This window comes from Antechinus flavipes, chromosome 1 (genome assembly GCF_016432865.1).
Source record: "Antechinus flavipes isolate AdamAnt ecotype Samford, QLD, Australia chromosome 1, AdamAnt_v2, whole genome shotgun sequence".
Classification (NCBI taxonomy): Eukaryota; Metazoa; Chordata; class Mammalia; order Dasyuromorphia; family Dasyuridae; genus Antechinus; species Antechinus flavipes.
Genome location: NC_067398.1, coordinates 216,405,418 through 216,544,466, shown reverse-complemented (window position 1 = coordinate 216,544,466; position 139,049 = coordinate 216,405,418). Strand labels below are relative to the sequence as shown.

The 139,049-nt window shown below is 37.1% G+C and overlaps 1 protein-coding gene and 1 pseudogene across 1 annotated transcript; both read right to left on the bottom strand.

The window, feature by feature from the left end:
- Positions 1-52,826: 52,826 nt before the first annotated feature.
- Positions 52,827-126,148, bottom strand: GRAP (GRB2 related adaptor protein). The gene is made up of 5 exons (XM_051996661.1): positions 125,798-126,148; positions 109,733-109,830; positions 103,790-103,912; positions 65,324-65,492; positions 52,827-57,823 (listed from the first exon to the last, which is right to left on the bottom strand). Exons 1-5 carry the CDS (start codon positions 125,873-125,875, stop codon positions 57,638-57,640), a joined length of 654 nt encoding a protein of 217 aa, XP_051852621.1. The 5' UTR covers positions 125,876-126,148; the 3' UTR covers positions 52,827-57,637.
- Positions 126,149-137,430: 11,282 nt separating this feature from the next.
- On the bottom strand, positions 137,431-137,841 carry LOC127553684 (prefoldin subunit 4-like; annotated as a pseudogene).
- Between the last annotated feature and the right edge of the window lie 1,208 nt (positions 137,842-139,049).

The following is a 139,049-nucleotide window of genomic DNA, read 5'->3' as shown; positions in this document are numbered from 1 at the left end:
CTTTTTTCTCAAGAGGAAACTTGCTCACAAATGGGATTATGACCAGGATCCTTAGAAATCATACAGAAGAAATATTCAAGTTCAAATCCTAGGTCTGCTATTTTGTGCCTGTGTGATCTTGGACAAGTCTTTTGACCACCCATGCATTAGTTTCCTCACTATAAAATTAGGAGTTGCCATAAATGATCTCCAAAGTCTCTTTTTGTTCAAAATCTAAGATCATTTATGATCCTAATTATCTGGGTTATTCATGGAGGGGGAAATCAGATAGAGTTAGGTCAAGATCACGGCTAACCTAACAGGAGAACTGTTCAGTTCTGCAAATATGTATTATATCTAGGATATACTGCAACATACTTAACATATGTAAGACTGCTTGCCATCTTGGGGGGGGGTGGAGGGAGGGAGGGAAAAAAAAAACGAAACATAAGCGAGTGCAAGGGATAATGTTGTAAAAAATTACCCTGGCATGGATTCTGTCAATACAAAGTTATTATTAAATAAAATAAAATTTAAATTTTAAAAAAAAAAGGAAAAAAAAAAAGATCACGGCTAATTCAACTAGTCCAACTCATATCAGAAAGGAATCCCTATTATGACAAACCTATCCAGTTCATTGAAGACCTCCAATGGTAGGAAACCTGTCTTCTCCCAAGGTAGCATCTTTCAGTTTGGGGCTGCTTTAATTATTAGGAAGGTTTTCTTAACATCAAACTTAAATTTGCTGGTTTAACATTTACTTATTGCCTCTGGTTTTGTTCTCAGAGGACAGAACAAACAAACCTAATCTCTTTTCCAATTGACAGACTTTCAACTAAACAAAGCAGTAATGCTCACTGTTAGTTTTCTCTTTTCCTAATTAAACATTCCTAGTTCTTTCAAATGATCCTTATATGGCATGGTCTCAAAGCCCTTCTCCATCTTAGTTAATCTCTAGCTCAGTTAATCTCAATGTACTTAATTGCACTAAGACCTGTCCCATTCTGAAATGCTGGAGACACAGCTTAGTATCCTGGGTTTTTAGGAATGTGTTTGGCCTACCCTGTCAAAGCCCATTCTTCTATATTCTAACCTTAACACCAATTAAGTCTCCTTCTCCCCTTTCCTCCCATTGGATATTGCACTGGGAGTTTCTGTGTTTGGATGCATCTGTTTATTATTGTTATTTGAAAATGTATTTTTTTTCATTGTTCAGCAATAAATGCTCTTCACAAGAATAAAGGAGGCAGTGTTTTGTGCCAGGCACATTTTAATTGGTTGAATAAATAAATTAAAAAATTTAATGACTCTGTGATTCTGAGCCAGATGCCCAATGACTCTGCTCCCTCTGAGGGAGGGTTGGGCCCAGTGAACACCATGAAACTGAGCCCGGCCCAGGGGGTTGGTTGTGTCCCAGTTAGGATCTGTAATCAGCTGCCTCCACCCACTGAGCTAAGCTCAGACACCTGGAACATGAAGGCTTGCTAGGTGATACATAGTTCAGTTCTTGTTTACTGTTTCCCTAACAATCCCCTACCTGGCTTCCTTACCTCCGTTCCTTCTTTCCCCAATATATTCCACCCCCTTTTCTCTCTTTCTCTTCTTTCTCTCCTACTCCTCCCCACTTCTACTTCCTTGTTTTTTATCTCTCCTCTATCCCATTTTCCCTGTGCCCTATCTCAGGGAGAGGTGAATGAATAGTGATTGCTGATTTATGCCTATTCCTTCTTTAACACACAACTTTTATCCCTTAATCACATCCCAGTCTCTACTATACTTTCCTAAATCCCAAATCAAACTTTTAGCTCCAAGAAAGCAGAAAGTATTTTCTTTTCTTCTCTTGTCTATTCCACAGTGCATTGTCCAAGGCTGGGGTCACAGACAGTATATAGGGAGATGGGATAGAGTGTTGGGTCTAAGTCAGGAAGATTCAGTTTCATGAATTCAAATCTGGTTTCTGACACTTACTAAACATATAACCCTGAGCAAGTCATTTATCTGTTTTACTCAGTTTTCTTAACTGTAAAATAAAGAGAAGGAAATGGGAAACCACTTTGCCAAGAAAATCCCAAATGGGAGTTAGATATGGTGGAGTAACCACACAAAAAAGTGACAAGCACTGGGTTAAGTGCTTTTGGCAAATATGATCTTACTTGATCCCAACTATCCTTTTCAATAGATATTTCAAAAGAGATTATCCCAATTTTACATTTGAATAAATTAAGGCAAACAAAAGTTAAATGACTTGTTCAGCTAGTGAGAATTGACTCACTTCAAGCCTAGTGCTTTATTCACTATACCATCACCTATTATCAATACAGGGTTCCTGATTGATTTTTTGAAAAATAACTTTTAGTGATATTTTTTGTTTTTATATCACATAAATATCTCCTTGTATCATTCTGCTGCATGGAAAGTTATCTCATATAACAACAAAAAAAATTTTAAAGAAAAAAATAAAAAGATGAAGAAAACACAATCAACAAAACCAACTAATACATTTTTAAAATAAAAAAATAGAAACAATGCCCCATATCCAGACTCATTTGGTTAAAAACTTCAGTCCCTGGATCTAGCTCTAAAAAATATTATGGTGATGATTCTAGACAGAAGTCATTTCTCCTTAACTGAATCTGGGTCTTTTTCTTTATCATTAGTCTTATCACTTACTATCTGCAATTTCCCTGCCCCATGGTTTACTTACTTCCTCTATACTATAGAAAGCAGAGTTCCTGGAGTCAGAATCTAGCCTTTCCTTGCCTTATTTAGTCTTTGGGGATTGAGATGGGCAGGGGAGAAGAGGTCAGACATTCTACTCAGCCTGTTTACTTTTCATACTGCCAGGTGGCTATAATGAGAGACAGACCAGGAAGTTTAAGTAGTCCACAAACAGACAGTTGCTCAGAAGGATTTGCTTTGAGTTTAGTGTCCCATAATGGAGACATCTTGTAACAGAGATATTCTCCAAATAATCCTCGAGGCAACACAAAGATATTGAACACTTGCTGTATATGAGACTTTTTGTCATTTATTGTGAATTGTCAGTTGAATTGTGGGTGAATAATAATAGAGATAGAGATAGGTCTAGCCAAACCCTCTCATTTTACAAACTAGGAAACTGAGACCCAGAGAGATTTGCCTAGAATCATGCAGTTAGCATACAAATAAGAGACGAGATTTGAATTTATGGTCCCTGATTTAATCAATACTCTTCCTCTTGTACCATACTACCTTCTGATGAATCAGATGTAGTCTCCAACCTCATTGGGTAAATATTCTTTTGGATGGCACAGGACTCCGACATCTAAAACAATTAAAGAGTAATACAAAGTAGGATATGACTGAATATGAAAATGAGTAACATGGACAATCAGTGTTATAAGAATTCAAAAGAAAGACCACTTTCAATGGACATCAAAGCTTTGTAGAAAAAGGAGCACTTGACTTTTGGCCTTAAAGATTCGGTAAGCTTTGGATAGATAAAGGAGATGGAAGACAGGTATCTCAGTCAGAGACCTGCAAGAGTGAAGGAGAAAAAGTGCAAGAAAGGCAATACAAATTGAAGTCTGAGCCTAAAAGTCACCTTTGCTAGAAAAATGTTGCCTTTTAAAGAAAGATGCCAGAGAATCTGACTTGAGTATTAATATATATTGAATTGAATTTTGAACTGGATACTTCTAGTTTTAACCAAAAAGAATCAAGTTTCAAGAGTGAAATTTTGGGTAATGTGGCAAACTGGCAGGTGAAGTATTCTGGAGTGTTCCTTGAGTCCATAAAGGAGGAGACAACCTGATCTGATTCATCTCTTTGTAGCCCATCTCTACTGCCTAACTGTAATAGGGATCAATCTGTGGGCAGACAATACGGTGAAAATTTTATGATATGAGGACCAGAAGATGGGTGCTGAGAGGGAAGTAAATTTATTATTGGTGGTCTGGATAAGAAGTGTTAGATGCACACAACTTGATCCAGTGGATGGCATGGGGCAGGTCATTCATTGGATTTAGACTTCTCTTTCCTTATATAAATAATACCAAACTTAGAGAGATGCTAAGAGAATTGACTAATAATGACTTTAAAGCACTTTGTAGATAGAAAATGCAACCTAAGAGGAGAGAGAATTTGGACCTCAACATTTAAAAAAAAAAGAATGTCTAAAAGAAAGAAATAATACATTTTTAAAAATTTTATAGTTTGGAGTAGAAGAAATTAAAGGAAGACAGAGAAATGTGGACAAATTAAATTGGGGACCATTTTATTTTTGTTTCTAACATCTACTGTTGTGTCCTACACCATAGTGGGTTCTTAATAATGTTGTTGAATTATATTAAAGATGATGACTTCTATAACATATGAAAAATAAAAAGTATTTTACAAGTTAACCAAAAATATGCAGCCTAAGCAAAAATTCATAACAAGGGAAGACCTTTCCTTCTGAGATATGTTATCAGTGAAGACCCCATTTGCAGATAATGATCTGGAGCACTCTGAAGTCTCTGGACTGAATTGTCCTTACCCTTGGGTTGCCGATCTTTGTCGGGCCTGGGGCTAATTCTTTCTTTTTCTATCCTCATTTTATCCTTTTTGCCAAAAGTGTAGCATTCTACTCTTCCTAGCAAAAAAGATTGTCTAACCTCCCCCATCCACTTTCATGTTTATTTACACTGGAATGTTTGCCTCACTTTTGAACCCCAAGGTTATTGCATGGACAATGAGTTTTTGCTAAGCTGCATGCCTAGACCACAAGAATCTCCACAAAGCTTTACCAATTGTGGCGCCTCAAACAATCCCTGCTTTATGAGGGATTTCTCTTGTCCCTTGTAATCCTTTTCAGTTTGCATTGTTGGTTGACATTTATAATACTTTAATGATGGTACAAGACTAGAAGCTTGATTTTTATGAGTGATATTTTAGGACAGCATTGGAAAAACTTAGCATTATCCTTTTTGACTGGCAGATTTTTTTCCCCCAGCATCATATGGCACAACCATGACAGGGGCAGAATTAGGGTCTGTGACCTTTATCATTTAGAAATATAATTTATCTACTCTTACCCACCCCAATTTTGGGGGGTCAGATTTGTCAAGCTGGCCATTGTCTCTCTGTTATTTCTAGGATGAGATTGAAGTAATAACAATATCCTGAGCCTGGAAGCTTTGCCATATTGCCTGGCCTCTGAGGGATTTTTCTTCCTTACTTTGGGGAGACTGACTTCCTTAAAAAGAATTCTGACCCAGTCTTCCATGCTGGTCTTCTGCTACTAACGCATCATGTATCTTCCACAAATGGATATCAATGCTATAGCTTCAGTTGGCTACACATGACTATGCCCGTGTCATTTTTCTAAATTGGGCTAGTCCATCTTAACCTACCAAGAACTTAGATATAAGAAAGAAGATAAAAAAATTATTTGTTTTTCTTGTGCAGCAAGATAATTGTATAAATATGTATACCTATATTTGATTTACATATATTTTTACCATGTTTAACATATATTGAATTACTAGCCATCATGGGGAAGGAGTGAGGGAAATGAGGGGGAAATTGGAACACAAGGTTTTGTAAGGGTCAATGTTGAAAAATTATCCTTGCATATATTTTGAAAATAAAAAGTTTCAATTAAAAAAAATCTATCTGAAGAGAGATAATAAGTAGGGGGGAAAAGGTAGTAGAATTAAAAGAAAGTTAGAAGCAGGTGGAATTCCTACATACTAAGATGGAAATGGCTACTCTAAAAATAAGATTAAATTCAAGGACAGTCACTGAATCAGGGATAATAAGTTTTGGGAAAGAACCTTGCCATGGGATAATCTCTCTTTTTTATTTTTACTTTTCTCTAATTCTCTATTACCTTATTTTTCAGATGATGTGGGCTGTGTAGTGACATCTGAGTGCCTGAGGGCCTGTGGGACCGAAGTGGGCTGCTCCAACATCGCCTACCCCAAACTAGTGATGGAGTTGATGCCCATGGGTAAGGCGGCCACAGGTGGAGCCAGCAGAGCTTGCCAGGCCAGTCAGCTCAGCACCTAATTGTTTTGTGGCCTGGGTGGAGCTGAGGCTATGCTTCCCCTGTGTAGGAGTCTCACCCACTGGGACTGTCCCAACAACCCAACATAGCCATTTGCAAGTATCCTAAATGGCCCTAGTTTAGAAGATTCTAGCTAGCCAGAAAATTGGTATTTTTTCTCCAAAGACTATAGCTTGCTGAGAAAAGGAAAGGCAAACTGTTCATGGCCTTAGTCCCAGCTTATTTATTTGGGGTTTCAATTGGGAAGAGCTGCTCAGCAGCTGCTACTATCTGGCCATGGTCTCCTTAGGTTCCCCACAATACCTAGTTGGCCCTTCAGGATTGACTTGGAAATACCAGGTTTGGACAATTAGCCAATTGGAAGGGAAAAGATTGGGGATTCTGGCTCAGAGTGGACTGTGAAGTCACTCATTCAATCAACAAGCATTTGTGTCAGATGCTGTGCTAAGTGCTAAGGATGCAAAGAAAAGTTTAAAAAAAAATGGTCTTAAGAAGTCAACTCTACTGTTGAAAGTGGGGAGAGTAAAACTGGAAGGGAAGATACCCTTTCCTGACCTGATCAGCATCATTCTCAAGCTGGCTCAGCCATCAGCCAAAGAGTTCAGTGGCTCAGAAATCTGTTGTTTTCCTCCTACAACTTACATATCCCCCTGATGTCATCCTTTCTAGCCCTGTCAATGCTTAGAAGTTAAAAGAAAGAAGAGGCAAATTTCAACTTTATATAAAGAAGAACTTTCTTAATACTCAGGGTTATTCAACAAAGATTATCTCTTGAGGGTATTGAACCTATTGATCACTGACAATATTCGAGTAGAGCTTTGGTGGTCACCCATGAGGGATGCTGTAGAGGGGGTTTAGACTAAATGAGTTCCAAGAACCCCTTCGAGCTAATACTCTATGCTTCTATATTCTGTGATTTTATATTCTAGAGGCAGGATGGTATAGTAGGTAGAAGACTGGGATGGGAATGAAGAAGACATGGGTTTAAGTCCTGCTTCTGACACACACTAGCTATGTGTCTATGAAAAGTCATAAACCCTTTCTCAGCATCTCAGGCAGCTCCCTGAGTCCATATTATATGCTAGTTATATTTGGTTAACTCTAAGTTACATGCCACATATTAAGATCTCAGATTTAGAGGTTAGAAGGGATCTCTAAAAGCCATCTAGCCCAAATTCTTCATTTTATAGATAAAATCCCAAGAAGTGAGTAATTTGCTCAAGTCTCCAATTTGCATGAATGAAAAAAGTTTCTTCATGAATTCCCCATGTTAATGAAATCACAAGTCACAGGTCACAGACCACAAAAGGAATGGGGGAGATGGGGAGGGCAGAATCTATGTTATAAAAGATCTGACTCTGGTCATTAGGACATGTCAATTCCAGCCAGTTTCTAGTTTCTAGATACTTTAATGACACTTCCAGGACACTTTAATCATGACCTCAGAGTTTTTTCCTTTATAAATGAACAAACTTTCCTGATCTTTTTACTCCAACTAGAACAATCAACTTCCTTAGTCCCAGAATGCTTGGATCATACCTGACTCCTTGGATTAGAAAACCTGCCATATTGAACCCTAATTACCATTTTTCCTTCTTCTATCGCTCTTACTGTAACTAGATGTCCAATTTTCTTCCCCTTTCGCCTTCTATTGTGTTTCTCCACATACTTCAGACACCAAAAGCAAGTTTGTGGGATTTATTCATGACAGAAAAGAAAATATACAAATGTAGAAATGATATACCAGGAATAGGATTATCATAGATCATTAGGAACCTAGATTTAAAGAATATTTATTGGGGAACTTACAATACACTAGGTTCTGGGTAAACAAAGGCAAAAAGGAAGCAGTTCCTGACCTCAAGAATCTTACATTCTATTATGGGCATAGAGAAGTAGATACAAAAGTAAGGGAAGAACACAAAAGAATGACTGATTCCACGTTTGGATGTTACCTAACGTTTAACTTAATCATTAGCTGAAGTTCCCCAGTCCTCTTGGCCTTCATCATTCTTTCTAAGTGAGAAATAGCATTCCTTAGCACTAGAAGAATTGTGAATCTTTCCTAGAATATGCCCGATTTAGTGTTTGTCCACATGAGTGCCCTGACTCAAGCTCCTTCACTAGCTTGTTATCCCTAGTTTACTACAGAATGAATAGGCTCCATATTGCTGATGGACTTGGGGAGCTCAGATCATACTCTAACCTAATCATTTCCTAAGAAGATGGTTCCAATTTGTTCAATAAAGTTAGGAAGGGGATAAATAAATCAACACATATTGTTACAGGTTTTCTACCTAATACTTAAAAAATGTAATAGCCCACAGAAAACACAAAGGCAAAGTCATCTGTCACATTTGTTTTTTCATGTTCTATTAAGTCCATCATCTCCCACCCATAATACCAGGGATTTTTTGGGGTTTCCTTGTATTAGAGAAAATTTGACTTTCTCCAGAATACTGAGAGGCAGAGGAGGGTATTTCCATATCTTTGAAATCTCTTCCTTTCTCTCCACTCTATTTGGAAACTCATAACCTCTCCTGGCCTATTGCATTGATCTTCTAATTGATCTCCCTATTTGTACTTGCTTCCCTCCCCGATCCATCCTCTATAAAGTTGCCAAGTTGATATTCCTAGAGCACAGATCTGAGCACATCAAATATCTTGCCCAGGGAAACTAAAATAAAATACAGTCTCCTCTATTTGTCATTTTAAACCCATAATAATCTCATTCCATTTTAGCTTTCCAGGCACATTAGGTTTCCTCTTCCCTCCACATACACGTGCTCTCACTGGTCGGGACAAACTGTCCTTCTTGATGTACCCTGTATATGACATTCCATCTTTGGTCTCTTTGCCTTTGTATAAGCTGTCCTCCATTCCTGACATATGCCCCTTCCTCATCACCCCTTCTTAGAATCCTTCCTTCAAATTTCAGCTCAGGGGCTGTTGTTATTATTCATCTTTTGTTCTGAACGAGTACTAAAAACATCTTTTACCTGGGACCTTTCCCTTTGTGGTTAATCTTCTGCCCTTTCTCCCCCGCCCTGAATAGTGCTTTGCATATATTTCATATTTATTTATTTTTATGTATATTTTTACCATTCCCTTGAGAATACAAATTGTTCTGTTTTGTACTTTGCATTTTAATATCTACAACAGTTTCTGTCACTTAGCAAAGAGTTAATAAATGTCTGTTTAATGGATGGATGGATTAATGGAGCCTTGTCCCATCTTCCACAGCTTCTATCATCTGCCAACAGAGTGAACAATAATGGGGCTTAGAACTTTCATGCCATTAGGTCTGGGTCAGATATCAACACCAGGGATGTGCCATGTTGCCCCCAGTGCCTCGCCGTATAGAATAAAAAATGTGCTTCCTATTAGGGAGCAGCTTTTCCAATGCCATCAATCTAGACAGTCAAAAAATATTGATTAAGTTCCTGGATGTTTGGCACTATCAAAGCATATATAACCATCTCTTAGTCTCAATAAATTTGATGGGTAGGGACAGCTAAGCAGGACAGCCGATAAAGCACTGACCTTGAAATCAGGAGGACTTGAATTCAAATCCATCCTCAGGTTATGGGAGCCTGTATGAGCCTGAGCAAGTAACTTAACCCCAGTTGCTTCCAATAAAATACATATAAATAAAAAGTTAAATTAAATTAAATTAAAATAAATCTGATATATAGTATATTTCATTTATAGACCTAAAAATATGGGAAATAATTCAGTTTACTTAAGCCTAGAAAATATGAAAAGTACTTAGGCTGCCCTAGCACCCCTAGATCTTGAGAAGATTTAGGTTCAAATTCTACCAGTAACTTGAAATTTGACTGTGAACAGATTATTTTCTCTCTCTAGACCTCAAAAAATCTGAGGTCCAGATCTGTAGCATCTGTAGCAAGATGAGATTAAGTCCAATGGTCCAGAGACCTTAGAGTGGTCTCTGAAGACATTTATTGACTTTAGCCTTCTAAGAATCTATGCTTCTTCCCAAACTTTAAGGTTTTCATCTTCTGCCTCTCTCTCATTGCCTATCTTGTCCCAATTATATCCTGTATTTTTAGTTTTTAGGATTTTTTTTGTATTACAAACTTAATAAACATGAACATTTTAATAAATAAAAGATTATTTAAGAATTAAATAAATTGTGTTTAGAATAAAAATTATTTTTGAAATTGTGAACAGCAAATAATCCAGCTTATTTTCTTAAGTATACATTAAATTTAACACAATAATACTAACACTGTCATGTATATGTGTTCCCTTAATCTGTATATTTTTTTAAATGTTCTTGGATTTTTTTTTCCTTAACTTTTTTTTTCATCACTAGCTCAATTCTGGTACTTTCCCTGTTATCCAAGATAAAAGCCTCCTCTTGCAACAAATATGTATAGTCAAGCAAAACAAATTCAAATTCATCCTCAGTATACTTGAAAAATCTTCTCATTTGCATCTTTAATTCATCTCCTTGCCTAGAGTGGGGAAGCATGCCTCATCATCATTCTGCTAGAGTCATTATGATTGGTCATTACTTTAATCAGAGTTCTTAAATCTTTGAAAATTCTTTTCCTTTATGTTATTTGCTTTGTTTTCCTTTACATTATAGTTGCATAAATTTTGTTCTACTAGATATGTTCACTTCATTCCATGTCAGTCCAATTAATTTTTCCTAGGTACCTTTTAAACTATCCTTTTAGCAATTTTGTGATATAATATAGATTATTATATTCATATATATATATATGTAGCCATTTCCCAACTGATGTGTGCCCTCTTAGTTTCCAGCTTTTTGCTCCCACAAATGTACTACATACATTTTTGTATATATGGGTTCTTTACCTCTATTTTTGAACTTTCTTGGGGAATACAGTAGCAGCAGCAACAACAATAATAACACTAGGCCAAAGAGTATGAACAATTAAGTGATTTTGGGGGGATATGGTTCCAAATGCTTTTTCAGAATAATTGGACCAATGCACAACTCCATTAATAGTGCATTAATATTCCTGTCTTCCCATAGTTTCCTCCAATAATTGTCATCTTTTTTGTGTCATCTTTGCCAACCTAATGGTATGAAGTGGAAACTCAGAATTTTTAATTTGTACTTCTCTTCTAATTATTGGTTTGGATTACTGATGATTTGCCTTTTTCTTTTGAGAACTGCTTGTTCATATCCTTTAACCATTTATATATTGGAGGATGACTTTAATTCTTTTATACTTTCCATTCTTTATATATCCAAGATATCAGATCTTTATCAGAAAAATCTGCTACAGATATTTTCCTTCCAATTACCCTTCCAATTCTAATTATATTGGTTTTGTATGTGCATAAACTTTCCAATTTTATGTAATAAAAATGTCCATTTGCTTTCTGTTTAATCCTTCCTTTATGATCTCCCCTTTAAAGATGAAGTTCACTTTGCTTTATATGGGACTGTTCCTTCTCTAACTCTATGTTCCCTCATAAACCTTCCTTTCTCTTCTCTCCTTTCCCTGTCATGATTCACTGTTTAGTTTATTTTTACATTAAATTCTCTCTCTGTGTATATATATGTATGTGTGTGTATGTGTTCAATCCTCTCTTCTCCAGTTCTGATAAAAGTAAAGTTCATAAAATATCTGCTGCCATCAGGTGCCACACTAAGTGGCTAACAAGTGGCTAACATTTTAAGATCAGAATCCCATTGCTTTCAGGTCCCATTTACCAGAAATTGATCTGCCTTCATGCTCTCTTGGTGAATCCGGACTCAGAATGCCTGCATGCTCCTCGTCCTCTTCTTGTGTACTCTGTACTATATAAAAGAGTTTACTGGTGTTTCTCTTTGGTGTTCTTGATCATTGTTTCATCTGGTATCTTATAAATCATTATTGGAGTATTTATTAGAATTGAGTTCTTCTAGAACCCTTATTATTTTCCATCTTAACTGGAATTTCTCTTTCCTTCACTCTTCTTCAATTTCACTCTTTCCCTGTCGATTTTCTTCTTCTCTCCTTCAGGCTTTGGTCTGGTAGCTTACATTTTACTTCCTCCTCCTCCTTTTTCTCACAGGTCCTGGCCTGTCACCAATTCTGTTTGGGTCTGGCTCACTCCATTGTCTCCTTTTCTTAGATCTTTTCTTCAGGTTTTTTTGATAGAATTCCGACCTTACCTTGTCTCACTCCCAACCCCCAACCAACTCAGTGGGGGGGCTCCTGTTTCCTACTAGACAAAGTTCAACAAAATTCATTAGCTGACATTCCAGGCCCTCTACAGGCTCAAACTTTCTCTCCATACCTTACTTCCTAACTTCACCCCAATTGTTCTTCCCCTAAATAACGAATACAAAATTAAGACCCAGAGATGAAGCACAATGGAGGCAAAAATCCAGATTTGGAGATTAATCTGAACTATGGCCCCAATCTTAATTTACCAATGCCTGACTTTTAATGAATCTCAAATCCTCTCTAAATGCCTGCCTCATAAGAAAAGAAAATATACAATAACAGAACATCAGAGCTGGAAGGTACCCTAGAGATTATTTCATTGTCTGTTAAAAAGGCAGATGATACAGGGAGAATGAATGACTTGTTGATGGTCCTACAGTAAGTCACTGGAAAATCTAGGACTAGAATCAGAGCCTCTTGTTCTCTTTAAGGTCTAGATGGATCCAATTATGTTTGACAGTAGTGGGGAGGGGAGGGGGGAGATTGTTTAACCTGCCTGATCACCATGACCTTTATTTCTCAATGCTATCAGGACTTCGGGGACTGATGATTGCTGTCATGATGGCTGCCTTGATGTCCTCCTTGACTTCCATCTTCAATAGTAGCAGCACACTTTTCACTATGGACATCTGGAGGAAGCTGAGACCTCAAGCAGGAGAGAAGGAGCTTCTGTTGGTGGGCAGGTATGGGTATGAAGTCAGAGTCCTGTTAGACTAGAGAAAGGAAAGTCAGGTTTGCTGATTCTCATAATGGACACACACAGTGAAAGTGTATGTGATTTAGAACACTTTTCATATAGTTGTTAATAGTTTGCCTTTCTTCTTTCGAAAACTACCTGTTTACAACCATTGATCATTTATTTATTGTTGGGTTATTCCTGATCCTATATTTTTATATAAATTTCTTATAGATCTTGATGAATAATGGAACTTTACAAAAAAATTGTACAAAAATATCCCCCTTCTAATTTTCCTTCTAACTTCTTTGGTTTTGTTTGTGCAAAAACATTTTATGTGCTCAAAATTGTCCATTTTTTTCTCTTGTGATTTTCATCATATCTTATTTGGTCAAGAACTTTTCCACTATTCATAGCCATGAAAGGTATTTCTTTCTCTTCTTCTCTAATTCACTTATGATATACCTTTTATATTTAATTTATGTGCCCTTTAGAAGCTTATTGTGACATATAATATGAGACATTTGTCTATACCTAACCAGATGAGATGGGGAGAAGAGTGATATTTTCCCAGTAACACCTGGGTAACTGCTATTGTGTGTGCCTGGTTAACAATTAGATTATAACTTCCCTCAGGGGTTGTCAATGGCAGAAGAGGGAGGGTTGAGAATTTGAAGAATGGTAGGAGAGGATGGAATAAGGGAGTGTTGGGTTGTAATGGATGAAGAATAGCTGTGATTATGTTGGAGACAAACAACCCAGAAGATTGACTCTTGTGGGGTGAGATGCAATTTATCTTCCCACTCATTTTTGGTGGATCATATGGTCTTTGGAGTCATTCCACAGACTTTGAGGAGGTTTGTTAACCTCTCCCCCCATGAAGCCACTTTGAAAACTTCTATTTTAGAGAATAATAGAAGGAAATGGGAGAAGGGGAGACATGTATTCTAATAATTCCAATATGAATCCAACAGAATCCAACAAAATATGATATGAGTCAATGATAAAATAACAAATTATATACTAGAGGTGGGAGGTGAGGAAGGATCAGGAAGAGGTCACACTTCCAGAAGGAATGAAGGAAGAGCTTCCTGAGGAGCTGACATTAGGCACTGAAGGACAGGTAGGAATTGATAAGCAGAGATGATGGGGAGATCATTACAAATAGAGGAAACTTATTGCATGAATAGTTGTAATCCTGTCTGGCTAGAGTTTGGGATGTATGGAAATATAGTATGGAAAGAAAGTCTGGGACCAGAAGTTGTGGAAGGCCTGAGATGTCAGGCTAATGAGTTTTGTTGGACTTTATTTAGTAGGAAATAGATAGTCATTAAAGTTTTTGATGGAAATGATGTGATTAAGAAGATTAAACTGTGTAGAACAATATGTGTAAACAATATGTGTAGAAAAGAAAGGAGGGAGACAGGGATACCAATGAGGAGACTGTTGAATGGAGGATTAGGGGCCTGAGTATCTAAACACTTATGTTCCAGATTGTCCAGAGGAAGAAACGTTCCCTTACTGCCCCCCTTCCCCAATTGCTCACCAGAAAGACAAAAATTACCAGAAGGTTGGCACTTTGATCTAGGGGCTAGTAATTAATAAGAAATCGGATGAGCCCATGCCTCCGCCCCTATTCCCAGTGCCTCAGAATATGTAAAGCAAGAGCTTCTTCCAGTTCCACAGGGCCTGTTGGAACATGTTGTATGGCTGGTAGGCTGAGGCCGTGGAATCATCTCCTGTAAGCCCACAGCCTTGTTTCTATCCAGCTTAATTACCTTTACAACAGAGCCAGCAGATGCTGATCATAGGGAGCAAATGCTGGGGAGTTAGGGTGGGAGGAGGGTGGCACAGGGGACTTTCAGGAGTGACCTTCACTTACTCTCACCTGGATGCTTCCTACTATGATCAGATCCTGCTGTTACCAAAAGCAAAAACAACAAAAACCAACCTCAGAATTCAGTTTCAGTACAAGGCAGCCTCCGAATCACAGGTTTCTCCTCCAAAACTGTGCCTCTTGGAATCATAACCTTTCCATCTGCCCACTTTTTTAGGTTCCACATCTCTTACCTGGTCTCCTGTAGTGCGTACCTATAATCCATTGCCTCACTGAAAAATAGCCTGCACAGGGAAACTCAGGGCACAAACTCTGTGCAGAGTAAGAGCAGTGTTATAGGTTCATGGGCATGACTTGGCTGAAAGACTTGTTAAGCATCTTCCAGATGTTCTTTTTTTTCCCTCTTAGCCCTTCTGGCTCAGCTCATTTACCTGTCCTTTGAATCACCTTTTCCTTCCTGGCTAGCTCACCCTAACCCTTTCAATGATGTTATTTCTTTCAGTTCATTTGTTCATTGGAGGAGTAGAGTCTCTTTCTACCTAGGCCCAAGGTCTCTCCCTTCCCCATTCAGTCCTAGATTGAAATTTCTCTCCTCACAGCCAATGAAAATCCAACTCAATAGAATACCCTGGATTCTATTTGAAAATTTTTCTTGAGTTTGTCTCTGTTCTGGCAAAACAGAACCCTGATAAGCTCAAATCAAATATTTATTAAGATTTACTATGTGCCAGACATTATGCTAAATGTTGATTTTACAAGGAAATACAAAAATACAGTTTCTACCCTCAAGGAGATTACATTCTAATGGAAAAGAACACATATACAACTAGGAATGCATACATGTATACATATATGTATATGCATGAACACACATACACACATATATCTTGTAAACAATATTTATAGAAAACAAATGGAACTTCTCATAGAGGAAGATATTAAGAGCCAGAGAACTGCAAAGACCTTGAATAGATGAGATTTGAACTGCGTCCTGAAGGAAGCCACCAGAAACTAAGAAGCAGAAGCAAGGGAACAACATTTCAAGCGTAGAATGACATGAGAGGGAATTCCTGTGTGTTGCTGGAAGAGAGTAAGGTGTAAGAAAACTGGAAAGGTAGGAAGGGGGCAGGTTATAAAGAACTCAATTCAATTCAAAACTTATTAAAAACCAATATATAAGATATAGAGGAACTGGGCATATAAAGATAAAAAACTGAAACAATATCTGTCCTCTGAGAGTTTATAGTCTAACATCCTTAAATCTGAACTCAATCAACTAAAGCATTTATATTTTAAAGATTTTTAAATAATATTTTTTCTAATTACATGTAAAGATAATTATCAGCACTCATTTTTTAATAAGATTATAAATTACAAATTTTTTCTTCTTCTCTCCTTCTCCTTTCTCATCCCCACAATGGCAAGCAAATTAATAATCAATTATATATGTACAATCACGCAAACTTATTTCCATATTAGTGATGCTGTAAAAGAAGAAACAGAACAAAAGGGAAAAGACACAAAGAAGCAAAAGAAACCTGAAAATAATATGCTTCAATTTGCATTCAGATGTCATAGTTCTTTCCAATTTTGGAATTGTTTTAAGTTAATGTGTTGTGGAGAATAGCTGAGTCATTCACAGCTGATCATTGTAAAATATTGTTGTTACTGTGTACATGTTTGTCTGGCTCTGCTCACTTTATTCAGCATCAGTTCATATAAGTCTTTCCAGGCTTTTCTGAAATCTGCCTGCTCATTATTTCTTTTTTTTTCTTTTTTTAATTATAGCTTCTTATTTACAAAACATATGCTTGGGTAATTTTTCATCATTGATCCTTGAGAAATGTTCTGTTCTAACTTTTCCCCTCCTTCCTCCCACCCCCTCCCCTAGATGGCAGGCAGTACAACACATGTCAAATGTGTTAAAGTATATGTTAAATACAATGTATGTATACATATCCATACAGTTATTTTGCTGCACAAGAAAAATTGGATTTAGAAAGAATATAAAAATAACCTGAGAAGTAAAACAAAAATGCAAACAGACAGTAACAGAAAGAGTGGAAATGCTCTGTTGTGGTCCACACTCATTTCCCATAGTTTTTTTGCTGTGTGTAGCTGGTTCTCTTCATTACCTAACAATTGGAACTGGTTTGGATTATCTCATTATTGAAGAGCTGCTCGTTATTTCTTATATCACAATGTATTCCATTACATTCATATACCACAACTTGTTCAGCCATTCCCCAAATGATAGGCATTCCCTTAATTTACAGTTCTTTGCCACCACAAAAAAAAAGCTGCTATAAATATTTTTTGTACTGGTAGGTCCTTTTCCCTTTTTTATGATCTCTTTGGGATATGGACCTAATGGTGGTATTGCTTGATCAAAATGTACAATTTGATTATCTTCTGGATATGGTTCCAAATTGTTCTCCAGAATGCTGGATCAGTTCCCAATTTTTCCACATCCTCTCCAACATTTATTATTTTCCTTTTCTGTCACATTAGCCAATCTCATTAGATGTGAGGTGATACCTCAGAATTGCTTTAATGTGCATTTCTCTTCTCAGTAGTGATTTAGAACATTTTTTCATATGGCTACAGATAGCTTTAATGTTTTCATCTGAAAGCTGCCTGTTCTTATCATTTAACTATTTATCAATTAGGGAATGACTTATGTTCTTATAAATTTGACTCAAATCTCTATTTATCTAAGAAACATTTTATCAGAAACACTTGCTATAAAAATTATATCCCAGATTTCTGCTTCTTTCTAATTTTGGTTGCATTGGTTGTGTAAACCTTTTTAATTTAACATAATCAAAATGATCCATTTTGTATTTCATAATATTCTCTTTCACTTGATCATCAATTCTTTCCTTCTCCATAAATCTGACAAGTAAACTATTCCTCTAGTAAACATTTATTAAATGCCTATATGCTAGAGCTACAGAGACAAAAGTGAAATACTTTCTGTTCCCCAGGAGTTAACATTCTAACTGGGAAAACAACAATACATACAAAAGACAACATAAAGTTATATACAAAAGACACACAAAGCTGGATCAAGGTAATTTTGAAGAGGAAAGGCACTAACAGTTAGGGAGACAAGGAAAAGTTTCCTATAGAGGATAGTGCATCAGTTGAATCTTGAAGGAAATTGGAAATTCCAAGAGGTAGAAATGAGAAGGAGAATCTTCCAGACAAGAGGATAGCCCATGCAAAGTCATAGAGTTGAAAAATGGAATATTATATGTCAGGAAAAGCAAGAAGGTCTATATGAAGAAAATAATGTGTATTAAGGCTGTATGGGAAGGATGGAGCCAGGTTGTCAAGAGCTTTAAATGATAAACAGAGGGATTTTGTATTTGATTCTAAAGGTAATAAGGATTCACTAAGACTTTACTGAATGGTGAGATGACATGATCAAAATTGTACTCTACAGTCATTTTGATGGATCTTTTGAAATGTGGAAATCTGAAGCAGGAAAGCCAATTATGAAGCGAGAACAATAATCTAGGCAAAGGGGGATGAGGGCATAAACTTCAGTGATGGTCATGTCAGTAGAGAGAAAAGGTCAGAGGCAAGAGATGTCATGAAGGTAAAAGTGATAAGATATGACTACTGATAGAGTAGGATATGGTGAGTGTTGTGAGTCTAACATAACATAGAGGTTGCAGATCTGAATACCCTCAACAGAATTAGGTCACTAGAAGAGGAAAGGTATTTTTGGAGGGGAGAGGAAAAATAATGAGTTCTGTTTTGGATATATTAAGTTTGAAATTTCTAAAGGACTTCCAGCTTGAAATGTCCAATAGGCAGTTGGTGATGGTTGACGTGGAGCTCAGGAGAGAAAAACCAGGACTGGATGTATAACCCTGGAGTCATCTGCATAAGAGCTGTTCATTGAACACAAAAGAGCTAATGATATTGCCAAATGAGAGACAAAAAAACAGAAACAGAAAGAGAACGACATAGAGAGATAGAGGGAATAAGGGACAGAAACAAAATGATTGTCTCTAGCAAGGGCCCTCAAACTACGGCCTGCGGGCCAGATACAGCAGCTGAGGACGTTTATCCCCCTCACCCAGGGCTATGAAGTTTCTTTATTTAAAGGCCCACAAAACAAAGTTTTTGTTTTTACTATAGTCTGGTTCTCCAACAGTCTGAGGGACAGTGAACTGGCCCCCTATTTTAAAAGTTTGAGGACCCCTGGCCTAGTGCAACAAAGCCTTGAAGTATACCCACAGTCCAAGAGCCTCATAAGGAGGGAGAGAAGGCTATGTGTCCCCAAAAGATCTGTTCCCTACAACTATATGTGGATTCGGGAGTAACTCCAGTTTGATGGTACTAGAACAAATTCAGTGAAATGTGATTATTTTATAGAATCTCAAATGGTTGCCTGAATAATGACCATGGAAAGAAATAGAGTAGAGACTATAACTAGGAGGTGAAGCAGTGATTATATCACTCAGTGAGAAGGGGAGAAAGAGGGAAACCCTAAATTAGGAAAATGATAGCACAGCTGGAGAATTTAGGATTAATGTTCTGAAATACTTTAATGCTTAGAAAAGCCTTAAGAAAAAAAAAAAAAAAGCCTTAGAAACTTCCAGAAAATAGTCATGGGAACAGGACTAGATAATGTGAGTCTCCTGATTATCAGTGTTTCATATTATAATATGTTGCTTTTTCCTCCTCCATCTCATCAAAATGCACTAATTAAATCCTTATTTATATATGGACTTGTGTAAAAGGAGCTGGAAACAATCTCTGACTTCAAAGAGTTTGGCTTCTAGGGCTGCCACTTACACTGTATATATTCTTGGGCATATAAGTCCTTATGGGTCCACACCTAGGCTGGACTCCTGTCAGTGGTGGGATTCACTCTCAACCCTTGGAAGTGACCTGGAAGTAGGTTTTCCCAGCAAGATATCTCTGACCTTCCATTGTTGACTGATGGATGATTTGCCTTCCAAAGCTTCAAACATAGTTCTCCCTATGACAATCTCAGTCCAGTTTGGGCACTTGAGGGACAAAGGAAATGTAGTTAGAAGGATCCAATGAATCAGTCAGGGAATCTCAAATTGGAAGGAGGATGGTGACCTTGCTAGAGCCAGAAGCTTGGTTTTCCAGTGGTTCAAAGAAAAGTAGTTGGTGAGTTGTAGGTAGGATTCTATGGCAGGCTTCTTTTTTCCTTAAGAAATGCATTCCATTCTAAATGAGATTTAATTGTAAATGTTTAACAACAGTCTCTCAAAAAAAAAAAAAGTATGTAGGTAATACTTTTAAGTTTAATCTGCATTTTTCACATTCCTCCATTACTTTCTTAAATCTAGACAATCCAGTAAAACAACAAATCAAATGGCATTTGCTATTTTTTGAGATGTAAAAGGCACAGACTGAAAATTTAACAACTGACTCTCATGAACCAGTGTGAGTTGGCTCCAGCACACCCCTCAATTTAGACAAAATAATGAACATGATGGCCTACTTCCCTTCTCCCCCTCTCTTAACAATCATTCTCTCCTTGTACTTTGAGTCTATTCTATTTCAGAGAATTTATTCATGTGCTGTGCTGTGTTGGAAAGAGAATAGGTCAGAAGATCTAAATGCCAGATCGAAAAATATAATCTGTTGGAAGGCAGAAGATACTATTTTCCTTTTTTGTCCTTGAATTCCCAGAGTAAGTACAATGCTTTTATACAATAGGAGCTTAATAAGTGCTTGTTAGACTGAATTGCTGAATTAGTTCAGAGAAGTTTAATGACAAACTGGATTATAACTCATGATCTGTCCTTTAACCAGCTCTATGACTTTGGTCAAGTTCTAAAATGGGAACAATAATTCCTAAACCCCCAAAATGTAACGAGGCTCGCAAGAATGTATGTGAAAATATTTTAAATACCATCTAAGTAGAAAATGATGACCAGGTTGGTGCTACCATTCATTTTCTATGTGCTTTTGGATCAATCACTAATCCTTTCTCCATCTGTAAAGTAAGAGGGTTAGAGTAAGGTATCAAACTTAAGGTGATCAGAAAAATTCCTCAGTGCAATCCAAATCAAATGTAATTGGAAAATGTTTAATAAGATAAAAAAATATGTAATGCAACCTATATAACATTAATTTGTAGTTTTCTAAATCCATTTGACATCATGGGACTAGATGGCAAAAGTGGATAGAGCCCGGGTCCTGAAGTCAAGAAGACCTGAGTTCAAAACTAACCTCAGACACTTAAAACGTGCTAGGTGTATGACCCTGAGCAAAGGCACTTAACCCTCAATTGCCTTGAAAAAAAATTGAACTAGATGACATTTTGTGATTAGGAGTCTGACTCTATGAACTTCTAAGACAAAACTCTAGGACTAGCCTCCTCAGATAAAACAGGCAACCATCTTTGGGTGGGATTTTAGAAGCCACGGTGCTCTCTTGTTGACAGGCTGCTAGGGGATGCAGTGGATAACATGATGGTACTAGAATTAGGAAATGCCGAGTTCAAATCCAACTTCAGATGCTAGTTAGTGACATGTGGGCAAATCACTCAATCTTTGTTTAGGTCAGTTTTCTCAACTGTAAAATGGGGGTTCTAACAGGGCAGGGCAGAGAGTAGGTCCTATATAAATGGAACTCTTTTCCTTCCTGCCTCCACCAAATTCTCCTCCTATTTCCTTTCTTGTTTTGATAGGGGCAGCATTGTCTAGGGGAAAAGGTACTAGAACTAGTCAGAAGACCAAGAATCTCCACATTACACATGGATCATAAACAAATTCCTTAATTTTTTTCTGGGCCTGTTTCCTCCTCATTCTGTTAATGAGGAGACTGAGCAAATATCTTGTAAAAATGCCTGCAAATAAGGGTATTGGATTAGAATCATTGATGATTTATCTCTAAGATCCTTTTTAGCCCCAGATTCAGTACCAAGTTCCTGGGAAGGCAACAAACCAAGTGATTTTTAGTCATTTGTACCCCCTTTTAACGAGTTTATTAGTTGATCTTACGTTGAACCAGGGTTCACGGATGGGGATGGGGAGGAAACCTAGCCATTTTGCCAAGGATTCTATGAGAATGGACTTTTTGTGATCCATCATCTGGGCTAAGGGAGGGTAGAATTGCTCTTTTTATCCTCAGGTCACCCACCCAGGCCTCAGGGCTCAAAGGAGCTCTCTTCTACTGGCTGCTTTATAATGATTGTCGGTCAGAACTAGCAATCAACCCACAGGTTTCAGCTTCAAAGTCAGTAAACAGCAAACAGCCTCTACTTAACTGGCACAGGGAGGAAGGTAAAGATTATTGACCTTGGCTTGAGGTGAATCAGCATACCATCCTTAGTCTGATTCTGATAAAAGGTTTCCAGGCCTGACTTGTTAATTCAAGGCCTGAACATAGCCTCTGAAGGCAGCTGTTTGGTCTTTTCTGGATAGAATATCTTCTCTGAGCTAGACTTCCCCCAGAAAGTGAGAAAAACCTCAGAAAGTTGGCCTTCACACCCTGCATCGCTAGATTGTAGGGCTGCCCCTTTCCCCAAGTTCCTTTTATCATATATTGCTTTCAACAATCTTGGAACTGGGATATCCTTCCATTCTTCCATCCCACAATTATTCACAGGATCCTGAGATCTTTTCTTCTCTATCCCTGGCCTTTCTTGCCCCATAGAACAGAAATATCTAAAATGGAGGGAGGTTATCAGCAGTTGAGAACTTCCTGACTCCTCACTGGTCCATCCCAGGACAATCATAACCATGCAACCTTCCTCTTGCCTTCTCTCTTCCTTTCCTCCTTCCTCTTCTACTTCTTCCCTTCCTTCTTCCCTCTCCCTTTTCCTTACTTCCTCTGTTCCTTTCTTCCCCTCTTCCTGTTTCTCCTTCCCTCTCTTTTTTTCTCCCCTTAACCTTAAAGTGTGATTCCAGTTGACTATTCAAGCTTCTCTAGCTCAAGGTAATGCTGGGAATTCAGGGACTGCCATAAAGTTGACTTCCTAGTCATTTTAGAAGCCTGGCTTGCTTGTGAGTGGGAGATAATAACTTACATTTACGTGGTACATCAAGTTTTGCAAAGTATTTTTTAGATCTCATCTGATTCTCACAACAACTTTATAAGATAAGTGGTTAAGTGGCTAGAGCAGTTGGACCCGAAGTCAGGAAGGCCTGTCTTCAAATTCTGTCTCAGACATTTAGTTCCTAGCTATATGATACAAGGCATTTCTTCTCTGTCTGCCTCAGTTTCCTCATCTGAGTTATAATAATAACACCTACTTTGCAGAGATGTTGTGAAGATAAGATGAGCTATATAAGTTAAACAACTCAATATCAATAAACAACAACAAAGATGTAAACACAATTTATTATTTAGATAGCACAAGTGTGATTATCCCAAATTTATGAATAAGACTCAGGGAGATTGTACAAAATCATAGATTCTCAGCATTTGAAACAATCCTCAAGCACTGTTGTGATTTATTTCACTCCTACTCAAGGGCTATTGAACAGAACTGGAGGAAATAACAAAATCTTGCTGAATGGAGTCCACAACAAATTTATGTTATTTTGTCTCAATTAGGCTCTCATTTTAGCAAAGCAATCTTTCTGTTCCTCTCTAATCAATTTTCTATTGAAGCAGCCTTTTCAAAACTTTCCTTCTCTCCTGAAATCTCACTTGGTACCTCCTTTCAATTGAGGAGTTCCCCCTCATGTTTTACTAAAAAAATTAAGACCATCCACCAAAAACTCTCTCCTCTCTTCTTCTCCTTATCATAAGCTCCTTTGACATCATCCTCTGCTATCTCTTCCTTCACTCCAATCTGTAATGAAGATATTATGCTTCTTGTCAAGGCCTTCTCCTCTAGATCCATCCTTGAGTTCATCTCTCTGGTTTTTTTCCTAACAAATTAACCTATTCTAGTACTATCACTAGCATTTTCTTTAATTTTTAAATTTTTATTTTCAGTCCCCAAACTCTCTCTCTCCTTCTTCCTCTTCCCTAAACATTGAGAAGGCAAGAAATATAATACCCACAGTACAACATATGAAGTCATGCAAAACATATTTCAGGGTCTAGTCCTTATTTACTGGTTACTTTCTTACTGACTAGAAAAATGTCCAAGTCTCTCCTTCCATCCTTCGGTCACCTCCCTATCTCAAGTTGTCATCACTACAGACTGGATTTTTATAATGTTTTCCTAATTGACCTCCCTGCCTCATCTCTTCTGACTCCAATTCTTCTCCACCCATCTGCCAGAGTAATTTTCCCAAAGTATAGGTCTGATTCTATCACCCCCTCCCCTCCACCAATAAATTCCAGTGGTACTTCATTAACTTATAGAATCAAATATAAGTTATTTTGCCATTTAAAACTCTTTATAACCTTGTTCCTTCCCACCTTTACAGTGTTTTTACATAATTATTTGTCCTTCTCTAAAAATCCCACTCTACAGTTCTGCTATGTTCAACTACTTGCTTTTCCTTGCAAGCACACTGAACTTTTGCAATAGACATCTCTCATGGCTGGAATGCTCTCCTTCTTCACCACTTTTTAGAATCCCTCGCATTCCTCGAAGGCTCAACTCAAATGCTATCTTTTGCAAGAATCCTTTCCTGGTTCACCCGGATTTCACTTTATATCCTATTTCCAAACATGTTATCTCAGCTTCTTGAGTGTAGAAATTGTTTTTGAGTTTCCCTGATATTCCCACCATTCAATACAATTTCTATATATATTAACTACTTAATAAATATTATTAATTAATTGATTATTAACTATTTGATCTTGGGCCAAGTTGCTTAACACTTCTGGTTGCTTAACATTTCTGTGTCTCAGTTTCCTCATCTATGAAATAATATTAAAAACTTAGCATTTATTTAGTGCTTTGAGATTATCTAAGCATCATACAAATATTACCTCATTTGATTCTCATAACAGCCCTCAGAGGTAAGTGTTATTGTTATTCTCAATTTACAGATGAGGAAACTGAGGTAGGCAGCAGTTAAGTGATTTGACTTAATTTACACTGTTTTAGTAATTGTCAGAAATCTAATTTGACTTCATATACCCCTGACTCCAGACCTAGGACTTACCTACTGCTATCAAAGATTTTATATTTTCATGGACCCAAAACATAGTCCCTGTGATCTGTTTTCTTATTCCCTTTCCACCATAGCAAAGAACATAAACAAAATTCTCTGAAATAGGATAAAATCCAGAGTAAAAGAATGGTAATTTGATGGGATGGGGAGAGGAAGTAGGTCATTCTGTTCATTATTCCATGTAAATCCAGGGCTATGCTAGAGCATGAGATCTAGTTGTTAAATTTTCATTTTTAACATTTACATCATAAATTTGCAAATGTACAAATTGAGACAATTGATTATTTTGTTGATTGTCTAATTATAAGAAAGTGATGGGGGAGATGCTAAAAATTCAAGTTAAACTTAAAAGTGGGTCAAGCTTTTCAGAAAACAGATTGTTAACCATTTATCAGTACACTTCTGAGGTAAGAGATCTTTATTCTGGTCCTGATTGTCGTTAACTTGCCAGGCAACACTGGGCAAGTTGTGAGCTTCTTCTCTGTGGTTCAGTGGTTTACCTGACAAATGTTGATTACAGGTTGGTTGTGAGGACCAGACTTGAGATGTGAGACTTTGCTTAAGCAAAGTATCATATAAATGAGAGGTATTACCATCATCATTTCTTAAGGCTGAAAACAAAAACCATGTCACTTCAGTCAAGTCCTGAGAAATTCCTAAATGGCAAATACTTAATGGATGGAAGATGATGTGTTGAGAGATCTCTTTGGGGAAGGTAAAGCCTTGAATTTTTGATGCTGACATCAGAGAACACAAACCTATCTACTCCACCCTGTCTCTTGGAACCACTGTTTAACAACCAGCTCTCCAAAAAGTTTCTTCTATATTATTAATATTTTTTCATCCCTTTCTTAAGTCTATATAATAAACAAAACAATGATTTGTAGCATTGATTTGTAGCATTTGCTAATCTCTGAAGTATAAATGCTCACAATGAAATTTTAACAATCAGCTCTGATGAACATGAGCTACTGGATTTGGGCTGTCTCTAGCCCAACTTTGTTGTGGGATCCTAAAAAAGGGATCCTGAATACTTGAGGCTAGAAGAGATATTAATCTGTTTTAGAGTGAGAGAAATATAAACCTTCTTCTCTGTTCTTATGCCATGGTGTAGTGAAAAGAGGAGTGCTGGATTTGAAGTCCAAGATTTGGAGTTCAAATCTCATCTCTAGCATTTGCTAGCCAAGTGACTTTGGATAAATCATTTAATTTCTCTGGGTTGGTTTCCTTCTCTGAAAAATTAGAGACTAAGCCTATATAGTTTGTCTACCTCTAAATCTATGATGCCTTGATGAGAGGCAACAATAAGCTCTGATATAAGGTGGATGGGTTAGTGTAGAAACTGGGCTAAAACAGTTCTGAGTACATATTTGTTTTTGTTTGTTTTTTTAAATTTAATTTATTTTGTTCCTTTTAAGTTTTGAACTATGTCCCTCCATCCTCATCCCACATTATAGAAGGCTACTATTTGACACCAATTTATAAATATATGTAAAACCATACTATGCTTCTGTTTATCAGTTCTTTCTCCTTTTATGGGTCCTTTGTAGTTGATTGAGTATTTATAATACTGAGAATAATTTGGTTATTCCTAATTATTTTTTGAACAATATTACTGTAACTGTTATTTCATGTCTTTCCATGTTTTTAAAAAATCAATCATACATCATTTCTGACACCATGATAGTATTCTATCACAATCATATATAATACCTTGTTCAGCCATTTTCTAATTAATAGGTATCCCTTCAGTTTCCACTTTTTTGTCACCACAAAGAGAGTTGCTATAAATATTTTAGAACATGTAGGTTCTTTTCCTATTAACCTGATCACCTGGAGAAACAGACCCAGTATAACTCTTTAGACATAATTCCATATTGCTCTCTAAAATAGTTCACAATTCTACCAACAGTGTATTAATGTCTTAATTTTTCTACATTAGCCATTTCTCCCTTCTGTGATTTTAGTCAATCTAATAGATATGAGATAATCTCTCAAAGTTGTTTTAATTTGCCTTTCTTTAGCCAACACTAATTAGAGCATTTTTATATGACTATAGATAGTTTTTATTTCTTCATCAAAAAAACTGCCTGTTTATATCTTTTAACCATTTGTTGATTGGGGAATAATTCATATTCAAATATATTTGACAAAATTTTCTATATATTTGAGATATAAAACCTTTATCTGAGAACTATCTATAAAAATCTTTCCCAATTATTTGAGTGTGTATTTGTACTGATGAAGCAGAAGGAAAAGGAGTATCCAACCTTTCCTGAATTCAGGGGACTGCAGAATCAGAAGGGATAAGAAAGCAAAGAAAGCATATTTGGTGGCTATAATAATCCATGTATTAGATGATAAAGGCTAAAGGCATGAGTTTAGGCTGGTCTGTTGGGAGAGAAGAAGAAAGAGGTTTGGGAGACATCACTAAGAAAGAATTGCTAAGACTTGGTAACCAAATGTGGGAGTGAGTAAGAAGTTTTGAGTCTAGATAATAGGGAAGATCTTGATGTCATTGATAGAGAGTAGGAAAGTCAGGAGAAAAGATAAGAAGTTTGCTTTAGGCCATGATGAGTTTCCAACAAGATATCCAAGAGGAGACATCCAACAGACATGGGAAATTATGGTTTATAGAGAGGTTAATGAAGGCCTGGAAAAGACTTTGAAGATTAGAAGTGTCATATCTAAGTGTTAATTAATATTAATTAGTATGTCACCTTCATTCCTTCCTTTTCCTCTGCTTTCTTCTTTACCCAAGGACCAGAAAGGACAGAATTTGTTGTTCTCCATTGAAGACATGGAGCTTTAGGGGCCTCCTGAGCCCTACCCATTCTACAAAAATGCTTGGGACTCTTCCTTGTGGCTTCTATTTTGGGATTTCAGGCCTCATCTTCCACTCCCACTCTTGAGAGTATTATTTACCTGTGTAATATTATGAATCTCTGAAATAGAAATATAACTAGAGTGCCTAGGACTTCGGCCAAAGATGCTGATATGGGCACAGGTTGTTGTAGTTCCTCTTGGAGACACTATACAATTCTCCCCTGGAATTTGCTGTCCCAGAGCTTTGTGATTCAAGATCTTCTTGAATCAGTGGGTCTGTGGGATTTGAGGATGGAGAGAGATAGCCTTCTGGGAAAGAGTACAGGATTAGGGTCTCAGACCAGCAAATGACTGGAGAAAAAGAGGAAACCTATATGATTGGATTACCATCATATGTAGCAAAACTATTCTCCACCTGCCTTCCCAAATGTTTTCTAGACATATCCCTGCTAAGTAATCTTTAATTCTAGCCTAGCCTTGGTAACCAGGATTCAGTTTGTCATTCAGTCAATTCATCACACTTATCGTGCCCTCAGACTAGGCAATCTTGGGGGACACACGTAGTACAATCGTGAATGGGGAATGGAACAGTTAAGGTCAGTGTGGGGAATAAGGAGTATGTGATATACCAAGTTTTCCTCTGCAGATCAACTTAGAGTGTCTTTAGCAGAGGTCCTCAAATTTTTTAAATAAGGGGCCAGTTCACTTTCCCTCAGACTGTTGGAGGGCTGGACTATAGTAAAAACAAAAACTTTGTTTTGTGGGTCTTTAAATAAAAAACTTCATAGCCCTGGGTGAGGGGGATAAACGTCCTCAGCTGCCGCATCTGCCCCACAGCCGTAGTTTGAGGACCCCTGCTTAGAGTTTCTTGTCCTCATTTTCTCCAAGACCCAGAGTGGTAGGTACAGAAAAACAAAATATAGAGTTTTTGGAGGGTAGAGGACCATTCTCATTCTAATTTTCTCTCCAAGTCCTAGCACAGAGGCTTGAGGGGGAAAATGGACCCAAATAATGGGGCCAGCACGTTCACTGCTGGGTGACAGTGACATTTCTTCTACAGGTTGGTTATTGTGGTCCTCATTGGCATTAGTGTAGTCTGGATCCCAGTCCTCCAGGGCTCCAAAAGTGGCCAGCTCTTCATCTACATGCAGGTGGTCACCAGTTCCCTGGCACCCCCAGTCACAGCTGTCTTCGTCCTAGGAGTATTTTGGAATCGGACCAATGAACAGGTGAGTAAAATGCCATGAGATCAAGAGGAATGATCATGTGTACTCAGTTAAGAAAAAGAGAAGGCAAGGATTTCTGAGTGGATTGACAAGGAACTAGCAGGGATGGATGAATGGATGAATGAAGGTTCTGTTCTACCCAGTAATTGGGTAAATCCCCATGATACCAAAATTCCCAGAGGTAAGGCTATGATGTCACCAAGGAAATCAATGCCAACATTCACCAAGAGTGGAGCAGCAGATAATGAGATACTCTTTTCCTCTGGAAAGTGTCAACTTGGGTCTGAATGGGGATAGGATTGAATGGGGAATTAAGGATTTTAGATTCAGACTTTTAGACCTAATATTAGGGATTATAAAAGCAGTTTCAGCCAAAGGAAATATATATTGAAGCAATACAGCTTGGTGGAAATAGCATTGGAATTGATTTCAAGAATCCTGGCTCCAATAATTTGTTAATTGTACAACTTTGAGTAAATCCCTTAATTTCTCTGAGTCTCAGTTTCTTAATCTTGAAAATGGGGATTATAATACTTGCAATAGCTACTTTGTGAAATTGTTGTGAGGAAAGCAGTTTGTAAACCAGCCATAAATATGAGTTATTTTTTTTTACTAATCTTTTGTGTGTGTGTGTGTGAGTTACTTTTATTAGTATTAATTATAGTGCTGTATTTCTGGAGGTTCCCAAGACAGTGTGGATCAGACTTCTTAAAGGAAGTGTTTCAGTTTCTCTGATAACCCACATGTTTTGCAAGACTTGATCATTCTTTCTCAGGAACTGATGGGCAGCCCAGATGCCAAAGTGTGTGCCAGTTATCACTCAAGCAATGTGGTGCAACCCTGGGAGGAATACACTTCTTACAGACTGTGGCTAAGGCGGGTAGGGGAGGGGGAGCACAAAGAGAAAGAGTCAGAACTGGAGGGGACTCAGAGAAGAAGAGTGTTTCTACAGCTCTAAGGTCTGGGAAAGTCTCTGCTACCCCACAGGTACTGCAGCCTCACAAAGAGCAGCTGAACAGCCTAAAAGCTCCCACTATCTTTTCACCAAGGAATGAGGGGCTTTCACAGTGTCACAAATTTTGAGATTCAAAAAGGTTCTCAGCTGTCATAGAGTCTAAGCCCTAAATTAAAGGAATTCTCTCTATAACAGACCTAGCATGTGTTTATCCAGTTTTTGCTTAAAGACCTCCAAGAAGGGGCAATCCACCACTTTTTTGAAGCAGGTTGTTCTACTCAGGAAGATTTCCCTGATATCAAGACACAATTTTTTTCTTTTCAACTTCCATTCATTGCTACTGATTTGGCCATCTAGTCCTTCTTCCACATCATTGTTCTTCCAAAACTGTCTTCTCTTCTCCAAGCTAAACATTCTCTCTGCTCCTTCCCCCTCTATCCTTTTATCTGGTCCTCAGATGACATGGATTCAAAGCCTTTCACCATCTCAGTAATCTTCCTCTGGATATTCTCTAATTTATCAGTGTCCTTCCTAAATTGTGGTATCCAGTATGGAACACAATACTCTAAATGACGAGGGTAGAGCACAGCAAAACTTTTGTCTCCCTTTTCCTGTCTGCCATATTCCATGTAGTATAGCCCAAAACTGCATGAAATTTTTTGGCTGCCACATCCCATGATGCTTAGAATCTATTTAACCCTCAAATCTTTTTTGAAACAACTATTATCTAATCACAATTCTCTCATCTTGTACTTGTGAAGCTGAATTTTTTTTTACCCTTATGTAAAATTTTACATTGAACTTTCATTGAATTTCATCTTATTAGATTCAACCTACTGCTCTAGTTTGTTATGAGCCTTTTGGATCTTGACTCTATCATCCAGTATATTAGCCATGCTTCCCACCATTGGGTAGTGTTAAGGTTTGATGAGTATGTCATAAATGTCAATATCCTAGACACTGATAAAAATGTTAGATAGCACAGATAAAATCTGACACTAAACCATTAACATTCTTTGAGCACAATCATCCAATTAATTCTAAATCTAATTGTATTGTCAATTAATCTATAATCTCCCATCCTCTCAACAAGAATATAAGATGTTTTGTCAAAAATTTAATACAATCCAAATAAGCTATGTCTACTGCATTCTATTTATCTATTCCATTTAATAATCTTGTTTTTTTTTTTTTAAAGGCAAATGAGATTTGTCTCTTATGTATTCTTGATAAATCCATATTGGCTCTTTGTAAAACTGCTTCCTTTTTAGATGTTTACTATTTACCCTTTTAATGTTTCTTTCTGGAATGGAGGCCATTGAAGAAGGAATCCAAGGTAGACTCACAGGTTTACAGTTTTCAGACTGTGCTTTAACAAAAAAAAAAAAAAAAAAAAAAAAAAAAAAAAGGACATTTCCTGCTCTGGTATGTAATTTCTTTGGGTCAGGTGATCTTAGTTCACAAGAGAAGCTTTCTTACTATTTCCTTACTTGGAAATTTTTTGACTTGTCATCTCCAATATAAGACTTATGCTCCTTGGCAAAGAAAATAGAAACAAGAAAAGAATTGGGAAGCTCTGTCTTCTCTTTGATGTCTTCATTGTTCTATACAGCTTGGTGGTACAGTGGATAAAGTACTGGTCCTAGAGTCAGAAAGACCTGAGTTCAAATCTTCCCTCAGATTTGTGCTAATTGGATGATTTAGACAAGCCATTTAACCTCCGTTTCCTCAACTATAAAATGGGGGTCATAAAATCACTTATTTCCCAGGGTTGTCATGAGGATAAAATGTACATAGCACAGTATCTGACACTGTCAAGACTTTGGGAATATATCAGTTCCTAGTAAAAATTCCCTTGGAAAAATGCTAACTCTTTCTGAGCTAAAATATGGGCAGGACGAAGAAAATAAAATGATTTCTGGATCTGGACACCAGAAGGAACAGAGTACCCAGAGAGACCAGGTCTCTTGAATGATGGCAGTTACCCTACACCAGTGGTTCTCAAACTTTTGTTCTCAGTATCTTCATGTTGTTAAAAAACTATCAAGGATCAGTTCAAAGAGTTTTTGTTCACATGGGTTCTACTTATAGCTATTTACTATATTAGAAATAAAAAAATAATTTTGAATTTGTAGACCCTTTGAAAGGGTTTCAGAGACCCCAACAATTCTTTGGCCTACACTTGGAGGACCACTGCAGCCTACACTGGAAAGAATGGATGGATTAGAAGTTGAAAAAAAGACAAGAGAACTGAAGAAATCTAGTAGCCTTTTAATAGTCCTTTTTTGATTCCTTGTCAACATTTGACACTGCTGACCAGTCTCTCTTTTTGAATACTTCCTCCTCCATGGATTTTCCTGACACTCTTCTCTTCTCATTCTAGCTTCTCTCTGGCTGCTTCTTCTCAGTCCTTGCTAGTTCACCATCCATGTCCCATCCCCTAGGCCTAGGAGTATCTCAAGTTTGCATCCTACAATCTTGGTGATCTCATCAGCTCCCTTGAGTTCAACTATCATCTCCATGCAGAAAGCTAACATATATATCTCCAGCGTTAGTCACTCTTCTGAACTATAGTCCCACTTCACCATTTGTCTACTAGATAGCTAGCTCCATTTGTCTCATAGAAGTCTCATAGACATATCAACTCACCAATCCCCAAAGAGAACCTACTATCTTTCCTTCTATATCCTCTTCTGTTTTTAGTCTTTATTTGTGTTGAGAACAACATATAACCCAATAACTTTAGTTCTCAATCTTGGATTCATCTTTGACTCTCCCCCAACTTTCATGAAAGACTTTTAAAGTCAAATAGAAAAGTCTACAATTTATGTCAGACAAAAAAGGGACAATGGAACTTTCCAGGTAAGACAATGACATGATCGGACCTATGCTTGGGAATTCTCCCCTCCTTCTTAGCCTGGTGCCTGCTAGTTTAGGCTCTTATTACCTTTCATCTGGATTGTTGCAATACCTTCATCTAGATTCATCCCTCCACAATGTATTTTCCACAGAACTTCCAAACTAATATCCCAAAAGCCTAGATCTGACATTGTCATTCCTTTGCTTGATGAAGATGATTCTCATATGTTTGACTCCGGTATAAAATATAAATTTAATTTGACCTTTAAAGTCCCTCACAATCAGACTCCAGTCTAAATTTCCAGCCTTATTGCACATTGCTCTCTTTTGAACATTCTACATTCCAAGTAAAGTGACCTACTTACTGTTTCCTATACGTGACAGTCCATCTCCCATCCCCGTGCTTTTGCTGATCTCCATACTTGGAATGCAGTCCCTCTTCATCTCTACCTTATGCAATCCAGGGATTCCTTCAAAATTCGAATCAGGTTTCATTTTTCTAAGGAGAGCTAGTCTGATGCCTGCAGTGACTAGTACACTTGTTGCAGAAAGTCTTCTGTTATCTTTGATTTTTAATAATCTATAATATTGACTGCTATTTACACTTGATAAAATATAAGCACATTGAAGGCAGGGCCTATGTTGTTTTTATTCTTCGTGGGTTCATAGATTTAGAGCTGGAAGAATTCTTAAAGGTCATCAAGTCCAACTCCCTCATTTTATAGATGATGAAATTGAGGCTCAGAGAGGTCAGTCAATCAATAAGTATTTAATAAGCATCTACTATGTGCCAAGAAAGACATTAAGCTCCAGGGATTAAAAGAAAAAGAAGCAAAAACCAATCCTTGTTTTCAAAGATGTCATAGTAAAAGCCAAAAGACATCATATAGATAGCCATGAACAAAGAAGATATATGTGTGTATGTGTGTATATATATATATGAGAGAGAGAGAGAGAATAAATATATATATATGAGAGAGAGAGAGAGAGAATAAATTGGAGTTACTCATTGAGACAATATTGGGATTAAGGAGGATTGGGGAAAACTTCTTACTGAAAATGGGACTTTAGCTGAGCCATGAAGGAAGCCAGGAAAGCTGGAAAGTTAAGAGGAAGTGAAAGACTATTCCACATATAGGAGAAGCCAATAAAAATGCATGGAGTCAGGAGACTTTCTTATTCAAGGAATAGCAAGGAAGGCAGTGTCTTTAGATCATAGAATCTAGGGGTGAGGGATAGTGAGGGAATCAGGTATAAGAAGACTTTGGAAAAGTAGAAAGGGCAGGTTATGAAAGGCTTTAAAAACTAAACAAGAGGATTTTATATTTGCTCTGGAAGTAATAGGGAAGATAGTATAGTGAATAGAAAGGAAGGTGAACTAATTGTGATTTGCCCATAAGGAAAATCAATTTGACAGTTAAGTAGATGGTGGAATGTAGAGAGGAGAAATTTGAGAGAGAGAGAGAGAGAGAGAGAGAGAGAGAGAGAGAGAGAGAGACAGAGACAGAGAAAGAAAGAGAGATAAAGACAGAGAGACAGAGACAAAGACAGAGAAAGAGAGAGAGAGAGAGAGAGAGACAGAGACAGAGAAAGACAGAGACAAAGAGAGACAGAGAGAGAGAGAGAGAGACACACTAACCAGAAGGCTGTTATAACAGGTATGAAGTGATAAAGATCTGTACCAAGATAGTGTTAGAGGAGAAAAGGGGAGATAGAGATAGATAGATAGACAGACATCTATATGTATGTATATATGTGTGAATATATAAATATATGTGTATATATATGGTTATGAAAGTAGAAATGACAGAATTTGATAGCAGATTGGATATGAGATGGGCAAGAGAGAGTGAGCAGTTCAAAACTGTGCCTAGGTTGTGAACCTAAGTGATTAGGAGGATGTAGATACCATTTACAATAAGAAGGAAGATAGGAAGAAAAGATGGTTTGGGGAAAAATAAAATTACTTCAATTTTAGACATGTGTAGTTTAAAATGTCTATTAAACAAACTAGATTAATAGATATTTAGAGATCTGAGTGGACATCAGGAGAGAGAGACAGAGACCTGAGAATCATCTTTATAGAGACGATGATTGAATCAATGGAAGCTGGTGAAATCACCGAGAGAAATAGTATGGGGGAGATGAGGACAGGGTCTCAGAGGAAACCCATGAATGGTGGGCAAGTGCAATCTGGATGAAAATTCAGGAAAGAAGAAAAAAGTTTGTCTAAAGCTAGAAAGAGAAGTAGCAGATGGCAGTATTATGAAAACCTAGAGAAAAGGGATTATAAAGAAGAAAATCAATGGGGTCAAAGACTGTATAAAAGTCAAGAAGGATGAGAGATTTGGCAGTAAAGAGATCACTAATAACTTTGAAAAGAGCAGTTTCAACCTAATAAAAATAAAAGCCAGATTGTAGAGAGTTAAGAAAGTGAGAGGAAAGGAAGTTGAGAATATTGATCTTATCTTTCTCAAGAACTTAGAAAGAGAGGAACAAAAGAGAAGAACCTTGGATGGATGAATCAAGTGAGGATTTTTTTTAAGAATGGGGGAGGTGTTGGAGTGTTTGTAGGTAGCAGACAAGTAGCCAGTAGACGGGAAGAATCTGAAGATTAGTGAGAGAGTATGGATGATAGAAGGGACAATCTGCTAGAGCAGATGGGCTGGAATGGGATCACTTGTGCATATAGAGGAGTTTGTCTTGTCCAGGAAAAGGCCCACCTCTTCATGCAAAACAATAATAAAGGAAGAGATAGTATCATATCTAAGTGTTGTAAGATGAGGTCAAGAGGCAAAGGAAGAGTTCTAGGTAGATGGTTTCAACACTTTTTCAGTAAAATATGAAACAAAGTAAGAAAGTGGAGAAAAAAGGAACTGTCGCAAGGGTCCTCAAACTTTTTAAATAGGGGGCCAGTTCACTGTCCCTCAGACTGTTGGAGGGCCAGACTATAGTAAAAACAAAAACTTTGTTTTGTGGGCCTTTAAATAAAGAAACTTCATAGCCCTAGGTGAGGGGGATAAACGTTCTCAGCTACCGCATCTAGCCCCATGGCCGTAATTTGAGGACCCCTGTGAGAGGTTTGAGGAGGGATGAAAAGATTTGGAAAAGGCATTATGGTGGATGAGATAGTGAATTTATTAGGGAGGTATAAAAGGATTGTCTTGTTGCCATGAGGACCCCATTGAATTTATGGAACATAAATTTATAGTGAACCTAGTCAGCAGGATTTCATGATCTTCTCCAGTTCTGTTCAGCTGAACCTGAGTAAAAGTGAAGGCAGTGGATAATGAAAATAATCCAAGGTGGAAGTTTTAATATGGCAAGATGTTTGAAAGAGTAAAGGGTCAAGAGGCCTTAGAGAAGAGGATTTTGTGGAGTTGAACTGGTTCAGCAAGGGGTCAAGATGAGAAAGGCAAAATAGTTAAGTCAGGGTAGGAATGATAACCTGAGAAAGGATTTAAGGGTAGAGAGATTAAAGGAAAAATAAGGAGGAAGAACGGGGCATGGAATAACAACAAATTATGATCTGATAAAGGAATTTCAGAGTTCATGAACATGGGAAAGAATAACTAGGGTGATGAGAGAAAAAGGCAGGAGGGAGGGTAGAGAGAGTATGTAACTGGTTGCATCTCCTTTTCCCACAGGGGGCCTTCTGGGGCCTGATGACAGGACTGGTAGTGGGAGCTACCCGGATGATCCTGGAATTTGTTTACCCTGAGCCACCTTGCGGCTTCCCAGATAACCGGCCAGCTGTGCTCCACAGCTTTCACTATCTTCACTTCTCCATAGTGCTCTTCTCCATCACTGTTGCTGTAGGTACTGCTGTTAGTCTGCTAACTCCGCCTCCTGATGAATCTCAGGTGAGCTGGCCCAGGGTATCTAGGTGAGTTTTTCCCCTATCTCCAAAGGGATCTAGGTGATTTAATCTCCCCTCTCAAATAATCTGGTCCTTTCCCTAGAAAGGGGAGGTAGCCTTGCCACCAGAATAGGACAGTCCGTAATTGTATTTTCCTACCTAGATTCTACTGCAATCATTGGTAAACTTTGAACTTTCAGTCTATAGAGGGGCCTGGATGACTCCAAGGAGCCTGTTGATGACTCACACTCTCACATTCAGTATAGGAAAGGAGGTCACCTCAAAATGAGGTCATTTCTTGGAAAGTTTGTGTTTTGGGAGTCATCTAAACTCAACCTGCCCTGTTCCTGAGGGGGTGAGGTGGAGCAGGAAGAGGCAGGAAAACAAAATTAATCCAAAAATTCTCATCACCATTTGTCCCAGAATGAGCTAAGCATTCCTAGCATGATTCCCAAAGATTTTCTGAAGGTTCTTCCTTCTGGTTACTAAGTCCACAACTATCTCCCATTATATGACCCATGGTCCTAGTTGTGCCTTGTATCAAAAATCCAACCTTGATTCTTTCCTTTCTTCCTTCCAATTTCATGGTTCCTTCTGCTGCTGCGGAATTGAAGGTCTTTATCCAGAAGTTCTGGTCACCATAAAATGTCCCATTTTTCTCTGTCCTCCACCAATCTCCCTAGAAGCTACATCTAGAGATCAGTTCTGAGTAATAGAAAACTAATGTATTACATATATAAGAACAATTAGAAACATACCTTAAGTACAGGTTAGCATTTACAAGTGCACAACAAGGTTACAGAATCTAGATTTATTCCTCTTAAGAGTAAAATTATACTAAAATATACAACTGCTCCAGCACTGACTCCATTCATCAAGTCAGTCCCTTAAGACTGGCCTTTTCCTGCTCTCAGTCTATCTCTGCCTAGTTTCCCTTCTTAGCTCTACTACTCTTTTTTGTTTCTCCTAGTCCTTATTAGAATTCTTTTTTTTTTTTTTTTTTTTTTTTTTTTTTTTTTTTTGTTTTGTTTTTTTTTTTTTTTTTAAGTTTTTTTATTTAATAATTACATTATATTGACACTCATTTCTGTTCCGATTTTTTTCCCCTCCCTCCCTCCACCCCCTCCCCTAGATGGCAAGCAGTCCTTTATATGTTGGATATGTTGCAGTATATCCTAGATACAATATATGTTTGCAGAACCGAACAGTTCTCTTGTTGCGTAGGGAGAATTGGATTCAGAAGGTATAAATAATCCGGGAAGAAAAACAAAAATGCAGATAGTTCATATTCGGTTCCCAGTGTTCTTTCTTTGGGTGTAGCTGCTTTTGTCCGTCATTTATCAATTGAAACTCAGGTCTCTTTGTCAAAGAAATCCACTTCCATCAAAATATGTCCTCATACAATATCGTTGTCGAAGTGTATAATGATCTCCTGGTTCTGCTCACTTCACTTAGCATCAGTTCATGAAGGTCTCTCCAAGCCTCTCTGTATTCATCCTGCTGGTCATTTCTTACAGAACAATAATATTCCATAACATTCATATACCACAATTTACCCAGCCATTCTCCAATTGATGGGCATCCATTCATTTTCCAGTTTCTAGCCACTACAAACAGGGCTGCTACAAACATTTTGGCACATACAGGTCCCTTTCCCTTCTTTAGTATTTCTTTGGGATATAAGCCCAATAGAAACACTGCTGGATCAAAGGATATGCACATTTTGATAATTTTTTGGGCATAATTCCAGATTGCTCTCCAGAATGGTTGGATTCGTTCACAACTCCACCAACAATGCATTAGTGTCCCAGTTTTCCCGCATCCCCTCCAACATTCATCATTATTTTTTCCTGTCATCTTAGCCAATCTGACAGGTGTGTAGTGGTATCTCAGAGTTGTCTTAATTTGCATTTCTCTGATCAATAATGATTTGGAACACTCTTTCATATGAGTGGTAATAGTTTCAATCTCATCCTCTGAAAATTGTCTGTTCATATCCTTTGACCATTTATCAATTGGAGAATGGCTTGATTTCTTATAAATTTGAGTCAGTTCTCTATATATTTTGGAAATGAGGCCTTTATCAGAACCTTTAACTGTGAAAATGTTTTCCCAGTTTGTTGCTTCCCTTCTAATCTTGTTTGCATTAGTTTTATTTGTACAAAGGCTTTTTAATTTGATGTAATCGAAATTTTCTATTCTGTGATCAGTAATGGTCTCTAGTTCATCTTTGGTCACAAATTTCTTTCTCCTCCACAAGTCTGAGAGATAAACTATTCTATGTTCCTCTAATTTATTTATAGTCTCGTTCTTTATGCCTAGGTCATAGACCCATTTTGATCTTATCTTGGTATATGGTGTTAAGTGTGGGTCCATGCCTAATTTCTGCCATACTAATTTCCAATTATCCCAGCAGTTTTTATCAAATAATGAATTCTTTTCCCAGAAGTTAGGGGCTTTGGGTTTGTCAAACACTAGATTGCTATAATTGACTATTCTGTCTTGTGAGCCTAGCCTTTTCCACTGATCCACTAATCTATTTCTTAGCCAATACCAAATGGTTTTGGTGACTGCTGCTTTATAATATAATTTTAGATCAGGTACAGCTAGGCCACCTTCATTTGATTTTTTTTTCATTAATTCCCTTGAGATTCTCGACTTTTTATTGTTCCATATGAATTTTGTTGTTATTTTTTCTAGATCAATAAAATATTTTCTTGGAAGTCTGATTGGTATAGCACTAAATAAATAGATTAGTTTAGGGAGTATTGTCATCTTTATTATGTTCGCTCGGCCGATCCAAGAGCACTTAATATTTTTCCAATTATTTAAGTCTGACTTTATTTGTGTGGAGACTTTTTTATAATTTTGCTCATATAATTCCTGACTTTCCTTTGGTAGATAGATTCCCAAATATTTTATGGTATCAACAGTTATTCTGAATGGAATTTCTCTTTGTATCTCTTGCTGTTGGGTTTTGTTGGTGATGTATAAAAATGCTGAGGATTTATGGGGATTTATTTTGTAGCCAGCTACTTTGCTAAAATTATGAATTATTTCCAATAGCTTTTTGGTAGAATCTCTGGGGTTCTCTAGGTATACCATCATATCATCTGCAAAGAGTGATAGTTTGGTTTCCTCATTGCCTACTCTAATTCCTTTTATATCTTTCTCGACTCTTATTGCCGAGGCTAGTGTTTCTAATACGATATTAAATAATAATGGTGATAGTGGGCAACCTTGCTTCACTCCAGATCTTACTGGGAAAGGTTCCAGTTTTTCCCCATTGCATATGATGCTTACTGATGGTTTTAAATATATGCTCCTGACTATTTTAAGGAAAAGTCCATTTATTCCTATGCTCTCAAGTGTTTTTATTAGGAATGGATGTTGGATTTTATCAAATGCTTTTTCTGCATCTATTGAGATGATCATGTGGTTTTTGTTTGTTTGGTTATTGATATAGTCAATTATGCTAATAGTTTTCCTAATATTGAACCAGCCCTGCATTCCTGGTATAAATCCTACTTGGTCATAGTGTATTATCCTGGTGACAATTTTCTGTAATCTTTTTGCTAATATTTTATTTAAGATTTTAGCATCAATATTCATTAGGGAGATTGGTCTATAATTTTCTTTCTCTGTTTTCAGCCTACCTGGTTTAGGTATCAGTACCATATCTGTGTCATAAAAGGAGTTTGGTAGGACTCCTTCAATCCCTATTTTTTCAAATAGTTTATATAACATTGGAGTTAATTGTTCTTTAAATGTTTGGTAGAATTCACATGTAAATCCATCTGGTCCTGGGGATTTTTTCTTAGGGAGTTGATTGATAGTTTGTTCTATTTCTTTTTCTGAGATGGGACTGTTTAGGATATTTACTTCTTCCTCTGTTAGTTTGGGCAAGCTGTATTTTTGGAGGTATTTTTCTATTTCATTTAAGTTGTCGAATTTATTGGCATAAAGTTGGGCAAAGTAACTCCTAATTATTGCTCTAATTTCCTCTTCGTTAGTGGTGAGTTCTCCCTTTTCATTTTTAAGACTAACAATTTGATTTTCCTCTTTCCTTTTTTTAATCAGATTTACTAAGGGTTTGTCTATTTTGTTGGTTTTTTCATAGAACCAACTCTTAGTTTTATTAATCAATTCAATAGTTTTTTTACTTTCAATTTTATTGATCTCACCTTTTACTTTTAGAATTTCAAGTTTAGTGTTTGACTGGGGGTTTTTAATTTGTTCCTTTTCTAGCATTTTTAATTGCAAACCCAATTCATTGACCTTCTCTTTCTCTATTTTATACAAATAGGCCTCTAGAGATATGAAATTTCCCCTTATTACCGCTTTGGCTGCATCCCATACATTTTGGTATGATGTCTCATTATTATCGTTTTCTTGGGTGAAGTTATTAATTATGTCTATGATTTGCTGTTTTACCCAATCATTCTTTAGTATGAGATTATTTAGTTTCCAATTATTTTTTGGTCTACTTCCCCTGCTTTTTTGTTGAATGTAATTTTCATTGCATCGTGGTCTGAAAAGGATGCATTTACTATTTCTGCCTTACTACATTTGAGTTTGAGGTTTTTATGTCCTAATATATGGTCAATTTTTGTATAGGTTCCATGAACTGCTGAAAAGAAAGTGTATTCCTTTCTGTCTCCATTACATTTTCTCCAGAGATCTATCATATCTAGCTTTTCTAGTATTCTGTTTACCTCTTTGACTTCTTTCTTATTTATTTTCTGGTTTGATTTATCTAATTCTGAGAGTGCAAGGTTAAGATCTCCCACTATTATAGTTTTACTGTCTATTTCTTCTTGCAGCTCTCTTAGTTTCTCTTTTAAGAATTTAGATGCTACCCCACTTGGTGCATATATGTTTAATATAGATAGTGCTTCATTATCCATGCTACCCTTTAGCAAGATATAGTGTCCTTCCTTATCTCTTTTAATTAGGTCAATTTTTGCTTTAGCTTGATCTGAGATCAGGATGGCTACCCCTGCTTTTTTGACTTCACCTGAAGCATAGTAGATTTTGCTCCAACCTTTTACCTTTAACCTGCATGTATCTCCCCGCTTCAGGTGTGTTTCCTGTAAACAACATATTGTAGGATTCTGGCTTTTAATCCATTCTGCTAACCGCTTCCTCTTTATGGGGGAGTTTACCCCGTTCACATTTATGGTTAGAATGACCAATTCTGTATTACTTGCCATCTTGTTAACCCCGGTCTATGCTTTACTCCCTTCTTTCCCCTTTCCCCCCTTCCAAGTATTAAGCTTGTGAGCACCCCTTGTTTCTCACAGCCCTCCCTTTTTAGTGTCCCTCCCCCCGCCTTAGAGTTCCTCCCCCTATCTTACCCCTTTCCCTCCCAGTTCCCGTATTCCCTTCCGCTTAGCTTATTCCTTCCCTTTCCACTTTTCCCTTCTCACTTTTCAATGAGATGGGAGAAGTTTCACCATAGATTGAATATGTCTTAAGATTTTTCACTTAAAGCCAATTCTGAAGGCAGTAAGATACCCACTATATTCATCCCCCTCCATTCTTTCTCTCAGATATAATAGGTTTCCTATGCCTCTTCATGAGATGTACTACCCCCACTTTACCCTTTTTCTGGTACAATGTCCTTTCCACATCAATTTCTAGAACAAGGTATACATGTATTCTTTATGCATCTATATAGTCAAAATATAGTTCCCAAGATTAATCTTTACCTTTTTAGATTTCTCTTGAGTTCTATATTTGTAGATCAAACTTTTTGTTAAGTTCTGGTTTTTTCATCAGAAATAGATGAAATTCGCTTACTTCGTTGAATGTCCATCTTCTTCCCTGGAAAAAGATGCTCATTCTCGCTGGGTAAGTTATTTTTGGTTGCATACCAAGTTCCTTAGCCTTTCGGAATATCATATTCCAGGCCCTTCGATCTTTTAATGTGGATGCTGCCAGATCCTGGGTGATCCTTATTGTGGCTCCTTGATACTTGAATTGGGTTTTTCTAGCCGCTTGCAATATTTTTTCTTTCATCTGAGGGTTCTGGCATTTGGCCACTATATTCCTTGGTGTTTTGATTTTAGGATCCCTTTCAGTGGGTGATCGATGAATCCTTTCAATGTTTATTTTTTCCTCTGTTCCTATGACTTCTGGGCAGTTCTCTTTGATAATTTCCTGGAAGACAGTGTCCAGGCTCTTTTTTTCATCATGTTTTTCTGGGAGTCCAATGATTCTCAGATTGTCTCTCCTGGATCTGTTTTCCAGGTCTGTTGTCTTCCCCAGAAGGTATTTCACATTTTTCTCCATTGTTTGATTTTTTTGGATTTGCTTGACTGATTCTTCTTGTCTCCTCGAGTCATTCAATTCCACTTGTTCAATTCTGATTTTCAGTGAAGTATTCTCTTCACTCACTTTTTTAAAATCTTTCTCTAATTGTCCAATTGAGTTCTTTTGTTCTGTGGAATTTTTTTCCATTTCGCCAATTTTGTTTTTTAGAGAGCTGTTTTCTGTTTCCAGTTCACTAATCCTATTTTTCAAGGATTTTACTTCTTTATCCACTCTCTCTTTAACTGACTTCTCCAGGCTCTTTTCCCACTTTTCTTCTAGCTCCCTTGTGAGAGCCTTTTTAATCACTTCTATGAGGTTCATCTGTGCTGAGGAACAGACGCTCTCCTCCTTTGGGGAATCACCTGGGGACTGTCTGTTTTTAGTCTCCTCAGGATTTAGAGTCTGCTCTCTATCTGTATAGAAGCTGTCTAGGGTTAAAGTCCTCTTCAGCTTCTTGCTCATTCTGTCTATTAATCAGAGACAAACTACCAAAGAAAAACAGAAAAAACTGGAGTCTTTCTTTGGGGGGGGGCTGGGTGTGTTATCGAGCTTCCTCTACAGACTGCAGGTGGCAGCAGTGAGGCACTAGCAGGACTGTGCTGCGCCTGCGCTCTGAGATCCCAAAGCGTGCTGAGTCACTGAGGGGGGGGAAGAGGGGGGCGGCCAGGTCCTGAGAGACTCCAGCTGTTTGCAGTTGTGTTCTTCAGCCCCGGTGTTTTTAGCTTCTCTGCTGGGCTGTTGACTTGCTGCAGGTTCCAAACCTGTAGCGAAGCTCTCCCCGCAGAGACAGCTGCGATCACTCCCCACCCCCTCTCCAGTCTGCTCCCGTGCTCTCACTGCCGCTGCCCACCGCCTGCGCCCGATCTAAAACCGCCCCAGCCCTCCAGTAAAGACAGACCTTTCTTGGCGGATCTCAAGGATGGCTTCTCTTGGTAACTATTTGTGGGTTTTTTTCAGTCAAGCATTGATTCAGAGGCTTGTAATGAAGTGGATAGTGAGAGAAAGCGCGGAGCTTATGCAACTGTGAGCCTCCTCTCCGCCATCTTAACCGGAAGTCCTAGAATTCTTAATAAAAATAGATTTCTCCTGTTCTTTGTTAGTACTTCGGCCATCATCACATTCATATATTATTCAGGACCCATATTCATCTTGTATCCAAATTTTTCCAGAATGAGTAATAAGCTTATTATCATTTGGAGTAAAAAAAAAATCTAATATAAGGAACTTCCAAGCATAGTTTATTTACAGATTAAACAACCTGATAGACTAAGAGAAAAAAAAAGAAATTTTAATATCATCGTCCAAATTATTTTATATTTGAAGAAAGAGAAGCTCAAAGAGATTTGCCCAAGTCCAAAGAAGCAGAGCCAGGATATGATACAGATTCTCTGACACCAAAAATAAATGACTAGTGTTCAGTTTATTCACTGAACTCAGCCTGACATAATTTAATATATACTTCTTTAAAGATTATTTCAATCTTTTCCCATTCTTCCTTCTAATCTCACAATCCTCTCTATTGTCTTCACCTTGGTGAATCCTGATTGACCTTTAACCTCCATCCTTGGCGCTTAAGTTTTTTTTAGGGGGGGGGGATTGTTTGTTGGATTTTTTCTGGACTCTATATTCAAGTTTTTGGTAAAAGCTGGATTCCCCACAGCCATTCAAATCCTAAATTTAATAGTTCTTCTAGATTCCTTACCCAGAATCCCTTTGATCAGCTTTTTCTCTTTGTTCCACTAAGGATGTCTATAATCTGCTTTGCATTCAGAGAACTGTAAAATGTTATACCTGAGAGGAACCTTACTTAGAGATCATTTCTTTAAGTATTATTTTTATAAAGGAAGACACTAAACTTTAGGAAAAGGAAAAAAGATTTTCCCTAAGGTCACACAACTAGCTAGTGGCTAGATTCAAATGTCCCAATGTTTAGCCCAGAGTTCATTGCACTAACTCACTTTGTCACATACTCATCTCTTAAGCTCTCCTGGTCAGTCCTGGGGTCTAGAAGAAAGCTCCGTGGTCTAAGCCTCCGGTCCCTTGCTCAGTTTTTTCTAACTCCATCACCATAGACCCTCATTGCTTAGCCATGGAAAGAGAATCTGCCAAGATTGCCAACATGAGGAGGTGCCTGCTTTAGGACAAGGGAGCCAATTATCCACATTTCATTCTCTGTAATTAGCTAATCCACATAATTATAGAGCTTATAAAACTTTAAGCATTTTATGGAATCATTGAAAAATAGAACATAGACTCTCAGAGTTGGACAAGACATCAGAAATCATCTATTTCCACCCTACCTTATGAGGAATCCCCTCTACTGCTTCCATGGTAACCATGATTCAGCTGGGTTGAACAGGTTTTAATCAATGGAGAAAAAACATCCATCTGCTTTAATCTTAAGAATTATATAATCTTGGGTCATAGATCAGACTTCTAGGGAGGTCATCTAATTCAACCCTCTCATTTTACAGATGAGGAAACTGAGTCCCAGAGTGATTTGCTCAAAGTTTCACACAGAATAAGTGACAGAACTGGTCCAACAACTTCATTTTATAGATGACTGAATTGAGTCTTAGAGAGGAGAAGCGATCACAGAAGGAGTTAGTAATAAAACTGGTGCTGGAAAAAAAAAAAAAAAAACTGGTGCTGGAACTCAAATTGTTTGCTAATGCTCCAGCAACACAGAAAATAGCTCATTACACTGTTCCAGTTTATTGAGGTGGGGAAAGCATAATTGATCCTCTGTGGTAGATGGAGTTTATGGGATTCTGTGATGAAAGCCAGGGCAGTCCTACTTGGCTAGTCTTTGTCCTGGGACCTTGTAGTGGTGCAGCAGGCGGGAGCAACTTGACTAATATTTTCTGTATGCTAAGGATTCTGAGGGCAGTTAAGGTGACATTCTCAGAGGTACTCTCTTCTTGAACTATGGTAGGATGGCATCATCTGGACCAGTTAAGCAAAATTGGTATAAGGGCAAAAAATTTTGACCCTGTCAAAGTTTATATGTAGTTTCTGCCATCTCCTTTTCTGACCCCTTTCCCATCTCTCAAATGCCCCACTGGCCAGGATCTGACAGCTTCAAACTAAAGTACAAAAGTGAGAATTTCCTCTCTTCTGAGAGAAAAAAATTGAGGGCAAGATAGTTTAATAAACCAAAGACAGAATTTCAGGTGCTGTGGTACATGTGGTTAGGAGACATTTCTTGGTAGACTAAGTCTAATGATCTATTAACTAGATTGGCAAGTTCTAGTGGAACCCCTCTTTCCTACCTCCTACACACAGACATTACTTCAGGATGGATTGACTCTATGACTGGGAAAATTCTGAGGAAGTCTAGCCTATAGGCAGAGCTCAGCCCCCTCCTAATCCCTATCTCTCCTCTCCATCCCCTGACACAATGATGACTGTCTCCCCTAATCTGGATCAGCTAACTGCCTGATTACCCTTTGGGGAATCTTCAGTCCCCTACATCCCCATATCTTCCCTCTTTTTCTGCATCCCTCAAGTCCCATGTTTTCTTGGTTCCTTTTTCTCTCATCCTTCATCCCCTGTACTCCATCCTAATATCTCTCTATTCCTCTTTTCCATGTAACCCATTCCTCTGCTTTCATTGTCTTCCAGATCCTCCCCCTTCTTATCCCCCCATCTTTCATTCTTTATTTTCTACCCCCTGTTCAAAATTTTTCTTTGGTTCAAACAGATCAAGAATTTAACATGGTGGACTCTTTCCAACGACAATCTTTTAGAGGCGCTTCCTGAAGCTATTGATGTGGGACACAAAGCTGGTAAGTGGTCTCTGGGGGCTCCTCAGACCATTCTAGGCAAAAATCAGACTCACCATACCTAACCCTATTCTCCCTTTGGGTCCACCTTCTATAATCCCCTCCCTTCCCAGAGACCTCAGGATTGAACCAGCTTCAGATTGGCAGTTGGCGTGACAGAAAGGCCCTTTAGACAGAGATTGGAAGATGTCCTGGGGAACCCTAGAAAGAACCCATCACTGTCCCCACCCACTCCCAAATCTAAGGCCCAAGTGTTAAACTATTGTTTTCCTAGTTTCCTTTTCTCACTCCTCCTGACCCACTAAATTCCTCCTATATCCCAGCTCACTCAGAACCATGCATCTCATTCTCCCCACCTGCAGGAAAGAAGCAAACTGCCTTCTGGACCCGAGTCTGCAACTTCAATGCCATTCTGCTTTTGTGTGTCAACATATTCTTCTATGCCTATTTTGCCTGATGGTGGCCATTTTCTGGGAAGCCAGAGGACTGTGGAAGAGGCCTTTAGGGATGTAACAGATATTTGTCCCAATTAGAATTCTAGAAAAGGATCATAGACTAGTAGAGCTGATAAGACCATCTAGTCCAAATCATTGAGAAGGGAAATGACTTGCCCAGAGTTATACAGCATGTTGCTGGAGGCCTAGGATTGAAATCCAAGGCTTCTGACTTCCAGGCCAATGCTAATATAAACTGAATTTCCTTTCTTTTCCTAGTCCAGAAACATTGAGGTTGTTGGGAAGTTCCTATAAGAACATGTCTCCTTTGATATTGAATTGTCCCACCAATACCACCATCACCACCAATCACCACTGTGTTAAAATCCTTAAAAATACCTTCAGTTTAGGAATCCACTTTGTAAATTCCAGAGCCTGGAACAATCTGCTGGGATCTCTAGCCCCATTCCCTGCTCCTAATCATCATTACTTAAGGCAATGTCAGAGAGACCTAGCTCTGCTCCTAATTAGCTGTGTGATCTTGGGGAAGTCAGTTTCCTCTGGGATTCAGTTTCCTCATCTATTAAATGGGAGGACTGAATTAGGTGATTTCTAGGTTCTTTAGGGATGGAATATTCTATGACTCCTGACTATTCCTTTCTCCCCTACCCCTAGCCTATGGCTGAGTCCAAAGCACCCTTCATATGTCCAGCTTCCCCAGAACGGGTTTCTCCTTCCTTCACATTTTGAATCTATAACTCAGTGAATTCCTCATCTTGAGATCTGGATAGGGAATGGGGGAAAGGGGAGTATATGGGCCTTGAGATTTGATTAGGAAGCCATGAGTCTGTGTAGTAGTTGGGGGGAAAGCCAATAACTTACCTCATCCTAAAGCAGGGGTCCTCAAACTTTTAAAATAGGGGGCCAGTTTACTGTCCCTCAGATTGATGGGAGGGCCGGACTAGAGTAAAAACAAAAACTTTGTTTTGTGGGCCTTTAAATAAAGAAACTTCATAGCCCTGGGTAAGGGGGATAAACATCCTCAACTGCTGAATCTGGCCCGCAGGCCCTAGGTTGAGGACCCCTGCATGGCATGAGCCTTTGAATCAATAGAATCTGAGGGTAACCAAACACCCTGTAAGACTTTATAGGCCTCGCAGGGAGCACTCCCTATCTCTATCATTTGGTTTCTGGCCAAACACTAAGCACTTCTACAATGTCCATAAAGCCAGATGCAAAGGTAAATCAGCTCAGAGTCTGGCATGCTTCCCAGGAGCCATTATGGCATGGACATTTATGAGTCAGTCCCTCCTAAACCCACAAGTGTTCCCTAGGACCCAGGGGACCATAGGGTTGTTAGAGCACTATTTCTTCCCGCCCTGATCTGGACCCTCATCCCTTGACCAGTGGTACTCTAATCATCCCTTTGTCTGCCCAAGGGAACCTTTACCACTGAACAACTCCAATGTGCTCTAGGTCTCTCTCTGTTAGGGCTTAGAGCTTCCGGAGCAAAATGGGAAGTGTATAGGGTTGTCAATGGGACCAGTCTTAGGAATTTAGCATAGGTAGGCTAGTCCCTGAAGGATCAGGTCCCTTCAGGTTATAGACTGAACTTGGAGAGAGCTGACTGACCATGGTATTCATGCTTTCCCTTTTCCTCCTCCAAAATGGAATTGCCCAGTACCCAGAGCATACTCAATTCTTGGACACTGCTCATTGTATGGGCTTCCTTGGGTAGTGGTCCATGTCCTTGTCATCTCATACTGGGTCATTGCAGTAGCCTTCTAACCATTCTCTTTGTCTATATCTCTCCCTGACTCATCATTTATGTTGGCAAGTTCATCTTCCCCAAATTCTATTTTCATCATTTTCCTCCCCACTCAAAAATCATCATCGGCTCCAAATCATTTGTAGAACAAAGCCCAAACTATCCAAGGCTTCCACAGTCTGGCAAGATTCAAACTCAACTGTTCCTGACTTCAAGTCCAATACTAATAGATTCCTTCTTTCTTCTGAGACTTCCCTCATATTGTCTCCCCTTCGCAAAACGTTTCTCCTAATGGCCAAATCCTTCCATTCTTCTGGACCCAATTCCTTAGACTCGGATCTTTATGCACTGGATACTGATTGTGTATTGCCTGTTATTATCATGTCTATACATGTTATGTCTATCGTTAGACTATCTTTAAGGGAGGAAGGCTGAGAGCCGAGTCTAAATCATCTCCTAATTTTGTGCAGCCCAGGACCTTATATTCAATAGGTACGGAATAAACATTTGCTATTTGATTGCATGACTGATGTTTTATTGTCCCTTTAGAAGATTTTAGGTCTGGAAAGGACCTTAAATATTATTTCCTCTAACCAACGTAGGGAAGGTTGTTCGCTTGAATACATACATACATACATACATACATATATACACATATATACATATATATACATACATATATATATATATGTGTATGTATATGTATGTATATATATACACATACATATATATGTGTGTATGTATATGTATGTATATATATATATATAGTTTTTTTTTTGAGGCAATTGGGATTAAGTGACTTGTCCCAGGTCACACAGCTAGGAAGTGTTGAGTATCTGAGGTCACATTTGAACTCAGGTCCTCCTGACTTCAGGGCTGCTGCTCTATCCACTGCACCACCTAGCTGCCCCTGCTTGAATTCTTGATGGGGTCTGGATATTATTTCTTTTCTCATTTATTCCAAAGGTCCAAGCATAGGCCACACACACACTCAATACAGTGTCATTGGTGGATAGATACACAAATTTCCCCTGCTGTATCATAGGATCTCTTCTGTCTTGTCAAGGATTTGATCAGTGCAGAGCTGAACCATGGGCTCCCAAGTCAATATTAAGATCATTTTCAGAGAGGCCCTAATTACCTCCAGAATAATCATAGTAACATTTAGGGGAAGAGATAGCAAAAAATTGTAAACACAGCAGATGCCTATTGAATGGGAAATGGCTAAACAGATATGATATATGAAGATAATGGAATATAACTTTGCCAAAAGAAACAACAGATATGTGAAAGTCAGAGAAGCATGGGAAAACTGAGGCAGAAGGAAGGGGCACTTAGCAAACACTGCTTTTTCATTCATTCATTCACATTCATAGTAAACAATATTTATTTATTTTTTTATTCATTCATTCATTCATTCAAATAAGCAGAACCAGCAAAGCAAGATACACAACAATGCAAATGAAAAGCAACAACAACAATAAAACCTAAATGTTGAGTAATGATATTGACCAATTTTGGCACTAAAGAGGAGAGAAAATATAGCTCCCTCCATACTTTGCCCACGTGAAGGAGGGACTAGGGTGTGGAATTGTGCACATGCTGCCACTTTTTTTTTTTTAATCTTTGTTACAGGGATGGTTCATTGGGTAGGAGCATGCTTTTGGAAATGCAGATGATATAAAAACAAGAGATAATAATAGCTGACATTTATAACATGATATAAATTAATATGTGCCAGATACTATGCTAAGTACTTTGCAAATATTATCTCATTTAATCCTCAAAACAACCCTAGAAGGGAAGTGCTAATATTTTCCCCATTTTATAGATGAGAAACTGAAGCAAACAGAAGTTAAGTGACTTGCCCAGCTAGGAAGTGTCTGAAACCAGATTTAAACTTGAGTTCTTTCTGACTCCAGAGCCAATGCTCTATTATTCTGCCTAGCTTGCCCATATTAGTAATGATAATATATAATTAATCATTATAATTGTTATATAATAAATTATGTACAAATTATAATACATTGCTTTATTATTATACATGATACATTATTTTATTATATAAGTAATTAATAATATATTTCAAAGAATGCTTTCAGAAAAGCAATAGGTCTACCGAAAGGAGAAAAAACATCAACTTTTCTGAGTCCTTAGGAGAGAAAAAATGAATTGAAGCTTTAAAATCGAAAGGAATCGCTGAAGCTATCTAGGCCAAACCCTTTATTTTTACATATAAGGAAACTGAGGCCTACAGAAAGTAAGTAGCTTGCCTAAGGTCTCACAGATGGGATCCACAGGATTTGAACCCAGTTCCTTTGACTTCAGAGCCAGTTATTTCCTACTTTACTAAAAGGGATTGCCCTTATTCCTAATTCCTAAATCCTTTAATCCCCAAGATCTGCTTTTATTTTTGTTTTGCCTATTTTTATACCCCCATTGTTTAGCACAATGCCTGGCACATAGGACACATTTAATAAATGTTTATTGATTCATTTTTCAATGTGTAGTCATTTGAGTGCCTATACCTTCCCCCAGAAATATACATCCTGATTTTTCCTGGACAGTCCTGATTTTAAAAAAAACGTTTAAAATGGTTAGGCAAGGGCAGGACAAAAGGAATATCCTTTGTCAGAGCATGTGTCCTAATCCTGGGTTTGGAAAATTTTATTGTTGTACCTTTATCTCTTCTAATAAATATCATCTTTCTCCCACTCACATTCCCAACTTCTCCAGTTTTTCTCCTGCCTTTTAAGGCACCATCCTAGAAAAAATACTTCTTGAGAGGTCCTCTTTCTTTATTCTCCCATCCCCTTTGCATCCAAGGCCATCTCCAATCATTCAGATCTATATCTGGCCACTAGACCCAAATGGCTGTGGAGGGGGAAGTGGGGCAGGTGACTTTGCACTGTCCTCCCTCACTTAAATCCAACTCACTTGTATGTCACATACTTGTATGTATCTTGGTCCTCTTCAAGAACAAAGGACAAACAACAGTAACAACAATCCCTCAATGTGGTTGCGCAATAAGGACAGAGGAGCTATTTTGCTTATATTTTTCATATTTACTTTTCTATTTTTGCTCCATATATCCCTCCTCATCCCCAGAAGATGTAAGCTTCTTAAGGAAATGAACTATTTAATTTTTCTCTTCAATAACAGCATAATGTCTGTATTTAATTAATGCTTGTTGAATTGAATTGAATTGAACTAAAGGACTCAAACTAGCAGATGATGACCAAATCATTTCCACTGAGAATGGGAGTTAGAAACACCCAGCCAAGTAAAAAGGTAATAATGTATGTTGGAGTCCCTGGTTGCTAAGAGTGAGACAGATCCCTTATGGCTCTCTGTCCCTTTGATATCAAGGAATAAAAGAATTTCAGAGTTAGAAGAAAATTCCTCATAGATTCCACTCTACTGAACCCAAAGAAAGCCCAAAGCAGCTTTAATTCCCCTTACAACAAGCAATGTACCAATCCTCTCTGCACCAATTCTAGCAAATGTTTACCCAGCCTTCACTTTATTCTTTTAATTTTTTTTCTGGTTATACATGTGCATTCTTTTTTTATTATTATAGCTTTTTATTGACAAAACATAAGCATGGGTAATTTTTCAACATTGACCCTTGCAAATACTTCTGTTCTGACTTTTTCCCTCCTTCCCTCCATCCCCTTCCCTAGATGGCAGGCAGACCCATATATGTTAAACATGTTAAAATATAGCATTCATTTTTAAAATACACTTTTCTTTATGAATTATATTAGGAGAGAAAAGTAAGAGCAAAAGGGAAAAGCATGAAAGAAAAAACGAAGAAAAAGGAAAAAAGAATTGAACATAGCATGTGTTGATTTACATCCAATCTCTGTAGTTCTCTCTCTGGATGCAAGTGGCATTTTCTATACAAATTTTATTAGGTTTGCCTTGGATCATTAAAACACTGAGAAGAACCAAGTCTTTCATAGATGATCATCACATTCACTTTATTTTTAAAAAATATTTTATTTATTCCTTCTTATTTTAAAACACAGTTATTTCAAGCCCAACTCTAGCCAAATCCTTCCTTGTGACAAAGAAAAACAATTTAGCAAAAACATCCAATAACAATGACTTTTTCTAACAATTTATATAGTACTCTGTCATAGTAGTCCTCCACCCCTCCATTAGGAGGGAAAAAGCATGCTTTATTATGTGTTCTCTGGGACCTTTACTGATTTTTCCATTACTAGAGTTCAATTTCATTCTAGTCAACTTTTACATTGCTGTACATTGTGTGTAGTTTTTTCCTGTTTCTGTTTATTTTGCTCTATATCAATTCATACAAATCTTCTGATGTTCCTCTGAATTCCTCATATATGTCATTTTTTACCGAACAAATAATATTCCTTTACATTCCTATAACATAGTTTCTTCCATTATTTTCTAATAAATGGATATCCACTTTGTTTCCAGGTTTTTGCCATCAGAGTACTGTGAAACATTTTGTATATTGTTTCTATCATTGACTCCTTGGTGGGATCATTGGTCAAATGTCTGAACAGTTTAGTCACTTTTCTTGCATAATTCCAAACTGGCATTTAGAAAAGTCAGACCATCTCACAGCTCTACTAATAGAGTACCTCAGTATGCCTGTTTTCCCACAGCTCCTCCAACTTGGACATTTCCCTTTTTTTTTTTTTTTTTTAATCTTGGTCAATTTGCATAGCATGAAAAGAAATTCCAGAATTGTTCTAATTTGCATTTCTCTTACTATGTGGATTTATGGAGCATGTTTTCATGTGGTCATATGTAGTTTGCAATTCTTTTGAAAACTTTTTTTTGTTGTTTACATTCTTTAATCACATCTACTGGGGATAGCCTTTGCTTTTAAACACTTCCATTAATTAGCTATTCACTATTTCTCAAAATAGTCTGCTCCATTGTGATAACAGTTTTGAATATTAGAAAATTTTTTCTTTCATTGAACTGAAATGACTTTCTTGTAACTTATACCTATTAGCTCTTTATGCCTTTTGGCATTACCCCCCAAAAGGATATACCTTATTTATGATAACCCTTCAAAGGGAGGTGTCAGGCCAATCAAAACAGGCAAATAAATATTTAGATAAGTGAGGAGTCTCAGGATTATCTATGTTAAATGAAAGAACGAGTGAATGATTGAATGAATCCAAGCCATATTGGAGTACATCTTGACAGAAGATGAAATATCTCCTACATTGATGGAAGTATGGAAAAGAAAAAGAAAATCATTAATGACTTGCTCAAAGTCACACAGTGATTCAAGAGCACAGTGGAGATAAAACTCAGGTCTGACTCCTCAGAATAGAACCTTGTGATCCTCATCCAAACTATATACTATGTGTCTTAATCTGAGAAAAATGGACTACGAAAGGTGATAAGAAAAAATCAGCATCCCTTGCCAACACTAGCTATCCCAATGACAGCATGTAGCCCATAGTCTCGGAAGAGATTTAAAGCAAGAAGATCCTTCCAGAGTCACTGGCATCTGGGAATTTTATCTGAATATACCCGAGAAGTAGGGAAGATTTCAGAGGTTTGAGTAGGAAGAGTTTAGGGAACTGGAGGAAAGGAGGCTTAGATCTCTAATCCACAGAGGGGACTAGATGCCAATATAAAAGTCTGTTCTAAAGTATAGTTCATTATCTTTCTTCCTAAACCTGCTTTCCTTCTGACTTCACTTTTCATCTCTCACATTCCATCAGTTATGAAGTCCTTGATTCTCTCTGTTCTCCCACTTGCCTCCCCCATTCCCATCACCACCAGCTAGCACAGTCCCTCATTATCAGGACCAGGTGTCAAACACAAAACTGCATGAAACCTACGATACTCACAAGTCTGGTCCAAATCAGATTAAAACGTAATTGGAAAATATTTACCAAAATAAATAAAAATACAATAACCTGGATATTATATTTTTAAATTAAGTCAATATGTAGTCTGCAGGGATCTTTAAATATGGATAAAAGGCTCCTTTTTCTAAATGTTTAGCACTATTGGCCTGAACTATTGTAGTTGTCACTATAGAAATATTTCTCTCTTCTCTTTTCTATCCTCTAATTCATCTTTAGAGGATTGCTCGGGAGAGTTTGGTTAATTCAATAAATATAAAGGGAAATGGTTATTATTTGCAGTTTTGTTATATTTGGAGGATTTTTGATTGTGTCTCTTTGGTTCATGAACATCCTCTTGGAGTGATTAATAATATTGAGAACGATTTGATTGATTCAAGCTAGTATGAATTACAACCATTTTGCAGGACCTAAAAACTACTAAGGTTGTTAAGGAAGAGAGTTTGGGAGGGGATATTATAGCTAGAATTTTTATAATGCTTTAAAGTTTACAAAGCATTGTACACATATCATCTCATTTAATCCTCACAACAATTCTGTAGGATAGGTGCTATTATTATCCCCATTTTTATGGGGAAAATGAGGCTGAGAGAGTTTAAGTGCTTTACCTAGGATCACACAGCTAGTAAAGTTTCTGAAGGAGGATTTGAACTCAGGTCTCTTTGACCACTTTTGGGATTTATGGAGCATGTGTCTCTGTCTTTATCTCTCTCTCTGTCTCTCTCTGTCTTTGTTTCTCATCTACAAGGGTCTGATACTCTTACCTAGCTGCCTCTGATCAAGGAACTAACCAGAGATAAAGAAGTTAAAAGCGGGCAATAGAGGGAAGGACATAAGGATAGTGGAAGAAGTAAAGCCTGCCCTTTTGTAATATCTTTTTCCTCACCACCAAAGATGCCAACTTGAAGAAGCAATTGTGAATAGGTCTTTTTTTGGCACAAGCAATGGCAGCTACAGAAAGCGGAAACCCAGGCTGCTTAGTGGTATTTACTGAATCCCAACCCTTGTAGATGAGAGACAAAGACAGAGAGAGACAGAGAGAGAGATAAAGACAGAGACACAGAGAGACACACACAGAGAAACAGAAAGAAGAGAAGAGAAGAGAAGAAAAGAGAAGAGAAGAGAAGAGAAGAGAAGAGAAGAGAAGAGAAGAGAAGAGAAGAGAAGAGAAAGAAATAAGGGAGGAAGGGAATGAGGAAGGGAGGGAAGGAAAGAGGGAGAGAGAGAGCAGCAATAACCTCTTCAATTTCTATGCTACTTCAATTGTTTAGAATTAAACAAAACATTGGTAGCCACTGAATTCTAACTAGAGTGATTGATTTCATATTGGTACCTCAGTATGATTTAGGAAGAGGTTTTGCTCTTGAAGAGACCAGAGACATTTTTACTCTCTAATAGAAGCTTAGGAAATTAGCAGTGGGGGGCTGGACCCTTTGATTCCTACTGAAGATAAGTGTATAAATCAAAATTACCCTCATATAAGGAGAGAATTTGGGGGTGGGAAAAGACCTCAGTGGCCATCTAATCCTTACACACATGAAAGGAACCTCAACAATGACACACCCCAAAAGTGGTCACTCGTCCCCTCCTTAGGAATGGTAAGAAATAATTTATCAAAAGCTTTGCTAACCTCCAAGTGAACTTTATCCAGGATAATAATTTTGTCAGAAAATAAAAAGAAGTTAGTTGGTTTTTGATGAAACCATGTTGGCTCTTTGTAATCATGACTTCTCTTTTCCATAGTAAGAGAAACCATTCTCTTACTTTCTCTCTTACTTTTTCCTCAGTAAGAGAAGAGATTAAATATACAGGAAAACACATACATACATAAAGAAATATATACACATATATTCACATGAGTGTACATACATGTGCATTCATGTAGTGTATTTTATGTATATATGCATGTGTGTGTATGCATGCATTTTTATCCTGAGACTAGCATTATTTTTATTTTATCTGAAGCTCCTTTTCATATGTAGGACCCCTGTTACTCATAAACATATCTTTTACATATATGGACATATTATAAGTGGGATATGGTCTAAGCATCTTTGCAGTTAGAAACATTTATGTAGGAATATAGATAAATTCCATATCTAACTTACACAATGGGAAATAAAAGAAATGATGTTTTACTGAATAAGAATCAGTTATTTCTCAAGAAATCATTTAATGAAAATGCTCCCCAACAGGCATGTTGCCACATCTGGTCCACACTTAGTGCATGCCTATGGTTAGGAGCATTCTCTGCCTTTTTAAATGACTTTATATAAATTTTATATTACCTAGAATTCTCTCCTTGCACTTCTACCTCCTAGTTTCCCTGCCTTGCTTCAAGTCATTTCTAAAATCCTACCTTCTCCAAGAAGACTTTCCTGATTCCTAAGAGGAATTAAGAATGCTAGTGCCTTCCCTCTGAAAATACCCCAGTTTATCATGTACATGGTTAATTACATGTTGTATTCCCCAGTTAGACTATGAGATCCGTGAGAACGGGGATTATTTTTTTGCCTTTTTTTGTATGTCCAGCCTTTAATACAGTATATGTCAGATACTGTGCTTAATAAATGCTTCTTGATTTGACATGACATCATGTCATGTCAGTAAAGGTTTTATCCTTTTAATAGAATGTAAGTTCTTTGAGGGAAAGGACTGGTTTTTGTCTTTGCAACCACTGTGCTTTGCATAATGTATTTAATTAATATTTCCTGGATTGAATTGGTCCAGAAAATACCCTCCCTAGGTCCAACCTGATTCAGGCCCCTCTGAATACAGCAGGAAACCTGTTCCATATTCTTGCTATCAGAATAGTAGGGAATCCACTGGCTCCTCCGCATTGTGAGTGCTTGCTCATCCAGAAAAGTCTTGGGGGCTCTGGCCATTCAAAGCAACTCTGAAAGATGGAGGATCCAGTAACAGTTCACATGTGGACGAGATGGACGTAGTTCCGAGGGAAGAAACCCACTCGACCGCAGAGCTGTCCTCTCCACCAGTTGGGGTCTGAATGTTCCAGCACCTCAATGATGTCACCCTGAGAGAAACTGAGCTGTGAGGAGTTCTGGGCAACGAAGTCAAACTGGGCTTTGGCAAACTTAGCTCTGGGTGGCTAGAAGAAAGAAGAAGAAAAAGGATCAGAAAAAAGGGGGTCAGGAACTAAGAACCAAGAAGCTTCTTCTGGATACTTCTCCCTCCTCGTGGGAGACAAATGATCTTGGGTTGGTGGGTTGAATCCCTTAGTTCCTATGAGTGCTAAAGTTCCCTTGATCACTTCTGCTGTTAATACTCAAGGGATGGATCAGGAGAAAGTCCTCCATCTTCTACAGCCCTTACTCTCCTCTAAATCCTTTCTAGAATGGGAGCCCCACACTCAGGCAGCATTTTCAAGGAAGTTTTGCTCTAGTGGGAGAATTCCAGGACACAAATTCTGTATATCAGCTAATTACCGGTACATAGAAGAATCCAAAAAGTCACAACCCTGTCCTTAGGAGATAAGTCTTGGTTCCTTCAGTCTAGTGTCTTAACGACAATTCCCTCCCAGCTTAAATTCCTTTTCTACCTATGACTCTCTCAAATCTGATTTCTTTTGACCCACAGCCTAATCTAAAGCTTCTGAGAGTGACTTTAGCTCAGGGAATTTCCTGAAGGAGCTGAATCTCTTAGTGTTGTCATCCAACGTATTGGTTCCACTAAGAGAACTACTGGAAGGCTGTCCCTTCCCATTCTCAGCTATCAGAAAAATCTCTGAGGCTCAGGCAACACCCCCAACTACCATTCCACTTGGGATCATTGAATGAATCATCTACCCCTGGGCTTGGGCTTGGGGAGACTTAAAGCAACCCCTTCATACCTGTCTGCTGAATACCTCTGTCTAGTCCCTGGAGCCAAAGACTGATCTCAGGCTCCCAAAAGCTAAATGTTTAAGGTCTGGGAGTTCAGTGTCCCACCAGGTCTCAAGTGAACCAACACAATATGCCAGCGATGGACAGAACTCTGAATCATCCCAAGACATTATGGAGAACAAGACTTAAAACAGGATTGTATATAGATATATATTTTATATATTTATACACACAAATACATATATATATTTATATTTATATTTATACATTTTAATAGATAGGACCTATACCTCATTATTCACCCAAAGCAGGGACTCTGTTTCTTCTACTCCCTTATCCCAAGCCAGCCACCCAGAATCTAGATCCCATCTTTGACAGTAACCTTACTCCAGACACTGACATTTTTTTTAGGAGACAGCAAGGAATCACTGGAAAACTCAGGCCAGGCTGGTATAACTTGGTAGAAAAGATGGATGATAACCTATCTGACCAATCACAAGGAAGACTAATCTTCCAGACTATGGGATTTGGTTAATTGCAGTGATAGGATCGACCTGAGGGAATAACCCCACCCAAAGAAGGTATAATTAACATGTTCACTTTGGAGAGAATCAAGGACACTCCCCACTCACAGAGAAGGTGAAATAATCATCAACATTTACCCACAAGGTAGGCTGACTCAAGCCAGACTCTGAAGTATAAAAGAGGGATCGACTTTCTCCCTAGAAAGGACTCTGGATTCCCTTGGATAGAGTACTGTCTCGCTATTTTCCCCACTAGTGATCTTTATAGAAGCCAGTGGATTAGCTGCTCTCCCCTTCACCTCTGAACCCCAGCTCTGCCTTTCTGAGCTTCTGGAATAAAGAAAGGTACAAAGCAGAGAAGGTTGGGGTTGGGGTAGGGGCTCAACAGAGCTCCATCCAACTTACTTGGCAAATCTTGACCACCTAAAAGTAGTTCAAGAAGAGCATAACACTTTTTGGGTTCTTTCCTCTTAGAGATTTTAATAGCTCAGTACCATTGGTCTCCCATTCATTTATTTAATATTTATTATGTACTATTCCTATGGCTGTCATATCATCAGGAGTAGACCAATGCCTAGACCAAGTAATTTCAACAGCCATCTATAAGCTAAAACTTTGGAGCACTATTTGGGACCCCTGACTCTTGGTGGTGGGGCTTTTGAGGCAGAAATGGGCCTATAGATGGTTGAATTAAAGAGAGATTTCAAAGGTCTAATTGCAGGATATCAGATCTGGAAAGGACCTCATATTCACATTTTACATAATTATTTTACATTACATAATTTATTCACATTTTACATAAAGAAACTGAGACCCAGAGAGAGGGTTACACAGGAAATTAATGATCAATTCAATTCTTTTTTCACTACAATGTATTTTCATCATTAGGACTAGGTAGGTGCTAATGAAGTGAGGAAAGGATTTTTAAAAAATAAGTGTAGAAGTAAGAGTGAAAGTAGGATTCCTAAACTCAGAGCAGCTCTTGGCCCAAATAAAGAAAATGGGATTATGAATCAATATAAAAGGGGATATGAATCATTCTAAAGAAATGGAGCAAGAGGAGAGGAATGGAGGTTCATCAAGTTTGGTAAAGTCCTGCCAAAGGACACCCACCCTTCCTTTACTGAAAGGACTCCTATTAGAGTCACCATTGAGTTAGATAATAAAATAGAGCTTAATTATTAAAAGGCCCCTATGTCAGTGCACTTCCATTTTGAGGAAAGAGAAAAGAGGCCATGGAATAGGACCTCTCCCATCCAGGACAAGTACATTTGGAAGGGAGGCAAGAGATTGTGAAGGGTAAATAAATAGTACGGGATCAACACAAAGACCATTAGTGGCTGGAGGCAGAGCCAAGAGAGTATATCCAGGGAATAGATCAGGAAACCAGTGTTTTTGAGGTCTAACCTATTAATTCTTCCCAGTATGAAACCTCTCAAGTAGGTGACTCCAGAGTGGATGACTTCTGAGATTACAGAAGGGTTATGGTCTAGACTCCTCCCTCTCCATTACCTTTTAGCACCCATATTCACAAATCCTTCTTATGATGGATGGTATAAGCATTTATCAAACACCCACTATATGCCCCACTGTACTTTATGCTTTTACCATTATCTCATTTGATTCTTATAACAACCCTGGAAAGTAGGTGCTCTTTTTTATTTTTTATTTTTTATTAATTTTTATTTAATTGTTACTTTATATTGACAGAATCCATGCCAGGGTAATTTTTTTACAACATTATCCCTTGCACTCATTTCTGTTCTGATTTTTCCCCTCCCTCTCTCCACCCCCTCCCCTAGATGGCAAGCAGTCCTATATATGTTAGATATGTTGCAGTATATCCTAGATACAATATATGTTTGCAGAACCGAACAGTTCTCTTGTTGCACAGGAAGAATTGGATTCAGAAGGTATAAATAACCCAGGAAGAAAAACAAAAATGCAGATAGTTCACATTCGTTTCCCAGTGTTCTTTCTTTGGGTGTAGCTGCTTCTGTCTATCATTTATCAATTGAAACTCAGTTAGGTCTCTTTGTCAAAGAAATCCACTTCCATCAAAATATGTACTCATACAATATTGTTGTCGAAGTGTATAATGATCTCCTGGTTCTGCTCATTTCACTTAGCATCAGTTCATGTAAGTCTCACCAGTCCTCTCTGTATTTATCCTGCTGGTCATTTCTTACAGAACAATAATATTCCATAACATTCATATACCACAATTTACCCAGCCATTCTCCAATTGATGGGCATCATTCATTTTCCAGTTTCTAGCCACTACAAATAGGGCTGCTACAAACATTTTGGCACATACAGGTCCCTTTCCTTTCTTTAGTATTTCTTTGGGATATAAGCCCAATAGAAACACTGCTGGATCAAAGGGTATGCACAGTTTGATAACTTTTTGGGCATAATTCCAGATTGCTCTCCAGAATGGTTGGATTCGTTCACAACTCCACCAACAATGCATCAGTGTCCCAGTTTTCCCGTATCCCCTCCAACATTCATCATTATTTTTTCCTGTCATCTTAGCCAATCTGACAGGTGTGTAGTGGTATCTCAGAGTTGTCTTAATTTGCATTTCTCTGATCAATAGTGATTTGGAACACTCTTTCATATGAGTGGTAATAGTTTCAATTTCATCCTCTGAAAGTTGTCTGTTCATATCCTTTGACCATTTATCAATTGGAGAATGGTTTGATTTCTTATAAATTTGAGTCAGTTCTCTATATATTTTGGAAATGAGGCCTTTATCAGAACCTTTAACTGTGAAGATGTTTTCCCAGTTTGTTGCTTCCCTTCTAATCTTGTTTGCATTAGTTTTATTTGTACAAAGGCATTTTTTGTAGCTGGAAAAATTTTTTATACATGGGAAAATTGAGGCAGGCAGAGGTTAAGTGACTTGGTCAGTTACTTAGCATCTAAAACTAAATTTGAATTTTTCCATTTGGGCTTCTAAGATTGACATTTCTTTTTGTATAGAAGAATTGTACATGTTTAACATATGTTGGATTTCTTGCTATCTAAGGGAAAGGGTAGGAGTAAAGGAGGGAGAAAAATTTGGAACACAAGATTTTGCAAAGGTGAACGATCTTTGCATATATTTTGAAAATAAAAAGCTATTATTAAAAAATTCAAATTTCTTTTATATGGCATTATGGAGAATGTCCACACAGGGACCAGTCATCCACAGTGTCTGAGGGCAAAGTCTAGCTTACTGAGGAAATCCTCTTCTTCTGTATCTATTAGAAGCCCTTTCCAGGGACTCCATAAAATGATCAATTGCATTTTCAGCATTTTAAGTGTGCTTTAAAAAAAAACAAGGGAGTCTTCCAAAGGAGGCTGATGTGAAAAGAGAAAAGAGATGAGGGAAAATAGGAGTTGTATCTAGATAATGTCAAAACTAGTACAATCCACAGAGCCTATAGGGACAGATTAGCCTACCCTATGTTGTTACAGAATTAAAAGAAGTTAACAGCAGTTTCTACAATGCTGTCTGGTTGGCTTGCCAGGGTGTCAATGTTCTCTAGACAGCTTCTAGGGTGTTTCCCTCGCATCTTTCTACAGGTAGACTGGTGACAATCATTTGGAAATGGGCACAGAAAACATTTAATACCTTGCTCATCTCCCTGTTATTACCTAGCTCTTCTTTTTCATTAAATACTTCTTGCTTTGAATTCATGTGTCATCTGGCTTGTTTTGGTATTTAAAAAAAAAAAAAACTACAGAGGTGAGGGCTAAGAGCTGGAGAATTTGAATAGACAACTACTACAAGAGAATTATGAACCTGGGTGGAGATGAAAGACAAGGCCATGATGAGGGGTCTCCAGCCTACCTATTAAGCCATATCTAAGAATAAATAAATTCATAATTGAAGAAAATGCAAATTTTCAGTTAGAGATTAATAAAAATAAATGTGGTTTCCCACCCACCCCTATCCAAATGTACAGATTCCTTGAAATCTATCTATGGTTCTAGCTTTGCCTTTCTGTATCCTCTTAGGATATACCTCTTTACCTTACCCAACCACTCCAAAAATCTCCTGTAGTTTAATAAAAGTTTTAACTATATGCTATCACTAGCCCCTAATTAAGGGAGGGGTATAAAGGGTGATGAGATTTCCCCTAATGAAAGAGTCCAGAAGTAGACATTTCTATTATTGTGAAGAACAATAACTATTATGAAAGTCAACTACAGTTGGGATATCTTTGGCAATCTCAGCATTGTGCCCAGGCAGGAAACAATAGTTGCCCCATTAATAGTGATTCTCTCATCCTATCCTGCCCCATCCCATCCTTTCCTCTCCTGTCATTCCCAAGGTCATGGACTTCTAATGCTGTACTCCAGTCAGGATTGGAATGTGCACTATGAGTTGGACAACTTCTGCCCAGAGGGCCAAACATCATCAAATGAAGCTGGGCACGTAGCTGGGTGGGCCATTTACTGCTTTCTTTTTGAGTTCTATTATTTGTGGCTGACTTTGCTACCCTTAATGTTTTGAAGAAGCTTCAGTTCAGAGCGCTACAAAGTTGCTGGCCAGTAGCACTGATGTACCCAGTCTGCTTCTCTCAGAGCTTCTCTCAGAGCAGAGTTTCTTAACTTTGTGTATGCTGTGATTGCAGAACCTTTGCCAATGTGGTAAAACCTATGGAGTCCTGCTTGGAATCATGTTTTTAAATGTATAAAATAAAATACATGGGATTACAAAGAAAACCAATTAGATTGAAATACAGTTTTCAAAATGTAAAAAGAAAAAAAAATTATGAATCCCAGGCTAACAACCCCTGTCTCAGAGGAGGTTTTCTGAATTTTGAGAGAGACAATGTGAAAGAATCTAGAAACAAGACTGAATTTTTGTTCCTGCTGCCATTGGATACTCTCACTTTTTGTAGATTAATCTCCTGATAAACTTTCCAGTGTGGCTCAGCTTCTCTTACCTATAGGCTCAAAGGGAAAAGTTTTTAACCTGAGGGTCCACAAACTTTTTTTTTTAACATTTTGATAACTATATTTCAATATAATTGTTTCCTTTATGATCCCATGTATTCATTTTGTGCATTTAAAAATAAAATGTATTTTATATAATGCACTTAAAAACATTATTATGAGAAGTGCATAAGTTTCATCAGGTTACCCAAGAATCTACATCACAAAACGAAAAATTCCCATTCTGGAATGCTCATCTTTTGGGGATTGGCTCCTTAAGGATCCAGGAGACCCTGAATACCTGAAAGGTATTCAGTTACCCTTTTTATGAGGGCATCTCTCTCCAGCTCCAGTGGCTTGCCTAGATTCTAGATGTAGGGACTTACTTGGTTCTCTGGTCTCTCCAGATTTTCTGTATGCTAAGTACTTCCCTTTGAACCTAGTGGCTTATTTTGACCTCTAAAAACAATATTCTCTTGGTTCCCACCTTGTTCTGACCTGTGGTGATCTTGATCTACTATTTCTTCTTATGGCCATTTGGGTAATTTTCTGTATCCAACACATTTCTATTCTTGGTTCTTTATTCTCAATTCCCAGGGTCTCCCAATCTCAAGATCTCTCTCTATCTTCAAGATCCATTGCCACACACGCCTCCCTGGGGCAGACACCTCCTAGCTGAGGGTGGCCATGTTTCACAAAATCCCTCTTTCAGATGCTGTCATTCTTTCCTGGGGCAAATCCTTTAGACAGGATCAATACTTGAGCTTCTGGAAAAAATCTCCCTGGAGATCTGCTCAAATCTCTCCTATAGCTAGTTCTTTGGAGGTAGGTGGGAAGAATGAAATTCTTAGAAACTGTCATTTACGCCTTTAATCCTTAGTCTATCTCCACCCCTCTCCCCAACACCTCCCCATGGTTTCTAGAGGCTTCTGGGACTACTGTCTGCAACAACCCTCTCTTTTTCTGGGCTCCACACCCTTGTCTGATGTCCCCACTCATCAGGAGAGTTGCTAACTAGGAGAAAAAGGACAAGCCCCACCCTCTTAGTGCTTCAAGGAGCTTCTCTAATACTTATCCAAACTCTTCTGACACAGTTCAGTGAGCATTTTTGAGCACTTACTACATGCCAGGCATTGTGCTCAATGCTAGATCTCTTGATCCCTAACTGGGAATCTGCCTGATTTCAGATTCCTGCTTTTGTGTGTCCTCATTCTAATCTGTTCTACAAAGTATAGTATCCTTGATGGCAGTCCCACCTTTGGCTAACTGTGCTAAACAGAGCTGGAAACCATGCTCTTGAAGGAGTCTCAATACCTTGTATGTTGGGTCCTCATCCCTCAGGAAGATTTGCTTCTTCTTGGCTATGGTAGTTGTACGGTAGAAATCCACCAGTTCATTGAGTGAGTTGAACTTTTCCTCCCAAAGGAAGTATTTCCCCATGTTCTCTCGAAGCACTTTGAAGTGTTGAACCTGATTGCCATAGCTGAGGAAGGAAAAGAATGATTATTTTAGACCAAGTGGTCAGAGAAATGCAAAGCAGAGCCTTCAAAAACCCATTAAAATACTATTTTCCTGTGAGAAAGGATGACTTTATTTTGATATGATGTCTTTGTATCCCAGAAGCCTTATTCATAGTAGGTGCTCAATAAAACCTGTTGAATTGACTTGACCAGAACAAAAAGTCAAGGGAGAGAATTATATTGAAGAGGAATTATATTCTAATTAATCCCTGTGGAGGAGAGATGAGCTCAGAGAAATGAAGACATCCCTCCTTTCCTTTTTCTTCGGCAACTGGTCTCAATGCTTTGTAGTTGCCTAAGCTGAAAGGAAACAATTGTAGTTCTAGAGCTCAGTAGGATCTTAGTCAACCCTCTCATTTTACAGATGAGAAAACTGAGGCCCAGTAGGCTCAGGAACTTGCCCAAGATCATACAGGAAGTAAAGATCTAGAAGCCTCCAAGGTCTACATGGTTAAGCACACAGTAGGACTTGGTGAAGATTTATTTGTTCTCTTTCTTTAGCATCTTTCCCATGCTTCATCCTCACCCATGTGCCCATCACAGAATGGGACATCTTGCTCAATAAATATTTAATACTATAATCATTTTTGTCTGTGATGTCAATGTACAAAGCTCGGGAAATTCTAAAGCATCTATAAAAAGTGCTAAGGTTAGAACTTTTGGAGAAAATGGCCTAAAGTCACAGAATCATTACTCTAGAAAGGACCTCAGAGATTATCTAGTACAGAAGTAGCAAATTCAAATTAAAAACAGGACTACATATATATATATATACATATACATATATATATGGATCCTTGGGGACTATATATTGACTTAGTTTTCAAATATAATATTGACTATGTTTTATTATGTTTTTATTTATTTTGTTAAATAGTTCCCATTTATACTTTAATCTGGTTAGGGTTTTGGATCACTTGTATGTTTGATACCTTTGATCTAATCCAATCTTTTCATTTTACAGATAAGGAAACTGAGGCACAGACAGAATAACTAACTTACCAAGATCATCCAATAAAAAATCAATGAAACAGGAGGCATAGAATCTGCATTCAAATCCAGGCTCTGATATCTGATTTTTTTTTAATACAATAACCTACCTCCCAGAAATTAATATAATTAAATATTAAACAATTAATATAATATATAATATAATTAATTGTCACTGACAATCCATCATTTTTCTTGTGGTCTGCAGATATATATCAATTCTTTGTCTTTTTTTTTTTGAGGGAAAAGAATAGCAGTATCTAACAAAATCTAACACCAAGAGATACAAAGAGAAATTCCATTTAAAATAACCATTGATAGTATAAAATATTTGGGAATCTGCCAAAGAAAAGTCAGCAGCTATATGAGAAAAACTACAAAATACTTTCCACACAAATAAAGTAATATCTAAACAATAGGAAAAATATCAAATGCTTGTGGATAGGTCAAGTAAATATAATAAAGATGATAACACTACCTAAACTAATCTATTTATTTAGTGCTATACCAATCAAACTCCCAAGAAACTTTTAATGACCTAGAAAAATAACAACAAAATTCATCTGGAAGAACAAACAGTCAAGAATTTCAAGAGAACTAATGAAAGAAAAAAATGACAGTGGCCTAGTTGTACCAGGTCTAAAGCTATATTATAAAGCAGTGGTCATCAAAACCATTTGGTACTGGCTAAGAAATAGACTAGTTGATTAATGGAATAGGTTAGGTTCACAGGACAAAATAGTTAATAGCTATAGCAATCTAGTGTTTGACAAACCCAAAGACCCCAGCTTTTGTGATAAGAATTCACTATTTGACAAAAACTGCTGGGATTAGTATGGCAGAAAATAGGCATGGACCCACACTTAACACCATATACCAAGATAAGGTCAAAATGGGTTCATGAACTAGGCATAAAGAATGATATTATAAATAAATTAGAAGAGCATAGGATAGTTTACCTCTCAGACCTGTGGAGGAGGAAGGAATTTGTGACCAAAGAAGAACTAGAGACCATTACTGATCACAAAATAGATAATTTTGATTATATTAAATTAAAAAGGTTTTGTACAAACAAAACTAATGCAGACAAGATTAAAAGGGAAGCAATAAACTGGGAAAACATTTTTACATTCAAAGGTTCTCATTTTCAAAGTATGATTGATTCAAATTTATAAGAAATCAAGCCATTCTCCAACTGATAAATGGTCAAAGGATATGAACAGACAATTTTCATATAAAGAAATTGAAACTATTTGCAGTCACATGAAAAAGTGTTCCAAATCACTATTGATCAGAGAAATGCAAATTAAGACAACTCTGAGATACCACTACACACTTGTCAGATTGGCTAAGATGACAGAAAACGATAATGATTAATGTTGGAGGGGATACAGGAAAACTGGGGACACTGATGCACTGTTGGTGGAACTGTGAACGAATCCAACCATTCAGGAGAGCAATTTGGAACTTTGCTCAAAAAGTTATCAAACTGTGCATACCCTTTGATCCAGCAGTGTTTCTACTGGGCTTATACCCCAAAGAGATCTTAAAAGGAAGGAAAGGGACCCACATGGGCAAGAATGTTTGTGGCAGTCCTTTTCATAGTGACTAGAAACTGGAAACTGAATGGATGCCCATCAACTGGAGAATGTTTGGGTAAATTGTGATATATGAATGTTATTATTCTGTGAGAAATGACCAACAGGATAATTTCAGAGAGGCCTGAAGAGACTTACATGAACTGATGCTGAGTGAAATGAGCAGAACCAAGAGATCATTATACAAGGCATCAACAAGACTATGTGATGATCAATTCTGATGGATGTGGCTCTCTTCAACAATGAGATGATTCAAACCAGTTCCAATTGTCCAGTAAAGAAGAGAGCCATCTACACCCAGAGAGAGGACTATGGCAATAGAGTGTGAACCACAACATAACATTTTCACTCTTTCTGTTATTGTTTGCTTGCATTTTTGTTTTCCTTCTCAGGTTTTTTTTTCTTTCTAGATCCAATTTTTCTTATGCAGCAAGATAACTGTATAGATATGTATACATATATTGGATTTAACATATAATTTAACATATTTAACATGTATTGGATTACCTGCCATCTAGGAGAAGGGGTGAGGAGAAGAAGGGGAAAATTTGGAATAGAAGGTTTTGCAAGGGTCAATGTTGAAAAAAATTACCCATGCATATGTTTTGTAAATAAAAAGATATAATAATTAAAAATTAAAAAAGAATAATAGTGTCCTATGCTCCTAATAGCTTGCTGGGGCAATAGATAGAATGGTCTCTAGAGTCAGGAAAATCTGAATCCAAATATGACCTCAGATACTTACTAGCTATGTGACCCTGGGCAAGTCGCTTAATTCTGCTTACCTTAGTTTCCTCATCTGTAAAATGAGAAGGAAATGACAAACCATTTTATTTTTTGTGCCAAGAAAACCCCAAATAGGGTTCCAAAGATTCAGATACAGGTGAAACCAATGAATAACAAAGTTTCGTAAAGACTTTGTCTAGCTTTATTTCTTGATTAACGATTCTGTGAAGCTTTTCCCACTTTGATCCCCTTCACCAAGTGGCCTGATTTCCTTCAGGTTTATTTGACCTGCTTTGGGAAGGTTGTTCAACACTGGAGAGCCAGAAAATTTTATCCAGAAAATTAGCTTCCTGAAAATTTACCTATCATGCTTTGGGGAAAATTGTCTTATTTTGAGCTCCAGGATTCTGCCCACTTGTTCTATAGTCTAAAAGTTCACCTAAGTTGTTCTGAGGAGATTTTGGATGGGTGAGTACTACATCCAAAATCTCCTCAGAACAACTTAGATGAAATATATATATATATATATATAGGCATAGAAGAACCCAACTGGAATTCAATGAAGCAATCACTGGTTTTTGTTGTAGAGACAAGATTCTATCATGGGAAAGGACAAATCTTAAGTGACACTGGATAAATTTATTTCTTGCTCTGTATTTCTGTTTTCTGAATTGAAAAATGGCAAGGATTAAGCCACTCCCAAGGTGCTGTGAGGATAAAGGAGCTAATTCCTGTCCTCACTGTAATGTTTTATATACTATAAACACACACTGGCTTTTTATTGCCACATAAACAATACCTTGTTTCCTTTTGGGCTCTGTAAAGGATGCCTTTTCTCTATACCTCATCTTTTTCTCTTATATACTCCTTATTTTCCCCTTCCATCTCCCATACTTGACACAGCCTCCTTCCCTTCATCCAATACCTACACATGTCTCTTTCTCTACTTTACCCCCTTCCTCCTCAAAATCCATTGCTCTCTGAATCCATGTCTCCCCGTGGACAATCAGTCATTCCTCAGTTCTACAATGAGCATGTGCTTTGTACCCCTAACAATAAAAAGCATAGGGACTTTTGAAGCACAATCTTTGCCCTCAGTGAGTTTTCAGCCCAGACAGAATTAACATCACTGGCACAAATAGAGGACAATTCAGTGTTATTCTTGTGGTCCTGACTATCAGAATTGTATGAATACAGAGAAGGGAGAAAGATCAGTGTGAGTTGGAGAATTCAGTGAAGCTTTTGAGGAGGAAGTGTATAATGTTCTGGTTGGTTTTTCTGGAAGTCTCTGAACCAGCCTTCCTTTCAGCAGAGTAATCACCACAGGAATAGCCAGGGAAAAAGTCCAAATTCCAGCATGGGGCTGGCCTAGCTTTCTGGAGCCCCTTCAGATGGCTTTCTAGGCTGATGAAGATGGAATGTCTCTCCCCGTCTGTTCAAGTCCTTGATGGCTCTTTTATACTTTATACTCTATTATAATTATATCATCATAGGTGTGAATCTTATAGAATAGGTGTGAATCTTGTAGAACTATATTAAGTACTAACTACATGTACTGAACTAGAGAACAATTAATCACCATGCTAAACTAGATAACCATTGTCTTATCAATTCCACTGAGTTAACACCTTGTTTAAATCAATCATCCTGCCCTTTACAAAAGTGGAGGCTGGAAGGTGGGAAGGACTTAGGTAAATTTAGGATGAAGAAAAAGAAGAGAAAAAAACACCACTATTTAAAAAACATTTCTAAAATGGCTTTTACAATATATAAGACATTTTGCTACCCATTGGGTATTCAAAGATAGAAATGAATCAGAGTTGGGTTTTTTGTTTTGTTTTGTTTTTGTTTTTTGCTCAGCGATAAATATGGAAATATGTTTAGAAGAATTGTACACATTTAACTTATATCATATTGCTTATTGTTTTGGGAAGGTGAGAAGGGAAGGGGAGAGACAAAAATCTTGTCCACAAGGTTTTGTGAAGGTGAATGTTGAAGACTATCTTTGCAAGATTTAGAAAAAGAAAATACTCTAATAAAGAAAAAAGAAGGGGCAGTTAAGTGGCCCAGTGGACAGAGCACCCCCTGAAGTCATGAGGACCTGAGTTCAAATCTGGTCACTTCCTAGCTGTGTGACCCTGGGCAAGTCACTTAACCCCAATTGCCTCAGCAAAAAAAAGAAAATGAAAAAAAAAAAATACCAGAAAAGCAATGGATAGAGTTCTGGACCTGATATCAAGAAGTTCAAATCAGACACTTAGTTGTGTAATTCTGGGCAAGTCACTTAAACCTCACTGTGCCTCAGTTTCCTCATCTGTAAAATTAACAATTTAGATGGGATGGCCTCTAAAGTCTCTTCTAACTCTACATTTATGAGGCTATCAAATATTCCTCGCCTGCAAAATTGCCCAGGCTGTCCCTATACCTAAAATGTTTAAGGCTCACTACCTCCTTGAAGTTTTTTAAAAGGCCTTTCAGGACCCTCACTGATATCTCCATCACTAAAATCTTATGGATAAGATCTAGAGCTGGGAGTCATTTCAGTTAGAAGATTTGGGTTTTTTTTTCAATTCTTTTTAATCCCATTTGGAGTTTTCTTGGTGAAGATACTGAAATGGTTTGATATTTCCTTCACCGTCTCATTTTACAGATGAAAAACTGAGGCAAAAAGGGTTAAATGGGTTGCCAAGGGACACATGCCTGAATTTGAACTCAGGGAGATGAGACTTCCTGACTCCAGGTCTGGCATTGCACCACTTAGCTGCCCAAGAATCTTGAGATAGCTAGCAAGAATCTTTTAAATCATCTAGGCCAATATTTTCCTCCTTTCCAAATAGAAGCAGGGCCAAAAAACTGCACTTAAGGATCACTGCAAACAGAAAACTTAGAAAATTATGATTATGTTATCTGTTCTATAATATTTGTTTTGTTAAACATTTTCCAATTGCATTTTAATCTACTTCTGGCAACATTAGGGAGTATTGTGGGCCATATGTAGCCCTGTAGCAATATCTGGCTCCTTTGTTCTAGGCTATTTTCATCTTCTATTGAAAGAAACATCCCCTGAAACAAAAGTAACTTTTCCAAGTTACTAAGTATCAGAGCCAGGGTTCAAACTCAGAACTTTTGATGCAAGACCCAGGGAGGGTTCTTTCCGCTATAGGATTATATCGAAAAACCACACTGGTCTAAATTTCAATGTTGCAAATATTTATTCCTCCACAGCTCTGTATTAGGCACCATACTAAGCACGGAGGTAAAAAGACAAAGGACAATCACTGCCCTCATGCAGTTTATGTTCTACTGGGGCACAGTTCCTAACTGGAGATCTGTGAATAAATTTTAGGTGGTCTGTGAACAGATAGGTAGATGATAAACAGATAGATAGATAACTAGATTTCAATAAAATTGCTTCCCTTTGTAATGCTTTATATTTTATATTATGCATTTAAAAATTATTTTGAGAGAACTATAGAGACTGAATATGGAACAAAGCATCATATTTTCACCATGTGTTGTTTGCTTTTTTTATCTGTTTTGTGTTTTTCTTCTTCGGATATGATTTTTCTTGTGCGGCATGATAAATATGGAAATATATTTAGAAGAATTGTACATATTTAATCTATATCAGATTACTTTCTATCTTGGGGGAGGAGGGAGAGTAGAAAAAAAATCTGGAACACAAAGTTTTGCAAAGGTGTTGAAAACTTTCTATTCATGTGTTTGGGAAAATAAAATACTTTTAAAATTTTTTAATTATTCTGAGATTTACATGAACTGATGCTAAGTTAAGTGAGTACAGCCAAGAGAACATTGCATACAACAACAACAAGATTATATGGTGATACATTCTGATGGACATGGCTCTTTTAAACAGAGAGGTGATTCAGGCCAGTTCCAATGATCTTGTGTTGGAGACAGCCATCTGCACGCAGAGACAGGACTGTGGGAACTGAGTGTGGATCACAACATAATATTTTTACTTTTTTGTTGTTGTTTGCTTGCATTTTGTTTTCTTTTTTTATATCTGACTTTTCCTATGTAGCATGATAATTGTGGAAATTGTGGAAATGTGTATAGAAAAATTGTGCATGTTTAACATATATTGGATGACTTGCTATTGATTACCATGTTCTGTCAAAAATCTCACATATTGTTGGAAAAATATCATGATATGTATGTATACAAGATTCATATCAACAATAGGGTAGTTCAAAAGAAAGATTGGCAGAGTTAAGATAAAAATAGCAATCATGTATACAAATAAGGTCAGAGGAAGAATAAACACAGAGGCATTAGAGGAGGGAGAACAGCTCATAATCCTGAAAACCTACTCACATTAGGAATGGTTCAACAGGCAACACACCATATAAACCATGAGAAGTATAGCACCCTCCAAAACATATGAAGAAATAGGGGGGAAGGGATGGGCGGATGGGAAAGCAAAAGGGAGGGAAGAAGACAAGGGAGAGATTCTTGGGTGGAGGGAGGTTAAGTAATAGCAAGGCAAGTTATGGAGAAGAATTTAATTAAAGAGGCAGGAAGGATAGGAAAAACATGTGTGTGTATATGGAGTGGGGTGTGTGTGTGTGCATGTATCTATATATTTATATATGTATACATAAACATATCTTTTCTTAAATATAGCTTGCTTGGGAATGGGGGAGGAGATTAAAAAGAGGGGAAAGAAAAAATTAAATAAGGTGCCTAGGAGAGAACCAAAGAGCAATTTACAAGAAAGCAAAGAAAAAAAAGGTCATGCATGAATATAATTTCTTCTACAAATATACATACTTTCTTCAGCCGGTAATTTGTTGTAATGTATTTTGAAATCTCCTTGATGCTCTGCTGGGCACATGACAATGTTCTCTTTTGTTTTGCTTTATTTTGTTTTGTATTTCTTTTCTGTTTTCCTTTTTTCTTACTCTGTTTTTTCAAATTAAAAAATATTATTCTTTTAAAAAATACCATGATGTATGTAATCGATCTCATATTGCTTGCCTTCTCAAGGGATTGGGAAGGAGCAAGAGAAAGTGAGAAAATTTGGAATTCAAAAAAATTTTTAATATTAATGTAATTTATGTTTAGTTTATAATTCACAATTAATTTAATTTTAATATTAAATAAAATATATAAAAGTTTTTTTAAAGGAAAAATGACACAATAACTAAATAAATTGAATGCAGGCTGAAAGGAATAGTTGAGGGAAGAGAGCAAGAACAAGGAATCTGCATTTCTAAAAAGTTCCTAACAAGAAACTTTCTAGGTTCTAGAACTATAGTTTTGTTACTTTTGTATAAGAAAATAACTAAATCTAGGTTAAATAAGTGCTATATGGTATAACGCATCTGTTTCAATTCATTTCAAGAAATATTTATTAAGGATCTAATATATCCCACCTTCTTAAACTGTGGTTTGCAACCTTATATGAAGTCTTGTAATTGAATGTGGTGATTGTGAAATTATGATTTATTTTTATTTTTATACTTGTTTAATATACCTATATCATGATTGGAAAAAATTTAAGAAACTATCACATATAACAGTTTATAAGTGGCATATAATTGTTCGTATAAAATTAGGAGCTTCTACAGGGTTTGAAGTATTTATAAATAGTTTATTTTCCATGACATTTTTTTCTGGTTATACATGTTTATTAACTTTTTTTCTCTTACAAATCTCACCCATTTTCATTATTTTACTCAGCAGTTTTGTTTAACACTTTTACATTTGCATGATACAGAAAGGGTTTGCAAAGCAAAGGTGAATTTTATTTCATGCTCTTTATTCTATGTTGGGAACACAAATTCAGAATTCATTCCAAATATAGAATGTTTGTTGGGAAACTTATAACTGTGCTCTAAGAAGAGGCCAAATTAGAAAATATTCTGGGGTACCAGCACCTGTCATGCAGTGTACCAATTGAGGATACTGTAAGTTGCTATTGAGTCATTTTAATCATGTCCAACTTCCAATGATTCCATTTGGAGTTTTCTTGATAGAGAGATACTCCAGTTCATTTTACAGAAGAGGAACTGAGGCAATCAGGAATAAGTGATTTGCCCAGGATCATAGAGCTAGTAAGTGACTGAAGTCAATTTGACTTCAAGACCTATACTCTATCCACTGCATTACCTAATTGTCCTATATTGCAAGTACTTTCTACAAAACAATTCTTGGAAGTAGGGCATTGAAGTTGAAAGAATGTTCAATTTGGAGTCTGAAGACTTGCATTCGAATCTATCCCCTGCTACTTTATATCTGTGTGACCTTAAGCCACAATTTCTCTGTGCTCCACTTTCTTCATCTTTAAAAATAAGCTAATTGCATCACTTATCTCAAAGACTTGTGAAGATCAAAATGAGTTAGTATATATAAAGTGCTTTACAAACCTTAGAAGCTAGATAAATGATAGCTAAACAGATGATAGTTGTTGTGGCTGAAAGTGCTTTGTAAGTCTTAGTCTTAAAATATCAATGATTTCATCAGAAGGAATGTCCTGTCAGGGTAATTCCCTTTCCTGAAGCAGACTGCAACCCATTTATGAGTTTAAGGGAGTTGCCTGAGTCACAGAATCACAGGGAGTTAGTGATTAAGTCAGAGATTAAGTGACTTATCCACAGTCATACAGTTAATTAAAATGTATATAGAGTAAAGTCAGGTAAATGTCAGAATTAGGAGTTTAACATAGTTCTAGCATTCTGAATTTCCTCTAAAGAAATGTATAAATGTAAGTCATAATTAAAACAAGCATTGATTTGGGAGGTCCAGAGACCTGGATCTGAGTCTTGGCTTTAACACTTAAGTGTTGTAAAGTAAAACATTTGCCTTGGCTAAGACATTGAAATTCTCTTTGCCTCAGTTTCTCCACCTACAAAATAAAGTTAATAATACATACATGTTCTACCTCATGGAGCTGTGAAAATTAGATGACATAATAAAGGTGGAGAATTTTGTAACCATCAAGCACTAATGTCAGTTCTCCTCATCATCTTCATTTACATTGGGGTTTGAGTCCATGACCCAAGAAAATGAATCTGTCTGTGGCACTAGCTCTTCTTGGGGACTCCTCAGCAGACAACTGAAGGATGTGCTAAGGTCCTCTTCACACCAACTCAAATGAGGACAAGAAGCAATTGCTCATTTGCCATACTTCATTAATCATTAATGCTAGTGCTAGCTCTTTCATGAGCCAGATACAGGGGTCCTCAAACTACGGTGGGTGGGCCAGATGCAGCAGCTGAGGACAATTATCCCCCTCACCCAGGGCTATGAAGTTTCTCTATTTAAAGGCCCACAAAACAAAGTTTTTGTTTTTACTATAGTCCGGCCCTCCAACAGTCTGAGGGACAGTGAACTGGCCCCCTATTTAAAAAGTTTGAGTACCCCTGAGAACATTACCTATGCAAGGTTCTATTTTCCAGATAAAGTTACATAAATCAATATGGTTACACTCCTCATTCCCTTCTTTCATGCTTCATCACCTCCACTCCCCTTCTCCACTTGGAATATGCTTTCCTTCCTCTGAAACTCCTGCTTTAAACCGACTTCTTCCAAGAATTTTTCCCTAACACCCTAGTCCATATTAATGTTGGGCAGCTAGGGAGCACAGTAAATTGGGTGCCAGGTCTGGAGTTAGGAAGATTCTTCTTCCTGAGTTCAAATGTGACCTCAGATACTTACTAGCTATGTGATCCTGATCAAATCATTTAACCCTATTTGCCTCAGTTTCCTCATCTGTGAAATGAGCTGAAGAAGAAGATGACAAAACACTCTAGTATCTTTGCCAAGAAAACTCCTAATGTGGTCATGAAGTCAGACATGACTAAACAACAGCACTCTTAACCTCTAAATTATCTTAACACTGAATAGGCTTTTAAATATTCCACATGGCTGGCTCCTTTTTCTTTCTTCTCAAAGTATGAGTTCCTTGAAGTTAGCTATATATCCAAGAAAAGGTTTTCCAAGCAAAGATAAGTTTCAGACTAATCCCATGTCAAGAACCATAAACTTGGCATTTGTTTCAAATGTATAAGGAGGTTTTATCAGGACAAACATAACTGTGCTCTAAGAGGAGGTTGGGGCAGCTAGGTGGTTCAGCAGACAGAACACTGGCCTGAAGTCCGAAAGATAGCTTCCTAAGTTCAAATGTGGCCTCACACAAATTTATTAACTGTGTGACCCTGGGCAAGTCACTTAGTTCTGTTTGCCTCTGTTTCCTCATCTGTAAAGTGAGCTGGAGAAGAAAATGGTAAACCACTCCCATATCTTTGTTCAAATGGAGTCATAAAGAATTGAACACAAGTGAAACAATTTACAGAGAAAGTCAAATTAGAAAATATTTTAGGATGCCATTATGTGTCATATAATGGGCCAGTTGAGGGCACGATGCAATTATTTCATGAGAAGTTGTATAGCACAGATGAGAGTGTTCTACTTGGAGTTGGGGGCAAGTTCAGGCATCAAGTGGAGCCAGCTCAAACTTGGATCCTACAAATTAGGGCTTGATTTGTTTTATTGATTGTCAGGTCTTAAGAAAGTAATGGAGAAAATGTTAATAAAGCCAATTAAACAGAAAGTGTATCATGGGTATATGTGTGTGTGTACATACACATTTGTATGTGCATATATATATATGGTGGGTGACTAGAAGAGCTGATTATTAAACATTTATGAGATGCTGGGAACATATCTTAATACACACACATATACACATACATTCAATCCTACAAACATTTCACAAAATGTATATTCAATATTCAATTCCACAAATATTAAGTCAATCACCAGACAAGCATTTATTAAGTTTCTGTTCACCATGTGCCAGGCAATTTACTAAGTATTGGGAAGATAAAGAAAAGCAAAAACAAGGAGCTTGTATTCTAACGGAACAGACAACATACAGATAGCTATGTATATACAAGATATGTACAAGGCAAATGGAAGGTAATCTCAGAGGAAAGAGACTGGAGAGAGTAGAAATGAGACTGGGGGTAAAAAAAAATCATAAAGCATCAATTATGTTCCAGGCACTATATGAAACACTTTACAATTGTCTCATTTGATCCTCACAACAACCCTGGGAGGGAGGTGCTAATATTATACCCATTTTACAATTAAGGAGACTGAGTCAGATAGAAGTTAAGAATCATACAACTAGTATCCAAGGCTAAATTTGAACTTAGGCCTTAGCTGCCTCTGCTTATTGAAGAAGGTATATAATCAAAATTTTGAGGGAAACCAGAAGAAGGCAACTAATGTAAATCATCTTCTCTGGGGAGGCAACAAAGTAACACTTTGTTGGCCTTGGAATGGAAAAGCTATGAGTTCAGATTTCACCTCAGTTACTCAATGACTGTGTGACTGCTCAATTGGCTTTAAAAAACAACAACTCTGCCTCAGTTTCTCCATCTGTAAAAAGGAACTAATAATAATAGCACCTACCTCCCCAGGGTAGTTGGGAGGATAATTTGAGATGATGTTTATAAAGCACTTGTGCACACTTAAAAGTATTATATAAATAATAGATATTATTGTTGCAAAAATTATGCTAAGCATAGAAGCTACCAAGATAAACAAAGCAGGAATCTTGCTTTCAAAGAGCTTTCAACCTAGTAATGAAGATCTCTTACGTAAGTAGCATAGAATTGCAGCACCGACTGGGAAGGTTGCAGGAGGGACCCTGTCTTTTCACAGTATCATTCAGAACGTTAGTCCTTGAACAGACTTTAGAAATTACCTAATGTGGCAGATGAGGAAACTGAGGCTGAGAGGGGAGACATGATTTGTCTAAGATCTCACTTTCAGTGTCGGAGACAGGATTAGCACCCAGGTCTCCTGACTCACAGGCCTTGGATCTTTTCATCATATTTTGAGTTCATCCCATCTTGCCAACAATTGCATAGGGGAGAGGCGCCTGACTTCACAACACCCCATGAAGCAATCTTTCCAAGCGCTTTGTAGACAATAAGTCTCAGAGGGCTTTAGAAACAGCAGTAACAGCAGCAATATTCTCAGAGCCGGGAGCATTGTTCTACTCTGAGTAACTCTTCTATGGGACCAGAGTCTAGCACGTGGGCAACTGGAGGATTGTTCACTTGCTGAAGCACCAGGGTGTGGACTGGACAACTCCCGTCCTGTCTGGTCCAGACGTTCCCTTCTCTGAATAAAGCTGAGTTACTCTAGTGCCTGCAAGGGCAGTCAGAAGATGAAAAGTCCACAGTGTTGCCAGCAATGAATGGAGACTAGAAGATCCAAAGGGGCCTGTTCTAAGAGTACAGTTGGGATGTCTACCATTGTAGGCTAAACATGTTCTTAACCTAGAGTCTAAGGACTATGATTTAAAAGAAATCCATGTTAAAGCATGTTCAGTTGAAAATATTTTCAGATATCACTAGTCTCAAGGTGAAGGCAGAGCAAAAGAATACCTCCCCCCATTTAGGGACATAGCAAAAACCAAGATAGAAGACAAAAAGCCCTTAAAGCTCCTTAAATCCTATCTCAGTACCTATTCATTCTTGCTTTCCATATAAATCTAAGAAGCTTATCTGGAAAGTTATCTGGAAGCTGAGAGTGGTTCTGGGATTCCAAATGTCTGTGGGGAGCATCCCTTCTAATTCCCATCCTAGTGAAACCATCCTCAGAAACAAATTGGGCATGCTCATCTTTTCACCTTTATTCTCATCCATAGTCCTTGAAATACCCTTTCTCCTCCTATGCGGATATAATATCCAGCTTTGAAGATCCCATTGCTCTATGAATTTCATATCCTTTATGAATTTTTCCCTGCCCACCTTCATTTACAACCATCTCTCTTTCCTTTTCCTGTGTTCCTATAGCATTTACTGTCTATTCCACTTATTTGGCATTGCCTGGTATTATTTGGTATCTTTTCATTCTTTCCTTAGCAAGGCTGTGAGCTTCTGAAACAGTGTCTGTTTTCTCTCTCTCATGCATTGCTGAGCCTTCAGAAGTATTGATAAAGATGCTATTGATGGTTGGATTTCTTGCCTGGTGATGGTGGATATGGATGGTGGATGAGCTCATTGGTTGGGATAGGGCCAAAAGGACTTCCCCCTCAAGGGCAGAAGCTGAAAGAATTGATGCTCAACAGGAAGTGCCAAGGGCATGTATCTTTGTGTGAGCTGGGGCGGACAGGCTCATGCTGAGAGAGCCAGGGGAACGCTGAGTCCAGCAGAAAAGTTCCATTGAACTTTTCTCAGGTTGCATCAGCATTACAGCTGGCTAAGCTGGTTTTTCTGGCCAGGTACATGAATGGGTCAGAAGAAAAAAAAAACAAGAAGTTGGGTGGGCACAACCTCCCTCCTTGTCATCTGCTGACTTAGACTACTGTTCTAGAAAAACTGAGGGTCAGAACAAGTTGTTTGAGGAAGAGTTATTCTCTGTTCTTCTCAAAGACAACCAATTTGGAGAATCAACCAGATAAGGCAAAGGGTTCAGCCTCACTAAACTGTTTGTCAACAGTGAGGTTGAAAGAACACTAGAATGGGAATAGGAAGACTTGGGCCTAGTAGATTAATTTGCCATGTGATCACATGCCTGATTGTTCTTCATATATGATGAAGAGATTGGATTAAATGATTTTTAAAGACTTTTCCAGTTCTGACATTCTAAGTTTCTTAGATTCTATGACTTAATTTTTTTTTTTTTTAAGACTAGATTCCAAGGCAATCCCAATGAATTTGGTCTAGAAAACACCATCTACATCCAGAAAAAGAACTATGGAGATTGAATGTAAATCAACACAAGCTATGTATGTTCACTTCTTTTTTCTGGTTTTTTTTTTCTCTCCCATAGTTTTTCCTTATTTGTTCTACTTTTACTTTCCAACATGTTTCATAAAGAAATGTGTATCTTAAAAAGTTAATATAATATGTATAACCAGAAAAAAAGCAATTAATAATTATTTTTCATTTAAAAAAAAAAGACTAGATCCTTCAGTACTTTGGAACCTGAGTTCCAAAACCTCAATTTTGCCACTAATTCACTGTGTGACTTTGGATAAGATAGTTCCTCTCTTTGGATCTTACTTTTCTCCCTAATGAGGAGATTTAATGTTCTAGGATTCAGAGAGCTGATTCAAAAATGAATACAATAAATACCACTGTCTGGCCTACAACTAACTTCCCAGTTTTTTTTTTTTTTACATTCTCAGCACGAGTTGTTGTCCCAGATGTCTCACCCTGGTATTTTGACAAATTATGTCAAAAACAAGGTAGAATAATTAACACATTCATGAATCAATGTTCTGTTGCATTTCTATGGTAAAAAACCATAATTTGTAAATGGCTATCTTGATTTTAGCTAGTAAAAGGAGCTCTTTGGAAATGAGGCCATCCACCATTCATGAAATGAAAGAAACAAAATATGGGAAATTCAAGTACATTTTCATTTATTTATGACTAGCATTGGTCGAATAAAGACAAAACAGCTTGCTAAGAGAAATGAATGATAATCTTAGACAACAGAAGTGTAAGTTTCTTGAATTTGCTAATTGCTATTCTTTCCTGTGGCCATCAGCCCACACGTGGCCTTTCTCTCTGATATAGATATTTATCTCAAAACAGAAGCTACTGTGAAGGTAAATCAATGACAGTTTGATTTACATCTCTGTGTGTGCAGATATACATATATATCAACATCCTCTGCGGGAGTTTGACTAATATCCTGGAGACTAGCCCAGGGATTAGGGTGGGTGTTTTACAAGCCATTACACGTCTGTCATTTCTCCATGGAACACAAAAATCATAGACATTCTGGCCAAGTTAAATAAATTTAGTTAATGCTCTATCAAAATGGGGGTATTAACAAATATGAGGAGGAGGAACCTCACTTCGTTCCTTGACTTCAAATCCTAGAATGTTTGAGCAAGGAAAGACCTAAAAGATGATCACATCCAACCTCCTTTTTTCAGGGGAAGAAACAAAGTCCAAGAAAGGGAGAAGGACGGATCCCCATCAGGCTCTGGAACTGTATGGTCTGATTCTCTTTAGACTTTCAGCCTGATTTCATTTGGCTCAATGGCCTTATTTCATGAAGTCCTACCACCTGATTTCTGTTAGAATATGTGCTCCTGGAGGACAGAGACAGAGTTTTTTCTTCTCTTTGTATCCCCAGAACTTGGCACAATATCTGGCATATAGTAAGCACTTAATAAATGCTTGCTGACTTACTGACTGATTCCTTTCCCCTCCGTGTTTGAATTCATTTAGAGCTGTGGCCCAGTTCCCTTTAGATTTCTACACATGCTCACTCTCCCACACACACACACCCCATATACCATTAAAAACAGCAAGTATCTTCAAAAACTCCCATAAATGACTCTCTTACACCTGACCTCCCAGATGCCTAAAGGTTCTCTTACAAATTGCACCCTCTAAAGAGAACTAAGACTTAGGAGTATCCCCAACTGAAAAAGCAAAATGTGCACACAAGAACACATATACGCACAGTATGTTTACTGTGGTTTATGATCACAAATAACCAAGACCTGTGATTAATATTCCATTTTCAGAAACAGGCTGAGATAAGGAATTTAGGTGCTACCTACCTCACAAGGTTTTTTGGAGATTCAAAAGAGATAATTGTGTGTAAAGTGCTGAATAAGCTGTAAAATATCACATGAAGAAAATGTAGTATTTAATCTATATCAGATTGCTTTCTTTGGTGGAGAGGGAGGGAAAGAGAAAAATCTAGAACACAAAGTTTTATAAAAATGAATGTTGAAAACTATCTTTACATGTATTTGGAAAAATAAAATACTATTGAACACCCCCCCCAATGTAGAAAGCTGATCAATGGCATATCTATAACTTATATTAGTCTTGGGGAGGGATGGTTAAGTTTTGTATATTTAAAAATAGTAAAAACAAAGCACCCTCCTTTATTGCACCTCCCCCATTCCGCCTGCGTCATATGCCTTAGGCTGTAGCCTACCTTATCTAACCCCAGACTTGGCTCTTCGCTGATTCCCAGGTCAGAGCTCTCTTTACCTAGCCTGGCACAAGGCCTTTTTTCACAGTCTCAGCATGTCTAAAATTCAACTTATCTTTCCCCTCAAACCCAATCCTTTTCTCAATTTCCCTGTTACTGTCCAGGGTACCCCCATCCTTCCAGTATCCCAAGGTCATGACCTCAGCATTCACCTTATCTCCTCATTCTGTCACCCCACAAATCAGTTGTCAGCTCTTCTACTCCTACCTCCACATCTCTCACATTCAACCCCTTCTCTCTACTCACAGTTACCACCTTTGTTCAGGCTTCACCTTTGTTCATCACCTCACCAAAATTATTGCAACAATCTCTAATTGGGCTCCCTGCTTTAAATCTCTCACTAGCCTATTCCATCCTACACACCAGTGCTGAAGTAATTGTTCCATAAGTGCAGATCCAATCATATCACTGCTGGATCAACTCCAGTGGGTCCCTATTGCCACTAGGATAAAATAGAAACTCTTCTGTTTAACTTTTAAGCCTTTTACAACTCTACCCAACCTATCTTTCCAGCTTCCTTGGACATTACCACACCTCCCACACTTCTCAATCCAGACAAATTGGCCTCTGTGTTTCTCACAGATGATACTCCATGTTGCACAGCTGTCTCCCATGACTGAATGTGCTCCCTGCTCAATTCCGCCTCACAAGGTTTCCCCCCACCCCTTTCCTTCAAGACACACCTCAGGCTCCTCCTTCTGCATGAAGCCTTTCCTGATCTATTCCCCTGCCACCAGCTGTTGGTTCTCTCCCCACCAAACTACTTGTATCTAACTACTCTTTACTTATTCATTTATTTTTATTTTGTATTTATACATATATATTTGTGGGTATATATAGGTATAAAAACATATACATACATGTGTATTTAACATCTATTTATTAACTTTATTTTATTTTGTATATGTGTACATATAGGATATATGTATATGTAATATCTTTATTAATTATATTTTATATTGCATGCATATATGCATATATAATATCTATATGTATCTTCATAAATATATATACATATACTTAAGTGTATATATATGTAAATATGATGCATGTATGTATATTCAACTGCTTTCTGTTTATTTTATTTTATATATGCATGTGTGATCATAATATATAGATATATGTATATTTAATGACTTTTTATTTATTTGGTTTTTATTTTGTTTATATACCTACCTATATATTCATATACATGTGTGCTAGATTGTATGTACATACATATATACATACTCTCATGTGCATTATTTTCCCCATTAACATGTGTTTTGAAAATTGTGATTGTTTATATATTTTCTGGATCTGTATCCTTAGCATTTAGAACAGAGTCTGGCACATACGTGACATTTAACAAATACTTAACTAACTGAAGCAGAAATTCCCAAGCTAGAGGATCATGCTAGATTCAGAAATGTAGGGAGGGTAAATCAAAGATGTTCTCTGATCAACATGATGAATTTACAAGAAGTTGACCCTTTGTTTAGGATGTTTGATTGTATATTCCTAGGTTCTGGACCAAAAAGGAGAGATCAGTTGAACACTTGACCCTTTTTTGTCTTCCCTCTTCATTTTTTGAGAGCATGGATCAACCCTATCATACAAAGAAACTATGTCTTTCTTATCAAGAGTTTGGGGGAATCCAGTCTTCTAGAAAGAAAAAAAGTGTTTTTGGAGACTAGTCCCAACTTTCACATTCCTTACACTATTATGCTTATCTCTTCCTAAAATCCAGCTTTGGATTATCCCTACCATCTGCTTTCTTCTCTTTTCCATGCCTGCTAAAGGAGATAGCACAACAGTTTTTACAGGATTTCCCACAAATTTGTTTTAATGAAATTCAACAGAGCTTTTGAGATTGCATAGGAATCTCTTTATACTTCCTTAATTGACTCCCTTTTGCACTAATCACAAACTTTCTTTCCTCTTTAAGCCACTTTCATCAGTCCTTATGTCATTTCCACCCTCTTAGTAGAGGTTATAGGTTCATACTTTACAAATAAAATAAAATCCATCCATTGTGACCTCCTTCTTCCAAATTCTATAATTCATCTGCTTTCATAATCACCCTCCATTGGCTTCTCCTTTTCTTCAGATTCAGAGGAAGAGTTGGTCCTAATCTGGGCCAAAGTCTTTCCCTCTACTTATACGCTTGATTTCATTCCTTTGTATCTCTTCTGGAAACTTATTCCTTCTATCATCCCTTCTTGTGTTCCTGTTGTTATTGTTGAATAATTTTTCAGTTGTTTCTGCTTTGTGATCCCATTTAGGAGTTTCTTGGCAAAAATACTGAAGAGGTTTGTTTTTTCCTTCTTCAACTCATTTTATAGATGAGGAAACTGAGGTAGAGTTAAGTGACTTATGCGAGATTACCCACCTACCCACCCAATAAGTGTCTGAAGCCAGATTTGAATTCAGGAAGTTTCTTCCTGTCCAGACCCGGCATTCTATTCCCTACTTTCTTTGTAATTTTCAATTTGTTTTCATCCACTGACTATTTTTATGTTACCTACCCACATGCCCAGATCTTTTCCATACTAAAAACAAACAAATAAAGCCCTTTTACTTGGCTCTTAAATTCTCTTAAGGTAATCTCTCATTGCATTCACTGGCAAATACCTGGCAAAAGCTTTCCACACTCATTCATTGCCTCCACTCCCTCACACACTCTCCAACCCTTACAATCTAGCTTCTCTCCATGTTCCTCAACAGAAATTTATCTTCAATGTTACCAATGATCACTTAATTCCTAAATCCAATGGCCTTTTTTCAGAACTCATCCTTCTTGACCTCTATATAGCATTTGACACTTATAAGTCCCAACTCCTCCTGAAAACTCTGTCATGAGTTTTCATGATAGAACTCTCTGCTATATGCCATTTTCTGTGGGACTATTCAGTTTCCTTTGCTTTATCACCATCTATATCCCACCCTCTTTAGAAGGGCTTTGTCCTGGGTTTTCTTGTCATTAACCTTTTAGGCTCAATTATCATCTTTATGCAATGGCTCCCAAATCTATACATCTGGCTTTCTTATCTTTCCTAAGCTCTGATCCCATATACCAAATGCCTACCTGAATGTGCCATAAATGTTTCAAATTTAATATGTCCAGAACAGAATTCATTGTTTTTCCCCCAAAATCTACCCTCTTCCTAATCCCCCTATTTCATTTGAGAGCACCACCATCATGTCAATGGAATATAAACTCCCTGAGGACAAGAATTACTTCCTTTTTGTCTTTGTAGCTCTAGTATTTGACATAGTAACCTGCACAAAGTATGTGTATGTTAAATTGAATTGAAACAAATCTTTCTAATTACCCAGGGTCACAACCTGAATCTGATATAATTCATTTTCCTTAGCCAATCAATTGCCAGTTTTTACAAATTCTATCCCCACAACATTTCTCCAATCTGTTTCCTTCTCTCCATTCTTACCATAAGTACCATAATTACCCTAGTTCAGTTCACTTTTCACCCTCAAATTGGTCTTCCCACTTCAAGATTCTTGCTTCTCCAATCCATCCTCTACACAACTACTAAATTAATATTCTTGAAACATAGGCGTATGATCATGTTATTTTTCCTCTAATTAAGACGTTTCAATGGCTTTCTACTATCTCTACAAATTTTAAAATAAAAATTCTGGTCTTTGGCATTTAAAATTTTTTACAAAATCTGGTTCCAATCTCTTCTTTTAGACTGATTTTACATTGCTTCTTCTTATACATTCTATATTTCAGTTAAACTGGCCTGTTTTTATTCCTCAGATATAACATTCTATCTCTTGATTCTATGCCATTTCATAGCCTGTCTCCCATGCCTGGAATGTTTTTCCTCCTCATGTTTGTCTCTTCAAATCCCCAGCTTCCTTCAGGATTCACTTCCAACGCTATCTTTTATAGCTGCTTTTCCTGAGTTCTCCCTCAACTCTTAGCACGACCACCAGAATGTAGTTTTTTTAGGGTATATTTACAAGGACAAGTAGCAGCTGATAGAGAACAGGCTTTGGGGTCAAGAAGACCAAGATTCAAATTCCACCTCACATTCATACCAACTGTGTGACTACTGACAAGTTACATAGCCCCCAGCCAAGTTTCTAAGGCCTTAAGCTGCAGGAAAATTTCGATCTATATTGGTAGAGGAATTCTATACCTTATGGTTGTGCAGGATAAGTAGGAAACAATCACAAAGAAAAAACATTGGAATTAAGAGGGGGTGAGGAAGACTTCTTGTAGAAGGTGAGATTTTAGTTAGGACTTAAAGAAACCAGGGAATTCAGTGGTCAAAGCTGAGAAAGGGATTATCATAGAGAGAATGCCCAGAAGCAAAGATAAAATGTTTTGTTCATGGAAATAGCTGGAAAGCCAGTATCACTAGTTTGGGGAGTAAGGAGCCAAAGTAGAAGAGGAAGAGCATTCCAGGAGAAGAGGACAGTCACTTCCATGGCAAAGAACTTGAAACAAAGGCACAGAGGACAGTCACTTCCATGGCAAAGAATTTGAAACAAAGGGGGATGATCATCAATTGGGGAGTGGCTGAACAAATCATGGTATATGAATGTAATGGAATAAGAAATGAAAAAAGGGATGGTTTCAAAGAAACCTGGGAAGATCTATATAAACTGACAAAGAAGGAAGTGGATATGACCAAAAGAACAATTTATACTCTGATAATATTATAAAGAAAAACAATTTGGAAATACTTAAGGACTCTAATCAATGCAATAACAAACCACAATTCCTAAAGACCAATGAAGAAGTGGCTATCCATTTCCTGAGTGATGGACACAGAGAATATGAGACATATCTCTGAATATGGAAAATATAGAGTAATTTTGTTTGATTTTTTTTATTTGATACAAGGACTATTTTAACTTTTTTATTAGCAAAGAAGGATTTCAGGGGCAGGAAAAGAGAGCTAGAAAGAGCATTATTGAGAAGAAAAGAAAAGAAAAAAGGGCCATTGAAATATTTAAAATCCACAGAAGAGAAGAGATGGAAGTTTAGAAGAAAACAGCAGACTGAATTGATTATGTACTTTAAAAAAAATTCTAAATGTATGGAGATTCATGATTTCACATATGATTTCACATGGTTTCTCTTCTGCTTTGCATGTGGAAATGTTTTTTGGGGGTATTCAGAATATAGGTTTTTAAAAATAGACAATGAAAATATATTACTTACTACTTAATATGTATGCTTGAATGACATGACATCTAAACATTTGAAATAAAAAATTAGTTAAATTACAAGGAAAAATAAACACCAACTCTTACAGCTGGGGAACCTAATATGTTATCTTTCAGACTTAGACATCTCACAAATAGATAAATAAGCAAGGAGGACCTGAATAGGGTTTTAGAAAAATTAGGTATAATAGATCTCTAGTTATTACAGAATAGAAATAAAAAGAAACACACCTATTTCTCAATTGTGAATGAAATTTTTACAAAAGCCAACCATTAAAAAGTTCACAAACAAATTCAGAAAAGCAACGTTTTTACTGGCCACAATGCAAATAAAATTATAATCAACAAAGGGCCTTTGAAGAAAGTCAGTCACCAAGTATTTATTAAGCACCCACTATGTGCCAGAGATGTGTGCTAGAGATACAAAGATTGGCAAAAAAAAAAATGGGATTCAAATTAAAACTTCAAAAAGTGATGGACAAAAGAACAGATCATAGAAACCAGATGATTTCATTAAAGAACCAAGACTTTTTGAATGCAGTCAAAACAGAAAAAGATTTTTTTAACTTCTAAATACTTTGATCAATAACAACAAAAAAGGAAGAATAAATCAATAAATTAAGTGTGCAACTTGAAAAATTAGAAAAGAAATAACACAAACAAAAATAGAAATTCTGAAAACCAAAAAAAGATAAATTTGGAAGCAAACCTTAGAAAGTCTTTGAATTAGTAAATAAAATTAATGACTAATTCTTTATAAACTGAACAAAATAGATAAATTGTTAGCTAATCTGATTGAGAAAGAAAGAGAAAGAGAGATTATATAGTCATTATCAAAAAATTTTAAAAGGGGGAATGAAACAGGCATTTATATCCTATTATGTTTTAGGATATACAACAACCTTGAGAGATAGGTGCTATTATAATCCCTATTTTATAGTTGAGGAAACTGAGGTAGACAGATTAAGTGATTTAGCCACAGTCACAGAGTTAATAAATGTCTGAAACTAGATTAGAATTCAGGTCATCCTGACTTCTAAATCTACCACTTTGAATGTTTACTTTGTCATTTAGTTGCCTAGAAAGAGTTGATAGCAAATGAAGAAATAAATGAAACTATTAGATACTTTTTTGCCAAATTATTTGCTGATAAAACTTAAAACAAATGAAGCAGATTAATATTTGCCAAAATATGTCATCCATATTAAATGAATACAAAAGAAAATTTAAATGACCCAATTTTGAAAAAAGAAACTAAACAATCCCTAAAAGAAGTACACAAAGTGGGGGGTAGGGGGAAATAGAATAAGAGATTCACAAAAAAATTCTATAAAACTGTGAAAGAACAATTAAATTAATTCTAGTATTACATAAATTGATTGCAAAAATGAGCAAAAAAGAAATACTACTAAATTCCATCTATGAGTAAAATATTGTTCAATTGCATTTTAAGCATCTCAAGTTGGTTATCCTGAAGATAGGACTCAATACATTAAAAAATGGACTCATTATCTTATCTAGTAGATGGCTTATAAGTATGTAGTCATTTGCCTGAGTTCTCCCCAATTAGATTGTGAACTGGGAACTATTTTTTACTTTTGTTTATAACCCCAATACCTAACACAATGCGTGGTGCACAGTAGATGCTTAATAAATATCTACCAATCATTAAATTGAATTAGTAGCATTAGCTTGATTGGCAGCATGTCTCAAGATACAAGAAAGTAGTCGTATGGTGGAGATAGTGTTGAAATTGAAACTAGAAGACCAGATTTCACTACTTGCTGCTTGCATGACTGTAGGCAAGTCATTTAACCTCATGGGCCTCTGTTTCCTCACCTGTAAAATGAAGAAGTTAGACTAGATGATTTATAAGATATCTTTTATTTTCATATATTATAATCTTCCAGTCTCTCTCTGGTACTGAGGAAATCATATGTCATGGGGGAACCTTCAAAGGAAGGGACTGTGGCAGGATCTCACTTTTTCTAAAAACCAAACTTCTTTTCTCTCAAAACCGAGGTAGGCAGAATACTTTAAAATTTTAATTTGAATCATTAACATTTTCCTCATTATTTTCTTAAATCTCAACAACCAACAAAACAATGAATCAAGCCCTGATTTGTACGTTTTGCAATTTCTGAGGTGTAAACACTCACCCTAAAAATTTAATCAATCCTTCCAAGCCAGTTAATTCTAGTACTCCTCTGGCCTTGACCCATCTCCATGCTGTTTGAATTAGCTAGCTTTGGCATCTGTGTGCTTATGGTTGGTGGCTATATGTGTATGTCTCTATGTGCAGATTAAGATCAAATTAGATTTTGCATGGCATAGGAGGGGGTCAGAATATGGTCCATAATCAATTAGAGACTAATTCCCTCTCTTCTCCTTTCCCTCTTCTCTCCTCTCTTTTCCTCTTCTCTCCTTTCCTCTCCTCTCCTCTCCTTTTCTCTTCTCTTCTCTCTTCTTTTCTCTCCTCTTTTCTTCTCTTCTCTTCTCCTTTTCTCATCTGTTCTGTTCTGTTCTCTTTTTCTCTTCTCTTCTCTTCTCTTTTCTCTTCTGTTCTATTCTGTTCTCCTCTCCTCTCCTCTTCTCTTCCCTTCTCTTCTCTTCTCTTTCTCTTCTGTTCTGTTCTGTTCTTTTTCTCTTCTCTTTGCTCTTCTGTTCTGTTCTCTTTTTCTCTTCTCTTTTTTCTTCTCTTCTGTTCTGTTCTCTTTTTCTCTCCTTTTTCTCTCCTCTCCTCTCTTCTCCTCTCCTCTCCTTTTTCTCTTCTCTTTCTTCTCTTCTCTTCTCTCTCTTCTCTCTTCTTCTCTTCTCTTCTCTTCTCTTCTCTTCTCTTCTCTCCTCTCCTCTCCTCTCCTCTCCTCTCCTCTCTCTCCTCTCCTCTCCTCTTCTCTCTTCACCTCTTCTCTTCCCTTCTCTTCTCTTTTTATCATCTGTTCTGTTCTGTTCTCTTTTTCTCTCCTCTTCTCTTCTCTTCCTTCCCTTCTCTTCTCTTCTCTTTTTCTTCTGTTCTGTTCTCTTTTTCTCTCCTCTCCTCTTCTCTTCTCTTCCCTTCTCTTCTCTTTTTCTTCTGTTCTGTTCTCTTTTTCTCTCCTCTCCTCTTCTCTTCTCTTCCCTTTTCTCTTCTGTTCTGTTCTGTTCTCTTTTTTCTTCTCTTTTTTCTTCTCTTCTGTTCTGTTCTCTTTTTCTCTCTCTCTTTTTCTCTCCTTTTCTTTTCTCTTCTCTTCTCTTTTCTTCTCTTCTCTTCTCTCCTCTCCTTTCCTCTCCTCTCCTCTTCTCTCTTCTCTTCTTCTCTTCTCTTCTCTTCTTCTCTCTCTTTTTCTCTTCTATTCTGTTCTATTCTCTTTTTCTCTCCTCTCCTTTCCTCTCCTTTCCTTTTCACTTCACTTCTCTTCTCTTCTCTTCTCTTCTTCTCTTCTCTTCTCTTCTCTTCTCTTCTCTTCTCTTCTCTTCTCTTCTCTCCTCTCCTCTCCTCTCCTCTTCTCTCTTCACCTCTTCTCTTCCCTTCTCTTCTCTTTTTCTCATCTGTTCTGTTCTGCTCTCTTTTTCTTTCCTCTCCTCTCCTCTTCTCTTCTCTTCCCTTCCCTTCTCTTCTCTTTTCTCTTCTGTTCTGTTCTGTTCTCTTTTTCTCTCCTCTCCTCTCCTCTTTTCTTCTCTTCCCTTCTCTTCTCTTCTCTTTTCTCTTCTGTTCTGTTCTGTTCTCTTTTTCTCTTCTCTTTTCTCTTCTATTCTGTTCTGTTCTCTTTTTGTCTCCTCTCCTTTTCTTTTCTCTTCTTTTCTCTTTTCTTCTCTCTTCTCCTCTCCTCTCTTCTTCCTCTCCTCTCCTCTCTTTACCTCTTCTCTTCCCTTATCTTCTCTCCTCTTTTTCTCATCTGTTCTGTTCTGTTCTCTTTTTCTCTCCTCTTCTCTCCTCTCCTCTCCTCTCCTCTCCTCTTCTCTCCTCTCCTCTCCTCTCTCTCTTCTCCTCTCCTCTCTTCTCCTCTCCTCTCTTCTCTTCTCCTCTCCTCTTCTCTCCTTACTTCTTTTCTTCCCTTCTCTTCTCTTCTCCTCTTCTCTTCTTTTTCCTTCTCTGAACTGAAACTAGTAAATAGCCATTCTTTCTTGCCTAGCCCTCAGGAGAAACATTGTGAGCAAGGGGTGCCATCTAGTGGATCTCAGTGATCACTGCGTGTTGGCTAATTAAACCCTGCATAAGTTTAGGGAGTTTGACATTGAGCTGACCTAGTGTGGATTTTTGTTCCTACGGATGGAAACTCCCTAACATCCAACCACTTGGAAAAATAATTAGTGGAGAGAGATATAGCCTTAAAGCAATAATAACAAGTAGCAATCTCTCTTACATGGAACTTAAAATCTTTTAATTTTTAACACTTTTGTTGTTGTCCAATTGTTGTCACATCCAACTCTGTGACACCTTTTGGGGTTTTTTTAGCAAAGATACTGAAGTGCTTTGCCATTTTCTTCCCCAGCTCATTTTACAGATGAGAACACTAAGGTAAACAGAGTTAAGTGATTTTTTTTCCAAGGTTATAAAGCTATTAAGTGTTTGTAACCAGATTGAAGTCTTGCTGATTCCAGGTTAGGCTTCTGTCTGCTACCTCACTGCTCAAAAAGCATTTTTAAATCTCTTTATTTCATACCTGTGAGACAATTAGTCCAGGCATTATTATCCCATTTTACCTATGAGAAAACTGAGCCCAGAGAGTTGAATTGATGTGGTTGAGGTGATGCAACTGGTTAATGGATCACAATCTGGTGGAATGTAAAAAGCCTTTGCTTTTCCAATCAGAAGGCCTATATTTGAGTCCTAACTCTTCACCCTGAAAGGCTGTTTGATCCTGGACAAGCCAATTAAACTTTTTGCACCTCAATTTCCTCATCTGTCAAATGGGAATAATACTTTTTGCACTACTTATTTCACTGCATTGTCATGAGAAAAGTAAATATCAATTATTCATTATTGAAGAAAAACTTAACCTTCATAGGAGCAGAGCAAAGAAAGATTTGGTCTTCTTTCTCATTCTACAGCCCAAAGTCCCTAAATCACCTTACTTCTCCCTCCTTACTGTCCCTCCTGCTTTTTGACAAGGAGATGTAGGAAGCAGAGATTGGACAAAGGCCTTTTTCTCCCCCCCTTAAAACTAACCACTCTCTGAACAGTCCCGGTTCCAGATCCTGTAGGGATTGCAGCCTGACGGAGGGCATTCTCAGCAAGGAACTGTTATCTGACATCAGTCAAAGTGGAAGCCAGATTGCTAGGCAAATAGACAGAAGCCCCAGGAATGTTGGAAAGGCCATGTTCTGTATGATTCCAAACACAGGTAGTAGGGAGAGCTCATCCTGACCTCAAACTCACCCTGGTCAGATGGAATCTGTCAGAGCTCTCTCTCAGTACTGGCAGGACCTCAGCTAAATAACTAGAATAGTTCTGAGAAACCACCACCAAATGAATCATCAGAAAACCTTGCTTTGTATGAGGTCATGCCCCCGACCAGAAATCTTCTATGCCTCTCCATTCGCCTTCTAGATACTGTCCAGAATAATCATTTCAAGATCCTTCACTCCCACCTTTCCTGATTTACTTTCCATTGCTTCCAAATCCATACTCACCATTCAAACCAAGGCAGTCCCCTTTTTGTTCTCCACCAAATACATTAAGAATCACAGAATCTAACTCCTGAAAGGCACTTCAGAGGTCACCTTGTCCTCCTACTTCCAATGCCTTGTTTCATCTTTTCTACTTGTCTTAGTGCTACCCATCCTTCAAAACTCTGAGCAAGAATTCCTTTTGCAAAATAATTGACAAATCATCATGTAGGCTTTCCTTGAAGCTTTCTAATGATGAGGAACTCACTACTCCTCAGTTAGCTCATTCCATTTTCAGATAGTTCTGGTTAGGAAGGTTTTCTTTACATCAAACATATATTTGCCTATTGAGCAAATCTGTATTTTCCTATTGCTCCTTTCTCTCCCCTTAGGAAACAAGCAATTCAAATGCAATTCCTTTTTCATGTGACAGTCCTTCAAAGACTTGAAGACAGACATCATGCCCTGTTTCCCAATTCTTCTAGACACTCCCTAGTTTATCAATATCTTTCAAAAAATGTGACCCTCCAGATAAGTGAACATTGTTCTAGCAGTGAGACAATTATCTCCTATTGGACATGCAGATTTAGATCACAGTAGCTTTGCTTTTGGATGGCTGTTATATCATATTGTTGATTCATGTTGGATTAGCAGATTACTAAGTTAACTCTTGGGTATCAAGAAGATTTGCTATCTGGGCATAACTTTTCCATATTGTGTTTGTGGAGTTGTTTTAGTATTTTTTTTTACCCAAATGTGAGATTTTATCTTTATTTCTATTATGTTTTATCTTATTGTATTTAGCTCAATATTCTAGCCTGCAAATATTGTTTTGGATCCTGACTCTGTCATAAAATGTATTAGTTTTGTGTCATCTGCAAATTTAATCAGCATACCACTTATACCTTTATTGAAATAATTAATCAGTCAATCAATAAACATTAATTAAGTACCTACTATGTGCCAGGCATTGTGTGAAGTTTTGAGGATACAAGAAAAAATAAAAATAAAAAAGCCAAGAGACAATTCTGTCTTTAAGAAACATGTAATCTATATTCTTTTAAAAGCATACAATTTAATGAGGAAGACAACATACATACATACATACACACACACACAGAGCAAGCTAAAACCAAGATAATACTGTTATTAGTTATTAAATTAAAATCTTTGATTAAAATGTTAAGAAATCATAGGGTTGTCAAGCACAGTTATCTAAATACTCAACTAAATACCTGCTTCCATATTGACATGTTAATTAATTATTATTGATGGATTTAATTTTTACAAATGATTATTAATTAGATCTGGTTATCCAATCAATTCTGAATTCACCTGACTATTCTATTATCCAGCACATCTCTCTCCATTTTTGTCCACATGGAGGGCATGAGATTTTGTCAAATGCTTTGTTAAAAATAAGGCAGATCATATTTACAGCATTCCCCTCACCAATCAAAAAATAAAAAATAGTCATGACCTGTTCCTCATGAAACCATGTTATCTCTCTATAAGTATTGTTTCCTTGTCTAGATGTTCATCAAATATCCCTTCAGCAATATGTAAAGAGTAGTGTTTCTATACTTTAATGTTTTGTCATAACTTTGTGGACATGGCACAAAATATAGGAATGATGTATGGAGAGAGAGAAAAAGATAGGCAGAGACAAAGAGAGACAGAGAGAGAAAGACAGACAGGCAAACAAGAAGAAAGAAAGAAAGAAAGAAAGAAAGAAAGAAAGAAAGAAAGAAAGAAAGAAAGAAAGAAAGAAAGAAAGAAAGAAAGAAAGAAAGAAAGAAAGAAAGAAAGAAAGAAAGAAAGAGAGAGAGAGAGAGAGAGAGAGAGAGAGAGAAAGAAAGAAGAAAGAAAGAAAGAAAGAAAGAAGAAAGAAGAAAGAAAGAAAGAAAGAAAGAAAGAAGAAAGAAAGAAAGAAAGAAAGAAAGAAAGACAGACGGAGGGGAGGGAGAGAGGAAGGGAGAGGAGGGAGGGAAGGGAAGGAAGGGAGGAAGAAAAAGACAGAAACAGAACCAGAGCAAGAAAGACAGACAGATAATGACAAACAGAGAGTAACAAAAATAGAGGCAGAGAGAGGAGAGAAAGAGAGAGAGAGAGAGAGAGAAGACTTGGACATGGAAATATGGTGGCCAAAAAGAAACATTCTATTTCTAAGCAAATAGTTGGGCTGAGAAATGCCTTTCTCCAATAGCCTGCAATGGCATATAAACATTGGTACAATCAATAGAGACTTGTGATCTCTCCAGGAAATGCCTGGGAGGTGAGCCTGGAAGGAAGGGAGGAAGAAAAAGACAGAAACAGAACCAGAGCAAGAAAGACAGACAGATAATGACAAACAGAGAGTAACAAAAATAGAGGCAGAGAGAGGAGAGAGAGGAGAGAGAGAGAGAGAGAGAGAGAGAGAGAGAGAGAGAGAGAGAGAGAGAGAGAGAGAGAGAGAGAGAGAAGACTTGGACATGGAAATGTGGTGGCCAAAAAGAAACATTCTATTTCTAAGCAAACAGTTGGGCTGAGAAATGCCTTTCTCCAATAGCCTGCAATGGCATATAGACATTGGTACAATCAATAGAGACTTATGATCTCTCCAGGAAATGCCTGGGAGGTGAGCCTGGAAGAGAACAATGTGCTTTGGGATGCTTGCTTTATTGTGACCAATTTATTGTCATCCTGCCTGGCAAGAGTTTTTTTTAACTTCAAACTGTAGGATTAATTACTACTGGTGACCAAGCAATATGTCTCCCTTTACATTGAGAGACAGAAGTATATGTCTGCTTTCTGTCCCACTTTTCATGATTAGGAATGCAGCAAAGGAGCAGGAAAAGATTGGAGTTCACAACCTTCCATTCTAGGGGGTGGGAAGAAATGAGGTGGCTTCCTTGAGTTATAGGAGTGTTTGCCTCAAATGTATTCCTTTGATTTTATTCTGCTTTTACTAATCTAATTAAGTTGTTTGTTTCTCCATAAACTTGTGTCAGAGGAGATTTATGAACAACATTCAGGATCTAAGAGAAAACAGGGATTTTCCAGAGGAACAGAAGCATATGGGCTCTTTGGAAAGTAGAGCCTGGGAGTAGCAGGATCTTTTCCCACCCTCCCACTTCCCACCCTCATTGCATTTGTGAAGAAGTTCCTATCATAAACACATACTAAAATTTTGGCAGGAATAAAAGTCAAACTCACTTGCCTATAATTTACACAGTCAGTCTTCTTCTTCCTCTTTTTTTTTTTTTTTTGGGGGGGGGAGTTGGAACATTTGTTCTTCTTCAACCCTCCCACTTTCTCTGGGATTTAAAAAAAATCACTAACAAATAACTTTAAAAGTCCTGGGAACTCTGATCAACATAATAACCAGCCACCATATCAGAAGAATCATAATGAAATATGCTGTCCACCTTCTCATAGAGAAGTAATAAATTCAAAATACTGATAGGGACATATTATTTTGAACATAACCAATGAGATGATTTGTTTTGCTTAACATGTTTATAACAAGGATTTTGTTTTTATTTCTTTCTCAGTAGTTATCCTCTGAGGGAATCCAACCCTTGCCTCAGGAGGTCCATCCAGGGCAAAGTGTCCAAGGTATTACAGGCTTCATGGAAGGCCAAGTGAGAGGGAAGGAAGGCAGATTTTTGTTCATTTAAAATAATAAAATTTAATTTAAAAAGAAAAATAAATTACTAAAAGTGGTTCAGCCATCACATCTGCAAGTTCTGAAATTCATGCCTGGCAGCTAGAGGCTATTTCTGTCGCTGGATCTTTGCTCCTCAACCCTCCAAAGATGTCCTTCCTTCTCCTCTTCAAAATCTACACATCCTTTAAAGTCTACATCAAGCTCCATATTCCCCAAGAAATCTTTCCAAGATGTTCCAGTTAAATTTCACTCTTTATTCTTGGAATCCTGCCAGTTTTTATTATCTAGACTCCTCAGGCTGACATTTATCCTTAAAGCTAAATCTCATTAGGTTTTTAAAAAATATATTTCCTATGTATTATTTCTCCAGGGAAACAAACTCTAACTTCCTCAAAGGCACATGCCACCTCTTTGTCTTATAACTCTCACAGAGGAGAGTGGACACATATTTGCCAAAAGACTGGGATGAAATTCCCTAGATTCTAAGGAATCAGGAGACCAAGATTCTAGTCCATGTTTTGCCACTAATTAGTCATGGCACCTTAGCTAAATAATCCTGTTTCTTCCTCCCTTTCCTCCGTAACCAGTTTCCTCCTCTATAAAATAAAGTAATTTCCAGGTCCCTTCCAACTAGGTTGTTCAGCAATTAGAGCCCTGGGCCTTGAGTCAGAAAGATCAGATACTTCCTAGCTAAATGACACTGAGCAAGTCACTTAAACTCTGCCTCAGTTTTTCGATATCTCAAAAATGAGATATTTCTATATCAGTACAGTACTTGGCACACAGTAGGTGCTTAATTTGCCCTTTCCTTTCTACCTAGAAAAATGTTATAATTCTAGGATTCCATACCAGATTTAGGGAGGACTGCACAAGCCAAATTACATTAGACTTGGACCAAGGTGTTAGAGATAGCAGACTGCTATTATCTATAAGGGACGCGTGCCTCAGGGAATCCAACCCTTGCTTCAGGAGATCCATCCAGGGCAAAGTGTCCAGGGTATTACAGGCCACATGGCAGGCTAAGAATAGATTTTTTTTCTGTCTTCCTTAGACTGGGACAATCTACCCCAAAAGAACAGAGTCGTGTGCCTTCTGGGATAGAGAGTTAGGGATTTGCTCAGAAAAGGGTCTGAAGTCGAGTGGTCTAGAAAAGAGAATGAAAGTAGCACAACCCCCTTTTTCTAGAAATTGGCACAACCCCATGGGTGTCCTTATCAGACCATGTTTTGTTAAGGACCTGACCCTGCTTTCTTGGAAATAGCCATCAGTTGAGGAAAGGGAGATTTTTTAAGCAGACTTGTCCTTCTCCTCTATTCCACATATACACAGAGAGACCCAATGCAGAGAAAAGGCATAATTATTACTTCTGAAATAGGGAAGAGTAAAGGTATTTCATGGGAAGAACAGAAAGAATAATGAGGAGGCAACTAGGTGGCACAGTAAATAGAGCACCAGCTCTGAAGTCAGGAGGACCTAAGTTCAAATCTGATCTCAGACACTTAACACTTCCTAGCTGTGTGACCCTGGGCAAGTCACTTAACCCCAATTGCCTCAGGGGAAAATAAATAAATAAATAATGGAAGGAGGGAGACTTGCAACTGAATAAATCCAGTAGATTTTCCTTTTTCAATGTTCTTGCATGATTCAGGGACTTGGACATCCAAAATATGCAGGTAAAGGTGGAAAAAAGGTATCAAATTATAGATTTCAAGTTGAAAGTATTCTACAGGTCATTTAGTCCAATTCTTATGTCTATCATGAATCACTATCACTATCAAATATCCCCAACAAGTGTCCAGTGAAGGAGAATACTAACCTTTCTTTACATAGCTCCCTAAGTTTTATAAAATGTTGCTTTCCATACAGCCCTATGAGGTAGATAATGCAAATGTTATTAAACCTATTCTGCAAAAGAAACAGAGACATACATTCCCCACTGGTAAATGGTCAAAGGATATGAAAAGCCCATTTTCAGATGAAGAAATTAAAGCCATTTCTATTCATAAAAAATGCTCCAAATCACTATTGATTAGAGAAATGCAAATTAAGACAACTCTGAGTTACCACTTCATGCCTCTCAGGTTGGCTCAGCTGACAGAAAAAGATAATGATAAATGTTGGAGGGAATGTGGAAAAATAGAAACTAATGCATTATTAGTGGAGATGTGAAATAACGCAACCATTCTGGAGAGCAATTTGAAACTCTACCCCAAAGGTTTTAAAACTGCATACCCTTTGATCCAACAGTGTTTCTACTGAGTATGTATCCTAAAGAGATTATAAAAGAGGGAAAAGGATCCACATGTGCAAAAATGTTTGTAGTAGCCTTTTTTGTAATACAAGGAACTAGAAATTAAGTGGATGTCCATCAGTTGGGGAAGGCTGCATAAGTTATGGAATATGAATGTTATGGAATGTTCCACAAAAAATGATGAGCAGACTGATTTCAGGAAAGACTGGAAAGACTTACATGAACTAATACTGAATGAAGTGAGCAAAACCAAGAAAACATTGTACATAGTGACAACAAGATTATGTGATGATCAACTGTAATGAGAAAAAAGGGAAGGAAGGAAGGAAGGAAGGAAGGAAAGAAGGAAGGAAGGAAGGAAGGAAGAAGGAAGGAAGGAAGAAGGAAGGAAGAAGGAAGGAAGGAAGGAAGAAGGAAGGAAGGAAGGAAGGAAGAGAGAGAGAAAGAAAGAAAGAAAGAAAGAAAGAGAAAGAAAGAAAGAAAGAAAGAAAGAAAGAAAGAAAGAAAAAGAAAGAAAGAAAGAGAAAGAAAGAAGAAAGAAAGAAAAGAAGGAAGGAAGGAAGGAAGAGAGAGAAAGAGAAAGAAAGAAGGAAGAGAGAGAAAGAGAAAGAAAGAAGGAAGAGAGAGAAAGAGTGAGAGATGAAGGAAAGAAGGGAAGAAGGAAGCAAGGGAGGAGGAATAAAGAGAGAAGAAGAAAAGAAGAAGAAGGAGGAAGAAGAGGAGGAGGAGGAAGAGGAGGAAGAAGGAGGAGGAGAAGAAGAAAAAGGAGAAAGAGAAAAGAAGAAGACGAGGAGGAAGAGGAAGAGAAGGAGGATGAGGAGGAAGAGGAGGAGGAGGAAGAAGAGGAGGAGGAGGAGGAGGAGGAGGAGAAGGAAGAGGAGCAAGAGAAGGAGAAGGAGGAGGAGGAGGAGGTTTGGATTGCAAAAAAAGGCATATAACTCAGCAGACTATGTGATGTGATAGGAACTCAAGAGCAAAAAAATTAGATAGCTAAACGTGCCATTATTAACAATGTTCTGTGGTAGGATCCTAAAGAAGTTAGCTGGAATAGTTGTGCTGGAAGAGGATCAAAATGATGTCATTACGCTGGAATCAAGGTACAAGTGACTGCTCAGACCAATATGAGCTCAGAAGTCTCTATCACAGAAGGGGAAGCCAGATGAAGAAGAAAGAAGGAAGGAAGAAGAGGAGGAGGAGGAGGAGGAGGAAGAAAGAAAAGTCTAAATGACTGCCATTTATTGGGTAAATTATATGGGGATTTTATTTTAAGAGCTATGAGTTGGTACATTCCAAATATGAAATTCTGGTAGAACAAAGGATTTAAATCTTTACAATCTCTTTCACCTCTAAATTTATGACTCCTGAGAATTCAAAATGCTAACTACAGATTCAGCATCCTTTCTTCTACTAAAAGCCTTCTTGCATTTTTAATATCTAAGAATGTTATACATATAGTATAATCTTTCATATCATATCATTTCATACTCATAACATAACATTATGTATTGTCATAATATATTATATTTTTATTTCTGGTATCCAATAATATCAATACTGCTCCTTATGTTGTTATGCTGTTATAATATATTCTATTATTATCTCTGGTATCCAGTAATATCAATCCTACTCCTACTGAGATGTAGTGGGTTTCTATGCCTTCTTCTCCCTCCACATATTTGTACTGAAAGAAATGGATCCCAGAAAAGGTAGAATTTAGTCTAAAGAAATGGGTTTAGTAAGGAGTGTTTAGCTGACTAGCCCATCTATGTATCTGGCAGGGTGGCTTGAGAAGATTGGGGAGATGTTATTTGTCCATCTTTGTTCTTAGGGGATAATTACACCACATCTGCCTCCCATCATTGAGATTCAGAAGGCTTAATACACAGACCTAGCTCCTCAAGAAGTTTAAAAACAACAACAAAAAACCTCCCTATGCAAGAACTATTGGAGTAGGGCACGCTTTTCTCTAGGCACCTAGGCAGGACAGCTAGCCACATATTTCTCTCCTTTCTGACTCATTTACCTCAAACTTAAAACAAGATCTTTGGGCCAGATGATCTCTAAGATATCTTCCAATTCAGACATTCTGATTCTAGGAAGCTCTCCCTGCTGCCACATCCTTTAAAAGCTGGGCCTTCAAACATTAAATATCTAATTCTAGAATCCCACCTGGGCTACCCCTCACCTTGTTCTGCTTGGGATCACAAGTTCATTGGGTTAAAGAGCTTCTGGCCCCCCAGATCACTATGTGAAACCATTCAAATAAAAAAGTAGAAGTGAAAAACCCAGTGGCTTGTTAAATGGATTTATTTTGGGGCAAGCATGAGGGCAGTGACCTGAAGAAACTGAACTTAAAGCAGGGTGGCCAACAGTTCTTTCCTCACAACCATAGGTTCTTTTCTCATTCCTGGTAATGGGTGTGTGGCTATGCTCTGTTTTACAGATGTGATGTCTCAATAGAGGGAAGAATAGAATCTAAGCCAATCACTTATCAGGAGCCAAGATTGGATTATCCTGGAAGAAATTCCTCTTTTTCTCCCAAGGCAGGAACCCATACATCCAAAAAATGTGTGGTACCATATCACCCAATTTTAGATTCTGCAGCTGTGAGCAAATGCGAGGGAATATGAGCCCTTTCAACATCTTATTCTTCTGGGAAGAGTCCTAGCTGGCAACAAATCTCAATTCTCTTCTTTTAGTCCTTCTCCAATGATATATCAGCTTTCAAGTACAGCAGCTACCTAACCCTCTTCCTAACTCCTTAGTAATACTTAAGAGTAGACTTTTTTAGACTAGATAAAAAAGAACTCGGTAGATACTAAAAGGCATCTTTGACCATAGCAGATCTATTAGAAAATCACAATATTGTCCATGTTGGTACCAAAAGCTAAGGCAGGGGTCCTCAAACTTTTTAAATAGGTTGCCAGTTCACTGTCCCTCAGACTGTTGGAGGGCCAGACTATAGTAAGAACAAAAACTTTGTTTTGTGGGCCTTTAAACAAAGAAACTTCATAGCCCTGGATGAGGGGGATAAATGTCCTCAGCTGCCGCATCTGGCCTGCCGGCTGTAGTTTGAGAACCCCTGCAAGGGATACAGGTCTGTTGTAAAGAGTCCTGGGCCAGTAAAAACAGTATTTTTACACTTTGCAAATATTATCTTACTAATAAAAAAGGGAAAAGAATGCATATTGCAAAAATCCCACTAAAGCTCAATTATACACATACTTATATACCGCACACATGCATATTCACAGGCATACACATGTGTGCACATGAAGCCATGATAGTTTCTCTGATTTCCCAAGCTTGAAGTCATCCCTTTCCTCTGAGTCTCCATAGCAATTCCCACTTTTAGGGGGACTGCTTTCTTCTCGCATTCATGACATCTAGCTTTGTATTACAGACATTTGTGTTTTTGTCTGATCTACTCCCACAATATTGTAGTTTTTTTAAGGTCAGAAATTGTGCCTTCTGATACTACATGTATACTATGAAGGATATATAACACCCTCTAAAATCTATAAAGAAAGAAGGGATGATTGGGCAGATGGGGAAGCAAAGGGTAGGGAAGAAGAGAAACTTGGGATCCTTGGGTAGGGGGAAGTTAAGTAAAAATAAGGCAAGTTACGGAGCAGACTTTTATTAAAGAGGCAGCAAGAATAGGAAAGACATGAGTGTGTATATGGAGTGTGTGTTTGTGTGTGTGTGTGTGTATATATATCTATGTATATATATAAATATATCTTTTCTTAACTATAGCTTGCTTGGGTGGGGGGAGGAAATGAAAAGGGGAGAAATAATAAAGTAAATAAGGTCAAAATAAAGAAAAAATAGTCATTCATGAATATAATTTCTCCTACTATTATATACACTTTCTTAATCTGGTAATTTGTTGTTATATATTTTGAATCTTCCCTGATGTTCTACTGGTCCATGACAATGTTCTCTTTTGTTTTGCTTTATTTTGTTTTGTATTTCTTTTCTGTTTTTCTTTTTTTTTTTCTTACTCTTTTTTAAAAATAAATTACAAATAAAAAAGAAACAAATTTTAAAAAAGCAATTGTTCCTTCTCCTATCTTTCCCACAGAGATGGAATATATAATAATCATATGCCACCATATGGATTTCCTTTTAATTCTCCTCATCTTGGTGGTACAGACTAACCCATCTGAGCTGCCTCCTTGTGGGAGTCCCCAAAGATGTCAGAGGCCCCCAAGAGTGACCAGTTTGGAAGAGAAGATACAGACAAGAAAGACTTACTTCACAGAGACTGAAAATTCTCCTGGGGAGCTCTCACTCTCTCTGATCAAGAAGGCTCCCAGGTGATTTCTTCTAAGCAAAATCTCTTCTGCGAACTGCCTGGAGATCCTGCCTGCAAACCACCTGTGGAAAGAAGGGCAGATAGTTGAAGCAGATTGATGTTCCTAAGGCAACAAGTGAGAAGAAAAGAGCAAAGAACAGGAAAACTGCTCTCAATAAATTTTTTTTTAAAAAACAGTCTTTTGGAGCCCAGAATTCCTTCTAAACAAATGGCTGAAAGCATAGAAGGCATTGATTCAACCTCTAGAACCATGGAATATGAAAACTGGAGACGAACATAGAGGTCATATTGGCCAAATTTAAGGTTTACAAATATTATCTCATTTTACAAATATTATCTCATTAATATTGACTAGGCCAATCCTCTAATTTTACAAAAGAGGAAAGAAAGCAAGAGTAGTGTAAGAAAACCACTTGCCCAATGTCACACAGTAAGTCAGTGGACAGAACCTCTGCCTTCTGGGCTCCATCCAAGTTCTTTGGCACTGTACCATATTCCTTTACATTCCCAGCATATCTACCTTAGAGGCTGAACCTCTGACTACAGGACCAGAAGCTTTATTCCATGGTAAACAAAGGCAGTCAACAGCAATAGAAAGCTAGGGTCCTTAAAATCATACTAGTAGGTAGTCTCTTGCCTGGCAAATGTTCATGCACATGGCTAACCTTGCTGCAGATAAACAGAAAGCCCTTGAGAGGAGATAGAGTAGCTAGTACAGTGGGAGAAAGGCTGCACCCAGGAGATCTGCTTCTCTGAGATTTTTTTCTCATCTGTAAATTGGAGTTAATACCTCACAGGGTTTTCTGATATTGCACGAAATAAAGTCTGTCTTGTGCCACATTGTTCATTGTTTTCTGCATATGATTCGTCTTCCCAATGAGACATAAGATTTTGTCTTTACTTTTTTTTTACTTTTTAAAAATTTTAATAGTATTTTATTTTCCTAAATACATGCAAATATAGTTTTCAACATTCACCCTTGCAAAAACTTGTGTTCCAAAATTTTCTCTCTCCTTCCTCTCTCTCTCCTCCCCAAGACAACAAGCAATTCATTATAAGTTAAACACATCTTCATTTTGCCTCCCCTTTTTTAGTTTTGAGTACATGGGACAGACCTGATAATGTCAAGAAGAAATGGACATTTTCCTTTCTCTACTGTCTGATCAGCTCAGGTCCAAGTCTGTGATGAGCTATTCTGCATACTTCCTACTCCTCCTCTTCCCCTATACCCTAGAGGGGAAAGTTTCAGGTTGAATCAGTCACAGATGGGAGATCCCCTCCAGAGCTATTCTGGGACTTAAAGAGAGCCTGTTTCATGTCAACAAGAAGCTATAGTTTGGCAGATGATGCTACTACCTCCTCTTCATATAGCAGTGAGAGATGAAGATTAGGGAATATCTTCATCTCCGTGTCACCCTTCCCCCAAGATAGCTGATGGGATAGAATACGTGGCCTAAATAAACTCACTAATAGAAGAGGACACCAAGGAACTAAACTGTGAGGTTTCTCGAGAAGGAAAATGAGGACATCAGATTAGGAAGAGAGGAGGAGACAGAGACAGAAAGGCAGATGCTGCCAGTCTTCACTCATCCCCCAAAATAGATTGGGAAACTCATCAAATATAACACATTACAAGAAATTTCCTGGTTTATCATCGCCAGCATCACTCCCTAGCCCAGTGGCCATCAAAGATTCCTTGTTACATGTGGTGATCTAAAGCCATTCCAATAGACTTGGGATGAAAAATGCCATCTGCATCCAGAGAGAAAACTATGGAGACTAAATGTGGATCAAAGCATAGTATTTTCACTTTTTAATTTTTGGGTTTTTTTTCTTTCTCGTTACAAATATGGAAATATTCTTTAAAAAGATTGCCCATATATAACTTTTATCTGATTGTTGTCTTGGGGAGAGGGAAAGTAAGGGAGAGAGAGAGAGAGAAAAATTCAGAACAAACATTTACAAAAATGAGTGGAAAGGAGAAGAGAGGGAGAAAAATTTGGAATATAAAATTTTTCAAAGGTGAATGCTGAAAACTATCTTTGCATGTATTTGGAAAAATAAAATACCATTTTACAAACAATATATTAATGGTTGAAAAAATAAATGTTGAAAACTAACTTTACATGAATTTTGAAAAATAAAATACCATTGAGGAAAAACAAATTCCCTGTTACTTACAAGATAATGTGTAAAATTGCAACCTGTCATTTAAGATCCAGGTGCTCTTTCCAATTGTATTTCTTATTAGTTCTTAATACTTAGACTTTGCTGTAGCCAAACCCTCTAAGATGGTTCCAGCACACCCCTGAAGAAAAATCTTGGACTTTGGAATGTAATTTCCTCCCATGGAAGAGGTGAGGCAAGATAGAAGAAAGATTTCTTGGAACATTGAAATGCTTCTGTTGGAAAAAGGGTTGGGAAAGCTTCACTTATATTTTACCTTAGTGACATTGGGAGAAGGAGGAAGCACCATACAGCAGTTTCTTATTTTCAGTCAGTTTTTTGATAGTCAGTTGCAAAATTCAACAGTTTCCATAATCAGATAAGAAGGTCAAATACAGTCATTGCCCTCTAAATTTAGATGTACTGGGGAAAACCTATAATGGTTCCCTCTGAGTAAAGGTGGATTTGAAACTTGGTTTTTCTATGTAGAAGATATGCCTGATTGTCTAGACTTAAGAAAGCAATGAAGAAAATTTTAATAAGGCAGATTAAACTTAAAAGCATGTTGTGAGGGCATCCCCCACCCCCAACCTGAACTGGCTGTGAAACATTTACCAGCACTCTCCTGTTTCCATCAAGCTCTTTCTAATCCTTGTCAGTGCTTGAAAACTTTTTGTACAAGATGTGAAAGTTCTTCTTGTCTACTGATGGATTTTTTATTACATTGTTGGTGTCTCCTAAAAAAAGTTTTTTTTTTTTTACTATAAGATACCACTTATAAGGTTAATTCTTTGTTGAGGTTATCATTGAACTCTCTGGTATTTGTTTCACAGATAATGCAGAATTACTGAAATTAAATCTGAACTTCTTTCCTAGACTTTTAACCCTTAAAAAGAGAGCTGGATACCATAGAGAGAAAATAAAGACAGAGGACTTCTACATTTCAAAGTGGGCTTGTATTGTGGATAAGAGGATAAGAGGGAGGGTGATTCACACAGCCTCCCTAGGAATCTTCTTAGCCCTAAAGGTAATATAAGTATCAAGAGAATAAAGAAATTCCTGGACTGGAGAGAAGAGTCCCTGGATCAAGAGAAAGCTTGAGCATTAAAGAATAGACCCATGTCATGGAGATACCAACTCAGACTTTGCCCTTCCCTGGTACTAAGCTATGTGGACTATACAAACCTGGGAGACAATGATCCAGAGTTTTCTCAAACTGGGAGGTACCAATCAAATACTTCAAATCTTAAGAACTGTGTTGGAGAAACTTATAATGTGGAGAATTACCAAATTGTTGTGGAGGATTGTGGCGCTTACCAAAAGAAAAGATTGTTTGACTTTCAAGCAACACTGAGTATTCTCCATTTTTGTAGGGAAAATGTCAATATTAGAATTGCTTAAGACTGGGGTACTACAAAGGACCCCACAGAGAGAAGGCAGTACATTGAAAAGGAAAGAAGAGTTTACTTGACTGCATTAAATGAAAGCTTGCAAATGAAGACTTGAAGACAGAGAAGATGCCAACCTGCATTAGTAGAAGGAGTTTAGCTTACCACACTAGTATCTCAAGGTGCAGTCCCTATCCAGAATTGAAATCTGCCTTATACTGAATATATTGTTAGCCTAAGTACTTGCTCAGGAACTTTCCTCTAGAGTACTAGACAAAAGCCAAATTCAGAAAATCTCCAGGAATAACCTGGGTGTTCAAAGGAGATAAAAGTTAGTTTAAAAGCCCCCAGCATTGAATCCAATTCATGTAAATCCTGAATTTCAGACCTAAGTCATGGGGTATGTGATCTTGAGGAAATTATTTTGTATTTCTGTGCTTCCACAACTTCATCTGTGAAATTAAGATAATAATAACTGTCCTACATAGGATTACTGTGAGGAACAGATGAGGTAATACGTGTGAAAGCATTTTATAAGCTGTTAAGTATTACATAAATGCAACTTGTGACTATTATTCATTGAATTAAGTCTCTTTATATAAAATTAACAGTTCCAACACCATGTGGCTTCCTCTAGTTGAATATATTCTGGTTATCAGACCTATGGAGAAGTTCTCAGTCAGAGACAAGAGGCACTAGGGAAAATTATCTCAAGTCTGTGGATAGATAAGAAATGGCTCTCCAGACAGTGATCAGAAGAAGCCGAGGGAAAGAAGGCAATGATAAAAGGGTCTAGAGATTTGTGTTGAAAGTACCTATCAGGCACAGGAAGTTGGAGGTGGTAGTTTAAAATAAGCAGACAAAATGATAGAAAGGAAATCTTCCTTTTACAGTGGGCAGATGACAAAGCTTCTCTTTAGTGTTCAGAGTTGGGGTGAAAGGGATACTTAGGAAGTTCTATGAGGGTTTTTTTTTCCTGTGGAAATTACCCATTCCTTCATTTTCCCCATAAAGCAGAGAGCATGACTAAGGAAAGGAAATGAAATATAGTCAAAAAAGATATTTAGGTTTGAATTCCTTCTCTAACATTACTTTTGTGACCAAACTTCTCTGAGCCTTAGTTTGTAAAATGATGATAGTACCAGTTGTATCTACCTCAAAGAATTGTTGTGCTTTACCAGCAGTCACCTAACTAGGAAGTATAGGAGGCAGAATTTGAATCCACATCTTCTGATTCCAAGCTCAGTACTATCCATTTTGACAAGTTGTTTTGATAAATATTTGTTGATCCAAGCAATAGAATGGCAAGCTAACAGGGACTTTAGAAATATACAACCCAGATAAGGGAAATCACTTGCTTAAATTCCCTCAATGAATTAGAAGCAGATTAGGATTAGAATCCAGATTTTTCAGCTCTGAGTCTAGTGTTCTATAATTTGAGTTTGATTAGAAGAAATCAAGCGCTGAATAAGAAGGCATATCATCCTTTCATTGGATAATGAATCTGTGGCTCAATCAGCTAGATTGTAATTCCTATAAGAGTTAGCAACTCTTTTTGTGATGGCAAAGAATTGGAAAATGAATACATACCCATCAATTGGGGAATAGCTGAATAAATTATAGTATATGAAGGTAATGGAATATTATTGTTCTATAAAAAATAATGAACAAAATGATTTTAGAAAAGTCTGGAAAGGTTTACATGAACTGATGCTGAGTGAAAAAAGCAGAACCAGGAATACACTGTACACAGTAAAAGATTGTTTGATGATCAACTATGAAAGACTTGGTTCTTCTCAATGGTTCAGTGATCCAAGGCAATCCTAATAAACTTTGGATAGAAAACACCATCTGCATCCAGAAAGAGAACTGTGGAAATTAAAAATAAATGAACACATGCTATGTTTACTTTTTGTTCTGGTTTTTTTTTTCCTCTCTCATGGTTTTCCCCTTTTGTTCTTTTTTTTTTTTTCTGTCCCAACATGATTCACAAAGAAATGTGTACTTAAAAAGTTAATATGTATAACAAAAAAAAGTTAATTAAAAAAATTTTTTTAAAGAATTGCACATTTTTAATCTATATTGGATTATTTACTATCTATGGGAGGGGATGGAGGACAGGGAGAGAAAAATTTGGAACACAAAGTTTTGCAAAGGTGAATGTTGAAACTATCTTTGCATATATTTGGAAAAATAAAAAGCTATTAAAAATAAAATACAAAAAAGAGTAGAGGCTTGAAGTTTTGTACCATTTTTCTGCTGGCCACTATAGGAAGCTTGAGCTAGGGTGAGTCAGGGAGGCAGAGAAGTAGCGTGGGATGAACTTACGGATGAGGCTTGACTTGGATATAATTCTTTGGGATGAAGCCTTCAGCACCATGCAGCTCCGCTTTGTACCAATTCTGGTCATCTTCCATGTTCAGAATCTGTATATAAGAGACCAGAACCAATTTAATCCCAAGGTGAGCACATCACAAACCTGAGAGATAGGTACCATTTTACAGATGAGGAAACTGAAACAGACAGAAATTATTGATTTGTCCAAGGTGACCCATCTAGTAAATATCTGAGGCTGGATTTGAAGACAGGTTTTCCTAATTCCAGGTCCATGATTCCATTCACTGTACCCTCTACCAGTTTCAAAATAGAAATAATTTGAATAAGTTAAAAGGAGGGAAGAATATATTCCAGTAGAGATGTAATTAGGTGCTGGAGCATCTCAGACAAATCAACTAGGATGAGAATGGAGCATGTATTAGCCTAATTGCACCCTCAATAGGTTTCAGCTTGGGGCTCCTTAAGAACTGTAGCTTGGGCCTGGAATGTATGGGGGAGGGGAGGAGTGAGGCTGTTCTGGCTCCCTGTGGCCTTCTTCTGCATCTCATGAACCTCCATGGACCTTATGTTGCTTAGCATCTCTGGGAAGAAATTTATGCTTCTAGGTGCTGGCCTGAACAGTTCCCTTCTAAATATAGTTTTTTTAATTCCAGATTTTCAAGGAATTCATAATCAAGGGAAGGAAATAGAAAAATCTATCAGACAATAAGTATTTATAAAGTACGTACTCTATATCAAGTACTGTGCCAATTTCTGGGGATATTGATATGTAAAACAGTTCCTATCTTCAAGAAGTTTGCATTCTGTAGAGGGGAAATATGAAGACAGGTAGATGGAAATTTAAAGCCAGACCACTTATGTCACTGCTAACTTCATTTACCACCATGGAATTTATAGAGATCTTAAGACCACAATGAGTTTCTCTTTCTTAGACTCAATGAAATGACTTTTAAAGGTCACTCTTCCTATTATTCCCTTTTTCATTTCATTCATTCAGTCATCTAATTCAAACTTCACAAAGGGATGAGGGAGTTTACATGTTAATCATCATTTATACCTGAGGTATACCTGAGGTTGGAGGGAGAAGCCCTCCTCCCTTATATAGTTACACTCCAAAACTTTAGTAAATCTGGGATCTTGTTGATGTGGGAATTCCCTCCAATAATACAGATTCCAATTAACCAATAATTAAGCAGTTATTAAACACCAGCTATATGCCAACATCTGGGGATAGAAAAATAAAGAATGAAACAATCTCTATCTTAACGGTTTTAAATTTATCTCAGCTTACTCATCCTTGTGACTCTCTGTCATATCCTTTCATAAGGGTAGTACAGGAGGTCAATCCACCATACTAGCAGTTTCCTTTGGTTCTCTTCACATCCCAGGGACTGTCTAGTAGCTGTCTCTCTCACTCCCATATGTTTTTTTTTTCTTTTTTGTCCTGTGTCATTGATAACTTCCTTTGCATCATTTCCTCCACATAATTTCTTATTTATAAGTGTGGGCATCAGGCCCACTCTATACCTCTCCATTGTTCTTTGGGTGGTTCTTAATGATTTTCAAACTTCAATTCTCATACAATTTTTAAAATAATCTATATACACATCAAAGGCATCCTTGATGAAGAGAACAGACTATCAGTTAAAAACAAAACAAAATAAAATAAAACAAAACAAAAAACAACAAAAAACTAAATGAGTTTCGAAAGAGTTCAAGGACAGGACAGAAGAGTAAAGTAGAGAAAAAAATGTGCTTATTCCAAAGGATTTAAAAAAAAAAAAAAAGGATCAATTGAGGTAGGAGAGAGATGGGTAACGAATTGGTGAGTCTGATAAGACAGAAATGTCGGTGAAAAAGGAAATAGGCTGAACAAAATCTAGAACCCTTAGGGGGAAAAAAAAAGAAAAAGGATGATTGAGAATGATTGAATAGCAGATTAGTACCAAGAGTAAAGGATATGGTCAATAAGGCTATAAGGTAAATTTTGACGTCAGAATATTTGGTTTCCTCTCTCCTTCCTGTCCTTTATCAAGTCACTTCTTTTCTCTGAAAGGAAATAAGCATTTATTAAGTACTTGCTATGTTCTGAGCACTGAGCTAAGCACTGGGAATACAAATATAGGCAAAAATAAAGTTGCCAGTAAAGAGTTTACTTTCTAAAAGGGAACATAACACACAGAAGGGACCTAAAAGAGGAAGGGAGGAAAGTAACTGGCTTTGAGGCACAGAAAGTCTTAAAGTCTAGAAAGTTATAACAAGACCAGGAAGAGAATGAAATCAGGCTGACCTGAGTCCTTCCACAAAATGGAGGCTCTAGAAGGAATTCACCAGTGAAATAAGGAGAGTAAATGTCATGGAAGAATATTCCAGGATGAGCAAGTCACAAGGATGGTAGGTTGTATTAGTTGGAAAGGAGGCTCTTAATGCTAACGGAAGTTCTAGAGTAAGCCTCTGGGTTTCAATGTCCTCATTTGTAAAAATAAGGAGTTCAATCTCTCAAACATTCTCAGTCTGAATTATGAGAACTTTTTAAAAATTTTTGATAATTGTGTTTCAACACACTTGATTTTCTTTGTCCAATTCATAATCATTATATCATTTAAAAACATTCTGAAGAGTCCATAGGTTTCACCACATTGTCATTGGCATCTATGACACAGAAAAAGTTAGGAACTCTTGAAAATTATCTTTAAGGTCATTTGTGTCCCTAAATCGATGATTCTAGAGTCCTATAATTTAATGATTTCAATTCTTGGTCTGTTATGGACTGTACATGACATGTACATGAGTAACTTGTGTTGTTCAAGGCATGTCTTCTTTTCTCTCTCCACCACCATTCTCCATCTTGCAAACAGAAGATGGAACTAGATTGTCTCTAAGATCCATCCCATTTCTGGCCTCAATGATTCTTTATTATAATCCTCCTCCCACTCACTACCTCCAACAACTCTTTTCTGTCCCCATTCCCATAATATCCTAGAGTATCTCCCCACCAGTGGTTAGGAACTAGGAGAGTCTCCATTCCCATTATTGTACAATTCTACTTGTAAGAACACTGAACAAACTTTTCCAAAGCCACCTTGTTATCCCAAGCCATTGAACCTTCTCAGAAGTCAGCTTGTAAACTATAAAATGAGGGAGTTGGATTAGAAGATCTTTCTAACTCTAAATCTCTGTTCTAATTAGATTAGGTTCTATACTAGGGTTACTACATTGCTATTTAATTGTAATCTCACTACTCACCTATATATAACTTTACTTAAACTTGGTATAATCTACCACACATTTTTCACAATACCATTGTGAGATAGGTAGCATTATTATTCCTTATTATAGATGAGGATACTGAGTCTCAGAGAAGTTACATTGTGGAGTTACATTATAACTAATAAAATATCTTCATACTCCAAGTCCAGGCTAATAATAATAACTGATATATACAGTTTTTTACTTACATGAAATCATTTTACCCAAACAACAACCCTGAGAAATAAAGAGGTTATTTCCATTTTCCAGATGAAGAAACTGACATCCAGAGAATGAAATGACTTATTCAACTTCACACAACTAGTAAATGTTGGAGGTAGGATTTGAATCCAAACTTCTCCTGACTCCAAAGTCCTGGGCTCTTTTCATCCCCAACACTTTTCCTCTCAGGAATAAACATCACATAAAAGAAGCTATGATTTCTTTAGTGTGAAACTACTCAACACATCTATCATTATATCCCCATCTATAATTTAGAAATCAAGGTTTAGAGCATTGCCTGAAGCTCATAGGCATTAAACCATTTGTCCAGAGTCACAACATTCATGTCAAGTGCAGTATTTGAGTCCAGGTATTATTAATTCTATATCTAGCATGCATAGGTAAACCCTTTAAAGGTTAAAATAGGCTTCCATGATCTGGCCTGGGACCCCAACCACACTGATTCTTGGAAGAAATGCATAATTGTAAATTTTGAACATGAACTTGTAGAGAGTTAACTGAGTTGCTTTGTATTTATAAAATACTTTCTTCCATGCTGACAGAATAACTTCTCTATTTTATCCCATTTCCCACAGAATAGTTCCTAAGAAGTAATCAACTTCCTAGTTCCCAAGTCTGGACATTGTAACTACTAGAGACCCAGACCTGTGCTAGCTATCCAAATGGCCTGGATATTTATTTTGGCTGGATTTGTCCAAGGTGTCCTTTTTAGAAGAAAAAGCAGTGTATTAGTAGAAAGAGCATTTGCTTAGAAAGGAGGAAACCACAGTTTCAATTCTGACTATCACAAACTTGTATGACTCAGAGTGTACCTTTTTGCCTCTCTCCTCCATATTTTCCTTATTTTGCAAAATGAAGAAATTGGACTAAGTGATTTCCAAGATCTCTTCTAGTTCTGTTCCCAGATGAATCTATATTATAATTTTCCTGCCCCAAACAAATTCCAGGAATTAGTGCTCCCAGAGAAAGTGGGGTATTGATCATTATAATTTCTAGTCATTAGGACTAGAATTCAGACCTTCTCAAGTATCCTTTCCCTTTTGAAAACCCAATTTCCCAATGCGAAGAATAAATGTTCCAGCATTGGGGTCATGCCCCATTGTCCTATGTATATATGTATATACCCTCTGTACCCATTGTCTACATTGTTAAAATATAAGCTCCTTGAAGACAGAGATTATTTTGTTTTTGTCTTTATGCACACTTAAAACAGTGCCTAACACATAGTAATTTATTAATAAATGATTGTTGATTGATTGATTAACTGGATAGTCCCCAGAAAAAATCACTGATCCATCTGGCTACTGATTGTTTTGAACTCTGAGAAGAAATTAGATTTACATGAAGCAAAGTTCCAAAAAAATCAATCAGGTTCACTCTCTTTCAGAGTCACTGAAATCTAATAGCAAGATAAAAGTTAAGACAACTGGCAGTATCTCTGCATGAAGTGGATAGCAAACATCTTCAATATCTAACCAAGCTCCACAGCCTCTGATCCCTCACTGTTCCTTCCCTTCTGCTTTAGCAGAGGCCTATTGAAAATATAGATAGATAGATAGATAGATAGATAGATAGATAGATAGATAGATAGATATACATACATAGATAGATAGATAGATCTATATATATAGATAGATATAGATAGATAGATAAATCTACATATATAAATATATACATATGTGTGTGTATGTGTGTATATATATATATATATATACACATATACATATATATATAAAATATATATATATATTCACATCCATCTATTCCACTCAGTAAGTCTTCACATACTTGGAGTAAATACCTTCCTATCTTACCTAAGGGAGTCACAAGCTGGGTAGCAAGAGGACACCAAAGTAAGATGAAAAGGACTCTGCAGCCCTCATACCAGAGCTATGATTCCCCTCCTGAAGAGCCCATACGTGCCGATTGACTGTACCCTTATGTGATGATATAGCCATAGAATGTAAACTTGAGGATAGAATGTAAGGGTAATGTGTGAGCCCAGCCCTGATCTAGGCACTTTACATTCTATTCCTATCTCCACATCTTTGCATAGATCTGAAATTCTCTCTCTCTCCTTCTCCCCTTTCAGATCCTAACTTTGTCAAGGTTCAGTTAAATTCCATTATAATCCTACTGTTGGATTTCTTCCAATTATTTCCTATTTATTTTCTATATATTTTGTATTGATTTATCTGTGTATTGTTTCTTCCCTAGTAGAATGTAACAATGATAAAGGGAAAGGCTGTTTTTAATCCTCTATTCTTAATACCTAGCATATAGCAGATGCTTAATATAAGCTTCCTAAAGTAAAGACTTCCCTTTATAATATCTCCAAATGGTTATCCAACCTCCATTTAAGACCCACAATGGTGTAGAACTTATCTCATGAGGCAGCCTTTTCTGCTCTGATTTGTTCAGGAAATTGTCCTTACAGTGAATGAAAACCTACTTCTGCTATGTCTGTCCATTACTCCTGTTCTGCCCTACGGCGCCAACCAGAAAAGGTCTTGAAGGTAATACTTGGGTCATTAAAGCTATATACTGGCAAATGCAACAAATAGACTGAGGACTGAGGGAGCAGGATGGCAAGGGTTGGGGAAGCAGATAGCTACACACTTTTAAATTTGATTTTTATTAACTACTAATTGTTTATACTTTCTTAAGTCTAAAAATCAACAAAACAATAAATAATCATACTGGTTATTATTCCAAGGTACAAATGCTCACTCCGAAAATTTAATCATCTTTGGCTCCAATACTCTTCTATAGAATCTTCTCCTTTCCTCCAAAGAAACATCTCTATTTCCCTGATCTGATCATTGGCTTCCAAAAGAGTCACTAATTCAAGATATATATTAAATTCTCATCCTGTCTGTAAGCTGGACCATAAAATTAGTCATGGTGTTAATCATAGATCAAAGTCTATTGTAAATGTATCTTGATGCATACTATGGAATCTGGCTAAGAGAGGAAGGAAGATTACCAGTGCTTCTGGAAAAGCAACTAAAAACCAAGAATTGGGGCAAGAGCACCATTTTCCTCCTGCATGTCATCACTGAGGTCTATAAATTCTCAAATAGCCTTGATGAGTTACTCATTATATCCATAAGTGTAAAATTTATTTTGCTGCCTGTGCTTCCTTTTTTCTTTCAACTTCTTTCTTCCTTCCTTTCCTTTTCTTTTTCTTTCTTTTTTTTTTTTTTTGGTCTTTTTTTTTTTCCAGTACCACTTGTGACTGACACAACTTTGAAGAGAGGAACTTGACCTGTATTTTCACTGAGATAGGGAATTCCCTGGTGAAGAAACTTCCTTTACTAATGTAAATCAGTACCTTTTCTAAGTTTCTAAGAGTTTCAAGCAATGATGCCAAACTTGAATAGAAACAAATTCTTGTGGACAGCAAACTGACTTAGAAAACCACAAATTAGTTTTATCTATGTAATAGTGTATTGTTGTTTATTTTGTTAAACATATACCAATTACATTTTAATCTGGGCCCAGTTCTCTTTCCACTCTGCCAGGTTATTTCTCATAAATATTTGTCAGATTCAATTGGATCTTTTTTGGGGGGGTCTAGAACTCCGGCTATAATGTGATAAGCAAAGACCTGGGTCCCCACCACAGCAGGTTGAGGGCAGACCTCCCTGTTCCTTAATGATGATCTTGTCTGTACCATGATACCTGTCCATCCCCGCTTCCAAATCCCAGAACTTGGGACTCCTTCTGTGACTATAGGCTCAGGAATGCAGTCTCTACTCCATTTATCATTCATATCTCTTTCCCTGTCCTCCCAGTCAATTTTGCTTTTCCTATGAGAGTCACTCTGCAACATACTGTCAAGTCATTCTTGAAAGCAAAAGGAATTCCTTTGTCAGCAATTCCAATTAAACAGAATGGTCAAAGAATCCAACTGGTCCATGTGAGGAAACAAGACTTATTGAAATTCCTCTGAAAAGGATCTCTATCCAGCCACCAGAATGTCATCCATTTTCAGACAATTGAAAATTCAGCTTAGATGTCCCAACTCATTGGATATCAGTTTCTTCCTGCCTGATCTTCTTAGGAATTTAGATTCTCTTTTTGTTCTAATGTGCTTTTTTCCTGGTCCAGACTGAGTTTTTCTTCCTATTATTTTATCTCTCTACTGGTTCTAAGAATCTCAGACTCCTTCCTATCCTCTTGGCTATTTGAATAGCAAGCCTTTTCAGGTCTCTCCCTCGTACTGAATTAACCTCTTACTCTAATCATCCTCTGATTCATGCTTGAGTATCTATGTTTTCTTTGGATCCATTGTTTGTTTGAACCTAATTCAAAGAGAGGCATCAGGTGATAGAGAACTGGCCTTGGATCAAGCAGACCTGAGTTTAAATCTCAGGAATTTCCTAGATGAATGAAATCACTAGTCCAGGAAGGAAATAAACATTTATTAATGATCTACTATATGCCAGGCATTGTGCTAAGCACTTTACAAATATTATTTTATCCTCACAACAACCCTATTATTATACCATATTACTAATGAGGAAACTGAGGCAAAGTTAGTTAATAAATATCAGAAGCCAAATTTGAACTCAGGCCATCCTAAATCTAAACCTAGAGCCCCATTCACTTCTGCACCTTGGGAAAATCATTTTGGTAGCAAAATGAAGGGTGAACTAGATTGAGAAAAGACTTCAAGCAAGGAAACCCACTAGCAGACTATTGCAATAGTTCAAGCATGGCATAATGAGAACCATAGTGATGGAAGTATCAAAAGAAAGAAGGCTTAGATTTGAAAGATGTTGCAAAGGTAAAACAGATTGGGGGAAATAGGGTTGGAGGGTTTGAGGAGGTTTGTCTAAAGTACCTCCACAACATATCTTAAATCTCTCCATTCTCTCTTTTCTCATGGCCACCACCCTAGTTTAGGCCCTCCTAATTTCTTTCCCATACTATTGCAATAGCTTCCTAATTAGACTCCCAGATTCCAGCCTCTCCCTTCTCCAATTCTGCCTCCAGATAGCTACCAAGTGGATATTCTTGAAACACAAGTCTTACCATGTTGCTACCCTGCTCAAAAAGTTCCAGTGGCTCCCTGTTGCCCCTAAGATGAAGCATAAATGCCTCTGTTTGGCTTTTTAAATCCTCCACAGAGATATGAATTGGTTCCACCATTCCAGAAAGCAATTTGGAATCATGCTAAGAAAGTGAGTAAAAAATCAATACCTTTTATCCCAGAGATTTCTCTGCAAGGTATTTACTCTCAAAGAGGTCAATGTCAAAAAGAAAATTGTCATCTCCACCAAAATAATTATTAGCAGCACTTTTCGGGAACAAAGAACTGGGAACAAAGCAGGTGCCCATCAATTTGGAAATGACTAACCATATGACAGCTCATGAATGTAACGAAATACTACTATTACTGTTAAGAAATTATGATTATGATGAATACAGAGAAGCTGGGGAAGCTTGAATTGATTGCAAAGTGAACTAAGCAAATCCAGGGAAATTATATACACGAAGTCTACAACAAAGGGAGCAGAAAGAACAAGGACAACATAAACAATAGAAACAAGCACCATATTAGAAAACACTTCCCTCCCATCTTTGAAGAGTTGGGAGATTATGGATGTAGTACTGCAAGAAATCTCAGACTCTGTCTGTGGGTTAGTTAGTTTTGCTGAATTGATTCTTCCCCTCTTTTTGTCATATACTTCTCTGGCTTATTTTACAAATGAGAAACTATGCCCAGGGTCACAAGCTAGTAAATGTCTGAGGCTAGATTTGAGTTCAGGAAGATGAGCTCTGGCCTGGCATTCTATTCACTGTACCACATAGGCACAATGTGTTCACCTAAGTCCCTTTACCCTGTTCTTAAAAATTCTTTGTTATGAAAGATGGTTCTACATGAGGGAGGGAAAGAATTTGAAATTCAAAAAAAATTTACATGAATGTTAAAATTTGTCTTTAAATGTAATTGGAGAAAAAACCAAAATACTATTAAAAATAAAAATAATTTAAATTTTTAAAAGGTGGTTCTCTGGAGGGAGTAGAAAGGGTAAACATTTAAAAATATAAGTGAATAAAAGCAAAAGATAGCAATGATTTTTAAAAACCTTCCAATATGTTTTTATAGACATCTTTCCCCTTTCTCTCTTTCAGTCTTTCTACAGCCTACATTTTCCTCATGGAAAATATTTCCATCTCTGGCCACTGTACCTTTGCTCATTCTTTATACTATATAATATATATACTTTATAATATAATGTATTCCCACCTCAACTCTGCCTCTCAGAATCCCTAGCTTTATTTAAGATATGGCTTAAGTACTACAAGGCTTTTTAAAATCTCTCCCAGATGCTAGTTTTTCCCTGTAACCTGCAAATGTATACTGCTTCAGTTGGTTGGTTATTGTTCTTGGTTCTTAAAAAAGGCCAAAACTACATCATTATGTCAAGGATAAGATCAAGAGTGTCTGACTAGGGCTGAACAGATCAATACAAGGTTGGGAGGCTCTTCCACACACACAAATAGTCTGTATGCCTTTGATCCAGCAGTGTCACTACTAGGTCTGTATCTCAAAGAGATAATAAAAGAGGGGGAAAGACCTATATGTGCAAAAATGTTTGTAGCAGCTCTTTTTGTAGAGACAAGGAACAAGAAACTGAAGGATACTCATCAACTGGAGAATGGCTGAATAAGTTATGGTATATAAATGTGACAGAATATTATTGTTTTATTAGAAATGATGAGAACAGTTTCTTGATTTCAAAAAAGCCTGGAAAGACTTGCATGAACTGATGCTAAGTGAAGGGAGCAGAGCCAAGAAAACATTGTACACAGTAGCAATAAGATTATGTGATGATCATTTGTGGTGGACTTCGCTCTTCTCAATAATTCAGTGATTCAAGGCAATTCAAGACAATTGAATAGACCTGGGATGGAAAATGCCATTCATATCTAGAGAGAGAACTATGGAGGTTGAATATGGATTGAAGCATAATATTTTCACCTTTTGTTTGTTTCTTTCTCATGGTTTTTTCCCTTTTGATCTGATTTTTCTAGCACATGAAAATTTAGAAATACTTTTAAAAGAAGCACACATATTTAACCTATATCAGATTGCTTGTTGTCTTGGGGAGGAGGTAAAGCGGGGAGAAAATTTTGGAACACAAAGTCTTACAAAAATGAATGTTGAAAACTACATTTATATGTATTTGGAAAAATAAAATAGCATTGAAAATTTTAAAAATAAATAAATATTCATTCATTTAAAAAAATAATCTTAATAAATTTGCTCATCTCACATTTCTTTTGAAACCTGTAACCCCAAAATATATATTATCCCCTACCTCCCAGGTCAATATAAGCCCCTAAGGGAAGGAACTATTTTTTTTTTGACTTTGTATTTTTAGAGCCTGGCACATAATAGTTTTTCATCAAATTTATATAATAAATCAAAGTTTGCATTATCTCACTTGAGCTTCATAACAAACTTTTTAAGTATTATTATTCCTCTTTTACAGATAGGGAGAAAAGGCTGAGATTCAGAGAATTTAAGCGATTTGTCTATGGTCACACAGCTAAGAAGCTTAGAAAAAAGGTTCACACTCAGGTCTTTTTATCTGCACTCTATCCCTAATTAGAAACCAGGACTAGACCACAGCTGGGGAATAAACCTAAAGTATTGAAATCCCTGCTCATGAGCAGCATAAAGCCAACATGTCACTGAGAGGAAAGGACTCAGCTCTTTGAAGCCAGCTAAGGACTTGTTTATTCATAGATGGATTTTCCATTGTTCTGCTGACAAGAATTAGGCAAACAGGAACTGAAAAGAACAAGGGGGTGGAGAGAGGTAGTCATTGTAAAGTATGTCAGAGTATTAATTAGTTTTTGAGCACTTGGTTAAAAATAATATGATATTCAAAGCAATTGCAATACTTTGGATAGAAAAGTCAAAAAAATTATATTATGAGAAAATATATGTGTTTATGTGGGGATATAGCAGCAGTATGTTTTATACTGAGTGTGTTAGATCATGTGCTACATGTTGAAGAGGGGAGGATAAGGATGTTTGTACCTGTGTGATATATATACTGTTTATATGTATCTATAGGTATTAATATGCTGAATGTATACCAGTCTGTGCACATCTCTCTGTCTGATCAGTTGAAGGAAATGGGAATAGTTAGCCTAGAAAAGACAAGACATGATTGTTGCTGTTGTTCAGCCATGTCCGAATCTTGATGACCCTGTGAACCATATGTCTATGGGGTTTTCTCACAAAGATACTGAAGTGGTTTGCCATTTCCTTCTCTAGTAGATTAAGGCAAACAGAGGTTATGTGACTTGACTAGTATCACACAACTACTGTCTAAGGTCACGTTTGAACTCAGGTCTTCTTGACTCCAGGCTCAACATTCCATTCACTGAGCCATTAGCTGCCTCTGAATTCATAGCTTCCTTCAAATATTTGAAATGTTGTGATAGATTTGACCTGTTTGATTCCAGATAATAAAGGCAGTGTCACTGGGTGGAAATTGCAAAGAAACAAAAATTAAAGTCATCCCAGAATGGAACGAGCTGCCTTGGGTATGCTCTCCCTCTTGAGAGATCTTCAGACAGAGGTTCAATATCCAATTGTCAAGTTGTCAGGAAGACTCATTTGCAGTGTGGGTGGACGAAAAGGCTACTGAGATGCCTTCCAGCTCGAAAATTCTTATTCTGCATACTTGTGAGACTATGCTTCTCTATTTTTCTGAGTGTGTGTGTTCCTGCACACAGGTGTGGCCAGAAGTGCCACCCACAGAGCTATTGTTTCATGTGGTAAAGTAGGCAAGACTGGAGGGGAATTTCCACCTAACCAGATATGAGAAAGCTCTAAATTAACTTTTACTCCAATCTGTCAAGTTGGGGAAAGCCATGAAGTATAAATATCCCCAATTTCCCCTCTTGTCTAGCTCGCTAGTGGGTTTATATTCATGACAGATCTCAACTGGGAAAAAACTGGCTTCTATTTTCCCAAAAGAGATTTTCTAGGTGTTGCACTCAGGCCTAACAGGAGAAATCATTCTAAAATCAGAGAATCTCAGAGCCAAAAGGACCTTAGGGATTATCACTTCTAACCCCTACCTGAGTAGTTCAACTTTCTCTCCAGCCTGGAATATCTGACAGGAAGCATGGGCAGAAGATAAAAAGATGAAGCCAGAGTTGGAGGCAAAGCAGAGAATTGTAGTGGAGAGAGTATGGGATTTAGAGAGCTAGGAACTGGGTTGAGATCCTGATTCTGCTACTTACTACTTTTGTGACTTTGACTTTTCTGGACCTCAATTTCCTCATTTGTGAAAAAGAAGGGGTTGGAATAAACAACTTCTAAGATCTTTCCTAGCTTAATTTATGATTCTATATGAGCTAAGCAAGGCAGAATTTTGAAGTAAAAAAGATTTCTTCAGCCTTTCTTTCTTAGCTAAAGTCCCCTGTCCCACTTGATCAAACTGCTCTTGGGAAAGATCCTTGAATCCCACTACTAGCTATTGGCTCAGTGTGATTATAAGTCACTGGGCTTTCTCTTTCAGGGAAAATTAGCTTCCTCTCTCACTAAGGAATGAAAATCTCTGCTCCTTATTAAAATTAAGGCTAGGATTGAATTTCTTTTGGTCCAAAGCCAGTTATAAGGTTCATGAAAGCCAAGACAAAAGAAAGTACTAGAGTGGGTTTCAAGCACTGACATCAGTCCCAGGTGTGTGTAACAGTAAGAGCTAGCTTTTATATAGCACTTTAAGGCTTGTAAAGCTTACTTAGTTACTAGGCTTGTAAAGCACTGAACAAAATATCTTTTTTGAGCTTTACAACAACCCTGAGAGATTATCACCCCCATTTTATAGATGAGGAAACCAATTTAGCCAGAATCACAAAGCTAGTGAAGTTATCTAAGGCATGATTTGAATTCATATCTTACTTTTAGAAACAGCTAGAAGATGCAATAAATAGAGTCCGGAGTCTAGAATCAGGAAAAGCTAAATTCAAATCTGACATCAGACATTTACTATTTGTAAAATACTTAATATAGGGCTATGGAACATAGTAGACACATAATAAATACTTATTTCTTTTCTTCCTAACTTTAGGTCTGGAGTTCCATCCACTGTGTTACATGTGTCCCATGTCCCATGTAATATAACAAAAGAAATCATCAACCTGATTATTATCCATAAAATTTAGCTACAACAACTAAATTTATTCTGCCTATATCTATGTCATAAAAATAAGTAGCTTCCCTTTTCTGAAATTGATCTTTAGTGAATTAAGATCAGAGAAGCAATATAGAGTAGTGAATAGAGTGCTGGACCTAAAGTCTAAAAGATTGATGTTCCATGTGCAAAAATGTTTATGGCAGCCCTTTTCTTAGTGGCAAGAAACTGAAAACTGAGTGGATGACTATTTGGAGAATGGCTGAATAAGTTAAGGTATATGAATGTTATAGAATATTATTGTTTTATAAGAAACAATCAGCAGGATGATTTTAGAGAGACCTGGAGAGACTTACTAATGCTAAGTGAAATGAGCAGAACCAGGAGATCATTGTACACAGCAACAACAATATTATACAACAATCAGTTCTGATGGACATGGCTCTTTCCAACAATGAGATGATTGAGGCCATTTTCAATGGTCTTGTGATGAAGAGAGCCATCTACACGCAGAGAGAGGACTGTGGGAACTGAGAATGGATCATAACATAACATTCTCACTTTTTGTTGTTGTTATTTGCATTTTGTTTTCTTATTCATTTTATTTCCTTTTTTGTTATGACCTTTCTTGTGCAGCAAAATAATTGTACAAATATGTACATATATTGGGTTTAACATATATTTTAGCATATATAACATATATTGGATTACTTGCCATCTAGGGGAGGAGGTAGGGGGAAGAATGGGAAAATGTGGAACACAAAGCTATGCAAATATCAATGTTGAAAAAGTAACTGTGCATATGTTTTGAAAATAAAAAGTTTTAATAAAAAAGAAGAAATTCATGAAATTAAAAAAAAAAGATTTGTGTTCAAATTCCTATTCTATCTCTTAACGTGACCATATGTAAGTCTATAAGCCTGTTAAATGAGAATAATAACAGGGTTGTTACGAGGCTGTGAGAAGAATTTTGTTTACTAACAGATTGAATGGTGGCCCAGTTTGGGAAGTAGATCAATCCTAAGAAAATTCACAATTCACCCTGCCCAGTAAATACTCAGCCTCCTAAGGAATATAACGAATGGGAAGAAGGCATATGATTCTGTATGTGGTCCCAAACAATCTAGGAAAGCTTACTTCTCCTGTAGCCTAAGAAGGAAGCCCAAAGACTTTTTGGAGAACTTTCTAATTCTCTTCTTAAATCCTGATGGCTCCCATTTGCTGAAATCTTTTCAAGTGACATCAAAAAATGGTCGCGAAATCAGCAATTTTGATAACAACTGGGCAGAGATACAGACTATAGATTAGTATACAACAGTTTAGTTTGGGCAGTTCAGTCAAGATTGATCCAGATACTTCTGAGTCTGAGGGCAGAAACTAATGTTTCTGTCTATCTACCTCTGAAATGTAACTCTTATCCTCCACTGCATTCCAAAATCTAAGGTTAGTGCTTAGATCCTAGTTTTTAGCAGGGACAGCTATGTGTGCATATCTGGACTAAGAATCAGAAAGACTCTTCTGAGTTCAAATCAGGTCTCAGATACTTATTATCTGTGTGACCTTAAGCAAGTCATGTACCACTAGTTGCCTTGATTTCCTCAGCTGTAAAATAAACTGGAGAAGGAAATAGCAAACTACTCTAGTATTTTTGCCAAGAATGCCCTAAATGGAATCACAAAGAATAGGACACAACTGAAATGACTGAACAATAGTTTTTAGCATCTCTCTTACCAATAGCATCCAAATGAATGAAACATTAAATGTTTACTATCTGTATTGTGATTAGCACTAAGAATACATATAGAAAAGTTCAAGAAGCTGAAATTCTAACAGAGAAGACATATACCTCCCTTCAGTCTTAGATTTAGAGACTACCTTAAATCACAACTCTGTCACTTACTTCTTAGGGGACATTGGGCAAGCTTTCTTGGGCCTCAGTTTCCTTATCTGCAAAATGGACTAGATGGTCTCTAAGATCTTTCATGATATCACACCCTAATCCAGTAGTAGCTCCTTTCTCCAAATCAAGTTATAGATTTGTAGAATTTCAGAAGTGAGAAGAACCTCAGATACTATCTTGTTCAATCCTATCATGTTATTAATGAAGTTGCAGGGATCTAGGGAATGGAAGTGACTTACAGAGAGTCTCATGACCAGTTAGTAATAGAGTTGTACCAGAACTCATGAATTCTGAATAAATCAAGGCTTCTTCTACTGCACCATATGGCAAGGCAGTATTCAAAATCCAAATATCCCTAAGTTCTCAAAGCCTCGATTCTAACTTGGAAGCTCTAACCCAGTTCCTCAGCATCTTCCCTGTGAGGATCCAAGAACTCCTAAACCACTAGCATCACAGTCCCTTCTTCCTAGTCCAACAACAATCCCACCTTACCTTCAGTGTGTCACCTTTGTTAAAGGCCAGCTCATCATTTTCAGTGGCCTGGAAGCTGTACAAGGCCACAGACTCCATCCCAGTCAATCAGGTGAATTCTCCACCTCACTTGGTCACTCAAATCTGTAATAGGGTAAAGAAATAGATACTGCCCGTAGGTCCTCTCCACAGCCCTTCTGGGCTCAGACCACGAGGGATCCTCAAGGGACCTTGCAGGGTCTGGGTTCCTTAAACAATCCCACTTTCCAGATCCTTTGTAGCCTCTCCTCAATCCCAAAGATTCAGTTTGAAGTGACAATGACACTGGTTTCCTGCTTCCTCCGGTAGAGGAGTTTTGTGTGTGTGTGCACGTGTGTGTGCATGTGTTCTTTTGTAGAGGAGATGGAAACTGTCCCTCACCAGGAGAGAAACAGGAAGCCACTGATGTGTTATATGTGGGGGAAAGGAAGATATCACCTGGCTGTAAAGCAACCGTGGCTGCTAAAAGCAGTAGTCTCAGAACCATCAGAGTAATAGTAGCAGCAGTAGCAGCAACAGTAATAATAGTAGTAATAGTAATAATTCAGATATCTAGCAGCTTATATTTTTTACCTCATTTAGTCCTCACACCCTATGAGATAAAGAAAGTATGTATTCCTACTTTACAGATAGGGAAACTGAATCCCAGAGAGTAAATGAGTAGTCCAAAATCACATAGCTAGCTAAGTAATTGAGTTTTAAAACTAGTCTTCTAAAGCCTAGATCAGCGTTCTTTGCATCACACTACACCGCCTCTGAGACAGAGGAGACTGACCTCTAGTATTAGAGAGTATTGTCCCAGAGAGTTACCTTTTTGAGTTTCTGGGACCACAAAAAAGAAACTAGTCCAGGAAAGGTCCTAGTTTAGGATGTGAGTGTCTGAGTCTGTGTGTGAATATACATATATATATATATATATATATATATATATATATATATATAAAAATTTTCCTTCTATCTTTGACCTCTTAGTCATATATGGCTATTATTGGGTCAGAGAATATATACAGCTTAGTAGGGAGGGTTGGATTTTTTTTTAGTCTAATTCCAAATTGTTGTCAGGGATGGTTGGAGCAATAGTACATAAGGTTGCCTATCTTCTCATTTGCCCTTCACAATTTAATCATCTTTGTCTTTTTCTGTTTTTACTATTCCAATGGCCATGAGGTAAAACCTTAAAATTGTTTTAATTTATGTGATTTGGAACAATTCTTTCATAGGCTTGTTAATAGCTTACATTTTCAAAACTACCTATTCATTTCCTTTAACCATTTATCTAATAAAGAATGATTCTTGCTCTTACATAGCTTGTCAATTGGCTGTTTGTTGTATATAGGATCCTTATCTTAGACATTTGCTGTAAAGATCTTCTGTCAATTAACCACTCCTCTTCTAATTCTAGTTGCATTGATTTTGTGCTAAAGCTTTGGCCATAAAAATCTGATCAATGTAATGACTAGCCATGCTTCCAAAGGATAGATGCTGAAACATGCTATCCACCTTTTGACAGAGATAATGGATTCAGAATGTGTGTGCATGCGTATGTATGTATGTGTATATATTTTTATTTGTATGAATATATATGCCACTCAAACACACACACATATATATATATGTACTACGTTTGTAGGTATATCTAATTGTGTTCAAATATATATGTATGTATGTTTTCTATATGTATATATGCTTATATGGACTAGGAGATATTATTGGAAAGTGAATGATAAGTAATGATAAGTAAGAAGAGAACATTAATAAACATGAACACATATTTGGAAAATCCAATGAGATAATTTGTTTTGCTTGATCATGACTATCTGTTATAACAGTTTTTTATCTTTTTTTTTCAAAAGTGGAGATATGATGGGGGGAATTAATTTTTATTAACTAAAAAAAAATTAGAAACCAAAAGCTTTTAAATATTACACAGTCAAAATTATCTTTCTTATCTTTTAAAATAATCTTCATCCCTTCTTTAGTTAAGGATACTGCCACTAGCCATTGTTGTGCAAAGTACCTCCTTTTTTTTTTAAACAAATGTGAGCATTTATATTTATCATATGTAGAATCTTTCTATAGAAAGTAAAGGAGTATTGGAGGAAATTCAGGTGTTATAAAATAGACATCAACAAAAACTTGTTTATAATATCTAAATTTTATTTATGTTTGTTTGGGTAATATTAGTGATGATCAGAAGTTAAGCCATAGCATATATGTTGGATTAGAGTTAAAAGGTTCATCACCATGTCTTTACCCTTACTTTACAAATAAAGAAACTAAGGCCCAGAGGTTAGGTGGTCTGCTCAAAGTCAGTATCTGCCAGAGTTGAAATTCAAACATAGTTTCTCTGATGTCAAATCCTATTCTCTTTCCATTTATCCATATTGACCATAAATATGGTAACATTATTAGCTCTTCTTGGCAAATGCTTTATTTTTTATAATAGCTTTTTATTTTTCCAAATTATGTAAAGATAGTTCTCAGCATTCACCTTTACAAAACCTTGTGTTCCAAATTTTTCTCCCTTCCTTTCCCTCTCTTCCCTCCCCTAATCAATAAGCAATCCAATTTAGATTAAACATGTGCAATTCTTCTAAATATATTTCCATATTCATCATGCTGTGCAAGAAAAATCAGATCAAGAAAGAAAAAACAATCAAACAAATAACAACAACAACAACAAAAAGATGAAAATACTATGATATGATCTATATTCAGTCTCCATAGTTCTCTCTCTGGATGCAGATGGCTCTTTCCAATACAAGTCTATTGGAATTTCCTTGAATCACATCACTGTTGAAGAGCCAAGTCTTACATGAACTGATGCTGAGTGAAATGAGCAGGACCAGGAGATCATTATATATTTCAACAACAATACTATATGATGATCAATTCTGATGGAAATGACTCTTTTCAACAATAAGATGAACCAAATCAATTCCAATAGAGCAGTAATGAGTTGAACCAGCTACACCCAGCAAAAGAACTCTGGGAAATGTGTATGAACTACTACATAGCATTCCCAATCCCTCTATTTTTGGTCCGCCTGCATTTTTTATTTTTTTCATATAACTAGAAATGGCTTTAATTTCTTCATCTAAAAGTTGTTTGTTCATATCATTTGACCCTTTATCAATTGGGGAATATCTTATATTTGTATAAATTTGAGTCAATTCCCTATATATTTTAGAAATGAGTCCTTTATCAGAAACATTGTATGTAAAATTATTCTCCCAGCTTTCTGCTTCCCTTTTAATCTTGGCTATATTGGTTTTGTTTGTACAGAAACATTTTAATTTGATGTAATCAAAATTATCCATTTTGCATTTCATAATTCTTGGTCATAAATTCCTCCCTTTTTTCACAGATCTGATAGATAGACTATCCCTTGTCTATTTTTTTGCTTTTAGTATCACTCTTTATGTCTAAATCACAAATTCATTTTGACCCTATCTTGGTATAGGGTGTGAGATGGTCAGTGTCTAGTTTCTACCATATTTATTTCCAGTTTTTCCAGCAATTTTTTATCAAATAGTGAGTTTTGATCCCAGAAGCCAGAGTCTTTTGGTTTATCAAATAGTAGATTACTATAGTCATTGACCATTTCATCTTGTGAACCCAACCTATTCCACTGATCCACTGTTTCTTAGCCACTGCCAAATGGTTTTAATGACTGCTGCTTTATAATATAGTTTTAACTCTGGTATAGCTAGACCACATTCCTTTGCAGCAAATCCTTTATTTGAAATGTAACACTAAACATTCATACAATTGAACTTACTTGGTAACCATTTACATTTAAATTAAGTAATCAATAATATATTAAGTGTCATAACTCCAATTTAGTTACTTCTAAATCTTGGGATTCTCTCCATCACTATGCATTATCACAGATTTGAGATTGGAATTTTCTCAGAAAATCCAGGATGGATGGTTACATAATTATAGCCATGAGACTTATTTCCTTGAGGGGCTCATACCTGGCTCTGAGAATAGTTCCCAAAAAGGGATTCTGAGTTTTCTGGGAACAATGGCTGCATCATTGGAAAAATTGAATGTCTTCCCCAGGGAACTACTTAGAAAAGCAGCACTTGTGTTTGTTTGTGAAAACAAACAAACCAGTCACATGACTAAATTCTCAGGGCCCTTGGGATCTTCCTGCATTCTTGGGAACTCTGCTGGTCAGTCTGCTCCAGCCTGCCTATGTCGGTTACTAAGAATACTCCAATTTGAAAACTATTCCTCCCCTTCTGTGCCATACAAAGTCCTTGGCCTGAGGGGTTCCAGTTACTAAAAAGAGACACTAAGGAATGCAAAAAGCCTTTGTTGACTGCGAAAGTTTTTGTTGAAATCACTTAAAAGGATTAGTTTGGGTTGTTTTGTTCGTTTGTTTTTAAAATCCTTAAAAAGCTTTAGAGACCCTTCAGAACACAACAACCCAAGGGAAAAAAATGAAGCCTCTACTACAATGCTTCCAGTAGTAGATGAGGATAGGCAATCTGACAACTAAACAGACTGTGAGGGCTTCTGTTTAAAACATCTTCCAATTTTCACTGTTCAGAGAAATCAAGGGCATTTTCCGGGGATGGAGGGGAAGATTTGAGATTCTGAAGACAGTAGAGAAGGATAGTAATTAGGAAATCTGGGAGCCAAAAGATTAATAATAGGCTGTTTTTTTTTTTTTCCAATGAGGGTTGAGCCACTGACCAAGAAATGCACTGGAATGAGAGGAGCCCTAAATAGCTGCAAGGCATTGATATGCAGGAAATTGGCAATCCAAGGTCTCTCAATTCCCATCAAATATGAAACAACAGAGGTCTTCTTGTGAGACTAGCCTGGCCTTACCATTTAGTAGAATAGAGACCCACTCTCCCTTATTTCCTTCGATCTGTTCCATACTTGTCCCATCAGAAAATATGCGATAGGTTGTTGGTTTTGTTGTTGTTGTTGTTGTTGTTGTTGTTTTGTGGGGGAAAAGGAGAGTGAGTGGAGACATAGAGGAGAAAGTTACAAAATGGGCAGTCAGCATTTAGAAAGGTTATTTTTTCAAGTAGTATTTTTGGGGATTTTTTAGTACTCCTTTCTAGCCTTGAGATATTGTTTGCCTGGGTCACTCTTATCCTTCTTAATACTCTATCCAGCCACTGGGTTCTGTATACTGAGTTCAGTGCTTTCAGAAACCTAACCTATAATTAGAAAGATTAGACTTTCCATTATAAAATTTAGTAGCTCATTAACAAACCTCTACAACTTTCTAGAGATGATAGTAATTATAATAAAATCATTGTCTTAAAATTAAGCCTCCTCAAAAGAGAGGGAAATAACAAAGATCCTCAATGTACAATATGAATTAGATTTGGGATAGTTAATAATAACTAATAGCTAGATTTCACGTAGCACTTAAAAGTTTGTATTACACTTTATTACAATTTATTCCCCCTCCCCCCCCACACACACAGGAATGATAAAAATATTTTTTAATAACTTTTTATTGATAGAACCCATGCCAGGGTAATTTTTTACAGCATTATCCCTTGCATTCAATTCTGTTCCGATTTCAAGCAGTCCTTTACATGTTGAATAGGTTACAGTATATCCTAGATACAATATATGTGTGCAGAACTGAACAGTTTTCTTGTTGTACAGGGAGAATTAAATTCAGAAGGTATAAATAACCCGGGAAGAAAAACAAAAATGCAAGCAGTTTATATTCACTTCCCAGTGTTCTTTCTTTGGGTGTAGCTGCTTCTGTCCATCTTTGATCAATTAAAGCTCTCTTTATCGAAGAGATCCACTTCCATCAGAATACATCCTCAAACAGTATCATTGTTGAGGTATATATAACAATATATAATATTGTTGAGGTATATATTGTTGAGTTTGCTGGTTCTGCTCGTTTCACTTAGCATCAGTTCATGTAAGTCTCGCCAGTCCTCTCTGTATTCATCCTGCTGGTCAAGGAATGATAAAAATAAAAGAAACAGTACATTAACAAAATTATTGGAACAAATTTTGTGACACTTTATAACTATGATTATAATCAGTTGGGAGGCTAATAAGAACATAAAGCAGTTTTTAAGACTATTAATTAGGTTTGTTATGTTTCACCTGCATTGTTCAACCACTCAAGGAACTTATTATATTCTATTCAATTGGTCAGACTCAAGTTAATCCTCCTTTTGGTGCTCTTTCTTTTTGATGCAGAAGTTTTACTTTTATTTCTTCCTACCAAATTTTATTTTTTAGAATCTCTTCATCATACAAAAAGCAATTTTGTTTTAAGAACAACTTTGAGCAAATAAGTCATTTTGAATATTACAAATACCCAAATTAACCGCAAAGAACCAGTAAAGGAGGACTTTATATGCATCCAGAGAAAGAACTGACAAATAAAAGTATGTATAGAATGCTTAAATAGATTTACATATACATAAATATTTATGTAAAACATATAAACAAACATATATATGTATTTTTCTAATGGAGATGTAAAGTGTGTTTAAGGAAGACTAGTATCTCTGATGTAAGGTTTAGTATGATACCTGATCCACCTAACTCACCTGTGGCTCCAAGAAGCTATAGCATGCACAGCAGCCATAGCCCAGAAAACCATTTCAGCAGACAGGTTAAAGCAGGTTGAGGATAACCAAGAAGTCTCAAACCCTACCATGAGTTAGGGAGGTACAGTATGTGAAGACTTCCCCTGGTGAAATGGGCAGATAAGAATGATTTGTTTCAACAGCCATGAAGGTAGCTGAAGCAGGCACCATGGACTCCTTAGAGTTTGGTTAGACATTGAAGATACCAAGGTCATCTACTATATCTCAAATCCTCACTAGTTATCTTGACTCTGTCCTATCATTGGACAATGATGACTCTGGGAGAATGAGACTGATGACTTCATATAACTTTGCATCTCTCAAATCCAATTTACACGTGAATCAAAAGACATCAGCCACATCATTTTACCATTTCTATCTATCTCAAAGTCCTGTAAAGACAGGTAAGTGACAAAGCAGCAGATGTGGATACTGGGAGCTGTAGTCATGACTCTACACACAGGTGGCCCAGGCCATAGGATCATCATCTCACTTTAAGCAGCAGTGGGATTTGACAGCCCCCAGGATATCTGAGCGCCTTTTAAGAATCATACTGCTCACCTCCAGGTGTGATGAAGGGGCTAAAAAAAGTGCCCTAAAATGTGAACAGATTAGAGTGCTTCTCTGAGAGGAAACAGTTTGTTACTAACTTTGAGGGTAAATTAATCCAATACACAGTTGGGAATAGTGGAGCAGAAAAGGAGTAGACAGCTTTCATAGATTTGGGTTACAGCACTGCATTTGCTCATCTGGGTCAGAACACTTGCAAACATCAAGACTAGCTTGATGAAAATTATGAGGAAATTCAGAAGTTGCTAAATAAAAAGCAAGAATTCCACTGGGCATGCCAGCAGGATAGTCTGTCTGTCTGTCTGTCTGTCTGTCTCTCTCTCTCTCTCTCTCTTTCTCTCTCTCTCTCGCTCTCACTCTTTCACACACACACACACACACACAAACACAAACACACACACACATACACACAGTAATTGCGGTTAAGTGACTTGCCCAGGATAATATTGCTAGTAAATGTTAAATGTCTGAGGCTGGTTTGAATTGCGGTTCTCCTGACTTCAAGACCAGTGCTCTATTCACCACACTATCTAGCTCCTCCATTAGTTCATCCTTTTCTAAAAAGATAGCATTCATTTACTTCAAAACCAGAGTTGAAACTTAAAAGAGATGCAGGATTCTTAACTCTGTAAGAAGACAGATGAAATGTAGATAGTAACAATCCAAAGCACTTTTATGATGCACTGAAGGATATTTATAGGCCAAAAATCTATAGTACATCTCAGCTACTCAGAGCTTGATGGAGCCACATTGATTAGTGATAAGGACATAATCGTAAAGAGATAGACTGAACAGTTCCATAGTGTTCTCAACAAACCAACATCAATGAATGCTGAAGCCATTGATTGTTTACCTCAGGTTGAAATCAATCCCTTCCTAGCTGAAATTCCAGCTGAAGAAGAGATTTTGAATGCCATCGGGCTCCTTTCATGTGACAAAGCACTTGGTGCTGATTCTGTTCCAGCTGAGACTTACAGAGTAGGGATCCATTGCTCATACAAAAGATGACTGAAATTTTTCAGATTGTATAGCAAGAGGAGGTTATGCCCCAGGAGTTCAAGAATGACTCCATTGTCCATCTCTATAAAGATAAAAAGAATAAATTGCCCTGTGACAATCATAGGGTAGTACAGGAGGTGAATATCTCTTGCTTAGTCATTACTGCTAAGATTCTTGCCACAGTCCTTCTTAATAAGCTGATCCTACACCTGGAAGAAGGTTATCTACCTGAAAGGGGCTAAGGAACAGTTTGATGTTTGCTGTCCAACAGTTTCAGGAAGAATACCAGGAACAGAACAGAGGTCTGTATACAACATTTGTAAACCTGACCAAAAAGCCTTTGATACTGTAATTTGCAGGGGCTTATGGAAAATTATGTCAAAATTTTGTTGCCCAGAAAAGTTCATCAGTATTGTACAATTTCGTGATATCATGCTTATCTGGGCTCTAGACAATGGACAATGCTCTCAAGCTTTCACACTGATGGAGTGAAACAAGGCTCTGTGCTTGCTCCCATGTTTTTTAGCATGATGTTTTTAGCATTAAACACCCTCAAAGAAGACAAACATGGCATCAAGGTCATCTGCCAACTCTGTTGGTAAATTTGCCAATTTGAAAAGACTGGAAGAAAGCCAAAACTAAAGTGGAAGGAATGTTGGTGTATGATTTTTTTAATTTGCAGATGATTGTGGCCAAAGTGCAGCCTCTGAAGCTGAGATGCAACAAAGTATGGATTGATTCTCTGGTGTTTGTGCTAATTTTGGCCTACCAATTAATACCAAGAAAATAGAGGTACTCCATCAGCTAGTACCACATCACCCATATGTGCAACCAAGATTACAGCAAATGGACAAGTTTTGCATGCTATGGATGAGTTCACTTATCTTGGCAGTACACTTTCCAGGGATCTACACATTGATAATGAAATTGACACATGCATTGCCCAAGTTAATCAGTGTTTGGGAAGCTCCAAAGGAAAGTGTGGGAGAAGAGAGGTATTAGACTAAGTGCCAAACTGAAGATGAACAGAACCATTGTGCTAATCTATATGTATGTCTATATGTCTGTAAAACCTGGACAGTATGCCAACCCCATGCCAGTGAAATTAATAGCTTCCGTTTGATGAATTGTCCTAGGAAGATTCTGAAAATCACCTGGCAGAATAAGATACCAGACACTTAAATCCTTTCTCAAATTAAACTGTTAAGCCTTCATATTCTACTGAGAGAATGCAACTCCATTAGGCTGGCTACATTATTCGAATGCCAAATGTATGCTTGCCAAAAACACTATTTTGTAGAGAACTCACACAGGACAATCACTCAGAAGGGGGTCAGGAAAAGTGATACAAAAACCCTCTCAAGGTCTTTCTTAAGAATTTTTAAATTGATTGCATGTCATGGGAGATACTGGCATAGGACCACCCAATATGTCATGCCCTCATCAGAGAAGGTGCTGTACTCTATGAGGAAAGCAGAGGCTCAGAAGAACCATGATATGCTTGAAGTTAGAGAATCTACCCCAAATATTCAAATGGACTATTTGCGTCCAACTTGTGACTAGCATTCCAAATTTATATTGGATAGATACACTGTAACTTCACTCCAATATAGTGATGTGATTTTGGTTTCAAGAATGAAGAACAACAACCAACCACTTCTCTAAAGGTAGACATTATGGGGCAGGGAAGAAGTGGGGGAATTACATGGTAACTTTATTATATTTTTAAAAGAAAGTTCTACATAATAGATTTTCATTTTTATGTGTAATCATCTTTTTTAAATTCTACTATACTCCAGAAATGTTCAGAATAAAATAAGTTAAATAAAAAAAAGAATGGATTTTTAAGTACTGTCTCTATCAATACAGCCAGGTAAGAAAGTGATCTGACAGTACCCTGGACAGGGACATTCATGCCTATAATGAATTGATAGGTTTTATAACTAAATGAGCATGTCACTGATTCTTTTTGAAAATGAACAAGAAAGAACAACTTCACCTACTATGTGCTAGACACTATGCTAAGTGATGAGGATACAAAGAAAGGCAAAAGATTGTCCTTGTCTTCAAGAAGTTCATAATTAAAACACGATAACATGAAAACAATCATGTATGACCAAGCTATACACAACATAAATAGAAAATTATCAACAAAGGTTGATATGGATTATAAGATTATGACATACTGGGAAAGGTTTCCTATAGAAGGTGGGATTTTAACTGGAATTTGAAGTGTGCATGAGGACCATCATGATTGTCCTCAAACTTAGAAGATAGCTACAAAATAGACTTCCTCCATGATTCCATGTGAATCTTTTCTTCTTTTTTTAAATTGAATTTAATAAACAGGACACTAATTTTGATATCTCCAAAATAGGTGTATGGCTTTTCCTTTTTTAAAAAAATAAAAAAGATATGTGGGGATCAGATAGATGGCACAAAGGATAGAGCACCAACTCTTGAGTCAGGAGGACCTTGAGTTCAAATCTGACCTCAGAAATCTAATACTTTCTAACTGTATAATCCTGGGCAAGTCACTTAACTCCCAATTGCCTCACAATAAATAAATACATCATATATAAAATAAGTAAAATGTGAAAATAAGCAAGTTTCCACTAAAGAGAGGACTGATTTTTTTTTTATTTTTAATAGTTTTTTATTTACAAGTTATATGCACGGGTAATTTTACAACATTGACAATTGCCAAACCTTTCGTTCCAATTTTTCCCTTCTTCCCCTTACTCCCTCCCCTAGATGGCAGGATGACCAATACATGTTAAATATGTTAAATTATAAATTAAATACAAAATAAGTATTCATGTCCAAACCATTATTTTGCTGTATAAAAAGAATTGGACTCTGAAATATTCTACAATTAACCTGTGAAGGAAATCAAAAAATTCAGGCGGGCAAAAATATAGAGATTGGGAATTCAATGTAATAGTTCTTAGTCATCTGGCAGAGTTTTTTCTCTGGGTGTAGCTGGTTCAGTTCATTACTGCTCCATTGAAACTGATTTGGTTCATCTCATTGCTGAAGATGGCCAGGTCCATCAGAATTGGTCATCATATAATATTGTTGTTGAAGTATACAATGATCTCCTGGTCCTGCTCATTTCACTCGGCATCAGTTTGTGTAAGTCTCTCCAGGCCTTTCTGAAATCATCCTGTTGGTCATTTCTTACTGAACAATAATATTCCATAATATACCACAATTTATTCAGTCATTCTCCAATTGATGGGCATCTACCCAGTTTCCAATTTCTGGCCACTACAAAGAGGGCTGCCACAAACATTCTTGCACATACAGGTCTCTTTCCTTTCTTTAAGATCAGGACTGAAATTTTTAAAGAAAAATGTTGATTTCAACATCATCTGAAGAAAGAAAATCATTGTTACTAATATTTGTATTTATAAAGCAAATTTTAAAATTACATTTAGAAACTTTTTAACTGTCATCTGTTTCAAGGTTTATGTTGCTCCCAAATTTTATATGTAATGGAACTTTCAAATTGGCTAATAAATCAGCTAAATTAGGTTGAATCAACTCTGGATTTTAATGCTTCAGTTTCATCTTGCAATTTTTTGTAGCTTCTTCCTACATTTCTTGGATTTCATCTAAAAAACTGCTGATGAAAACATAACCAATTTGATAGGGAATCATTAAAGAATCTTCATCCATCATCATTATGTCATCAGAAGTATCTCCTATATTATGAAGCTATTTCTCTTTAACTTCTATTTCTTCCTTCAGTTCTGTGATTCTACTAGTAGGCAGTGCAAATGTATTAATCTTTTGTTTGTATTCAAAGGTAACATTTACATCTTCTGCAGCTGCCTTCTTCATGATGGAAACCATCTTGGGAATCCTTTTCTTCCTTCAAAATGTACCTCAAGTACCACCTTATTCATGACTCTTCTGATTTCCCCAAGTGCAGCTGTCTTTCCTCCTTCCCTAATATTTATTTGTAATTATTATATACATACATGTATGTATATATATAGGGGAGAAGGAATTGATTCCCATCCCCAAGTTCAGTTGATATAGTGATGCATTATAGTCATGATGAGATGCTGATGTGCTATATTACAAAATTAACCTGTAAAATAAAAAGTCAAGAACTCAAGAACCTCAGGGAAATAATGAGGGGAAGGTTTGAATGAAGGAGATAGAGCAGTACCAGATTTTAAACCCTACTACACAGAAAAAATCACCAAAACAATCTAGTTAAAAAATAGAAAGGTTGATCATTGGGGAAAAAAAATAGTAAAGGAAATCCATAAGCAAATAAGCACAATAGTGTAGTGCTGATAAATCCAGAAACATGGCTTATTGGTATAAGACCTTTGCAGTTGATAAAAATTGCTGAGAAAATGGGAAAACAACCTGGTTGGTAGAACTTAGGTTTATGCCTTTAATGCCATTTACCTACAAATAAACTCCAAATGGATACATGACCTAAAAATAAAAGGACATATTTTAAAAAAAAATAAGAGAACAAAAGAAGGAGATACTTATAATAACTATGACAAAGAGAGAATTCTTACCTAAACTAGAGATAGAAATGATCATTTTAAAAAGAACGGTTTTGATTACATAAACCAAATGCTTTTTTTGAACAGACAAAATAAATGCAGTTATTATGAGAGAAAAAAACAATTTGGAGGAAAAATCTCAAAACAAATTTCTCTGATAAAGATCCAATATCTAAGATATATGAAAATCTTAGTCAGTCAAGAAACATTTATTTAGCATCTACTATGTCCCAGGCACTGTACTAAGTACTAAGGATACAAAAGGAAATAAAACACAATCCCTGATCTCAAGGAATTTACAATCTAATGGATACAAATATTCAAAGCAAGTTATATATAAGAAATAAAAGAGAGAAGCCACTGGAATTAAGAGGGGTTGAGGAAGGCTTCTTGTAGAAGGTAGGATTTTAATTGGAATTTAAAGAAAGCCAGGAAGGTTAGTATTCAGAGCACTAAAAAGTGTCCCAGGCTTAGGAGAAAGTCAGAGAAACTACCAGAATCTAAAAGATAAAGTGTTTTATTAACGAAATA

Excerpts from the sequence above, each read along its gene's own strand:
- GRAP (XM_051996661.1), bottom strand. The coding sequence starts at position 125,875 with ATGGAGTCTGTGGCCTTGTACAGCTTCCAGGCCACTGAAAATGATGAG. Across the intron at positions 109,831-125,797 it reads ACAAAGGTGACACACTGAAG|ATTCTGAACATGGAAGATGA; the intron begins GTAAGGTGGGAT and ends TCTTATATACAG. Across the intron at positions 65,493-103,789 it reads GAATTTTCAGTCTCTGTGAA|CTATGGCAATCAGGTTCAAC; the intron begins GTAAGTCTTTCT and ends TTCCTTCCTCAG.